This window comes from Mustela putorius, unplaced genomic scaffold, assembly GCF_011764305.1.
Source record: "Mustela putorius furo isolate JIRA1106 unplaced genomic scaffold, ASM1176430v1.1 tig00003850_pilon_pilon_pilon, whole genome shotgun sequence".
In the NCBI taxonomy this organism is placed as follows: Eukaryota; Metazoa; Chordata; class Mammalia; order Carnivora; family Mustelidae; genus Mustela; species Mustela putorius.
Window position 1 is genome coordinate 5,081,220 of NW_025422002.1, and position 144,179 is coordinate 5,225,398.

The window sequence follows — 144,179 nt, forward strand, 5'->3', positions numbered from 1 at the left end:
GAGGGTTTGCCCGAGAGGATCCAGGGATATGGATTAAGGGATTGTTTACAGTGGTCCGAGGGAGATCCGCAGCTTGACTCTGGAAGGCGGAGAAAAACAGATCGAAAAATGTATTTAGGAAGCAGCAGCGCCCAGCCCTGCTGAGGGACGGGATGTGGGAGATGACAGAGAGGGAGAGGTCAAGAATGACGCTGCAGGTTCTGGCGCGAGCACCTGGGGGTACTGAGCAGCATTTCCTGAACACTGGCAGAGAATCAGTTTGTAGGGCACAGGGTCTCAGGTACAGGGCTTTGACAAAGTTGGGAGGTTTGTTAAATACCCAAAGCATAAAATTACGCATACTTTCAAAAAAATTAACTCATTAACTTGCTTCATTTTTCTTCTCCATAAACCGGATTTTTCCACATAATATTCCCAGTGTAAGGAGATGTATGTGATTTGGCTTTTGTCTTCAGGAATGCTTCTTTGCATATTTGACCACCAACAACCAGTTTAAACCCTCATAAGAGAACATCTTGTTCTGAACGGGCTGTACCCAAAAGAAGGACAAAGAACATCACATGGTCTGGCATTATTGCCAGAAAGCATCAGCATCTTACCAAATTTGTTCTCCCATCTCAGATACAAGCTCTGGCTAGTCCGGTGACAAGAGAAAAAGGAGAACAATGGGAAGGATGCCCTAAAGCAGAATATTACCAGGGTAGATACCAGGGATTCAGTTCAAGCAGACCTCCACCATGAAGCAGAGGCGTTTAGAGTAATGATACATTTGGGATACTAAAGGCATTTTGTTTTTTCAGAAGGAATTTTTTTTCCCATTTAAATCACTTTGTATTATTTTTTCCATTTATATCAATCTGTATTATTATTATTCTTTATACCGTATATCTTTAATGGTTTTAATATTCAATACTTTAGTATTGAATATTTTGTGGAATACATATACTTTAAAGATTTTATTTATTTATTTGACAGAGAGAGACACAAGCAGGCGTAGTGGCAGGCAGAGTGAGAGGGCGAAGCAGTATCCCTGCTAAGCAAGGAGCCCAATGCAGGGACCCTGGGTCCAATCCCAGGACCCTGGGATCATGACCTGAGCCAAAGGCAAGACACTTAACTGATTGAGCCACCCAGGTGTCCCTTGTGGAATATATTTTAACATGACAAGGTGGGAGAAAATAAATATGCCTTCACTAGTCATTTCAAAAACATGGGTAGCATTCTGCAGTATTTTTAAAATCTATGCTTTTATCCCTCTTCCTGGGTTTTTTTTTTTTCCTTCACTGAGATGCAATTCATGTATAACATTGTGTAAATTCGATGTGTACAACTGTGGTAATTTGAAATATGTGGATAACATGTTATAGATTGCAATATGATCACCACGCTCCTGCTGCCTAACACCTCCATCAAGTCACATGATTACCACTTCTTTTTTTGTGGTGAAAACACTTAAGCTCAAGTCTCTTAGCAACTTTAAAGTATACAATACAATATTGCTGATAATAACCACAATGCTGAGCATTAGATCCCAGAAGGAACTCATCTTTTAACCTAAGCTTTAACCTTTAAGATTTAGGAGTCTCTTTCTCATCCTGCTATAAATAAATATTAAACGAATACATAGCTTTTCTCTTTTTTTTATTATGATACCAGATAAAATTAGGTTTTAAATTTTCAAAAGATCAGGAGACTTACAAGGCTACAAGCCAGGGAGATTTTTTTAGAAGCTATTATTTGAAATAGTTTAAGGTACAACAAGCATTCCTTAAGCAGAGATTCCTGGGCAGAGATCAAATGGGTTCACTAACATTTTTTTTTCCCCTTGAAAAAGACTCTATTTTTTTACCAACACACCTTTTTTGTGTGTGTCTGATTAGGCACAATGTCCACCTCCCCCACCACTGCCACAAAATATCAAAGGTGATGACAAATGCTATTCTCACTTTTTTTTTTTTTTTAACAAGAAGAAATTCAATTGGAATTCTCCAGTTGCAGTTCCGGTTTATTCTTTTATAAATAGTGCCACTTGGAGGATCCACAAGGCAATAAATAATAGTTGATCCTCTATCACGAAGCCAACTTGGTTATTAGGAGTATTGCAGACATTCTAGGACATGAAAGGTCTAAGCTCCAAGTTTAAATGGCCAAATCCACAGGTCCCAACAAAGCACATGCGCCGGGGAATCAAAAGGCCACGCACCACTGAGAAGCTGCTAGAGGGCTGACTTTAGGTCCTCACTTCTCACGCACATCCAAAGCTCAGGTCATTTAGCGAAACTTTTTGAAGCACCCATACATACCAGCTGTTGTTTGTGTGCTTCAAGACTACAGTAAGCTTTTTGTTGTTTTTGCTTTGTTCTGTTTGAAGATTTTACTAAGTCATCTCTATACTCAATACGGGACCCACACTAACAACCCAGAGATCAAGAGTTGCATGCTTTCCTGAGCCAGCCAGGCACCCCACTTTTGTTTTTTTTAAGCTACCATAAAGCAAAAGCTACTCCTTAGTTTTATGCAGCTGATTTTACCTTGGTTTTCACTTCACCCAGGAATTCCCATCACAAAATTCCAGAATGGAATTTCATAATTCCTAGAAGATTGTGAAATGAGGGATGCCTGGTTGAACCACCAGCTCTTGGTTTCGGCTTAGGTCATGATCTCAGCATCCTGGAGTCTACAGCAGGTCTATGTGAAGGGAGGCGCATACATTTTTTCTGTCTTACCTTCCTCCCAAATGGTTTACTATTATTCCAGAAGAGTCAAGAAATAGAGCCTAAAGCATCAGTGTCTCGGGAACAGGGCCACCAGATGGACACACCAGTCACTTCCAGGAGCAATTGTCCTAATCTAACGCTTCCAGGCAGAATTTTCCTGACAACCCTTTTCTCCTTTCTCCTACAGAAGAGCTCAAATAATTAAGGCCCTTGTTTTATAGATAATGCAACTAAAGTTCCTAAGGGGACTAAGGTTTAGGGGGTGAGAATGGGGACTTGGAAAAGTATCTAATCCCAGGACTCAATTAATCCCTATTCACTTCTTGGGGAGGGCTTGGGAAAGCGCGTTTTTGTTTTTGTTTTAAACAATCTCCCCCAAGTAAGTCTCTTTTATTTTTTTCTTCCTTTCTTCCTTCCTTTCTTTCTTTTTCTTTCTTTCTTTTTTAAGATTTTATTTATTTGACAGAGAGAGAGCACAAGCAAGGGGAGGGGCAGAAGGAGAGAGAGAAGCAGGCTCCCACCAAGTAGGGAATTAGATGGGGGACTCAATCCTAGGACCCCAGGATCATGACCTGAGCTGCAGGCAGCTGCTTAACCGATTAAACCACCCGGGTGCCTCCTCCCCCCAAGTACTTCTAATGTAACAAGCCAGGTAAGGCCCAGAGACCCACTCAGAGGCCATCAGATGGAGAAAGAAAATGGGTGAGAAGAGGCTGGAGAGATTAGCTAACATGTAAGGTTCCTGACCTTCAGACTCTGATTTTTTTATCTTTCTGGGGCACATGAGGTCAGAAGCATCCCCAACCACATTATGCTTAGGAAAAGTCAGAATTACTAACTCAGAGGGGCTCCAGATCACCAAATGACTAGGAGAAAAATGACATGGTAATTAGAAGCAGTGAAGAGGTCACTGTGGATTATGGGCAGGGGTGAGGAGTGGAAGCAAGTTACTCCTGAAAACTGATTTCATTAACAGTCACTTTTTGCAGACCGGAGTCATTTGCCACCAAGATTGAACCAATCAGCACACGCCAGGGTGTATTTCAGCAATGGACAGCCAGGAATGCTATAATGCTGAAGCCCATAAAGACCTCCTTGATTTTATTCATCTCCGCTGACAACTATTCCTGAATCCTACAGATGAATTTCCCCTATGCTGAACTACCTTGGTTGTTCTCAGATTCATTTTAGAATAAAAAACCACTAAAAAGCTGCAGATTCACTGTGCGTGGGACTATAAACTGGTACAACCATTTTTTTTAAGCTGTCAATCAGTATCCATCACAATTTAAAATAACCATGTGCCTTGATACAGGATTTAGACTCCTAAGAATTTATCCTACAGAACTATCTGTACAAATTGGCAAAAATGCACATAAGTACAAATAGGTTTACTGAAACATTTTTAAACAATGAAAACTGAAAATAACCCAAATATTCATCAATAGTGGAATGCTAAAATTAATTTAGTTAATTCAGCTATTTTAAGATTTTATTTATTTGAGAGAGCAAGCACACACAAGCAAGGGGGAGGGGCAGAGGGAGAGGGAGAAGCAGGCTCCCCTTTGAGCAGGGAGCCTGTTGCAGGACTAAATGCCAGGACCCAGAGATCATGACCTGAGCTGAAGACAGAAGATTAACTGACTGAGCCACCCATGTGCCCCTAATTCAGCTATTTTAAAAAGATCTAGACCTATATAGTACTTTCTTAAAATGTACAAAATAGATTAAATGAATAGTGTTTATAGTATGATTCCATTTTTTTTTTAAGATTTTATTTATTTATTTGACAGAGAGAAATCACAAGTAGATGGAGAGGCAGGCAGAGAGAGAGAGGGAAGCAGGCTCCCTGCCGAGCAGAGAGCCCGATGCGGGACTCGATCCCAGGATGCTGAGATCATGACCTGCGCCGAAGGCAGCGGTTTAACCCACTGAGCCACCCAGGCACCCCATGATTCCATTTTTTTTAATAAAAACCAAATATAAGTTGTATATACTGTGCCTGATTTCTGTATATATATATGTATATATTTATAAATTGTATGTTATATATATATCAATATCAATGCATACATGTATAATATATGTTTGCAAATGCAAACAAACAAACAAAAAATCCGGGAAGATACAGTGACTGTTGATAGTAGTTACCTCCTGGCCCAGGTTCAGGAAAACAGAACTCACATGAAGGGCTTCTAAGGGCACTTTGTGTATTTTTGAGATTTTCTAGGTTTACCCTATGTATTTTACTGATCTTAAAACTAAAAATATACTAATGAGTTTTCTAATGAAACTTGATGGATCATTATTAATAATATAATTGTGAATAAAGGCAGTAGAAATTCAGACCCTCCTGCAGGTCACGTTCATCATCTCCATCTCCTCTAACAAGCTAGCGATTGGGGAACCTGGCTGGCTCAGTCAGTGTAGCGTTTGACTTTTAATCTTGGAGTTGTAAATTTGAGTCCCATGTTAGATGCAGAGATTACTTTAAAAAAAATTTTTTTTAAGATTTTATTTATTTATTTGACAAACAGAGATCACAAGTAGGCAGAGAGGCAGGCAGAGAGAGAGAGAGGAGGAAGCAGGCTCCCCACTGAGCAGGGCTGCATCCCAAAGCCTTGAGATCATTGACCTGAGCTGAAGGCAAAGGCTTAACCCACTGAGCCACTCGGGCACCCTAAAAAAAAATTATTTTTTTTACTTAAAAAAATATAAAGCTAGAGACTGAGATGGACAAACATTTTAGAACATTTTTTTCTTATGGAAAAGAGGTTTGCAGGGTGCCTGGTGGCTGAGTCCTTCAGCTCAGGTCATGATCCTGGGGTCATGGGATTGAGCCCCGCATGAGGCTCCCTGCTCGGCAGGAACTTCCTGCTTCTCCCTCTCCCTCTGCTGCCTCCCCCTTCTTGTGCTCTTCACCTCCCTTTTCTGTCCCCTTTCTCTAGCCTTCCTAAATCCAGAGTACCCCTAAGTAAAAAGGTGTCCAACTAGAGAGAGCGTTTGTATGAAAACAGCAAAATCAAAACACAGTCTGGCCACTAGAGGGGGAACACTACACATAAAACTAGTTTAAGTTGCCACCTCACATAAAAACATTCCCACAGAGGGAGGTACAGGGCTGGCTCCAAAAGGGATTGTCCAAACTAATAGGCCACAAGCAATAATCAATGTGACTCAGCCTTTGGCTTGCCTAGTATGTCTTGGGGGGGTGGAGGGGGAGGTTTTGCTAATAAATAAAAAAAATGTGAATGTGAATGTGGTTCCCATATTAGTGAGGTTTTCTTCCTGCCCCCGCAGAACTGAATATTTACAAATGCTCTGGAATGGAGGTAAATGTTGAGTTGGAAGCTACCCCAAAACTACGTGCAGTTTTGAGCCCAGCAGCAAGTTAGGAGAGAGTGAGGAACTTGAGCTTAGTTTCACAAGGACAAGGGGATTTCATCTTCTCAAGGAAGCCCTCTCCTGCTTTTTCACGGGGCCATTTAACCAGCCTGGAGCCAGACACTTTTCCTTTCATTCTTCACACATGATCTCAGTGGTCTTTATCAGCTGTATTCTTTTCATGGATTTGAGCCTAGTACAAATGAGCTGATAATGCACCTTTGATCATTATTTCCAGACGATCAGTGTTTCCCCAAACCCCTGGTCTCCTCCCGCCCCCCTCCACCCCACCAAATCCACCTCTTTATGGAGACATAATCATTTTACAAAAAGAAGTGGCATATTCTCTGGCGGGGAGGATATGATGAAAACGTGCCTTTTGAAAACGTGTAGCTTTAACTTCGGATAACTCATTACCATATGGAGAATGGTGACTGCATCAACCTTCCAAGTCTGGAACGGATGTAAGACAGGTCAAAGGTTTACAGACAGATAACCCTCTTCTCACTCTGAAGCCTTACTGCCTCCACTTCTACCTCTTCTAGAAGTACTTCCACTTAATTTTGAAATCTGAAAGGCAACTAGGTTTAGAAACCTGCCCAAAGTCACAATACCAGCAAGTGGTAGGACCAGAATTTAAACTAGACAGTCTGCCTCCAGAGTCCATGTTCTTTTTTTTTTTTTTTTTTTTTAAAGATTTTATTTATTTATTTGACAGAGAGAAACTACAAGTAGATGGAGAGGCAGGCAGAGAGAGAGGGGGGAAGCAAGCTCCCTGCTGAGCAGAGAACCCGACGCGGGCCTCGATCCCAGGACCCTGAGATCATGACCTGAGCCGAAGGCAGCAGCTTAACCCGCTGAGCCACCCAGGCGCCCCAGAGTCCATGTTCTTAACCACGAATCCATTTCACCTCCTTGCTCAGGGCTTTTTTTCTCCCTGAGGCCACTGCCTGCCCCAGTATTCTCCCCTCTTCACACCCACCCGGCACTCACAATAAAACCCATGATTTAATGGTGCGGTGCCGAGAACCCAAGTCTCAAAGCTGGTATGAGGGCTGGGTCGGCCTCATGCAGCTGTTGTTTCCTGGGCACCTTGCAAATACTGCAAGTCCTACTTTCCCAAGTGCACACTGGAAATACCCAAAAATAACTGGTTCCTCCCAAGACTGCCTGCAGATTAAATTAGCCCGTGTACAGAATGCACTGAGCACAGTGCCCAGCGAAGGGGTGCCTGAAATTGTTGGCCAGGAAGACAAACCGGCCAAGAAAAGAGGCAGAACAATCACAGTTTATGCCAAAATGAAGACAAAATCCACCAGGAGAAAGTGCGCTGTTCCATGAAAGTGAAACTTCGATCTTTCTCACTGGCTTTATGTTATGGTACAACTGCCCTCTGAGGGGGTGGACATGGGTGACATGGAGGGTCCCACCACCCTGTCACCTTGGGCAGAGACTGCACTAGTGGGGGCGGCGGGGGAATCTTACACTACAAGTACCTAAACTTGTGAGGCCCTTTTGGGGAGTCCTAGATCAAAATGATTCCAAGGACAGGACTGTTCGGGGTAGTCCACACAGAATTGTTTTTCGAAAGACCTGAGTCCATCTCACCTGTGCATTTCATAGATCTTCCAAAATGAATACACATGCTCCTGAACAGTTAATCTTACTTTCTTTTGTGGTCCTTTAAACTCAGTTCTTCTTGACTGTCAGAGAAGGGCTGGTCATTATTCCCATAACAAATTCAGACACTATCAGACCTTGCCTTTCTCCTAGAGCGGCAGCTCCCAAACTTTCTGCTCTCAGGACACTTTGACGTGCCTACAAATTATTGAAGACCCCAAAAAGGATTCTTCATCATGTGGGTTGTTGTATCTAGAGACATTTAGCTTATTAAAAATTAAGACTGGGACTTTTTTAAAACATAAGAAAGTATACAAGCTTATGTTTTATGTAGTCCTTAGAAAATCCTACCATACACTCAGGAAATCATGAAAATTAAAAAGGCAAATAACATCTTAATACTAGTATGAGGGTAGTTTTGACTCAACCCCTTGCAAGGAAGTTGGGGATCTCCAGGGGTCCACGGACCATTATTTGGAGAACTGCCCACTACACTAATGCCTACAAGTGCTGTCTGCCAAATCCTCAACTAGTCTCCTTTGGACATCACATTGACTTTTAAATCCAATAATTTATGAAGTGAACATCTAGATCCTGGACCAATAACCTCAGAGAAGGATTCAATGAGACAGAAGAATTTTAATGACTAAGTAGAATTTCCTAAACTATTATTATCTAAAACTGAAACGTAAGTTGTTTTCTATAGCATTGAAAACAACTTAAAAAATGTTAATAGGCTGATCAACATATTGTGGGCCAACAAACTGCCCTCCCTTTTCTATTTTCCTTTTATTATTATTATTTAGGGAGGCACGAAGCACAGGGGTGGGGCAGGGGTTAGAGAGCATCCCAAGCAAACCCTGCCCTGCATGGAGTAACGCCGGGCTCAATCCCACCACCCTGAGATCCTGATCCGATCTGAAATCAAGAGTCAGACATTTCATCAACTGAGCCACACAGGCGTCCCTCCTTTTTAAGCATTGTCAAGAATAATTATGGAGTTATATGATATCCAAGAATGCTATTTTCATTAATATTAAACCTAGCAGAGGTTCTTTGTGAGGTGGATTCAAGATAAAAAGCTTAAGAATTATATAGTTTATGTCGCAATAACCAGATCTCCTTTAATGAGAACTTTATGGGACAGATGGACCATGTAGTTTTAGTTATTTTCAAATTCAAGTATTAACAGAGATTTGGGGATCAATCACAACAGCTTTTTTTTTTTTTTAAATGTTTAAGATAGAGGTCAATTTCATGCTTTTATATTCAGCTTCTTCATTCTTTGTTACTGCTGGCCCATTATGCTCTCTGTCCTACGGCAGTAACCCCTGGCTGACCAGAACCCTCTGGTAGTACTTTCTTGCTCCTCCACCTTTAATAATCATATTGATAATAGGAACAAGTACCTAGTAAACACTTATCCAAGTACTTTGTGCTAAACTTAATTTTCACAGTATTCCATATCTTTACACAACCCCAAGAGGTAGGTACTCTTACTACCTCCATTTTACCTCAGAGGACATTGCTTATCTTTAGGTCACACAGTTAGGTATGTGGAGGGGTATGGGGATACGATCCCAGACAATCTTATTCCAATGTTCTCCTCACATGATGCTCAACTCCCTTATAGTCAATAAAGAGATTGAAGAGATTCTTCCATGTCACTTAAAAGTATATAACCACAATTTGATTTGGAGTGTCTGAACCAGAGAAAAATTGTGGCCTTCAAAAAAGCAACCACACAGGGTCCTTCCTCATTAGCACCGGACTAAATGCAGGTGAACCTTTTATCAGTGCCACCTGGCAAGGCCCGGCTTATCTCCTTTCCCCATAGTCTGCTAGCTGGTTTCACTTTCCCCTAAGCGTTGACACAGAGCTTTTAACATTACCCCGTTAAGGTGCCAAACTGACATGTTGGAAAAGAGTTGCTCTGATCAGTCTTCCATTTCCTCAGCAAAGAAAACAGGAGTTTGTCAAACACGGCCCAGATCGGGGAGCAGGGGAGCAATCCTATCTGACCTTCAATTACTCTGAAATGGGATCGCCTTCTCGCCTGACCACTGTGACTAATTCCAAAGGCCCAACCAGGCTTCTCATCATGATGACTTGGGCGCCAATTACCATTTGGGGGCAGATTAGAATCTGAGCTGAAAAATTCCACCCCTTAATGCTAATCCCCTGAACTTTCCAATCCTAAATAGGGCAAGCTTCAGAAAAGAGCAATTCTCACTTTGTATCCTACCTGAATATGATCTGTAATGATTTCGGTTAATCAAAAAAATTAAACTCCTGCTCTCACAGTCGAACTAAACACAAGAGTCAGAGGAAGGAAGAAGTTCGGGCCAGCTGCCAAGGCTCCATCTGAGGCTCTGGGAGTTAATAATTTCCATGGTGTTTTAAGCCTTTGAAACAACAAAGGCCAGCTTTCACTAATAGCACAACTGACTCCAGCAAATCTATAAATACGAGGCCTCTTCTAGGGTAGTTTGTATTACAGAGAATTAAGTTTCAATAAATGAAGTGAAAACCAAAGGCGAGAAAGAGACATTTCTGCTATTTTCAGATAGGAATCTGCAAACTCGGTAGTAAGCGAAAGCTAATGGGAACGGACTGTTGGGGGGCACAGAATTTCAGGTAGGATGGGGTGGGGATGGAGGAGAGGAGTCACATGAGGAGCTCCAGGGTAACATGTCCTTAGGTCCAAGCACTGTCCTTTCTAATGCTTGGACATTTCATCCGTATTTTTCAGATAGAAATACATGAGATTTTGTGTTCCAGGAAATGAATCCAATTTTCGTAATTTAGGTTGAAAAGTGGCACCCCACAGTCCAAATCTGGCTACAGAAACAATTTAGTAGGTCTTTGCTGTATACTTTTTTTTTTCATCTGAATTGGTTGGCAATGTAACTCAAAAAAGACTTCACATGATAATGAAGGTATCCAGCTACCCTCAGAAACTGGACAAGTGAGCCACTCTGGACTCCTATTTCCGACATGGCAGCCTCTTTAAAAAGGGCATCACTCACACTCGGCCTGCATCTTGCCTATGGCCCGAGTCCCACGACAGCCCTGGGCTGTACCTCCTGTTTTCCTCCAAAGAGCCAGCCCCCTTGTGAGAAATATTGCTAGTGGTATGGTTAGTATTTGCTGGAAGGAGAGAGGAAGAAATGCGTGCAAAATGTCATGTAAAAAAAACAAAAACAAAAACAAAAAACAACCCTACCAGTTTCTTTAATTCCTAAAGTCTCAGAAAACACCATATTTCCATGTGTTTTTCAAAATACTCCTCTCACTGTTAGCTACTACATGCAACAATTCCATGTGTAGCTTCAAAACGTGATTTTTGCTGAAGAGGTGATTAGCAAGAGGACTAGAACGCTGAGATTCTCACAGATCCCAGGCCCACTCTCTTATTTTATGTCAACAACAGATTGGTCAGTAAAGAAAATCTGGGAAAATAGTATTTACCAATACACTAGCTTCGAGCCACAACTCCACCAGGCCCCAAATCAGTACTTACTAAAATAACAGGCACCTTCCATTTCTTCGGTGTCACAGTGACAACAGAGAGGCTTTGTACCGCCCCCCCACCCCGCCCAAAAAAAAAGCAGGAGGGAGAAGAGAGGAAGAAAAGAAATGTCTAAACTAATGGAGATCTCTATTTCATTTTAAGCTACAGGCTGAACCACACAAAGTCTGAGGCATCCATGTAATTGGATATTTTCCACAAAGGAAATACCACAGTTGATCACCACCACCATCACTGTCCATCCCCTACCCCTTTCTAATCATGTTTACAGACTTTTTAAGACTTTATTTATTTATTTAGAGAGAGTTTGAAGGGTGCGGGGGAGGAGGGAGGTAAAAGGAGGAGAGGGAGACAGAAACTCTCAAGTGGACACCATGCTGAGTGCGGAGTCTGATGCAGGGCTCAATCTCATGACCCTGACATCATGACTTGAGCTGAAATCAAGAGACGGATGCTTAACTGACTGGGCCATCCGGGCACCCCTAATAATGTTTACAAAGCTTTAAATAAAGAAGACATGACTTTCTTCCCACTCAGCTCATCTGGTAACAGTCCTGAAAACCAATAATGATTGTGCAGGCAGGGGGACCAAAGCCAATTTAAGCACAAATCTCAAATTCCCTCCATCCTTCGATGGGGCAAGAAATAGGGAGTTAGAAGCACAGACCTACTGCACCAGCTCTTTCAAAGCAGACAAACAAACCCCAGATTTTCAGTATTGGTACCAGCACATCACCCACGTGGTCTGTACTGCTACAGTCAATATTTCTGTAGTGAGAATAAGTGGCTGGTAAGCAGACGATGGAAGACAGTAGAATGTGGCAGTCACGTTGGGGCAGGTGCCATTCCAAATCTGTTTTGTGATAGCCAGGGGTAAACTTCCTTGTAGTTTACGAGAAAACTTAGCAATATTTGAAAACTTCAGAAAAAAGCAATTAAAAATCTCATGAGGTGCAAGCAGTGGTCTATTTGGTGGCTATAAGAATTGCCACACCTCCTGGGGCACCTGGCTGGCTCAGTGGGTTAAAGCCTCTGCCTTCAGCTCAGGTCATGATCTCAGGGTCCTGGGATTGAGCCCCGCATCGGGCTCTTTGCTCAGCGGGGAGCCTGCTTCCTCCTCTCTCTGCCTGCCTCTCTGCCTACTTTGAACTCTGTCTGTCAAATAAATAAATAAAGTCTTTAAAAAAAAAGAAAAAGAATTGCCACACCTTCCACCACATTAATTAAGCTCTCTGAAAAGCTGAGAGTGCAGACAAAGATGTTACGAAGACACTGCCCACACCTCTTAAAAGAGGAGCGATGAAGAAGTACACACCCCAGTCAGATTTTGACTTTTAAGATTTACTTATTTAAGAGAGAGAGAGAGGGAGTGAGAGAGAGCAGGGGGAGGGGCACAGGGAGAGGGAGACAATCAGATTCCCTGCTGAGCAGGGAGCCCGACCCCAGAACCCTGAGATCATGACCTGAGCCTAAACCAAGAGTCCCATGTTCAACTGACTAAGTTCCAGATTTTGACTTCTGAAGGGGCCTCCATGAAAAGCAAATGTCTTTCAGGACTTGTATCTCGGAGAACGAAGTAGGAACCCCAAAGGTGTAAGTCTGCAGAGCTGACTGGCTGGGAGGCTGGCTGTAAGTGCCATTGGAGATTTAAGGTCATAGGATAGTCATTATTTTTGTTAATGCTCTAGTTACAAAATTCTGTAAGTTTCGAGCGCTCTGCCAATCACTCTCTTGTTCCCTTATGTCCCCTACGTTTTGCATGGAGTCTGGCAGAAGGTGAGGTCTTTCCGGACTGCGTGGACCACCTTAAAGCTCAACTTACTCCACTGCCATCTTGCCAGTCTGCTCACATGTCAAGAGGCAACAGTATTCAAGTGTAGCAGTCACGGCTGTCTGGAGTTCCCTGCACTTGTTGTCTGGTAACCTAGAAATGCGGTTCTTAAATGAAAGCTTGTTAGGATTTCATCTTAAATGCTTTCCAATATTATGCTGCTGCTAAAAAAGCAATTCTGAAGACTAAGCCAAAACACACCCCAAAATATTTATGCTATATCACATTCATTAACAAGAGAAGAATCTAAACATACACACTAAGAATATAACCATGTTAAAAAAAAATACAAGCAGGTGGGAGGTAACAAGTAAAAACAAAAACTGCATTAAGAATAAAATACCTTAGTTTTTACACTTAGCTTTTTCAATTAAGCAAATGAAATTTTTGTTTGTTTTGCCTGGAATTTATTATCAGTTGGTAAAAGTTTGCAGGGAAACATTTTGTATCCACAAAATGACAGATTAACAAATGTAGCTGAACGCCCCAGCAACACCACTGGTTTTTTTTTTTTCCAAGAGAAATATTTTAATGTTAGCAGGCCATGCACAAAAGTAGCAATCAAGTGTTGGCTGAATACTCATGAATATTATCTGACTTAATTTTTGAACAACCAACATAAAATGAGCCATTTGTTTCAAACGATGTGCTAGAAATGTCTCAGGGGTCTTCAAGGACCAGGGAATCATGCTGGGCTCCTAATGACAGGGGCATCTAGTTAAAAGCCATCGCTCTACAACAAGGTGCTCTCCTACACGTGAAGCAGCTGTCAGGCTTTACCGGGCCACCAACCAAGGTCAAGCCCTTGTCTCTGCCTCATCTACTGAGGCACAAAGAAGCAGGGTTATAATAAGGTTCCTGGCCAAATAGGCTGGCTTGCTGGAATAAAAGTTCCCACAAACTGCTCACACATCAAAGTTATCAAGTAGCTAATGGACATGAAAGCTTTATAGCAAATAAAACACATACGCATCACAGACCTTTCCTTAAAACAAAACAACACAGTGGAGAGGAACAAAAGGAGAGTGAAGCCTGCTTGAGCAGATACCAATTTATTCGACATAGTGCATGATTCAGAGCATCTGATATTCCACAATCAACAAGATTTCCTACTTCCCTATTATAAAATACTGGACACCCTGAATAGAGTTCATTCAAGGTTCTTGTTCCTCTTCTCCATCTAGAATTAAACAGGTTTCTGTGTAGTACACATTTCACATTCACCGAAGGCTTTGGGGAGAGGGGGGTGAAGGGCTTCTAACCACCCCCCCAGACCAAAGGCACTTAATGTTAAAAGATAAAGCACGGTAGAGTCACCCCACAGACATTCCTGCGTGTTCAGTGCTGAACTTGAGCACACCACCAGGGGCCCATGTGGGATTCATCCTGACAATGTAAAAGACACCGATTTCCTTGAAAACACAAAGTGCAGTATGAATATAAAGACTCATCACCACCACCTCTTCCACCATCCCATCCTTTTCTCAAAATAATACATAAGGGACCTCTTATTTTACATGATTAGTATCACCCAAGTTCACACATGGAAAAAAATAGCTAAAAAAATCATCTGTCATAAACTCTTACTATGAAACCACAATAGACTCTGATATACGCATAAACTCTGTGAGCTGGAGAAGGCCTCAGAGGTCATGCCGCGCATCCCCTCACTGGACAGAGGAGGTCACCGAGGCTCCGGAAGGTCAAGTGTGGGACCCTGAGGTCTAGCCCCAGTGGCATAGCCAGGGAAGAACACATGCCTTCCAAAGTTTCACTCAGGGTCTCCTCTACCCACATCCCCTTTCAAAGACTCTCCAAAGTAAGCACAGCAATGATCCCCAGAAATGCGCCACACAATAAAGCACGTGGGCTGACGCAGGTCAGTGATTTGGTCTCGCAAAGGGGTTCCTTTGGCCACTGGGCGGGTATGAACCCAGAGTGGGAATTCTTCACTCGAGGCTGTTCAACATTCTGAGGAAAGCCGAGGGCAGGTCAGACACAACATCTTGGATTTGGGAAGGCTCATCTCGGTTCTTAGCCCGTGGTGGGCTGACGGTCAGCAGCACAGCGGAACCCCAGGTTGGAAGCCGAGCTGTCCGGTGTGTTCTGGCTCCGAGCAGCACAGCGGTACCTGTAGCAGTAGGACTGGCCAGAGACAGAGAGAAAGGTGAGTGTTCTCCGATTCATGAAAGGGTCTCAACTGTCAGATTCATGCTATACCCAAGCAGAAGCTCTAGGGAAGGCATGACCACCGGAGACAGCACCCCCCAGCCACACACACAAAACACCCAGTCAGCACATATGTTTTGGAAAGGGCCGCACATTCAGAGTTCACCACATAAAATCCAATGTTCACCTTAGAAACTATGGTGTAAAGATGTTAGTGCCAGCATTATTTAGAACACTAAAGAAAACCCATGTAACAAGCAATGACTACAGAAGTTATGCTCATCCACATGTGAGATTACTAAGCAACCCTTAAAAGCCATGTTTTTATGTAATACTTAATGACACAGGAAATTCTCATGATTCACTGTTAAATGAAAAGTCAGAATACAAAACTGTGTGTGGTGTGATCACAAGCTATATAATTACATCTGTCAAAGAAAAAAAGACTGCAGATTCAAAATGCACAATGCAAACAATAGTTATATCTGAGCAATGGAGTTTCAAATTTCCTATGATAAGTATATATTACTTTCCTAATTTGAAAAGTTATTTTTACATTTAGAGTACATGACATTAAACCAAATAATAAAGCTAAATAGCAATTGAGAAAATATTAATTATGAACAAAATTAAGATATTATTTAATATTCAACAGAGGAGCAAAAATTAAACAGCAAGCCTAGGAAGATAAAGAGTAGAAAAGGCTGTGAAAAACATTTTTTGAAATATGTTAGTTTGAGGGGAGGGCGCCTGGATGGCTCAGTCGGTTAAGCATCTGACTCTCACTCAGGTCATGATCTCAGGGTCCTGGGATCAAGCCCCACATGGGGCTCTTGGCTCAGCGCGGAGTCTACTTCTCCCTTTCCAGCTGCCCCTCCCCTTCTTTATAGACTCTCCCTCAAATAAATAAAATCTTAAAAAAAAAAAAAAAGAAATACATTGCTCTTGGATTAGCTATAAAGCTATACGTTACTGTATGAGAGATGTTTTATTATCTAGGAGCAGAGAACATATACATACCTGAGCACAAATACACACAGACATTGAGCGCCTAGCACATGCCAGGGATGCGAGGCACTGCAGGTGTCATTTCATTGAATCAGAACAACCCAGATAAATTAAATGGGTTATCCAAGATGACATAGTTGTTGAGGTAAGTGGAATTTGAGCCCAGCTCTGTCTGGCAGAGCTCTTGCCTCTGTAGCAAAATTCTATACTCCTAGACGGAAAGACAGCACATCTCATGCTTCTTTCCCAACCCCAATACATCTGTCCTGCAGGGACATGTCTACTTGCCTGGGTAAGAAAGCAAGACTCACCACCGGCCCCCGAAGTAGATAGTCAGTGAATAACCACAGATTACTGAATTTACATCAAAACTTGCCATATTCCCAAAACTCTTCTATCCTAGGATGGTACTTTGACACAAAATAACAGAGAATGAGAATAAAGTAGTTACGCACTGTAGCATGAGCATTAATGTTGAGATGACCCAGTGAAACTAAAGTCCCTGTTAAGGCGGCTAAAGAAACTGCACAAAGAATCACGTAGAGTAACTTTGGGACTCATGAAGGAGAGATCCTTTGTGGAGGGGAAAATAGGTCTGTCTGAAAGAGGCTGTTTTTATTTTTTCCTTAATTCTTATTCTTTTTCTCATAGAAGTTGAGTGTTTCTAATCTTCATAGAAATTATCTCTAAAACTGCCACAGAAATTGTCTGTGACAATTTCTATGTCAAAGACATAGTGGTTTGTCTTCTACAGATAGTGAAACAATAGCAACCAATTTTCTCATTTTCCCTGTGGCCAGTGAGGAATATAACATATTATCACTATTCAGGCAGAGGAAGATGAATAAAAAGTAGGCCTGAAATAATGAAAAAACTGATGGTATCTGCTACACGACCGGTGCCTGCCATGCAATGGAAGCCCTAAAATGACTAGAGGTCATCCCATAGGAGGACGCAGCAGCCTCATCCCAGAGGCGCCTGGGTGGTGCAGTCGGTTAAGCATCCAGCTCTTGGTTTCAGGGCAGATCAAGATCTCATGGGTTGGGGGATCCACCCTTACATCAGCCTCCATGCTCAGCAGGGAGTCTGCTTGAGATTCTCGCCCCCTGCCCCTCCTCCAACTCATGTACTCACACATTCTCTCTCAAATAAATAAATCTTAAAAAAAAAGAAAAGAAAAGCAGCAGCAGCAGCAGCCACCTCATCCCACATAGACCCCACTCACCCAGATGCTGTGAAGCAATAGTGCTTTGGTATTTCCAGCCTAGAATGCCAGTGGATAATTCAGGGCCCCATGGTACCAAGTGTGCATAGTGAATTCTACACTGGAGCAAAAATCGAGTTCACGGGCAGGCAAGCATCCAGACATGGACATTCTTGTTCCATAATTGTACCACACATGACAAAAAACAAACAAGCATCTCCTGATTGCCTGCTGTGCACACCCATAGAGGAAGCCTGACTGTGGGCATGGTCCTGTCCCGCTGGACATCACAGGCTGGCTGATGAAACAATGACAACACATCAGACAGCTACAAAACATGCTAGGGTTAAAAGATTCTGAGGTTTTTATTAACTCAGGTAAAGGAATGGTCCCTTGTAGAAGGCCAAAGTCTTTAGGAAAGACTTTGGAAAGACTTAGAGAAGGCAAACCTTGGCCATAGCTGGATTTACAGGATTATGGCAGTGGTCTTCGGACTTGAATCGCCTGAACAGCTTAAGAACCTACTCCTAGGCCACACACCCAAGGATTCTGACTCAGTCAACCTGGTGTGCAGTCCAAGAATTCACATTTCTGACAAGCTTCTAGGTGCTGCTGATGCTATGGGACCCAAGAGCTGCAGTTTGGGTAGAACTCATTTATAGAATTTAGAAAGGAGGAAAGAAGGTATATTAAGTAGAGAAAACAATGACATCAGAGGCATGAAAATGGAAAAACTCAGGCAAGTTAAGGGGATAGGAAGGCCATAGCCTGATCATGTCAGAGCCCAGTTTATTTATTCATTAAATATTTGAGATGTTACAACATGCTAGATGCTATTCTGGGCATGAGGGATGAAAGGTAGAACAAGACAGAAAATCCACCTGCCATCAGAAAGCTTACATTCAACAGGGATTAGTCAGAGAACAAATAAACTGATAAATTCAAGACTGTTCCTGGGAACGGTCAGCTTGGAAGAAAGTAAAATAGGGAGAAAGGAGTGGGAGTGAGTATGTGGCTACTTTAGACAAGGCAGCCTTGAAAGGCCTCTCTGAGGTGGTGCCAGGTGAGTTGCCCAAAGATTTAGAGAACAGTAATTCCAGGCAAAAGTAATCACTGTACAAAGACAGTAAATGATAAAAAGCAGGAAACATGGGTAGATAAAACAGGATGGTGTTACATTACAGGCAATCTTCTCAACAGAAAGAATTTGGGCTTGATACAAATGGAAATCGTGACAACCATTGTGCTAATTTACTCAGCAGAAAGAGAAAAATCCAAGACTCTTCAGCTATTTAACCTTCGGCAAAGCCTTTCTGAATCTATTCCCCTGTTGATGAAATGGGGCTATTAATGAAATAATGTCAAAATGCTTTATCTCATCTTTACATAAAAAAAGTAAAGCACTGGCTACATGGAAGTTATTGTAACTGTTACTTTATAATGAACACAACAGGGGCAACTGGGTAGCTCAGTCAGTTAAGCTTCTGTCTTCAGTTCAGGTCATGATCTCAAGGTCCTGGGATCAAGCCCCACATGGGGCTCCCTGATCAGTGGGGACTCTGCTTTTCCCCCTCCCTCTGCCCTTCTCCTTGCTTGTGTGCTCTGTCTCTCTGTCAAATAAATAAAAGGAATCTTCAAAAAATATATAATGAACATAACACTCTTAATTATAGAAACTAACGCTGACTGTCTTACTGACATTTTGGGGTTAATCTGCTTCCTCACTAAAACAAAAGCATTAGCCAGCTTCCCCACAGGTCTTAACTAGCTTCTGTTGGAAAGAGAACACTGCCAGTATCTGAATGTGGATTTACAGTTGACCCTTGAACAACATGGGTTCGAACTGCACTAGGTCCATTTACATGCATTTTTTAAAAAAGATACAGTAAAGCACTGTAAAGGTATTTCCTCTTCTCCTTATAATTTTAACATTTTCTTTTCTCTAGCTTACTTTATTATAAGAATACAGTATATAATACATATACAAAATACGTGTTAATCAGCTGTTTACATTATCGATAAGGTTTACAGTATACAGAAGGTTATCAGAAAAGTTTTGGGGGAGTTAAAAGTTTTATGTGGATTTCTAATTGCATGGGGAGGTGGTGCCCCAGCTACTGCAATGTTCAAGGGCTACTTACACACAGAAGTTATTTGCTACATAAATGGGAAAGATGAGGACTATCTCTGGTAACTAAGGCATAGGACTAAGGTCTTTGTTGGATCGCATATTTCTTATGCAACTTATCTCTCAAATTAAATTAAAAAAAGATTTTAAAATAAGATGCTGCTCATATGCCACAACATTCAGGCCATAACAACTCAGAAAAATGGTGCCCGACTGGAGGACCATATTCAGAAGGATTGTGAGGCAGCTGTGACGTAAGACAGTAGGAAAGAGATCCATAACATAAAAAAGATTTTTGCCATAGCCATATTTGAATACCTTGGCACACAGAAAATAATTCCATCTAGGAGGAGAAAAGAAACAAGAATGCACTAATAAATGTGGGCAAAAAACTAAGGACAGTTTACTTAGGAAGCAGGATAAGTGGTTTTTATTGTCATTTTTATGTTTATTATTTACTTTCTGATTTTTACACATTGAATTTTTTTTTGGTAAAATAATAAAAGCTTAAAATCAGTGACAACAAAAACAGCTATTACTTTATGAGATCACAGCAGACCCTAAAACCTTCCATTAGCATAAACGACTGTGTAGAACTAAACCTTAAAAAGCAAGTCCCATCATGAGTTAAAAGGTGGGAGGTCAGGACCACCGTAAGAGAGTCAATTCACATCGTCATTCCATTTCAAATGAACTCTTTCACTCAGCAAACACTTATTAATAAGTAGTTCATTTTCAATTCCAATAATGGGCAACTAATAGAACACATAATTAAAAAGGAAAATGGCCTGATTTTAAATGTCCTCATTGCTTTTTCTTTTTTTCCAGCTCTACTTTTAGTACCCAAAATGGTTGCTAATGATGTTAGGTCTTTGAGTGGCTAAAATATGGGTCATTTTACTAATTAAGAACATGGATAGTGGGAAGGACCCATTTTAGCCCTTTTTCATCAAAATGGATAATTACTATATGAAACTGATCTCAATAACTTCACTAAGAAAGTGATCCTGGACTCAGCAACAATCCATTTAAGATAATGACTTACCAGCCTTGGGGCTCTGAAGTCAAGAGGGACAGCGAGATGGTTTTTATGAGATGAAGACTTCCAGGGATAAAGGAAAGTATAGCTCATTGTGAAAAAAATCATTATGTAAAATCACACAACAGAAGCCGGGGTTCTCAATTTCACATCCATTGCTCTTGCTACTGACACTACATCAACTCCTTTCTTAGTAATCTTGATGTAAAATGGAAGGAAGGTGAGGATTTCCTTCATGTTATAGGTTGGGTTAAAGATCCCACAGGGATTAGTCTAACAGTATTCAAGAACAACAGCTAGTATTTCTTGAGTACTTACTGTATGAAATGTTCTAAGAAATTCACATGTATTGGCTCACTTCATCCTCCCAATAATCATCTGAGGTAAGTATTAGCATTTGCACTGTATACATACAAAAACCTGAGGCACAGAGATGATGCTAACAGTGTGCCTAGGGTCACCTTCTATAGGCAGTGGATCCACGATTACAACTTTTTTGATCCCATTTCAGAGTCTGGGCTCTTAACCCAATGCCATGTTGTCGCCAGTTTTTCTTCCTGTGCTCTCTTCTCATTATTGAAGCTGTACTTGGGATAGACTTTAAACAAGTTACAAGTAACCATCAGAGCTTATGTTAGTCATGCAAGCTAGTCCTGGTCCATGATCAAAAGTTAAGTCACCTTTCAAGCAAGGTGATTCTTTTCAAAATGAATTACATTTTTTCCTTTATATAGATTTCCTTTCTTTTACTGTTTTTACCTATGCTACAAAAATCATTTCAAGGATTCTGCCTCTCTAGTTAGTTCATTAGTTCACTCCTTATTAAAAAAAACAAAACAGGGGCGCCTGGGTGGCTCAGTGGGTTAAAGCCTCTGCCTTCGGCTCAGGTCATGATCCCAGCGTCCTGGGATCGAGCCCAGCATCGGGCTCTCTGCTCTGCGGGGAGCCTGCTTCCTCCTCTCTCTCTGCCTGCCTCTCTACCTAATTGTGATCTCTGTCTGTCAAATAAATAAAATCTTTAAAAAACAAACAAACAAACAAAACAAAACAAAACAAAAACCTGAAATACCAGCCTGATGTTAAATACCTACATCATCTGCAACTAGCTTGATGAAGATCCTAGAGCTAATGTTCTTTTCTGGAAAATCCTATGGATCCCACAGTTTTATTACTCTGCTATTCTTTCTTCTGGAATACTCTCTTCATCACTCTGGGCATGACTAAATGTTTTAATTTAGCAGATTAAGAAAAGCTAAAGATGCATAATATAAGCTCTAAATGAACCCTGAAAATTTTAAAACAAAGAGTTTTAGGTAATAAGCCAAAGGACAGAAAATGGAGTGATAAAAGATGCTTAACTAAAGAAGTGAGAGAAAAGGAAACAAAGAACAGATGAGACAAAAACGACTACAAATATCAAGATGTCAAATTTAAACTCAGCAATATCAACAACCACATTAAGTGTATATGGTACAAACAGCCAATGGAAAGGCAGCGATTATGCCAATAAATTCAACAACTCAGTTGAAATGAACAAATTCCTTAAAAGACACAAACTCCCAGAGCTTAATCAAGAAGAAAGAGATATTTGCATAACCCTGTTAACTAAATTAAACTTATGGTTACCACTCTACTCCTAAATGGTTTCCTTGGGAAAATTCTACCAAGCATTTAAGTAAGAAATACTGCTAATTCTACATGAACTGTTCCAGAAAATTCAAGAGGAGGGAATATTTCCCAATTCAATATCTAAACACAGCAATACAATGATACCAAAACTAGATAAGAAAACAACAGACCAATATCCATCATGAGTGTATATGCAAAAATGCTCAATATTTTAACAAACTGAATCCAAAACATATAAAAAGGTTAATACATAATAACTAAACAAGCACAGTCTTGGAAGGCAAAAATGGTTTAACATTTGAAAACTGAAAATCTATGAGTGTAATTTACCATATTGAAAGACTGAAAAAGAAAAACCATACAAACATCTCAACAGCTGCAGAAAAGGCATCCAGCAAATTTACATCCATTTCTGATAAAAATCACAAAAAGCTAGGAATAGAAGGAAACTTCCTTGGACTTACAAAGAACATCTCCAAGAACACTACAGCTAATATACCTGATTTTTAAAAAATGTTTAACCCCTTATGATCAAAAATGAGGTAAGAATGTCTGTTCTTACCATTCATATTCAATACTATATTAGACATTCTAGCCAATGCAACAGAGCAAGAAAAAGTAGTTAAAAATATTTTAAAGGAAGTAGAATTGTCTATATTCACAGATGCTATAACCACCAATGTAGAAAACCCAAAAGAAGTTACAAAAACATTACTAGTATAGCTGAATTTACAAAGATCACAGAACACAAGATAAGCCAATTAGATCATGTAAATGTATTTATTAATAACATATATTAGGTTAAAAGATATTTTAAAAGAATAAGCTGGGAAGCTTATGAAAATACAGATTCAAAATAAGCAAAAAATATGAAATGTTAAGGTAAACACGTTCATATGCACAACAATGGAATACTTTTAGTGTTCATGCTTAAAATGTTTTTTATAAGCATCATTTTCTCTATTTTCTTGAGGAAAACTCTTCTGGTCCTCAAATCTTACAGAGTAGGGGCACCTGGGTGGCTCAGTGGGTTAAGCTGCTGCCTTCGGCTCAGGTCATGATCTCAGGGTCCCAGGATTGAGTCCCGCATCGGGCTCTCTGCTCAGCGGGGAGCCTGCTTCCTACTCTCTCTCTCTCTGCCTGCCTCTCTGCCTACTTGTGATCTCTCTCTGTCAAATAAATAAATAAAATCTTTAAAAAAAATAAAAAATAATCTTACAGAGTAAATGGATTCTCAATTTTTTTTTAAAGATTTTATTTATTTATTTGACAGAGAGAGAAATTACAAGTAGGCAGAAAGGCAGGCATAGAGAGAGAGAGAGGGAGAAACAGGCTCCCCGCTGAGCAGAGAGGCCAATGCGGGGCTCGATCCCGGGACCCTGAGATCATGACCTGAGCTGAAGGCAGATGCTTAACCCACTGAGCCACCCAGGCGCCCCTGGATTCTCAATTTTTAAAAGTGTCATATGTCAGAAACACAACTGGTGGTAATTAAAGTTGTGATATACTATTCTGCAAAAAGAAATTTACCTGTTTTTCATGGAAGTCTACTTCCCTAGCAAAAGTCTATTTCCCTAGCTAAAGACTGATATGTATGTGAACATTTAAAAGTGCTGGGATGGGACACCTGGATGGCTTAGTCATTAAGCGTCTGCCTGGTCCTGGGATCGAGGCCCACATCAGACTCCCTGCTCGTGGGAGGCCTGCTTCTCCCTCTCTCACTCCCCCTGCTTGTGTTCCTTCTCTCTCTGTCAAATAAATAAAAAAAATCTTAAAAAAAAAAAAAAACTTTAAAAGTACCAGGATGATCTAGGGCAATGCTTTTAATTTCAAATTAAAATTAGAATTGTAAAGATAAATTTGCCTACATCTTATCATAAATGTGGATGTAAAGCATAAAGTAAACTCAAATATAAACTTCCACTTAAATAACGGGATTTAAAAATTTATTTTTTTTATTTCTTTAAAAAATATTTTATTTATTTATTTATTTGACAGACAGAGATCACACGTAGGCAGAGAGGCAGGCAGAGAGGGAGAGGAGGAAGCAGGCTCCCCGCCAGGCAGAGAGCCCGACATGGGGCTCGATCCCAGGACCCTGGGATCATGACCCGAGCCGAAGGCAGAGGCTTTAACCCACTGAGCCACCCAGGCGCCCATGGATTTAAAAATTTTTTAAAAATATTTTATTTATTGGGGTGCCTGGGTGGCTCAGTGGGTTAATGCCTCTGCCTTACCTCAGGTCATGATCCCAGGATCCTAGGATGGAGCCCTACATCGGGCTCTCTGCTCAGCAGGGAGCCTGCTTCCCCCTCCCCTCGCTCTGCCTGCCTCTCTGCCTACTTGTGATCTCTGTCTGTCTTTTTTATTTATTTGACAGACAGAGATCACAAGTAGGCAGAGAGGCAGGCAGAGCGAGGGGAGGGGGAAGCAGGCTCCCTGCTGAGCAGAGAGCCCGATGCGGGGCTCCATCCCAGGACCATAGGATCAAGACCTGAGCTCAAGGCAGAGGCATTAACCCACTGAGCCACCCAGGCACCCCGGGATTGAAATTTTTAAGAAATACAGAAGACACACACATTCTCTACAAAGATTCTCTTTAGACCAGTGGTTTCCAATTTTTGCAGTATATTTTCATCCCCGAGACCCTTAATATCCTGATGCCCAGGCCATACTCCAGAGAAATCAAAATGAGATGAGGGGAGAATAGGCACTGGTCTTTTATACAGATCCCAGATGATTCTAATGTGCAATAAAGTTTGAAAACCACTGTCTTAATGTAAAATTTGATAACACACCCACTGTCAAATTAGTCACTTAATTTGAAGCTCCTATAGGTTGTTTTAAGTCTCTAACTGCCTGGTCTAACTGAATTACCATGGAAAACTTCTCGTAATAACCATCTGCAAAATGCCATCTTTGCATAGGGATAGAAAGAAGCTGAAGTGTTAAAGATACTAAAAATACATGATTTAAAGAAAAAAGGGAGAGGTGGTACTCAATTTCCAAACTCCTCAAAAATTTTACTCATGAAACACCAACTCACACTGATTACCCAAGAACAACCAGTTCTGACACTGAAATCAACCCAAAGAGCAGACACACTTTGAGACTGATGCTTATTTCATAAACCACATACATTATACCTAGAACATTCGTGATGTTTCCATCCTAGTATACCGTAATCCACCCTCCTCTTCCAACTCTCATCTTAACCTCAACAGAGGAGCCGAAATTTACAGAAATCTCAAATAAATGAAGGGTGTACTTCCAGACAGACATGCTGGAAAGAGTACACAGCCACCCTGGTTTATGGGACAACAAAGGTCTCTCAAAGGGTCAAGATTTAACAGATGAAAATTGGTTAACAAGAGATCATTCGCAACCTCTGCTTCTTTTCCCCATGCCCCATATCCAAATCTGAAAAGATGTCTTTTGTTTTGTTTTGTTTTGCTTTGTTTTACTTTGATGAGGGTAGGTATGTATTAGCAGAAGTGAATGAGGGGTATTTTAGGGCTAATGTTTACACTGGAGTTTAATGACTTGACTTACCTTATGGCACATGTAGGATCCACCTTTCTTTACCCGGTCTTTTCCAGAAGGGGGGCCTTTCTGTGGATGAAGAGGATGCATCAGTCCAGAAAGCACAGATGTTCCTCATCAATTGGCAGAGAGTTCATTTTAGTCCAACTAGTTCTTTCATATCTGCCTTTACTCTCTCCATGTTTTTCTGCCCCTGGGCCCTGAATCTGCACCCGTACACCCTTCCAAATGCCCACCTCTCCAAATCTTACCCAGGCTATATACGGTCCGCCTCAGGTTTCCACTTTGGTGAAATCTTTCAGACTACAGCAACAATCCCCCTTCTAAACCTGGTAATAGCATTTCTCACCTAGATGACTAATAAGCGGCTTGGCAGCACTCTGATATCACCTTCTCACACTGATAAGCAAGTTTATGCTGCATAACAACTGGCTTGTTTAAGTGGACTGGCTCACCTTCTGAATTATGTTTTTGTAATCCCACTGTGCAGCACCTATTCAACCCTTTGTTGACTGAAGGATTTTGCTTTCTATCTTTAAAAAAAATGGGGGTCAGGTTGATGGAGGTATAATTTACATACAATGAACTTTAATCTTTTTAATGCTTTGTAAATGCACACATTTGATGAGTTTTGACAAATGTATAGGCCTGTAACCACTACCACAATCAAGATACAGAATACAGTTCATCCTTTTCAAAACAAGTTACATAGTGCTGCTATGAACCAAGCGTGGATGCGAATATTAACCCATGTAATCTCCATAACTTCCTTTTTTTTCTTTAAGAATTTATTTTACTTTTAAGATTTTATTTATTTATTTGACAGACAAGAGAATACAAGTAGGCAGAGAGGCAGGCAGAGAGAGGTGGGGAAGCAGGCTCCCTGCTGAGCAGAAAGCCCGATGCGGGGCTTGATCCCAAGGACCCTGGGATCATGACCTGAGCCGAAAGAAGAGGCTTTCACCCACTGAGCCACCCAGGCGCTCCTAACATTTTATTTTTAAGTAATCTCTACATCCAGTATGTGGCCTGAACTCACAGCCCCGAGGTCAAGAGTCACGTGCTCCACCCACTGAGACAGCCAGGCACCCCTCTCCATTCCAATTTCTAAAGTAAGATAAGCAAGTGGCAGAATAAGGATTCACACCCAGGCATTCTGGCTCCAGTCCATTATGCTACCCATTTAGAGACCAGGAATGTAGAAAATTGGGCAATGCCGACAAGGGGACCAGAAGCAACTGTGGCTACCACCATAACGGAAACTGAAGCCTGAAACAGGCAGCCAAGATGCAAGACTCTTTTTTCTAGGGAGGGCTTTCGATAAAAGTGTACTGGAAATGAACATCCTAAAACTTTAGTTACCAGCATAAGGGCCTCAACATCAGATGAGTCATGCAAAGAACATCTGAGAAGTACCAATAGCCTCCTACAAACCAGAACCACATATGGCAAGTTTCAGGGCTTACAAGGACCTTTTTTTTTTTTTTTTTTGCTTTTCCTTTGTTAGGCAAAAAGTCAATTAATCATGCAGCTGCCTGCTTTTTGTCTCCTGAAAATGAGACAAGTTCGAACAATGACCCCTATCTTAGTTTTCTTTTTCTTGTCAACTACCTAGAGTCAAGGGCTCAGACTAAGTGGCAGAGCCATGTTTTCTCCAAGCCTGGCGAACACACTGACCTGCAAATGTCAACTATGTGGGCAGAAGTTCATGCTTTCTAAGCACTTCCAGGTCTTTAGAAAGGGTCACAGGCCACGCCACTGACTATTCTTTATTCCATGGCAGGGCCCCCATATTTCCATGGCCTTAAATGCTTAATGCTATGCTAATAAACTTTCAGTGGTTAGAAATGGGCAAACTATAAGTGAGAAAAGCTACCTGCGGGAATAATGACGGCCAGCGCAGCCTTCTTCCCAGGTGTGTCTGGAACCTGGCAGACACTGCATTACAATCTTCTCTATTATTGTAGAGAATCTGGAGCTGAAAGGAACACACTGCTGTCTGTGGAGCTACCCTACATAATGGCCACTGTCTCCTACCCGAACTTTCTCGCTGAGGAGGTTTTGCCGCACACTCACTGCTTCCTTCAGGTGGCTCTCGGTGTGCTGGGTTACAATGACCCAAATGACAGCTTAAACTCTGACCAGAGTATCTGATATCATGCAAGATTAAATTCTTTTGTTAGGTTACATCTAAGGACAAGAAGGAGCAGACTTGCCAATAAGAATGAGTGAGAACAAAATCAGTCCCTTTCATCACCATCTCCAAGGAAGTGAGCCTGCAGTCAATAAATACGACAGCCATCAAAGGGACATGACCACTAATAAGAGTCATCCTGTATCAACATAACTACAGCAATGAATGCCGGCCTCAACTGAGGTGACTGCTCAGATGATTCTTGTAAATAAAACTGTTTTTGCCAAAAAACAACACAATGTAGGATCAGCTCTGACTGTTTGAAATGCTTACCACTTTGCAAAACCAACCAACCAAAACCAAAACAAAACCAAAAAAACAAACCCAAAACACAGAAAAATTACTAGGGAGGGTGTAGCAGTTTGAATAGTGTCCCCCCAGAATTGTCACTCACTTAGGGCCTCAGAATGTGAACTTATTTAGAAACAGGGACTTTGGAGATTGGTAATTTTCATAATTTAGGGTAAGGTCGTACAATATCATGATGAGCCCTAAATGCAATGACTGGCGCCCTTGTCACAGGAGGAGAGGACACAAAGAGACACCTAGAGGAGGCCATGTGAGGATGGAGGCAGAGACTGGTGTGACACAGCTACCAGGCGAGGGTTCCCAGGACCTGCCAGAAGTTGGGTTCTCCCCTAGAGATGCAAGTGGGAGGATGGTCCTTTTGGAACCTTGATTTCAGCCTTGACTCCAGAATTGTGAGAATAAATGTCTGTTGTTTCAACCACCAAGTGTGTAGTGATTTATTACAGTAGCCCTAGGACACCAGTACAAAGAGGAAATGTCCTCCTTTCTATTTGATAAAGAAAGGATCGATACATCAATATTTAAATTGTCTCTCATGATCAAGTTTGTGAATGCAGGTTAATAAGACCACTTAGGAAACTACCAACACTAGTGTCTGAGTGCCTCGTATTTCTGCCTCTTACCCTCACAAGAATAGAGGCTGCAGTGTCCCATCACTTCTACTGCCTACATTAAGAATCTAAGTAAAAAACCACACACAGGGATTCCACCCAGAAACTGACAAGGACCCAAGTGACTGTTATCTCCCAAGGGACTATCACCCAGACCTGCTCTCCTCCCAGATACCAAAATTTTAACGCCTCTAATGCTTGCAAAGAACAGAAAAAAACAAACAAACAAAATATGCAAGTTTCTAAATGTCTGCCCCAATAATCTCAAAAGGCCAGGAAGCAGCTAAGGATCTCAGGAAAAGAGATAAAGAAGCAGTGCTCTGAGTGTTAGTGCAGGGAAATACACCCCCATTTAAAACACCTGGAAAGGCATAAAAGTTGTCAACAATGAAAAACCCACACAAGACACCACAGAACCCTCATCAGTAAGACTGACTTGTTGGATGAGAAATAAGTCCGCAGGAAGGACGGTGGCCAGCCTGTTCAAAGCTCCAAGGATATATTTCACAGGAGCATTAACAATAACATTTTGTGTAGTCAAGAGAGATACTACCCTTCCTCTCCTTTGCACACCCAACATGATGACAAGGAAAGCAACAGAAGGGAGAGAAAATCTGACTCTTCCTCAGTCAGCAAAAAAGTAAAAAAGCACTGCTGTTAAACATATTGCTTGATAACATTCCACAGTGTGGAATACTACATGGCTGTTAAAAAGAATGAGGTACATTGAAGAAAATATAAGGCACTTCTGTCAGAATATACTGCACTATCATTTTTGCTTAGACAATAATATGGAATCAAGCATTTATTCTGCTTTTCTTATACACTGTGTCCCAGTGGGGAGTTAGTTACCTGGAACGAGCGGCTGGCCCTGGGGTACAGGAGGGCGCCACAAGGGCTGCTCCTCACGGGTAATGCACTCATCCGATTTTCTTTCTCATTCTATTTGATGCACTGTTTGATTTACCTCGGGGCTTGCCTTGTGACCCAGGGATTATTTAGCAGTGTGCTGTTAGTTTCCAAGTGTTCAGAGACTTTCCTATTTTGTTTCTATTCTTGATTTCTAGTATGATTCCATTGTGGTTGGAGAGCATACTGTGTACAACTATAACTTTTAAAAATGTACTGAGGTTTATTTAATGGCCTCAGATATGTTCTCCTTTGGTACACATTCCATGAGTTCTCGAAGGGATATTCTGCTGCTGTTGGAACAGGACCTGATTAGGTCCTGTTCATTGGTGGTATCATGGAGTTCTCTTAGATCCTTACTGATTGTCTATGTAATTATACTTTCAATTGTTGATAAAGAGGTGTGAAAGTTTCCAACTACAATTGTGGATTGGTCTATTTCTCCTTTGAATTCTTTGTTAAATTAGTTTTTGCTTCACATGTCTCAGCTGTATTCATTGGTGCATGCATATTTAGTATTAATATGTCCTTTTGTTGGATTACCCATTCTATCATTACAGAATGTCCTTTGCTGACTCTGGCAAATTGCTTTGCTTTGAGGTCTACTTTAATATGTGATATTAATACAGCCATGCCTGCTTTCTTTTGATTAATGTTCGTACATCTCTTTTCCCATCATTTTGTTTTCAATCCTCTTATTTCATTATATTTGAAATGAGTATATTTTGTAGACTGTCTATAGTCAGGTTTTATTTTCAATTTACATGGCCAATCTAACTTTTAATTGATATACTTAGAGCATGTGCTTTTAATGAAATCATTGATAAGTTGGGACTTAAGTCTGTCATTTTCTTGTTTTCTGTCTATTCTCTTTGATTTTGTTTCTGTTTGCTTTTTTCTCCCTTCCTGGGGATTACCCAAACATTTTTGTTAAGAAATCCATTTTTATTTACCTATAGAGTCTGAAGTTTACACATATATATATATGTATGTATATTCCCACAGTTTTATACAGAGATCACAGTTTTTTATATATAGATCACAGATTTATATGTAGATCACAGTTTATATATTCTCACCTATATCTATATTATATATAGATATATAATATAGAAACATTAATATATATAACTGTGATGATAAAACATCAGAGTCTACTGGTGTTATTTTACCAGTTCTAGCGTGGTACAGAACACTTATCTCCTTTTATATACCTTAAGGCTCCCAGGTTTATAATGTAATTGGAGGAAAGACATCCTCTAAATATATTTAGAAACACATCAGACAATGTTATAATTTCTGCTTCAACCATCAAACAAATTTTTTTAAAAATTGAGAGATTACATTTAAAGATATCATGCCGTTTCTTCTGGCCCTTATTAGTGTCCACTGTCATTCATACTGGTTTTTTCTCTATAGCCAAGATGTTCTTTTCTCTGCCTTCTTTTAAGATTTGTCTGTCTTTTATTTGCAGAAGTTTAATTATGTGTCTTGGTATGGATTTCAATGGGACAGTGCTGTCTGGGGTTCACTTAACCTCTTGAAGTTATAGGATTAAGTCTTTCTCCAAATCTGGGACTGGTCAGCCATTACTCCTTTGGGTATCCCCTTAGGACATCCCCCTTCTCTCCTCCTCCAGGGCTCCCAGAACACAAATGTTATGGTCAGATGGGTCCCTGAGGCTCTATTCATTCATTCATTTATTTTCTATTTTTTCCTCTGTTGTTCACATGGGATCATTTCTTTTGTTCTAGTTTCCAGTTCACTGATTTGTTGTTGTTGTTCAGTCCTTTCCATTCTACTTTTGAGCCCATTCCCAAAGCATTTATTTTAGTTATTCTATTTTTCATTTGGTTCTCATCTATATCTCATTTCTTTTCTGAAACTTCCTTTTTTTTTTTTTTTAATTTGTTTCAAACATATTCATAACTGCTGGCTGGAGAATCTTTATCATAGCTGCATTAAAATCTTAGGTGGATAATTCTAATACAATACCTCCGTCATCTCAGTGTTAGCATCCATTGTTCCTTTCATTTTGTTTGCTAACTTCCTGGTTCTTGGTATGATAAGTGATCATTCAATTGAAACCTGAATACATTTTTATTATGTTACAAGACTCTGGATCTCATTTAACCCTGTTTTAGCTGGCTTTCTGTGACCTCGAAGGCAGGGGAAGAGAGGGAGCTATCTTCTTACCAGGTGAAAGCAGTAATCCAGGTTCCCCACTTGGCCTCCCCTGACACCTCAGGAGGGACTCTTGTTACTTGCTCCTGCATGGAGGTGAGAGCTCTGGCTCCCCACACAGACTCCACTTACACCCCTGCTGTCATAACTGCTTAGCAGTGATGAAAGGCCTTGCTCCCTACTTTACCTTCTCTGCTACCACCCTGGCAGGGGTATTATGGCACCTCAAACACAGCTTCATGAGGGTACAAATCTAGGCTCCCCACTTGGCCTTTGCAGGCTTGGTTGAGGACATAGTTTTTTCAGCACTTGGGATATATCAGTCTAGCATCTTCTGGCTTCCATTGTTTCTGATGAGAAATCAACCATAATCACATTATTGTTGCCCATGTGTGATAAGATGTTTTTCTCTGTTTCTCAACAGTATGACTACGAATTGTCTTGGTGTGTTCTTCTATTTATCCTATTTGAAGTTATTTGAACTTTTTAGATGTCTGTAGATAACTTTCATTAAATCTGGTATTTAAATAATTTCTTCAAAAATGTTTTCCCCTTGGGGTGCCTGGGTGACTCAATCAGTTAAGTGTTTGACTCCTTCTTGATCTCAGCTCAGGTCGTATTGATTTGACTTCAAGTTCACTGATTCCTTCTTCTATTTCTAATCTATTGAGTTATCTGGGGGAATTTTTTCTTTTTTTTTTTTTTTAGATTTATTTTATTTATTTATTTGACAGAGGAGAGAGACCAAAAGTAGGCAGAGAGGCAGGCAGAGAGAGAAGGGGAAGCAGGCTCCTTGCTGAGCAGAGACCCCCAATGTGGGGCTCAATCCCAGGACCCTGAGATCATGACCTGAGCCGAAGGCAGAGGCTTAAGCCACTGAGCCACCCAGGCACCCCAATCTGGGGGAATCTTATTTCACTTGTTATATCTTTCACTTCTAGAAGTTTCACTTGATTCTTTTTTTATCATTTTAATCTGTTTATTAGGATTCTCTGTTGACAGACATCATATTTCCTACTATTTCTTTGAATATATTTTCCTTTATTTCTTTAAATATAACAGCTGTTTTAAAGTCTTTGTTAAATCCAACACGTGGACGTACTCAGAGTCAGTTTCTGTTTAACTAATCTTTTTCCTTGTGTGGGTCACACTTTATTTCATTTGCATGTTTAATCCTTTTTAGGTGAAAAATAGACATTTAACTTATTTGCTCACATATGCACACAGCTAGTTGCTCTACATTTGATTGAACCATGACTGGCAAGTGTTAACAGATGCTGAAGCTGAGTTATGGGTACATTCTCTCTGCTCTACTTATTACCATTTCCATAATAAAGTCCTTAAAAAAAACCCATATATTCATATATGCTAACATATACATAGACTCCCTTTATAAAGGGAGTCATTAAAGAACTATTAATGTTGCCTGAGAGGAAAGAAGCATTTGGGACACAAGGATAGAAGTTGTATAACTTCTGAAATCCACATTCACAAATTATTCATTTTTTAATGAGAAACAAAGGGGGGAAACATTTAGTACAATAATAAATAAGATGCTCTGGCAGGTATTGGTTCCATTTCACTGACAGAGATAACACTGATTATTAAAGCCTAAAAGTACCTTTTATTTTGTATCCACCATCTCCTCATTATAATCAATTTTTAATACTAAATAGCACAATACATTTTTTAAAGCAGGACTAAGAGTTAGCCTCTGAAAAAGGCTTACACACCTTATCAGAGCCTTTCCTTTTTACAATCATCATCCTTTTAGGAACCAAGTGAGTTAGGTACTGCTCCCATGGTATTCAGATGCTAGCTGACTGTCAGTTAGCTATTGTCAGAGTGTGGGCACATTTGGAAAGACCTTTCAGTTTAAAACTAACAAGCCTCTTCTTTTTAACACTGAAGGTAATCAGAGCTGAGCAGAAAAGTTGGGAGCAGTGGATTTACTCTTGGCTGGCAAAATCTACGTTGTTCAAAATCAGAAAACGCTTTTGAGATCATCTAGTTCCGAAGCTCCCTGTCTGAGCCCTTTGGAACTGAGAAAACAGAAATGGGATCTCTTGATCAAGTCAAGATTTCAAGAAGACTCTTTTAGAGACCTCATAAAATTATCAATGAAAAAACTGGTCTGGATAACCCAAACAGGTATTTTTTAAGGCTCTCTCTCTTTCTGGTCTTACCAGCACTATCAACATTATTTCCCATCACCACCCCCCAGAACAATGAGGTTCTCATGTTCCCTGAAATGACACTAGATTCTTTTTGCAGAATATGCCATTAAACTTCTATTTATCTTGTAAGATCCACCTCAAGTATTATCTCTTAATGAAGAGCATTAGATATGCAGTCAGACAACCTGCCTGGGTCTAAGTCACAGCTCTGACCTTGACTGTGAAACTAGTTTAAGTCTGGTAAGGCAACCCTTCTACATCCCAGGTTCTTCCCCAGCAAAATGGAGATGATAGAGATGATAACAGTATCTATTTCATTGAATTGATGTGGGGATTAAATAAGATAATGCACAAAAAGTACTTAGCAAGTAATAAATGACAAATGTGCAGTTGTTGTTATAACTATTATACAATATTAGTTCATGACTAATTCAGGTTTCTCAAAAGTACCCCTAAACTTAATAATCCAGGGGGGAATGTAATTTCTAAAGAAATTCCAAAATCAAGGAGATCACTTGATCCAATTTTTCAAAGGTCAAACCCCCAAAGGGAGTCCAACTTCTAATAAAATAGCTGACATGTTAATAACCATGTAGAAGGAAAACAGACTATCCTATTTTACAATGAGATTTGCACAGCGAGTCACTGTGTGCAGAAGTCACCGCAGCATTACACTCAGCAGAATGTGAACACTTTCAAATGGTAAAACCAACACAAAAACATTTTGGGAGCCACAGAAAGAGTGGAGTGAACCTCACCTCAAAAAGTATTTAAAATTAGCTTTTGAAAACGTGATTTGCCTCTGCACTACTTTCTCTCCCCCTGCCTGGTCCAAAAGATACTATAAATACCTGAGTAGAAAACTGAAATTCATTATTTTCAATTTGACAACAGCAGCTAGCCTGTACTTAGTATCATTCCTGAGAAGACCCAGTAACACTAAATATCTTAAAGTGCTTTATATACTGTGTTTTTGTCTGCAGATTAAATCCTGCTTCAAACCAACTAATGATACTAATGACAGCTTTGAAAAAGCAATGGACATCCAGTGAAGGAATGAATCAGAAAAGGTCATACATAACTACTCCTCAGTGAGTCTCCTCCATTTTACCATACTCTCCCCCTGTGCTCATGCTAGACTCCTCAGGAGTAATTCTGGATTCCTAGCTCTCCCTAAACCCCACCCCCAGCTGATCTGATTAGCTCTATCTCCAAAGCAGGTCTCTAACTGATATTAGCCATCATCTCCATGGTAACCAGTCTGGTCCCAACCACCATTTCTCACCTGGACCACTACAATGGCCTCATAATGGGTCTTGCAGTTTCCTACATGGTATCTAATTAGAGCAAAATAATATTGGTAGAATAGGGGCGCTTGGGTGGCTCAGCTGGTTAACTGGCTGCCTTCAGCTCAGGTCATGATCCCATCCTGGGACTGAGACCCTTATTGGGCTCCTAGCTCAGCAGAGAGTCTGCTTCTTCCTCTCCCTCTGTTTGCTGCTCTGTCTACTTGTGCTCTCTCTGTATCTCTCTGTCAAATTAATAAATAAAATCTTAAAAAAAAATAATATTGGTAGAATTGATAAAAGACTATGCCATGGTGAAAGAAACTGGACCAAAAAGAGTATGTACTTTATTATCCCATTCACCTAAAACTCTAAAAAATACAAACTAATATGCAGAGACAGAAAGCAGATAATTGCTTGGGCAGGGGAGGCAGAGAGGGGCAGGATGAAGGGATTACCAAGGCACACAAGGAAACTTCTGGGTGATGGATATGTTCATTGTCTAGACTGGTGATATCATGGATATATGTGTGGCACATACTTTCTGATCTGTGTTTGTGTACACACATACACACGGATGTATAAACTTATCAACTGGTACATTTTAGCTTTGTGCAATTTATGCCAATTGGACTACAGTAAAACTGTTCTTTAAAAATAAAAACAAACCAAATTATATTCCTAATATAAAGTGTGGGATTTCTTCAAATGATCCAGAAAAAGAGGGGAGCAAGGATTAGTGCGTGGAAATACAGGTGAAACAATATTAGACATGAACTGAAAATTATTAAAACTAGGAACTAAGGACATGGGGGTATCATATACTAGTCTCTTAACTTTTGCATATTTGAAATTTTCTATGATAAAAACTCTTTTTAAAAAGATTATATTTATTTATTCGAGAAAGAGAGATCACAAGTAGGCAGAGAGGCAGGCAGAGAGAGATGGAGGAAGCAGGCTCCCAGGTGAACAGAGAGCCTGATGCGAGGCCTGAGATCATGACCTAAGCCGAAGGTAGAGGCTTTAACCCACTGAGCCACCCAGGCACCTCAATAAAAACAACTTTTAAGTTAAAGGAGAGAAAATTATAAACCAGGATAAACTAAAAGAAGAAAAATACTACGTCTTACAGAGCCTCAGATTGCTAGGAGTCCAAGACTTCCTTAGAAGTTTAAGCACAGGCAAATGTGGAGTTTAAAAGCACAGATTTTAGGGGCACCTGGATGGCTCAGTGGGTTAAGCCTCTGGCTTTGGCTTAGGTCATGATCTCAGGGTCCTGGGATCAACATTCCCCACCCCCACTCTATCAAATAAATAAATAAAATCTTAAAAAAAAAAAAAAGAGGACAAATTTTAGTCTCCACTCTATAAGCCTGAGAAGTGGGCACATTCCTTTGAGAGCTAAGTCCTCCTTTCCCTGGTTGGCTTAAAGCTAGGCTCTCTTGCACACTTGACTTCTAGTTGAGCCTTCAAGCTGGATATATGTGTGGCACATACATCCCACAGATAGGGTTCCCACAGATAGGCTCCCACAGATAGGGTTCCAGCAGCCTGAAGTTTAGGAAGAAAGACAAATCAGCCAGCCACCCATCTGAAGGACCTCCTACATGCTGAAGCAAAACCCTGATAAAAACTAAGCACCTGCCTCAACAGGCAGCTCAGAAGCACACAAACATGAGCAACATGTTTATCTTCCTTTTTTCCTGACACCTCCACTCACAGATCTTCTAAAAGGAGTCTCAATCACCTCCACCAATGCTTAGAGAAAGGAACTCTCCAGCCAACATTTGCTCAGAGCATGTTAACTCACCATCTCATCTGAGCCCTACAGGAAGCTTGGGAAGCAGCAAGTGTTGTAATCCCCATTTTAAACCCAAGAAATATGAAAACTCAGAGACATGGAGCACCCAAGGTCCTACAACCAGCAAGTGATGGGGCCAGGAGTTGAGATCCATCCCACCTCTGTGCCTGTCCAGCTTGATTGTCCTCCAGGCTCAGCAACTCTGCCCAAAATGCATGTATGAAGGAAAGTCAAATCCCAATAACTCACTCTTTCTATTCAATGTCAAACATGTCAAAGGATTTTAAGAGTAGGCAGATGAAACCATTCCTTCAAGTAAAGCTTTCTCAGGTATAATTTTTTTTATCCCTTAGCACAAGGACCTATGAAGACGGGACTGCAATTAGCTTTAGTTAGACATTGCATGAGGAGAGGAAAGTCATGATGTCCAAAGAAAGGTCAAAGAAAGAAAACTTGGCATCAGACTGGAAAGAACAGCACATTAAACACAAAAACCAAATTAACAACCTCCACAGTATTTTGTCTTTCAAACCAGCATGCCTCGGGTGGTGATTAGCCTGTTAGTGAAATGAATGAAAACAGCCATTTCTTCCATGCTATTTGTTTCACCCACGCTAGGTTAAAATCGAAGAGAATTTTCAAAACTCTATTAAATTTGCACAGATGGTGGTAATGTCTCCATTTTCCAATAAAAAATGTCACTTCAAAGCCCAAGGTCTACAGTAACAATTCTTACTTCTGGGGTAATACATAAAACCGGGTATTTAAAACACTGATTCTAGGTATAACAGCTAATAATGGCAACTAGAACTTAACTGAGCACATATTATAAGCAGATATTTTTTCTAATGTTTGTAATCTTTAAAATGATATTCTGATATAGGTTTGATTATTGGTAGGGTAGCCATATAATTTATAGTCCAAGGAAAGATACTTCAGGGAAAAAAGTAGGAAAGCTATTAACAATTGCTCTGGGCACAGCCACAGACCACAATGTTTAGACACCTAATCATTAGCCTCATTTGATACAAGGAGATGTAAGGAGCAGAAAGGTTAACACCTGGTCCAAGGTCACATATCTAGTAAGCCAGGGTTCGACCCAGGTCATCTGGCTTGTGCCCCTTGTGAGCTGACACAGTTTCAGATTTTTTAAAATAAATCATTTCACTGTTCAGTTTGGAGAACACAAACCTCTCCATATTTCACAAGTTCACTGGATGAAATGACCAAAACCCCAGGAGAACAATGACTCTGGAGTTTATATATGTAAAAAATGAAAACACTCATTCAATCTTGGATATGCAGGTAAAACATGTCCCTTCTCAGATATGCTTCTCTCACCATAGACTATGTGCTTATTTCACTCAGGAATAAATCCACACCTACCACAAATCCACACCTACCACAGCAGCACCTACCACTTGAACACACATACCACAGATGCTTTTAGTGGCTTCACTGACTCAAACCACCCTGGGTTTGGGGGCTTTAACCTTATACATAGAAGCAACTGTTCCATTTCACAGACCCACTGTGTAAAATCTCACCTTCCCTTCTGTATTATTGGAAAGGGTTTCAAAAACTTCCAAGGAAAAAATCATGTCCCAGAAATAAGGTGTGAGAGGAGGAACAACATGGCAGAGGAGTAGAAGACTTAAATATAATGAGGTCCCAGGAGTTCGGCTAGATAGTTATCAAACCATTTTGAACACCTACAAACTCAACAGGAGACCACAGGGAAGAAGAGCAGCAATTCTAGGAACAGACAAGTGACCAAGTTCTGGAAGGAAGGACATGTGGAGAAGGGAATCCAAAGGGATGGGAAAGATAGACCATTGGGGGATGGGCCGGCTCCTGCCAAGTGGTAGAACAGCGGAGCACAAAATCAGAACTTTTAGAAGTCTGCTCCACTGAGGGACATCACTGCAGAGGATAAGAGGCGGGTAGAGCCCTCGTGGGAACAGTGTGGTCTCAGGACCAGCAGAGTGTCTAGGTGTGGCAGAGCTGCCAGGTATCGGAGCAGGGAAGCCAACTACAGAGACAGAGCTGAGGAGTGGGCTTTCAGCTCAGGGTTACCTTAAACTGTGATCTGAGGCACAGTTGGGCCACTGCTCTTCAAATAGGGACCCCACAGGTGGCAGATCTGGGGAGACCCCTCCTTCCTCCTCTGGAAGGAATGGCACAGGAGTGAGCTGCAGGAATCTGTGGGGTTTGGAGAGTCCGCATGGGGCCGTGCGCCAGAAATAGAAACGCTCGGTCACAGGCTGGTTGAGCACAGAGTGCGGCTGGAGACCAGGAAGATGTAAGGATTGACTGCTTTTCTCTCAGGGCGCACTGGGGCATGGGGCCCCGAGCTCTCAGCTCCTCTGGGCCGGAGATGGGATTTCAATCCCATCCTCCAGAGCTCTATGGAAAGTGCTCAGGGAACAAAAGCTACCGAGAGCAAACCCGAGCACATTACTTAGCCTGGCGCCTGGCAAGGGCAGTGCAATTCCACCATGGGAAAAGACATTTTGATACTCACTGAAACAGGCCCCTACCCCAGAAGATCAGCAAGAACAACCAGCCAAGACCAAGTTCACCAATCAAAGAGAACTCCAAAATGTAAGAGCTATGGGAATACAGCACATAGAATTCATGGCTTTTTCCCCATGATTTCTTAGTCTTTCAAAGTTAAATTTTTTAAAATTTATTTTTTTCTAATTCTATTTTTTAACTTTTCTCCTTCCTATTTTAATGTTTTTTAACTATTTTATCTTATCATTACCTTTCTAAAAAATCTTTTTAAATGGTCATTGTTATAGTCATATTCTATTGTATATGTAGAATGAATATGTATAAATACATATTCATTGTATTTGACCATATTTTTTGTATACATATAGGGTTTTCTTTTTTTTTTTAATTTTAGGATACAATTTCTTCTAACAGATCAAAATATACCCTAAATCTAGCGCATGACTTTGTTCTATTCTCCAGCCCAATCACATTCTTTCCTCGTTTTTTTTTTTCATTTTTCAACCAACTTCTTATATTATCAATTCCTTTTTTGCAATCTTTTTAAATGTTCATCTGTATAATCATATTCAATCCCTTCATTGAATTTACCCTTATTTTGTATATATGTAAGTTTTACTTTTCTTAAAATTTTGGGAGACAGTTTCTTCTAACAGACCAAAATGCACCCCAAATCAGGTGTGTGGCTCTGTGTTATTCACCAGGTTATGTATGTACGTGTGTGTGTTTGTGTGTGTGTGTGTGTGTGTGTGTATAAATATATATATTTATATATATATATATTTTTTTTTTCTTTTTCTTTTTCCTCCTTTCTTTTCCCCCCAGTTTTGGGTCTCTTCTGATTTGGTTAGTGTATATTTTTCTGGTATTGTTGCTACCCTTTAAGTATTTTGTTCTCACATTCATCTATTCTTTTCTGGATAAAATGACAAGGCAAAAAAACTCACCTCAAAAAAAAAAAAAAAAAGGGAACAAGAGGCAGTACCGACAGCTAGGGACCTAATCAATTCCAGACACTAGTAATATGTCAGAACTAGAGTTCAGAATGATGATTATCAAGGTGCCAGCTGGGCTCAAAAAAAGCATGGAAGATACTAGAGAATCCCTGCCTGGAGAAACAAAACCCCTTTCTGGAGAAATAAAAGAAAAAAAATTTTTAAATTTGAAATCACAAAAGCTAATGAGGTGCAATAAAAAATGGAGGCTCTTAACTGCTAGAATAAATGAGGCAGAAGAGAGAATTAGTGATATAGAAGACCAAATGACAGAGAATAAAGAAGCTGAGAAAGTGAAAGATAAACAACTACTAGACCATGAGGAGAGAACTCAAGAGATGAATGATACCACAAGATGAGACAATATTAGAATAATTGGGATCCCAGAAGAGGAAGAAAGAGAGAGGGGGTAGAAGGTATATCGGAGAGAATTTTCCTAATTTGGAGAAGGGAACAAGCATCAAAATCCAGGAGGCACAGAGAACCCCCATCAAAATCAATAAAAACAGGTTCAAACCCCATTACCTGATAGTCAAACTTACAAATCTCAGTGTCAAAGAGAAAATCATGAAAGCGGTTTGAGACAAGAGGTCTATAAAATACGATGGGAGAAATATTAGACTGGCAGTAGACCTCTCCACAGAGACCTGGCAAGCCAGAAAGGACTGGCATGATATATTCAGAGCACTAAATGAGAAAAATATTTAGTGAAGGATACCATATCCAGCTAGGCTGTCACTGAAAATAGGAGAGATAAAAAGCCCCCAGGACAAACAAAAACTAAAACTATTTGTGAACACCAAACCAGCCTTACAGAAAATATTGAAAGGGGTCCTCTAAGCAAAGAGAGAGCCTAAAAGTAACAGACCAGAAAGGAAAAGAGACAATATACAGTAACAGACACCTTACAGGCAATATAATGGCACGAAATTCATATCTTTCAACAGTTATCCTGAATGTAAATGGGCTAAATGACCCAATCAAAAGACACAGGGTATCACTATGGATAAAAAAAACAAGACCCATCAATATGCTGTCTAAAAGAACTCATTTTAGACCCAAAGACATGTCCAGATTTAAAGTGAGGGGGTAGAAAACAATTTACCATGCTAATGGACATCAAAAGAAAGCTGGGGGGCACCTGGGTGCCTCAGTGGGTTAAGCCTCTGTCTTCGGCTTGGGTCATGATCTCAGGGTCCTGGGATCAAAGCCTGCGTCGGGCTCTGTGCTTGGCAGGGGGCCTGCTTCCCCAAACCCCCCGCTCTGCTCTGCCTGTTTCAGTCCCTACTTGTGATCTCTCTCTCTGTCAAATAAATAAATAAAATCTTAAAAAAAAAAAAAAAGCAAGCAAGCAAGCTGGGGTGACAATCCTTTTATCAGATAAATTAGATTTTAAGCCAAAGACTACAGTAAGAGATGACGAAGGACACTATATCATACTTAAAGGGTCTGTCCAACAAGAAGACCTAACAATTTTAAATATCCATGCCCCTAACATGGAAGAAGCCAATTATATAAACCAATTAATAACAAAATCAAAGAAACACATCGACAATAATGTGATAATAGTAGGGGACTTTAACAATCCCTCGCCAAAATAGATCATCTAAGCAAAAGATCAACAAGAAAATAAAGGCTTTAAATTACACACTAGATCACATGGGTATCACAGATATATTCAGAACATTCCATCCCAAAGCAACAGAATACACATTCTTCTCTAGTGCACATGGAACATTCTCCAAAATAGATCACATCCTGGGTCACAAATCAAGTCTTAATTGGTACCAAAAGATTGGGATTATTCCCTGCATATTTTCAGACCACACTGCTTTGAAACTAGAACTCAACCACAAGAGGAAAGTTGGAAAGAACTAAAATACATGGAGACTAAAGAGCAGCCTACTAAAGAATGAATGGGTCAACCAGGAAATTAAAGAAGTAATTTAAAAAATTCACAGAAACAAATGAAAATGAAAACACATCTGTTCAAAATCTTTGCAACACAGCAAAGGTGGTCCTGAGAGGGAAGTATACAGCGATACAAGCCTTTCTCAAGAAACAAGAAAGGTCTCAAGTACACAACCTAACTCTACACCTAAAGGACCTGGAGAAAGAAGAGCAAAGATAGCCTAAACCCAGCAGGAGAAGAGAAATAATAAAGATCGGAGCAAAAATCAATGAAATAGAAACCAAAAGAACAGTAAAAAAAATCAATGCAACTAGGAGCTGGTTCTTTGAAAGAATTAATAAGATTGATAAATCCCTGGCCAGACTTAACAAAAAGAAAAGAGAAAGGAGCCAAATTAATAAAATCATGAAGAAAAGAGGAGAGATCACAACCAACACCAAAGAAGTACATACTTGGGCGCCTGGGTGGCTCAGTGGGTTAAAGCCTCTGCCTTTGGCTCAGGTCATGATCCCAGGGTCCTGGGATCGAGCCCCACATCTCTGCTCAGTGGGGAGCCTGCTTCCTCCTCTCTCTCTCTCTGCCTGCCTCTCTGCCTACTTGTGATCTCTATCTGTCAAATAAATAAATAAAATCTTTAAAAAAAAAAAAAGAAGTGCATACTTATAAGAACATATTATGAGCAACTATACGCCAGCAAATTTGACAATCTGGAAGAAATGGATGCGTTCCTAGAGATATATAAACTACCAAAACTGAACCGGGAAGAAATAGAAAACCTGAACAGACCCATAACCAGTAAGAAGACTGAAGCAGGCATCAAAAATCTCCCAACAAACAAGAGCCCAGGGCCACATGGCTTCCCAGGGGAATTCTACCAAACATTTAAAGAAGAATTAATACCTCTTCTCCTGAAACTGTTTCAAAAAAACAGAAATGGAAGGAAACTTCCAAACTCATTTTATGAGGCCAGAATTACCTTGATCCCAAAACCAAAGACCCCATCAAAAAGGAGAATTACAGACCAATATCCTTGATGAACAGGGATGCAAAAATTCTCGCCAAAATACAAGCCAATAGGATCCAACAGTACATTAAAAGGCTTATTCACCATAACCAGGTGGGATTTATTCCTGGGCCACAAGATTGGTTCCACATCCGTAAATCAATCAATGTGATACACTACATTAATAAAAGAAAGAACAAGAGGGGCGCCTGATTGGCTCAGTGGGTTAAGCCGCTGCCTTCGGCTCGGGTCATGATCTCAGGGTCCTGGGATCGAGTCCCATATCGGACTCTCTGCTCAGCAGGGGCCTGCTTCCTTCCCTTCCCCTCTCTCTGCCTGCCTCTCTGCCTGCTGTGATCTCTCTCTGTCAAATAAATAAATAAAATCTTTAAAAAAAAGAAAGAAAGAACAAGAACCATATGATACTCTCAATAGATGCTGAAAAAGAATTTGACAAAGTACAGCATCCTTTCTTGATCAAAACTCTTCACAGGGTAGGGATAGAAGGTACATAGCTCAATATCATCTAAGCCATCTATGAAAAACCCACAGTGGGTATCATTCTCGATAGGGAAAATCTGAGAGCTTTTCCCCTAAGGTCAGGAATGTGGTAGGGATGTCCACTATCACCACTGCTACTCAGTGTAGTACTCAAAGTCCCAGCTTCAGCAATTAGACAACAAAAAGAAATAAAAGGCATCCAAAACAGCAAAGAAGAAGTCAACCTCTCACTCTTTGCAGATGATGCAATACTTTATGTGGAAAACCCAAAAGACTCCACTCCAAAACTGCTAGAACTCATACAAGAATTCAGTAAAGTGTCAGGATATAAAATCAATGCACAGAAATCAGTTGCATTTTTATATACCAAAGCAAGACAGAAGAAAGAGAAATTAAGGAGTCGGTCCCATTTACAACTGCACTCCAAACCATAAGATACCTAGGAGTAAACCTAACCAAAGCAGCAAAGAATCTGTACTCAGAAAACTATAAAGTACTCATGAAAGAAACTGAGGAAGACACAAAGAAATGGAAAAACGTTCCATGCTCCTGGACTGGAAGAATAAATATTGTGAAAATGTCTATGTTACCTAAAGCAATCTACACCTCTAATGCAATTCCTATCAAAGTATCATCCATCTTTTTCAAAGAAATGGAACAAATAATTCTAAAATTTATATGGAACCAGAAAAGACCTCCAATAGCCAAAGGAATATTGAAAAAGAAGGCCAAAGTTCGTGGCATAACAATTCCGGACTTCAAGCTCTATTACAAAGCTGTCATCATCAAGACAGCATGGTACTGGCACAAAAACAGACACATAGATCAATGGAACAGAATAGAGAGCCCAGAAATAGACCCTCAACTCTATGGTCAACTAATCTTCAACAAAGCAGGAAAGAATGTCCAATGGAAAAAAGACAGCCTCTTCAATAAATGGTGTTGGGAAAATTGGACAGCCACATGCAGAAAAATGAAATTGGACCATTTCCTTACACCACACACAAAAATAGACTCAAAATGGATCAAGGACCTCAATTTGAGAAAGGATTCCATCAAAATCCTTGAGGAGAACACAGGCAGCAACCTCTTCGACCTCAGCCGCAGCAATACTTCCTAGGAACATCGCCAAAGGCAAGGGAAGCAAGGGCAAAAATGAACTATTGGGATTTTATCAAGATCAAAAGCTTTTGCACAGCAAAGGAAACAGTTAACAAAACCAAAAGACAACTGACAGAATGGGAGAAGATATTTGCAAACGACATATCAGATAAAGGACTAGTGTCCAGAATCTATAAAGAACTTAGCAAACTCGACACCCAAAGAACAAATAATCCAATCAAGAAATGGGCAGAGGACATGAACAGACATTTCTGCAAAGAAGACATCCAGATGGCCAACAGACACATGAAAAAGTGCTCCATATCACTCAGCATCAGGGAAATACAAATAAAAACCACAATGAGATATCACCTCACACCAGTCAGAATGGCTAAAATCAACAAGTCAGGAAATGACAGATGCTGGCGAGGATGCGGAGAAAGGGGAACCCTCCTACACTGTTGGTGGGAATGCAAGCTGGTGCAACCACTCTGGAAAACAGCATCGAGGTTTCTCAAAATGTTGAAAATAGAACTGCCCTATGACCCAGCAATTGCACTATTGGGTATTTACCCTAAAGATACAAACGTAGTGATCCAAAGGGGCACGTGCACCCGAATAGCGGCAATGTCCACAATAGCCAAACTATGGAAAAAACCTAGATGCCCATCAACGGATGAATGGATCAAGAAGATGTGGTATATATACACAATGGAATACTATGCAGCCATCAAAAGAAATGAAATCTTGCCATTTGCGACAACGTGGATGGAACTAGAGCGTATCATGCTTAGCGAAATAAGTCAAGTGGAGAAAGACAACTATCATATGATCTCCCTGATATGAGGAAGTGGTGATGCAACATGGGGGCTTAAGTGGGTAGGAGAAGAATAAGTGAAACAAGATGGGACTGGGAGGGAGACAAACCATAAGTGACTCTTGATCTCACAAAACAAACTGAGGGTTGCTGGGGGGAGGGGGTTGGGAGAATGGGGGTGGGGTTATGGACATTGGGGAGGGTATGTGCTTTGGTGAGTGCTGTGAAGTGTGTCAACCTGGCGATTCACAGACCTGTACCCCTGGGAATAAAAATATATTATATGTTTATAAAAAATAAAAAATAAATAAATAAACGTAATGGTAAAACATTCCATGCTCATGAACTGGAAGAACAAATATTGTGAAAATGTCTAAGCCACCTAAAGCAATCTACACATTTAATGCAATCCCTATCAAAATCCCATCAATTTTTTTCAAAGAAATGGAATAAATAATCCTAAAATATATATGGAACCAGAAAAGACCCTGAATAGCCAGAGGAACGTTGAGAAAGAAAACCAAAGCCGGTGGCATCACAATTCCAGACTTCAAGCTCTATTACAAAGATATAATCATCAAGACAGTATAGTACTGGCACAAAAGCAGACACATTGATCAATGGAACAGAATACAGAGCCCAGAAATGGATCCTCAACTCTAAGATCAACTAATCTTTGACAAAGCCAGAAAGAATGTCCAATGGAAAAAAGATAGTCTTTTCAAAAGATGGTATTGGGAAAATTGGACAGCCAAATGCAGAAGAATGAAACTGGACCATTCCTTACACCACACACAAAAATAGACTCAAAAATGGATGGAAGACCTCAATGGGAGACAGGAGCCCATCAAATCCTTGAAAAGAACACAGGCAGCACCTCTTTGACCTCAGGTGCAAGGGAAAGATGGGCAAAAATAACTACTGGGACTTCATCAAGATCAAAAGCTTTTGCAGAGAAAAGGAAACAGTCAACAAAACCAAAAGTCAACAAAAAACCAACAGCAGCCAACAAAACCAACAGAATGGGAGAAGATATTTGTAAATGACATATAAGATAAAGGGCTAATATCCATAACCTATAAAGAACTTACCAAACCCAACATCCAAAGAACAAATAATCCAATTAAGAAATGGGCAGAAGGGGCGCCTGGGTGGCTCAGTGGGTTAAGCCGCTGCCTTCGGCTCAGGTCAGGATCTCAGGGTCCTGGGATCGAGTCCCACATCGGGCTCTCTGCTCAGCAGGGAGCCTGCTTCCCTTCCTCTCTCTCTGCCTGCCTCTCTGCCTACTTGTGATCTCTCTCTGTCAAATAAATAAATAAAATCTTAAAAAAAAAAAAAAGAAATGGGCAGAAGACATGAACAGACATTTCTGCAAGGAAGACATACAAATGGCCAACAGACATATGAAGAAGTGCTCAACATCATTTGGCATCAGGGAAATACAAATCAAAACCACAGTGAGATACCACCAAACACTGTTCAGAATGGCTAAAATTAACTAGTCAGGAAATGACAAATTTGGTGAGGATGCAGAGAAAGGGGAACCCTCCTACACTGTTGGTGGGAATGCAAGCTGGTGCAGCCACTCTGGAAACAGTATGGAGTTTCCTCAAAATGTTGAAAATAGAGCTACCCTATGACCCAGGAATCGCACTACTGGGTGTTTACCCTAAGGATACAAATGTAGTGATCCAAAGGGACACATGCACCTGCATGTTTATAGCAGCAATGTCCACAATAGCCAAGCTATGGAAAGTACCTAGATGTCCATCAACAGATGAATGGATAAAGAAGATGTGAGATACACACACACACACACACACACACACCATGGGATATTATGCTGCCATCAAAAAATGAAATCCTGCCATTTGCAATGATGTGGATGGAAGTAGAGGATATTATGCTAAGCGAAATTGGTCAATCAGAGAAAGACAATTATCATATGGTATCTCTGATATGAGGAGTTTGAGAGGCAGGATGGGGGGTTGTGGGGGGTACAGAGGGAAAAAAATGAAACAAGATGGGACCATAATAGAGTCTGAATCTCACAAAACAAACTGAGGGTTGCTAGGGGATGGGAGGGAGGGATGGGGTGGCCGGGTGATGGACAGTGGGGAGGGTATGTGCTATAGTGAGTGCTGTGAAGACTAATGATTCACAGACCTGTACCCCTGAAGCAAATAATACACTATATGTTAATTTAAAAAAAGAAAGAAGATGGTAAGTAGGGAGTTCAATAGTTTCATTACTAAAAAACCACAGGCACCATAAAACTTAAGTGAGCCACAACATAGAAAGTGGATGTGTGAATATACAAGACTGGTTGCAGATGGTTTTTAAAAAAACAAAAGCCCATTCATGGGGAACCTGGTGCTAAACCATTCGTAGACGACCTGCGGCCGCCCCCTCGCTTGTCCTGCAAGATAACATGACACCTGTGTGTTTCACATCATCCTTTTTCTCGAAGCCTTCAGTGACACCACTGTCTTTTTACACTTACTGTTCTTCCTGCATCTTCCCTCAGACAACTGCAAGATTTGCTTCAATGCTGCATTTAGTGTCTCCATCAGATGGCATGTAAGCAGACAGGCTGAAAGATCATGGCCTTCCTCCACCCACCATCACTATCTCTCCTCTCACCCCGCATATCCCTTTCCTCCTAGCTGTGCTATAATAAAAAAATAAACATCAGGTCATTGTCTCTGGTTCCCAGCAAATGGCTCCTAAAATCCTTGGAACGTCCCAAGTGATGACTGTCTTTCTTTTGTAAGATAATGAGATGTTTCATTAGGGACAGGGGTTTGGGTTTGTAGTTAATTTCAAGATGGGGCCTGGTTGCCAGAAAGAACAACCCATTAGAGGGCTTGGAACTTTCAGGCCCACACGTGACCTCCAGGGAGGGATCTGGGGTGAGGGGACTGGACATTGGGTTCAATCACCATTGGCCAATAATTTGATCAATCATGCTTACTTAACTAAATATCTGTAAAAACCTCTAAATGACAGGGTTCAGAAAGCTACCAAGTTGAACAATTGGAGGTGTCAGAAGTTGGCATACATGGAAAGGGCATGAAAGCTTTGTACCACTCCACTTCCATACCTTTTCTCTAAGCATCTCTTCTATTTGGCTATTCCTGATTTGTATCTTTATAATTCACCAGTAACCATAAGTAAAGCACTTTTTTTTTTTTTTAAGATTATTTATTTATTTATTTGTAAGAGACAGAGGGAGAGAGAGCAAGCGAGCACAGGCAGACAAAGAGGCAGGCAGAGGCAGAGGGAGAAGCAGGCTCCCTGCCGAGCAAGGAGCCCGATGTGGGACTCGATCCCAGGACCCTGGGATCATGACCTGAGCCGAAGGCAGCTGCTTAACCAACTGAGCCACCCAGGCGTCCCAGTAAAGCACTTTCTTGAGTTCTTGAGTGGTTCTAGTAAATTCCCACACTGAAGAGGAGATCATGAGAACCCCCAAGTCTGTAGTCTGCTGGGCAGAAGTGTGCCTACTGTAGTGAGCTCATCTGGAACTGGCATCTAAAATGAGAGCAGCCTTGTGGGATGGAGCCCTTGATCTGCAGTGTCTGACACTAACTCTGGAAATAAAAAGTGCTGGGCTTACTACAGATGACACGCAGAAAGTATCAGTGAGAAAACTGCAGAAATTCCCCAGGATGAGCTGTGGCAGGAGGCATCACCAGGGAGCCACCACACAGGCAAGGAAGGCAGGAGAACGAGTGTCTAGTCCAGGTTCTGTCACTTTACTCTTGGCCTATGTGTCCTCCCCTGTGAAATGTAGGTGCTACACTAGAAACCCTACGAAGTCCTTTTTTCAGCACTATTCAGCACGAGATGGTGGATACATCCCCAGATCCTTCCACCTTAAAGTTTCTCCAACCCAAACCACTTTGCCTCCAGGGATCCTTTCTACTAATTCTTGCCAAGACGAGAGGTAAGCAACATAACTGTCTTTCAGATGCCTTATTCAAGGACCTGGACTTTTCTTTTTTTTAATTATTTTATATAATTTTTATGTGAAATACACATAAAACTTACCATTTCATCCATTTTTAAGTACAAGTTGACCCTTCATCAAAATCAAAAGCTTCTGCACAGCAAAGGAAACAGTCAACAAAACAAAGAGGCAACCCACAGAATGGGAGAAGATATTTGCAAATGACAGTCCAGACAAAAGGTTGATATCCAGGATCTATAATGAACTCCTCAAACTCAACACACACAAAACAGATAACCATATCAAAAAATGGGCAGAAGATATAACAGACACTTCTCCAATGAAGACATACAAATGGCTATCAGACACATGAAAAAATGTTCATCATCACTAGCCCTCAGGGAGATTCAAATCAAAATCACATTGAGATACCACCTTACATCAGTGAGAATGGCCAAAATTAACAAGACAGGAAACAACGTGTGTTAGAGGGGATGTGGAGAAAGGGGAACCCTCTTACACTGTTGGTGGGAATGCAAGTTGGTGCAGCCTCTTTGGAGAACAGTGTGGAGATTCCTCAATAAATTAAAAATAGAACTTTCCTATGACCCTGCCATTGCACTCCTGGGTATTTACCCCAAAGATACAGATGTCGTGAAAAGAAAGGCCATCTGTACCCCAATGTTCATAGCAGCAATGGTCACGGTCACCAAACTATGGAAAGAACCAAGATGCCCTTCAACGGACAAATGGATAAGGAAGATGTGGTCCATATACACTATGGAGTATTATGCCTCCATCAGAAAGGATGAATACCCAACTTTTGTAGCAACATGGACGGGACTGGAAGAGATTATGCTGAGTGAAATAAGTCAAGCAGAGTCAATTATCATATGGTTTCACTTATTTGTGGAGCATAACAAATAGCATGGAGGACATGGGGAGTTAGAGAGAAGAAGGGAGTTGGGGGAAATTGGAAGGGGAGGTGATTGATGAGAGGCTATGGACTCTGAAAAACAATCTGAGGGTTTTCTGAGGGTTTTGAAGGGGTGGGGGGTTGGAGGTTGGGGTACCAGGTGGTGGGTATTATAGAGGGCATGGATTGCATGGAGCACTGGGTGTGGTGAAAAAATAATGAATACTGTTATGCTGAAAGTAAAAAAAATAATTAAAAAAAATAATAATAAATACACTGTAGTCCTATAAATGTCTTTTCTCTTTCTTAGTAACATTGTCTTTTCTCTAGCTTACTTTATTGTAAAAATGCAGTATACAATACACATAACATACAAAATGTGTGTTAATAGACTGACTAAGTTATCAGTAAGGCTTTCAGTCAGTAGAAGGCTAGCAACAGTTACTTTATGGAGGCGCCAGAAGTTGTATGTGGATATTTGATTATCCAGGGGGTCAGTGCCCCGAACCCTCTACTGTTCAAGTGTCAACTACATACAGTTCGACGGCATTAAGTACAGTCAAATGCAACCATCACCACCATCAAAACCCGGCACTCTTTTCAGCAAGCGAAACTGAAACTCAACCCATTAAACACTAAGTCTCTGCCCTTCCTTGGCAACCACAAGTGCTAAATGCACAACAGCCATTCTTTCTGTCCCTATGAATCTGACTGTTCTATGAACCTCATTTAAGCAGATTCGTAAAATATTTATCTTTTTGTGACTGGCTTATTTCACTTAGCACAATGTCTTCAAGGATTATCCATGTGATAGCCTGTGTCATCATTTTCTTCCTTTTTATTGCTGAATAATATTTCATTGCATGTTGTACCCCATTTCCTTCAACCATCCATCCATCAGTGGACACTTGAGTGGTTCCACCTTTTGGCTATCGTAAATAATGCTGCTGTGAAAATGGGTGTACAAATATCTCTTCAAGGCCGTGCTTTCAAAGTGGAACTGCTGGATTATATATTTCTATTTTCAATATGTTGAGGTAACCTATGCTGTTTTCCACAGCAAGTCCCAGCAACAGTTGGAGCTGATTTCCAATTTTTCACATCTTTTCCACCCTTATCATTTTCTGTTTTTTAAACAGCAGCCATTCTCGTGGGTATGAGGTGGCCAGGGGCCTTAATTCCTAGAGCCACTCTATCCAACTTCCTGGCAGGAAGTGGGGGGGGGGGCAGCAAGGTACTAGGAAAATGGTTAATATTCTGACCTATTAATGGTAGGTATTTATGAGCTGTTGAGGAGGCATGGACTACAGTAATTATGGAAATAAATGGTAGTTTTTAACACCATTGTTAAAGACCATGAAACATCTAGGATGAAAACCAGTCAATGTAAACATAGAAGAAGCAATTATTAAAAGAAAATAAGTAGCCCACTGAAACAATACAACAAAGAACCAACTTTCTCATCCTCTGCTCTACGGAATATGCAGATGGTTCTTTAATTTCAGGGAGCTTAACATGCTAATAGAACATTCAAGGTCTATCTAATGGATTAGTTCTAAAGTACACTTCACCCTAAATAATGCAGGGTTTACAGTGGTATCATCTTCAAGGAAAGTAGCTTCTGGGCCAACTAACCAAACCACCAATATCATAGGGTACAGACTACATTTGCTGAAAGGTTTGCTCCACACTCAACCACTTTCATCTCTCATACTAATGGTATAAAACTGTTCAGCCCTACTTACAAAGTCAGATATGGCTCTAAGCATTGCTTGAAGTGAGAAAATTAAAGAGTAGCCTTCCTAAGGATTTCATTTATCACCTTCTCTTACTCTCACACCTTCTGTGTTCTTCAGTGACAACTCATTAGCAAGTTACAAAGAGAGTATAAGCAATTAGCTTGTGCCAAATGGTATTTATAGGCAGACATTATTTTCAAAGAATACTTGAAAACTTCCATGATTTTATTTTCAACATCTAGAAAGTGGACCATTGGTAAGGCCCCAATTCTGTAAGTTCTGTTGCCTCATTAAAAGCAGTGTGTACTTCCTTTAGTGGGTATGAGCTAGAAACTGTCCATGGAAAGAAGTGTTATTTATAACTGAACACTACCAGATGGCTTATCTCCTTATCACATTCCTAAAAAGGTCCAGAACAAATGTCTTCCATAGATACAATTTCAGAGTAAGGTACTAGTTCATAGCTTGCTAACTGACTGTATTTAAATTGTCACTATACATGAAAAACACAGAGGTCATAATTAGATTTATCAAGTGCTTATTACATACCAGCCACTACATTAAAAATTTTTTTGCATTATCTTACTGAAACCTCTCAGTAACTCCACAAGGGGTGCTCCTATTTCCTTATCAATGAGGAAGTTGAGTGAGAGTTTAAGTGACTTAATGTCACCGGCTGAGCTAGAAAAACAGGTCCAACCCAAAAAATGCATGCTTTCAACCATCATGTTATACTTCTTCCGTACATAGAATTTAGTACATACACATGTATACGTAATTAGGTAAGTTTGCTTGATTCCTTAACATCTGCAAGCTCCGTGAGGGCAAGGGAATTGTGTCTGTTGAATTCCCAGAATCCAACATGTGAGTCTGGCACTGAGTGGGCTGCCAATAAATTTTCCTGAATGAATAAAAGTATATACTTATATAGAAATCACACATGTGGATATGTATATGCCTATATTATAAATGTGTCTACATATCCACATGAAAAGAAATTCCCAGAATAACCTGGCAAAAAAGATGACTTAACTGTTCTATTTTTCTCTTCTCAATAACATGGTTTTATTTCCAGATCCTTAGGAAAAGAACAAATGAGTCACACGATAGCATAGGGAGTCAGGGAAGGTAAGGCTATAGAAATGGAAAACAACACTATATTACTTTTACAATTAATTAACAAGTCAAATGTTAGGTACAAAAGCTGATTTGCAGAATCAGTAATTTTTAAAAATAATTTAGCGGAAAGAACAGATTAGGAAGGTAAGGACATAAAGTTGATTTAAAATCTCAAGATGAAAGGAACGACAGGCGTAATTCCCTGCCTCTCCTTTGCTTTTGGAAGAAGCCACTGCATGACACAGCAACTCACATCTCCTAAATTATCTTCCATATTTATAACACTTCCTGAAATTCCGCTTTAATGTAGGCAGTCTGTGATAAAATACTATAAGGAAGTAAGTAGCCTTTCATGTTTTGTTTCTCAAATAACATCTGGAGTCCGGTAAACACTATATATGTCTCGAGATCAGAAGACCTGGGATTTAATCCTGACTCTGAAAACCAAATTCAAAATCTGGGGCAAAGTCAACACCTCTCTCTATGAATTATGATAAGAAATGAGTCTTAAGACCACATGCCTCCTTTTGCACAAGCAAGTATATTTTGAGGATATGAGAAATAGAGGCAGAGAGACTGACAGAGAAAAAGCACTTTAAGGTCTTCAGGGGGAAAAAAAAAATCCTAAAGATGTAAAGAAGCAGCACTTCAATTTGACTCCTCCCAAAAGCACTAGGGCGCAGCCTGTGGTAAAGTTAGGGTGATCACACCTGGATGACAGGTCTGAGGCTTATCTCTTCTTTTGGAACCCAAACACACTTTACACTAATAATCTAGAAAGCTAATATGGGAACGGGTTTGGGTCACTGTCTTCAAGTTGACAGAGACCCCACTTTTTCTTTCCAAACAGGATTCCACCTCTGACTGAGAAGTACCATGGGAAAAAGATTTATGAATATGGATGGTTGTGTGTAAAAAACTATAAAGACAAGAACTATTCTGCATTGGGGAAATACACATATGTTAAATTGGCTTTTGCTGACTGCCAAGCATGATGAGATAGAGGCCTTGACTGAAAATGTTGGATAAGTTAGGGGCTAAAACACTGGGGAAAGTATTGGGAGAGTCATTGTAAAACCAAAAAGAAAACTGTCCGGGTAAGCCTAAGTATGCAGAAGATGGGTCAGAAGCTCGTAGAACGGAAGACAGAATGTCATGTGTGGTTGAGAAGGTTAGGTCCTGGAGGGAACATCTAAGCTTCTGGCTACCAATTCATACCCCAGAGCACACAGAGACAGGAGATTAAAATGTCTGCAGAGGACCCATTATGTAGGCCTACATCCACTAGAATTTCACCAAGTACCCCTCCTCTGGCCAGAAAAGCTGCTCAGACCCGGTCTTCCGGCTTTGGACCCAGATAAATAAGGGGGCATCTGCAAGCCCTACCACACTCCTTTCTTCCTGGCCCTTCCCAGGTAAATAGCCTTACACTAATAAGGACACATAAGTACACAGAGGCACATGGAAAGAATAAACAACCTTTGAGAGGAAGCCAGAAACCTGGGCTTTGGTTCTGACTTCCCAAAAGTCAGTGGGGAAAAAACTTGCTATTACCACAGAAGAAAGGGACCATAATTAGGGATTTTGAAATTCAAACTCTCTATAGGCAAGAACTATGTTGTTGAGGCCTGCCCCTAGCACGTAGCACATGCTCATTAAATGTTTATGAAATAAATGAAAGAAAAAGAACTTAATCTGGTCCAATGAAAAATAGGAAGAAGTGCTGAAAAGGAAAGGATTTTCAAAAAAGTAAATGTTCCAACTGAGAGGTACCTGGAAAATAAGAAGTGGCTCTAGACTACGTGGCAGGTGCAATGCTAACTGCTCTAATCTCTTTTTAATCCTCAGAACAACCCAGGGTCCTTAAATGTGATTGTTACTCCCATATTACAGATGAGGAAACAGAACTGAAGGATGCCATCCTCTTCCTGCGAAGCCCCCGTGCCATCAAGTGGCAGAAGTAGGACGTAGACCGGTCTGGATCATTTTTAAACCAGTCCTCTTAACCACATTGCTTCCAGCTGCTTCATCCATCATTGCCTCCTCTCCAGACACCGGGGCAGCGGCCCCAATTTATTGTGCCCTAGGAATCACTTGCTACATCCCTAGCAAAATGTATAGATGAAGCATAAGCCAGATAAGGGCGAGATGACTCACCTAAGGCCCACGACATTTTCAAGTTCAATCTCAGATGGAAACCCAGGTTACTGACCTCTGCTTTCATCACGTAATAATGGATCTGCTATTCTATGTAGCAGGAAGAGCCTGACTGAGGATGGCAAATAATCACAGGAGCAAACTCTTCACTCTTTCATTTAACACTTCTGTTATAACCCTAATCCTTTATGCGGACCTTCTGCCATCCTAATCTCAGAGCACGTGGCTTTTCCTTCCCAGGAGTGTCATACACTGTGAAAAGATAGCTTATCAAAGCCCTTTTACTGAGCATACCAAGCTAAGAAAGACAATTTACAAGTCATTCTCCAAAGACCTTAGCTGGTTAGGTAAGAGAAATTCTTTAAACAGCTCTAATACTCCCGTAAGGATGGGGAAAATACACTTTAGCAAAATTAAAAGATAAGCACACGTGCACACAGGTGCATACCTACCTACACACACACACACACACACACACACACACACACGGTGCTTCAGGACTGAGGGGCAAGTGCAGGGCAGCTGAGACTCAGGGTCCCAAGAAAATGGAAGCAATAGAGAAAGAAGAAACAAAACTTCTTCTCTGCTTACCATGAGTTTCTCAAAGGGCTGTGCCCTGCCTTTCTTACATTTGGATGCTGAGGACCTAGCATGGTGACTTCACCGTCTTACTATCATTCTCCTCCAAGGGCACCTCCTCAGAGAAGCCCTCCCAGCTCCAGTCAGCAGGGAAGAGGCTCCCACTTCTACCACATAAGCAACAATTCTTACCACAGGGCCTCTTGATGGATCTGGTCCCTACCCAACCTCTAGGCTTCTTAACAACCAGGCCTGTCTCACTCATCTTTGCATCCCCGAAACAGCCCTGGAGCATGGGAAGTGCTCAGTAAATATGGACTGGGCCCCTGTTCATAGTGTATCAATGACAAAAACAAGGCCAAATCTGCTGATTATAAGCTAGAAGGGAAAGCTACTATCATAAATAATAGTGCTGACAGACAGTGATTTCTTTAGGCTGTCTCTCAAGGTTGAAACCCATAAAAAATTGAACTTGATGGAAAGAACAGATAGGCTTTGCATGAAGTTTCAAAACATAGCTATAAACATAGAGAAAATTCAAAAAAAGTTTTCCTTCAAACAATTTTAAAGAAAGTTACATAAAAAACAGCTCTATGGCAACAGTACCTTGGGAGATGTGGCCTAAAATCATTATATACCGAGGAAAAGGGGGAGGTTTTATTTGGCTACAAGCTTTCTAGGGGCCAAAAGTGAGACACTACTCTTCCCATTGCTAACGCACTGCTCATAATAAGAGTAGTAGGGCTCTTGAAAATAGTGCTTGAGTACTAATAATTATTAAAACTGAAGCTGCCACATATTATATGCTTGCTTTTTGCAAATATCGTGCTGGGCGATACAAACATTCTTTCTGTCCCTCACAATTCTCTGAGGTAAGATTCATTATTCTCACTTAAGAAGCAAACTGAGTCCCAGAGTAGTGAAGGAACTCGCCCAGTGACATACAATGGTAAGCCAAAATTATAGCAACAAAATTCAAACCCAGTGCTATTGGATTCCGCACAATCTGACACAATCTGAGATCTGACGAGAGAGAATGAGGAAAAAGGAATGCCCCAGTGTGATTCACACAGATCAGGAACATCCAGAACGCTAAGTATGGTTCTAGGTGCCCATTTAGAAAAAGGGACCTGTACTGCACCCCCCCACTCATGTTCTTTAGAGGAATGTAATCCGGCTTGCCTTGGATTGGAAACCAAGTTATTCAAGGTACACCTGAAGGTTGGGGATGGTTATCTAGAAAGAGAAAGATGAAGGGGCACAGGCTGTGACTAGCTTTCAGGGATCGGGAAAGCTTTCATGTACAAAACAGAGAGAAAATGTGTTCTGTGTTCTCACCAAGTGCAGGATGAGATGAAGCTGCAGGAGAGAAAACTTTGGTTGGCCAGAGGAACCTGCCAACAGTGAGAACATCTAAGAACACGACAAGTTGCTACAGGCACTGGATAGGCTGCAGGACCATAGCCCCCAGGGGAAGCAAAGAAGGGATTCCTGCAGAGGTAGAGGCTGGAGGTGTTCACTTCCCACCTTTCAGATCCACTGATCCTCCACACTGAGAGAGGAGGTCATGATACATCTGAGTGTCCTGCTCTATTTTTCAGGAAGAGTCAAGAGTAACATGAGGCTGTAAAGGTAATTTTATTGTAAAGCAGAAACAGTGTTTTTATAATCTTCCAAATAGCAACTAGAATTAGCATTCACTCTTTTCAAGCAAAAAGCAAGTGTTGAGATAATGTGTTTGAAAGTGTAGTTACAGGATCTAAATATCTCAGCCATATACATTCAAGCTTATTTCTCTCCCTCAGCAGTTTTGTGGCTGTTGCTGGATGATCAACCTTGCTCCAGAGCCACAAAGAAAAGTGGCAGTGGATAAACATGAGTTTTTCCTCCAGAATTATTTCCATCTTCTACTTGGGAGAAAAAGATAAAATTCTTCTCCTAAACATAGTCCCAAGATGGTGATATTTTGATCACCTTGCTTTCCTCCTTGGCACATACAGTGTAAACCATATCAATTTATCATCAAATTTAACTCAACTTCATTAACACTTAAATGCTTTTTCCATTTTTAATACTAGTTACTTCTCCTTCAAACGGATTTACTCATGTCCCTGAAACATCCTCACTAGGAGCATGTGAATGAGGTCCTTAGAGCAGGTAAGAGTCCTCAGTTAGGTAACCCGCGCACAGGCTGGTAGTCTGGTGACTGCCTGATGCACTAATTAGCCTGCTGTGGGGGCGGTCGCTCACCTGCTGTGGGGGTGGCAGGCTCAACTAAGAACGATGACGTGCTACTAACTGCATTTTTGCCAGGCTGAAACAAGGACAGTCACATGCCATTGGCAGAGAAAGACTATGAGACAGGCTAAGCAGGGGTCTAACATTTTTGCTACACAAAATTCATTCATTCATGCAGTGGCGGAGGCCAGAGGAGGGGTTACTGGGAAAAGGAGCAATCAAGTGTGGAAATTAGAAAATGGACCAGGAGCGCCTGCGTGGCTCAGTGGGTTAAGCCTCTGCCTTCAGCTCAGGTCATGGTGTCAGGATCCTGGGATCAAGCTCCTCTGCTCAGCAGGGAGCCTATTCCCTCCTCTCTCTCTGCCTGCCTCTCTGCCTACTTGTGATCTTTCTCTCTCTCTGTCAAATTAAAAAAAAAAAAATCTTTAAAAAAAAAAAAAAGGAGATGGACTAAAGCCATGTAAGTCCAAGTCTCCATCCCAGTCTCCAGGGCCATCATCCAATGGAGAAGGAATGTGTGAGCAAGACTGATGAGTTTGGCACCCTCCAGCAGGCTGTCCATACGGATCTCAGGTCAACGCGAAGGCGTGTGCCATGTGTGATGGGCATGGCTCAGAGCGTCATTCAAAACCAGCCGAGCAGGGGCACCGGGGTAGCTCAGTCGTTAAGTGTCTGCCTTCGGCTCAAGTCCTAACCCCAGGGACTTGGGATGGAGCCCCGCTTAGGACTCTCTGCTCTGCGGAATACCTGCTTCTCCCTCTCCCACTCCCCCTGCTTGTGTTCCCTCTCTTGTTGTGTCTCTGTCAAATAAATAAATAAAATCTTTAAAAAAAAAAAAACCCAGCAGAGTATAAACTCTGTAGACAAGGAGGGCTTACAGCCTCCCTGGGCAATTCTATACAGTGACAAAGCAGCCTTGCAAAACAGGACACATTTACAAAACTGTCTAGAGCAATACGATCTAACTGAACAACCAATTCCACACTGACAAAAACAAGACAAAACTCAATCTCCAGCTAATAGAATTTGGCAAGCAGTCAGGATTTATTCAAAGAAGGAACTTTTTGGAAAACTTTATTCCCGTGGGACTTGAATGAACCATGAAGCACTAGCAAGTTTTTCATTGTAAGGATGACTACAGGATATGCCAACAAAAAGTATAAATAGGAGGAATATCAAGCGCTCATTATTTATAAATATCACTTTCTTCTCTTCTACTTCCCAAAGCAACATTCCTCATCAATTCTGCTTCACAGGACCATATAATAGCCCAATTAGGTAGCCAAAACATAACTTAAACAAAAATAATAAGCAACAGTACTTTAAAAGTATAAAATATTTAAGTGCAACATCATCAAATTTAATTTCACAAATAAAATTACTACCAATTTATATTTTAGGAAAGGTAAGATATTCTAGGTTTAGAGAGATTCCTTCAATATTAAGTGGCAAAGCTATAATCCAAGTTACTTCAACTAATTCCAAGACCAGAGCTCTTTCCCTCAGAAAGCAAGCTGCCCAAATGAAACCATCTACCTCAACCCACACTTCATATGGTCAAATACCTGTCAGCCTCTCTCGGGACTGGGTGTACAAAGCACACAAGATGTTTCTACTACCTGCTTTTGCTATAAATAACTGCCCAATAAAATAAGCACCAATGATTAACTTTTGCTCCCTGGAAGTCACTGAAAAAGAAAAAGATATTCCCTGACTAGCCTTTGCATACAGTGCCCTGACTTTTCTTAATCTCCCCAAAGAAGCTTTAAATGACTTGCCATTATGAGTTAATCTTGGAGCTAACATACTATGCATGAGACTGAAGAGGTCAATTCCTGGGTCAAAATGTCTTAATAATCGCCTGGATATTTCGGTTCGAAACTCTCCCTGAAAATCTCTTGTTTCCAACCAGCCTTTGCTTTTGAAATACCTGAAATACGGATAGTGGTCAAACTCCCTCAATTCTAGGTATCTGAACTGGCTTTGCTCCAGGACCAGCTATTATGCACCACATTCTTTGCCCAGCACTGGTGACACACAGGCCATTACGGAAAGAGGGCAAGTAAGCGAAGACCTCAGTGAGAAGCAGGAGTTTTAACCAAACCAGATGAGGACTACTGCAGCTGTGAGGAAGTGCAGGGCTCACATTCCAGAGCAAAGGGAAGCCCAGAGGTGAGCCCTTCCCACCTTAACTTAGTTTCACCTAGGGGTCTGTTGATTCACAACAGCAGCAGCTCTAAGGTTGAGAAGCTGAGCAGAACTTTTTTTTTCCTTAAATCAGGCCCCCAAATTATCCACACCTCTAACCAATTTGGCTACAAAGTCAGAGTTTCTGGCACTCCCTCCTCAGTTTTGGCAAATTGCTAGAATGGACTGCAGATCTTAGGAAAGCACTTTATTTACATTTACTGGTTTATTATAAAGATACAACTTGTGAACGGCCATAGGGAAGAGATTCAGGGGGCCAGGAATGGGGAAGGAGCACGAAGCTCACTCGCCCTCTCTGGAGGCAACGTCCTTCCAGTACCTCGTAGTGGTCACCAACCTGGAAGCTCTCCAACTTTTGTTCAATAGTTTTTACAGAGCTCCCTCTCCAGCCCACTCCACCCTTCCAGAGGTCAGCGCGAGGGGCTGAAAGTTCCCAGTCCCTAATCACTGGCTCTTTTAGATGATGGGTCCATCATGAGGCCATCTAGGGGCCCCCTCTAAGCTCCAGTAGCATAAACTCAGGTGTGATGAACAGGGCCCATTATGACTGGCAACATCAGTCCTATCGGGAAGTTCCAGCATTTTTGTTCTTCCTTGCCAGGAACTGGGACAAAGTCCAAATATATTTTTGTATTATACTGCAGTATTAAAATATTTGAAGTGGGTTTTCAAGGGGACACAAACAAGGTACTGTATACTTTCATTGGGGGCAAGTAGTCAGGGAAAGACTCAAGACAGGAAGCCGTGGCTGCATCCTAAAGCAGGACAGGTGTTCACTGTGTAGAGGAAATGACAGGGAACCAGAGACTGGCAATGGCCCAGCACAGGACCTTGGAGGACCAGCTCATAGGGACTACTACAGGAGCTCTGACTGGTCTCCCTGATTCCTCTGTGGCCCTATGCTCCACCCAAAAGTCAGGAATCGTTTAGAGATGTACACTAAATCTTATCACCAGTTTGCTTTCAATTCTCCAAGGACTTTCTGTCCCACATTAAATAAAACCCAAACCCTTTGCCCCAGTCCAGCTTGATCAGGCCCTGCCTACTTCTCTGTCCCAAAGTAACAACATTCTCCTTCCTTTGGAAGCTCCATTTTAGCCTGATCAGCTCTGGGGCAATTCCCCATATACCCTCACTCCTTTCCACCTGGATGATTAATTTTACGTGGACTTGAGCAACCACAGGCTGGGTACCCAGTTTAAATTTTATTTCTGGATGTGGCTGGGAGGGTGTTTCCAGGTAAGATGAGCCTTTAAAACAGTGAACTCAGTAGACTGTACTTCCTCATGGCGGGGTGGGGTTGGGGGCGCATCATCCACAATTTGCTAAGGGCCTGAATAGAAACAAAGGTGGAGGAAAGAGGTATTCACCACTTTTTTGTTTCCTGTCTGCCTGTTGAGCAGTAACATCTCATCTTATCTTCTCCTGCCCTCAGACTGCGGTTTATACCATTGGTTCTCGGGTCTTCAGACTTGGAATGAATTCTAATGCCTGCTTTCTTGGGTCTCCAGCTTGCTGATGGCAGACTGTGGGACTTCTCAGCTTCCATAATCACATGAGCCAATTCCTCATAATAAATCTTCTCTACATAAATAAATATACACATACAGACACACACCCATCTCTGACTGGTTCTGTTTCTCAGGAGAACACTGATATACTCTCCCAGCAAAGTCATGCCTATGGATCCCCTTGTGGGCAGCAGAGGGTCTCCTCCATGGTGCTAAGAAGTCTGGAGGCAGAGTGATGAAGTGATTGAGAGCACAGGTTCTGACATCAGATTGCCTTGGTTCGTGCTCTCGCTGCTCTTATTAGCTGTGTGAAATTATTTAACTCCTCTGTGCCTAGCTTTCCTCATTTGTGGGATGGAAGGACTAAATAAAAATAAAAATTTGTGGGATGGAAGGACAAAAAAAACCCACAAAAAACAAAAAACAAACTCCATCTATGGAGTTATTGAAAGAACAGGTTAGTTCTTAACAAAGCTTTTAGTATCTGGCACACAGAATAGATGTTGTGACATTTCTCATTTTCCTACAGGTGAAGGTAGAAGGCTTGAGGGTGTTAACCTTAAAAATAAAAAACTTCTAGGTGCTTTACAAGCAGAAATGGGTTTGTTTAGAAATAAAAGGACTGTACTTGGGGAACAAACAAGCCCCGGCAAAACCATAGGCAGGTATAGACTCATGGCCTAAGGAAATAAAAAACAGGATTTCAGAGCCCTTCAAGGAAGAAGAGCCACAGTAAACCCCCTGACTTTTGGGGTCCTAAAGAACTATATACCCAGACTAGCCCTTATAGTGGCTGATGTTCAGTTCAAAACATCTCAATTACTGCCTGGAGTAAGCTCATCAGAAATAGAAGCTTCCAGAGGCAATGGTGGATCCTCTCTAGAGAAGGATCACACTATCCAGACCCTCTATCAGGGTCTACATCTAGTCTTTCACATACACTGTGTGGTACTCGTTCAAACACAGCCAGGCATGTGAGGAAACAAGATGTGAGCCCAAACCAAGAATGACAACAGAAGCAGGTCAGTGGGGTAGCCAGATACCAGTTATCAGATGCGGCTTTAACATACAATGACTAAAACCACAGTGAGATAGAGCTACCCCTTGACCAGAAGAGCTTAAATTAAAGATATTAACAATCCCCAGTGTGAACTGAGAGAATAGTTTCTGTTCTTATTCTCTGGTTAAGAGAAATATAGTAAATACAGTAAACTGTTATCATATGTGAAATCTAAATGGTAGGTATCTATTATACTATTTTCTGTACTTTTCTGAATTTTTGTTAAATTTTATAATTCAATGTTTAAAGAAATAGAAGGTATGGCTAAAAAGAGATCAGCAAGGATTGCATTATGTTTGGCCTTTAGAAGCTGTGTTCAGAGCCTGTACTTTCTTTTTTAGACACCAAGGAGCCACTGAAGGGTTTTAAACAGGGGAGTGGCCGCATAAGACTTGTTCTCTGTAGAGGTCATCGTGGCTGCACAAGGCAGAGAGAGGGAAGAGAGGGCCCAGCTGGGAGGCTGGCACCGTCCTGTGGATGGGAGATGCCAGTGGCACAGGAAATGAAGGTAGTTGTAAAGATTTGAATGATGGAGTCTGAGTTTTCTAGGAAGTTGGGATTTAGTTCTCCAAACAGATGAATTTTATCCCAGTCAAATCAGGAAGCAAACGAGGCTAGTGTGACACAGAGAAATCTAAAATGAGAACAATTTATAGAGTAAGGACAACATCTAAGATAGAGCTGGGACTGGGGGAAAAGGAGAAAAATGTGAATTTTTCTGTAAATCCTTAGAAGAAACACAAGCAGTTCTAAGACGGAAAGCTAATAAACACTTAGCTCGACAACAGATGGTCAGATAGATACATTCACAACTTGCCAGAATTCTGAAGCCTTGTGCACCCCCTTCCAAACATGCAGATGCTTTTATGTGATGGGGGGAAAAGAAAATTCTATTTCTGATTCTGATAGCAAATGCCAAGTCACATCTTGCCAATAGAGAATGGCGTCTCCAACCACAAGCCTACCGAGAACTTCACAACCTTATTATCATTTTGGAGAGAAAAGAGTCTCTGACCGCTACTTCTACCAGCCCTGCCAGAAAGTACAAGGGAAGTTGGGGGGGGGGGGGGCGATGAATGACAGTTTCTGGAGAACTCAGCTTTTTCATCTACACCCAAGAAACTGGGTTTATGTCTCCAGATTATTCATGAGCAGACCACGTGTTATTCTGTGAGGGAAAATCAAGCATATCAAACAAATGTATCCTCATATTCTGAAAAGTGGCCTGAGGCACAGAGTCTGACAAGCTCTTCAATTACTCGAACTGCTTAACCCTCCACTGAGGAGAGATCAAAGAATTAATTTTCTTTATCATGACTCTTTGTGCCTTTTCCAAAGGTTAAAGATTAAAATTGAGCATATTAAATTCCCAATCTAGCTAGTTTGGGTATAAATATATATTCTTGGGTCTGACTTATGAATGTCTAGTTTGTTAGAGATAGGATTTTTAAATGGTTTTTTCCCCCTAATCTGTTCACCCGACAAAAAATATTCAGACACATTTTTTTTAAAGGGAGTACTTCCCACCTACATGCCCATGTAGTGTCTCAATTTTTATATACTTTGCTGGGAGAGCTTGCTTTTAGGGGCAGAGTATAATACTAGTTGTATTCAACATTCTTCCTGTACCAGAGTAAGTAAGACTTAGATAAACATGATTGTCTTAATTCCCAAGGCATATGATGCATTGAACTGACATACTGCAGAGTTCAGGAAATAATCACCAAATGACTCAACTTCCTGACTCAACGTTCACCAGAAAATACCCTTATTTCATTTTCACTAAGTGATACCCCTGAATCAAAATTTCAGCCAATCAAAATTCAGGCAATTAGTTGCATGATAAATACTATCTAGCAGATCTCACTGGTTATTACTAAAACATTAATGAATTTTGCAGAGTTATTTAAATATCTCATTCCAATCAAATTTATAAGACTAAATATAATTTCTGAAATTATAGGCAGATTCCCTCAAATTATCACCATTATAATCCAGCAGCATATAAAATGCTCACAGACATTCCTTCACAGTGCTTTAAGATTGAAATACTTAATATATATTACTTAAAATATCTCTTTGGGGGGAATTCCAAGATGAATTTCAGCAGCACACAAATACTCCCCAGAAAACACATGAAATTCTTGCCACAGAGTGTTTAGGGGATGGATGTAACCTTCTCACAATACATAGTCTGAGAATGATACTCACTGGGTTAATCGTTTTTTCAACAGAATGGTGAACGGTCCACCAGTCTGAAGTCCATTCCCACGCGTTCCCTACTATATTGTATAAGCCATAACCATTGGGAGGAAAGGCGTCAACCTAAAAATTAAAAAAAAGGGAAAATGCTGTCAAACTACTCACCTTGTTTCGAAAAGATCTTTGCTGCAGATATGCATTAAAAGAATTAAAACTTCAAAGTAGGAATATTAATTTTCATCCTGATATAGTCAAAATGCAATTTGGCCAATGTAAAAACCAAGAAAGAGACATTTTATGGCTTTGAGTTCTTAAGGGGAGCTTAGAAACCTAAGGAGAGACTGTATTATTGGTAGAAGAGCCAATAAAACTATTCCTAATACAGAGACTAATAATGACCATAAGTTGAATCTGCAATTAATGGGGGACAGGGTAGATGATATTTAAACTCTCAAAAGCATTATAGAAACATCACATTAGACCCAGTATAAATCTTGTCCTCAGAGCTAAGGTATGTGGGCACAATGTCTTCTAGCACTCAAAGCCGCAAAGCACTTCTGTCCTCTCCACCAGCCCCTTCCAACTATCTTATCTTTAAGTACCAGGTTTTATCATCAAAACACTGAGGGGACTTGTTTTTCTAAGGAAAATGTGAATTCATTATCAAGCATATTTATAAGAGAATGTTTGCAGTCAGTCTCCGGAATCTGGAAGTATGAGGCCAACTGTACGGGTTCCTCAGCAAGCAATTATATCACATTTCAAAGGCAGGTCAGACAGTCTGTCACATAATATTGTCACAGACACATAACCAAAGTATAAAGCTTTTTTCAGAAGGAGGGAGGGAAGAGGGACGAGGAAAAACAAAACAAAACAAAACTATGAGCAACAATAAGTACAATTACGCTATCGTGTATATTCAACTTAAAATTTTTTCCCAACATTTTTCTAATGGCAATTTCAAACATAAAGAAAATTTTCATTAAAAAATATCAAGTTACCTAAAAATCTTTTTTTTTAAGATTTTTATTTATTTACTGGAGAGAGAGGGGGGGGGAACATAAGCAAGGAGAGGTGCAGAGGGAGAGGGAGAAGCAGACATCCTGCTGAGCGAGGGAGGGCTACACAGGCCTGGATCGCAGAACCAGAGGGAGATCAAGACCAGAGCAGAAGGCAGACGCTTAACCCACTGAGCCACCCAGGGGCCCCTTAAAAATCTTTTTTATAAAAAATAAGATATAAAAATAAAAATATTTTTGTAAATTCATGTTTCTCCCCTACTAATAAAGTAGGACTAAAGAAATGAATAAACTAAAATTCACTTTTATTTGGCTTTGGACGGTTTCAGGCCAACATATAAATATGGAAGCATACTTGGGCAATTCAGAGCCCTTCAAAATTATGAGGCTACTCCTTAAGAGAACTTCGTCTGGATGAGCTGGAACACTAGACAATGTTACCACGCTGCTTCATACTCAGGATTCATTATGGAAACAGCAGCTCATTCACTGCTTTACTCAGTAAGTCCATGCATGTCAACTGAAGGCAGGATGGGTTCAATGATGTAAGACATCAAAGAGCTGAGAGAGAAAAAAGAATATGCCCAAAACAAAAAATCCAATTCTGTAAGACTCTGTACTGAGTAGGGAGGTTGGAGGGGGAAGTCTCAGAAACTCCCAAGAGGGACAGGATTTCTGGCTGCAGAGATTTCTGGCTGTACTCCCTCTACAAAGGTAGAGAGGTAGCTTTTTAGAACCAAGGTCAGAGTTCCAAATTCAGAGAGACAGTAAAGGCAGAGAGACACCGGCATGAGCTGTTCTTTCAAGAATCTGGAGACGCTGAGTGAGAGCAAGGTGGGACAAGAGCTGGAAGGAATAGAAAGAAAAGGAAGAAATTCATTTGTTTCGGGGGAGAGAAGCAAAGGAGCCAGGGGCACAAGAGCAACTGAAAAAGGAAACAAACATTCTGGAGGAAGGAATCATTTCTCAGGCTCAGAGAACACATGTGGAGGGGCTCTCCAGTCCATCTGGCTGACATCCTTTCTACGTGCCCACACTTGGCAGCTACTGAACAAGGAACTTGATTGACCCCGCTGGTGCTGTTACACCGTGAAGGTAAGGAAATAATATCTACCCGAAGGTTTGGGGTCTTCTTCCCCCTTTAAATAATCTGAAGTTTAAGTGAGGTAATACCCCAAAATCACCATCTGTGAGTATGCTATTAGGGAGGAAAAAACACTTATAACTGCTCATTGTTAAATTAACTGCACTAATCAAAGCTTCCAGGAACCTAAAAAGAAAACAAAAGTGTGGGTGCCTGGGTGGCTCAGTGGGTTAAGCCTTCAGCTCAGGTCATGATCTCAGGGTCCTGGGATCGAGTCCCACATTGGGCTCTCTGCTCAGCAGGGAGCCTGCTTCCCTTCCTCTCTCTCTGCCTGCTTCTCTGCCTACTTGTGATCTCTGTCTGTCAAATTAAAAAAAAAAAAAAAAATCTTAAAAAAAAAAAAAGAAAACAAATGTGTATGAGAAATATTTCAAACCCACTTATTTTCAAGTAAATGAACTGATATGCATTAAAACCGAAACACACTAATGGTTGTGTAACAGCAGCCTAGTGAAATAAAAATCCAATTCTACAGATTCACGGTGGTCAGAACAGTGCTGTGTTCAGTCCAGACCAGAAGTAATGACACCCATCAAATACAGGTGAGGGGGCCGTTTCACCACAGCCCATCCCAACACTGAAAATAAATTCCTTCCCTCAACAGACCAGAGCTTGTGGACACAAGAGCAGCCAAGGTGGACGTTGAGATAATTCACTGGGAATTTTAGTCCCATTTTGTTGAGTCCCATTTTGAAGATACAGATCTTGATATGTCTCGTCCAAGCACAGGTGGAAGTCGCCTCTCTGGGGGCTACTGTTTCTTTCTCCCCAGGTCATGTTTCTCCAATTACTTCTTTTTTTTTTTTTTTAAGATTTATTTATTTGACAGACAGAGATCACAAGCAGGCAGAGAGGCAGGCAGAGAGAGAGGAGGAAGCAGGCTCTCTGCTGAGCAGAGAGCCCAATGTGGGGCTCGATCCCAGGACCCTGGGACCATGACCTTAGCCGAAGACAGAGGCTTTAGCCCACTGAGCCACCCAGGCGCCCCTCTCCAATTACTTCTTGAAGGGTCCCTGGTAACTATTCTAATTTTATTTTGAGAACTTCCATGGCAGCTTCTTCAGGTGAGTTCTGCTGAATATATCCCAATATATAGACATTTGCTGCACTCCCAGTTAAATGTTTCATCACTAAACATCTGTAAAGTGTCCTTATTTCACAGGAACTTTTGTGCTTTCTGAAAAGGGGCCCTGACTTAAGGATAAATTACTATTTTCCTTGGAGGCTCAAGTGCTTAAATAGGATATGAAATAGAGCAGTAAGCACTGTAAACTATCTATAACTGTCCAATGCACCCTTCTCATGGCCCTTTACTAAAACTGACAGGCGCTTGTATAATTTGGCCCATCAGAAGCCTGTGCCTTAGGATTCAAGGCTTGTGGTAGTGGCCCTCCTTCTGACAGCCTAGCATCCAGGAAGGGAATCCAGGCTGCTGAGGCCCCTGTCGCACCAGCCTCTTTTTTTTTTTTTTTTTAAAGATTTTATTTATTTCTTTGGCAGAGACAGATCATAAGTAGGCAGAGAGGCAGGCAGAGAGAGAGGAGGAAGCAGGCTCCCTGCAGAGCAGAGAGCCCAATCCCAGGTCCCTGGGATCATGATCTGAGCCAAAGGCAGAGGCTTAATCCACTGAGCCACCCAGGCACCCCTGCACCAGCCTCTCTTGTGTGCTCACTGCCAAAGAAGGCCAGCAGTGTGCCATCCACACTCAGGCTTAGCACACTGCAGGTGAGCTGCTGCTGTAGGGTCCACACCAGTGTGGAACACTTCAACAGCCACAGTCCTGCTGCATCTACCGGAAGCTTTCTGGGGGTCTCATGAGCATCCTTACCGATCACCGTCACTGATAACCCTGTCCATCCTGAAGGCTATTTCTGCTGATGAAAAGTGGCCCCTGGGGCACTGACTGGGCTTCTCACTCATGTGAGATCTGAGAAAGGGTGCAGCTCCTTTAGTCCCCAAGACCCCGAATCAGTCATTTTGCCGAATACAACTATGGGCTTGCAAAAGTAGCAGCTATTGGGAAGGAAACTCTGGAGGAACCAACTTTGAGACCAAATGGTTAGACTTTTGACTCCACTGGGTAGTGCTTCATTTCCCATTGGTTTGTGTTGGTTCCTTTATCACATGTTTAACACATATATATGGAGTTTCATATGCACACACACGCACCCCATACCGATTGGAAGACTCCCTATTCTCATGCAATATATTATTTACATTAATTGCCAAAAAATGAAACTAAAATGTTTTAAATACAATAGCTCAAAATATTTTTAGATTTTTGCTACGTCAAGTGTCTCCTCATCTTTTATCTTTTTCAAAAATGTCTTGGTCTTTCTCTCTCACTACTTTATTTTTTCAGTTGAAGTTTTAGAGTCATTTGGCCATCTTCCAAACAATGTATCTGTGTTACATTTTTAAAGTAAATTTTGGAAGAATTATTTTTGTGTGAAACAAAAATACAAATATGAAAAAAAGTGACAGCTGTTGGAAAGAGTATTGAAAGAAAATTATTCTCTGCAACAACAAACCCAGTAAGTTGCTATTTACCTACCACAAGATTTCTTTTCTCACTGTTAAGGGAAAACGAAAAGTTTGTAACATTGCTTCATTAGTGTACCATTTTACCAGCAGAAAAGCAATGAGAAAGGAACTCGCATACACTTCTGGAGAGAAACAAGCCACATGCACTCTGCAAAACAGTATATCTCTAAAACCTTTATAAAGAAAGTTTTCTAGTCCTCAACTCATTAATTTCATTGCTGAGAATCCATCTTAAACAAATCATCAGAGATACAATCTATCTATCTATCTATCTATCTATTTATTTATTTATTTGACAGACAGAGATCACCAGCAGGCAGAGAGTAAGGCAGTGGGGGTGGGGGGGAGAAGGCTCCCCGCCGAGCAGAGAACCTGATGTGGGCCTCGATTCCAGGACCCTGGGATCATGAACTGAGCTGAAGGTAGAGGCTTTAACCTACTGAGACACCCAAGCACCCCTTCAGAGATACGATTTAATATTGATGTATAAGATACTCCTTGTCCATTGGGGAGGGTATGTGCTTTGGTGAGTGCTGTGAAGTGTGTAAACCTGGTGATTCACAGACCTGTACCCCTGGGGATAAAAATATATGTTTATAAAAAATAAAAAATTTAAAAAAAAAAAAAAAAAAGATACTCCTTGTTATATTATTTAGCAAAAAAAAAAAAAAAAAAAAAAAACCCTCCATAAACATCCCAACAGATATAACCTAAATGTGTGACTTATTAAGAAGAGGCAAATAACTTAGGGCTCAATCAAATATAAAGTTATTCATCTGTTAAAAAGATAGTATCTTTGGGATGCCTGGGTGGCTCAGTTGGTTGAGCAGCTGCCTTCAGCTCAGGTCATGATCCCAGGGTCCTGGGATCGAGTCCCACATCAGGCTCCTTGCTCGGCAAGGGAGCCTGCTTCTCCCTCTGCCTCTACCTGACTCTTTGTCTGCCTGTGCTCTCTCGCTCTCTCTCCCTCTGTCTCTGGCAAATAAATAAATAAAAATCTTTAAAAAAAAAAAAGATAGTATCTTTGTGAAAAACCGTTAATGATAGATAAAAAGTTTCTGATATTAAGCAGGGAAAACAGGATTTTAAACACTGTATTCAGCATGCCCCAAAAGCAACATGTAAAAAATATGTAGCTAAAAAAAAAGTACATATATAAATATATATGGTATATATACCATATATTTACACATTTCATATATATGAAGGTATACACATATAAGTGTATATATATGTATATACATATAGATGTATTTATACATTTCATATATATATGTGTGTATATATATATCTACATAAACACCAGAAAAATATACACTGGTATATATGGGAGTTAAGAGCATGGGCTTTGGAAAAAAACCGACCCAGTTCAACCCAACCATGCTGCTTTCCAGCCTGTGTAACTCTGGGAAGTTAGTTAACCTCTCTGTCCCTGGGAATGCTCACCTGGAAAATGAGTATAAACTAAATGGTACCTGCCTTACAAAGTTGAATCAACATTAAAAGAGATAATTCATACACATGGTTTAGCACCAGGCCTGTTACACAGCAAGCACTAAGGACTAGCCATTCCTAGCATGAGGAGGAGGAAAGGTACCAAAATGCTAACAGGGGTCATCTCTGGGTGGCACAATTCCAGGTCCTTATAATTTCTCTTTTGAACTCTTCCTGTTTTCCAAAGTTTCTATTAAGTATGATGGAATCAGAAAGAAAACTGTGTTATAAAAAAACACGTGGTTAGCTATTAGCAGCTGCCATGTGCACGAGTGGATGAAAGCAGCAAAAGGACAGCAGACGGGTCAGGGCATGAGCAATGCCTTCCACTCCTGTCCGCGCTCTCAGGAGCTGCTGCCCACCTTCCCAAGGCTCATTACTCACAGGGGCAGTTCCTCGGAAGCCGTCCTCCCCGGTGTTGGTCACAGGAAACTCGCCCTGCCAAATGTTGGCATAATGCTGGCCTTTTGGCTGTAGTTTGTTGCCCCAGGGGAAAAGTCTGTCAGAAGAGACACAGGCATCAGCCTGTCAAACAGGCACAGCTTCTGGATTAAAGTCAAGAGGAGGAATGCAAAGAACGAAAGAGCACGGCTCACTTGTTCCGAGTGAACTGTGTTTTACATTTCAAATATATAAACAAACAAAGCTTTTAACCAGGACTTTTTTTTTTAAACTTCCGCACAACTAGCTCGTATCAAGTTCACAACAAGCTCTGTGTTTCCCGAGTACTCAAGAGGCCTGAAATAAATCACGTAGCTGAGAGAAGGACTTATCGAAGGCTGGGAAAGTGGGCATCGTTCTGGACTTATATGGTAGCACAATCAGCCGGCATCACACCACACTTTTTTATAAAGCCTCTGCTATTTTAAGGAGCCTTTCCTAGAAGATGTGACCCAAACATGAATTTTCTGCCTCATGGCTCTAGAAGCAGAGAAATAGCACTGCTTCGGGAGCTGTCTAAAGTAAGAAAATCCTAAAGGCAAGGCAGCCTGCTGAAAGGCTCTGAGGAGGACTATGTAAGAGTGGAGGGCTGAATGTGGGGAGCACACTTTGGGGCTGTGGGGAGCACACTTCACCAGACACTGGGTGACCCATGCATCAGTGTCTCCTAAGTAAGCCCATAGAGATGAAGAAAGCCTGGGAAGAAAAAGCTGTTAGTTTTGCTTAAAATCAACTTTCTAGTCAAAATAGGTGCCACAGATTTAGAAAAAGGTCATGACACAGGTCATAAGGATAAGACCCTCCAAGTACCTATTTTGCAGGCCTCCTCGACAGCTGTACTCCCACTCAGCTTCCGTGGGCAGACGCTTTCCGGCCCACGTGCAGTAGGCAACAGCATCATTCCAGGAGACGTGGAGGACCGGGTGGTCAAGCCTGGGACACAGCAAAGGCAGAGTGAGGAGGGGCACAAACAGTAACAGGAAACGGGAACCGGCTGCAGCGAAGTGCCCATAATCCCCCTCAGCTCAAGCCAGGACACAGAGGTAGTCCTGGACCCCAACTCAAGCCCCAGCTATGCCACATCTGTCACCTTCCACCACAGGTCTAGTTCCAAGAGGGATTAGAACCCATTTGAGGCTGCAATGTCAAATGGGTTCTAATCCCTCTTGGAACTAGACTCAACACATTTCTTCTTCTCTTGTGGGCAGGCCTGGACCCCCACAGGATCTCACTTGGTGAGGTGGATGTGGAGATGTACCACCCGCATCGCCCTCTAAGGGAGGAGTGCTGCTCCAGCTGCTGGGAGTGCTCCCTCAGGGCTCTCCACAGCTGCAGAGAACCACCAATGATTAACCAGTCCTTTCGGCCTACCACAGCTCCATCCGAAGGGCCCTATTTACCCCAAAGCCACTAAGGGATCAGTGGGGACTTCTTGGGCCTGCACTGTTGTCTTGGCTTCTCCCTCTGCCCAGTCCTGCTTCCTCCCCTTCCTTTGGGAGAGGAAGGTTGCTTGGCTTTAAACTTTGTGTCTTTCTACAGCAGATTAGCTGGCTATATGTGCCTCATGCTAGCAGATTCCAAATTAAGATTTTATAAGGGCATAGAAAGACAAGGAGGGTTAGGGGAGAAGTTTGGAGAATAAGAAGAAACACACATTCACATAGCACTATATAGCCTTAACTCGCTGTTCATGCTTTTTCCAGTGGACTACACACTCCTAGTCCATTCCTGAAACATCTTTGAATTCCCTATGGCAATTCCACCAGGACTTTCATTTACTGTTTCAACAAATATTTACTGAGTACCTAATATGTGTTAGTGACTGTTTTCAGCAATGATGAGAGATGTGCTTTTCTAAGAAAATGGACTCAGTCAGTGGGTAAAATACAGTCCCCTCTGGGTTTTCCTACTGCCTTAGCTTTTTCTTCTATTAAATTCATGAAAGAAAATGTCACTTGGGAGCTAAGAGGCCCGGTCGACCTGAGGTACCCAAGAATCCTAGGACTTTCTGTCTCACAGTCTATTTCTACTGTGAAGGCTGCCGGCCTCACACTTGGCAAGATTTCTGCCCTTTGTCAAGGGACTACAGCCCTAAAGCTGAACCTCATGTACACTCAGCTCCCTGGCAACAAGGGCAGTAAGCAGAAACGTTGTCAAAAATAGAGGCTCAAAACTCCCATCAGAAAAAGTGGGTTAGGAGAACAGTTTTCTTGGGCTGTCGAGATGCTGAGTCCTGACCCAACCTTTCTCCATCTCCGGGGCTTAAAGTGCTACTCTATTTTTGCCTGAGATAATTATTTCCTTGCCACCCTGGAGACTTGCTGACCGACTTGCAGCTCTGTGGTTTTTCAGTCAGATGGTGGCTTCAAAGTATGTCAGTCCAAGCCTGGAGATCACAAGAATCCTATTCCCAAGGCTGGAGCTTCCACAGCGACCACCTGGCCAGACACAACTACTTATCTGTAAGACAGACGATCTTCTTCCTCATAGTGACCCGCTCATGAGAGAGAGCAAACAGACAGGTTGTGAAGATTAAATATGTCAAGAGATTTGTAACAGGCCTGTCATAGGGGGAAAAAAATCTTCAAAGGCAGCTCTTCGGCTGGCCAAATGAGGAAGGAAGAAGCCACCTAGTAAGAACCTTCTGTGAGTGAGGCACAGTGTTTGGGTCTTCACATATATTATTCCCTATTTTATTTTCCTACCAACCAATTAGAGTTTGTCATTCTCACCCTTTTACAGTTGAAAAGGGCCACTGGGCTCCTTTTCAATGGTACAGTAATCTACTTGGCAATTAAACATGTCCACTGGGGAAAGAGCCGCCAACCTTACCTGTGTAGAACAGTAGAGTCGGGCCCTTCTGGGTGTCTCCAGTTAGCGCCTTTAACAGGTAACCACCAGGGAGCAGCTGCAACCTCAAAACAACCCAGAAAAGCTGAGGTTAGCTATGATGACTCTAGAAAAACACTGACCCAGTATGTGCAGGGGGAAAAAAACCTCATGATCTTCAACTTCCATTTCAGTTATCAAATACTTTTACCAGAGTATCAAAAATAAAGATTTATATGGAAGTAAATCTTCAATAAACGAGTATTATTCCATATCATAAAGCATCACAATGACTAAATAGATATATATTTAAACGGTGTGTATCTCCAAGAATTTTTAAGTTTTTAAAGGATTTATGTATTTATCTTAGAGTGAAGTAGGGGCAGAGGGAAAGGGACAGAAAGAATCTCCAGCGGATGCCCGCATGAGTACAGAGCCCTACAATGGGCTCGATCTCATGACCCTCGTATCACAACCTGAGCTGAAATCAGGAGTTGAGACGCTCAACCAGCTGAGCCATCAGGCACCCCCTCCAAGAATTTTTAAAACATGCAGTGCTGGCTAATCCTCTATAATCTCTAAGAAGTAAGAGACAGGCTGTACGGCTCCTACTTAAAAGATGGGGAAACAGAGTCAACCGAAGTGCTGGGCTACTAACTAACATCAACTAATGTGGTCATATGCCAAGCACAAGCACAGGGAAAAAGCTGGAGTGTGTTTCAAAGACCCTCCTTCAGTTTCCAGCCCAACATCACCTGTGTGGCCCAGAGCAGGCACACCGCTTGTCTGGTTCCTGACAGTCCTCATCTGTGAAATGGGAGCAGGACCACTGCCTTGCCTACCTCAGACTACAGAGGAGGCTGAATTCCATAGGATTGGGAAGTGCTCTACCAAATGTTCCCAAGACCTTAACTCCTACTTTACCGTTCTAGTAATAACCCAAGTAACAAGAGCAAGTGGCCCTCATTTAGTGACTGGTTAAGAACTTGGCTTTGGAGCCAGTGAAAACAAGATTCAAATCACTCATGGTGTGACCCCTGGCAACCTACTGAACCTCCCCAGGCCTGTTTACTCACATTTAGATGGAGATTGTAACAACAGCCACCTCAGGGGTTATGACAAGGAAGAAATATAACATACACAAAGGGCTGACAAGTCGAGTGAAATAAATCAAGCAGAGAGAGTCAATTATCATTTGGTTTCACTTATTTGTGGAGCATAACAAATAGCATGGAGGACAAGGGGTGTTAGAGAGGAGAAGGGAGTTGGGGGAAATTGGAAGGAGAGGTGAACCATGAGAGACTATGGACTCTGAAAAACAGTCTGAGGGGTTTGAAGCAGCGAGTGGAAGGGGTGGGAAGTTGGGGGAACCAGGTGGTGGGTATTATAGAGGGCACAGATTGCATGGAGCACTGGGTGTGATGCAAAAACAATGAATACTGTTATGCTGAAAATAAATAAATAAATAAATATTTTTTTTTTTTTTAAAAAGGGCTGACAAGTACTACCTAGCACTAGCAAGCACTTGCTAAAGAGAACTAGCCTCAACTGTGGCTTCATGACTGGAGGAGAGCCATAAAAAAGTCTTCATCCTCACTCTTGCTAATACTATCTAAAGAACAGAAATTTGCAAACAACTCTTGTAATATATACTACATTAGACTCAAGGTTATCCCCATGATAATGCTACTGTCAATCCTTTGCATCCTGATGAGCTGGGTTGAGAAGAAGAGAAGGGGGGGATGGTGTTCCTGTTAATTACAGCAATCACTGAAAACACCCAACTTTGTTCTTGTTCTTTTCTTCACATCAGTACAACCAAAACATTCATGGTATTCCAATGACATTTTGATGGGAAAAAACAAATTCTCTTATATTTCAACAAAAAGATGTATAGTGTCCTTAAGGACACCATTGCAAGGTGTTTTATTTTTCAGAGACCAGGAGAGGCAAAAGGTACAGCTTATTTCTATTTCATCCAGGGATTTTCTCACTGACTAGATTGCTGAATGTTTAGGGTCCGGTGACAGGTAATTCAATCCATGCCAAGGGAAAATGTGTATAGAAAGCCCGGGTTATCCCACTCTTGTGTTTCAGTATCTTCAGATCACTCACCCAACCCCAACCCACCCCAACACTGATGAGATGGGCCATCAGAAGGTTGTGTCTTAAAATAATAAAAGAACTAAAGACAAATATGACAAAATGTTAACCTTTGTTAAATCCAAGTGGTAGAAAGTGGAATGTCTGTTTTTCATGTATCCTTTTGTGTTTTGAAACATTTTATCAGTAGCAATTAAAACTGATTTATTAATCCCGTCTACCACTGATGGGCATTTGGGTAGGTTCCAGTTTGAGGCTATGATGGATAATATTCACTTCTATGAACATTCTAAGGAGCTCATGACTTTTAGCAAGTATACATATGCATTTCTGTTGGCTGTACACTATAGAGTGGAAATGCGGAATCACAGGATCCGCATAGGAACAGCTGTAGTGAAGACAGCCAAACACAAGCTTTAATGGCCCATGTGTTCCAAGGTTTCCCACCCCTTGTTCGGGGGAAACTTGCATGGAGCTGGCTGATGTAAACCAGACCCTGGTGGGGCTGCTCCAGGGGCCTCCCTTTTCTTCTCCTCTTCCCCTCAATTCACTCTGGCTACAAATATTTGCTGAGCACTCACTATCTGCCAGCCACTGACTCTGATTCCTAAAAGAGATCTTTAACTTCCAGGAATCCACAGAGCATGACTTAAGACAGTTTATTGATAGTGTTTAAATTATTTATTTTACATATTTATCAAACATGGTTAATTGCACAAAGTTGGGAACAAAATATGGAGCTAGTCACTTCATTTTCCTTCAAAAATGTCTACAAAACTCCAACTGCTGGGTCTAGGGATCACCTTACACACACTAGTGCTAGAGTTCTGGCTCAGTTCCTCCCCCTACCCATACACACTTCCTTCATTTTAGATATTCGCTTTCATTTCTCCCAGGATTCCTCTTTTCTAAAATCTTTCTCATGATCTTAGCAACCCATCCTAAACAGACCACCAGCTTACACAGCTAGAGTTACGGAGCTATGCAATGATCAATGATCTCAGTGATGTGTGCCGTGAGACAGGACAAACAGACTGACTCCAGATCGGCCGGGGGACGGGGGGCGGGTTATAGGAGGGAGCACCACGGTTAACACTGTCCTTGTCCAAAGGCCACTACCTAGTTTTTCTCCAAGATATTAAGATCTAAAGTACATAAAGATATATCTACAGTATTATATTACTTCCAATTAAAACTTACAAAATAACCCATACTTGGCACCCAATCATCCAAAGGAACACCATACAGTTATCAAAAAACACTCCGAAGTGGAAATAATGTATATAATATCTTATGAAGCTAGCCTATAGAATAGAATACATATTTGATTCTGTTTTTGTAAAATACATGCACATGAATGTACGGTAGTATACTCAGAAGAAAAAAACTTAGAAGAATATACTTGCACTCACAGAGGTCAAGACTACGGGAGTAATATACTTTTTAAGACTGAGCATGTATTACTATAGTAAGAGTTCACAACTTCAGAACTACTGACATATTAGGCCAGATAATTCCCTGTTGCAAGGGGCTGTCTTGTGTACTGTAGGATGTTTACTAGCATCGCTGACCTCTTCCCACTAGACGTCAGTAGCACAATCCCCCTCCTAATTGCAGCAGCCAAAAGTGTCTCCAGACATTGCCAAATGCAGAATAACCACTGCACTATGATAATCGGGGGGTGGGGGGAGACTGTCTTCCTTAAATGCTAATATATAGTTCATAGAGGCATAGCAGTAAGCACATCCAAGCCTAGAACCAGGCTACCTGAGCCTGAAAAACAGCACCACGTTTTACAAGCTGCATGATCTTGGACTTCTTAGTTATCCTGTCAAGGTCTGTTTCCTCACTTGTAAAATGGGACAGTAACACTTCTATCCACTTCTCTGGGCTGTTGTGAGGATTAAATAAAGAAATGAACATAAAGAGCTTAGAACACTACCTGGCACAAAGTAAGAATGACACAGTGTTAGCTAACATTATTACTGTTACTCACTTGTTATTGCATGTTGCAATATTCTCTTAGAGCTTTCAAAGAACATACATTCTAATCAGTGAAAATCTTCCCTCTAATACTTCTTCAGCATTGGCCCCAGCCAACCCTCAGTTCACCCTTTTCAGAAGAAAGATCGGCTGAAGAAAGTATTAGAACATGTGTCATTTCCAAAGAACTGTCAAGAAAAGTGTATAGTCGTCATTTTCCATCAGTCATGATGTGAGAACCATCTACACATAAACTAACCCATTCCCTAAAGCAAATAGCACCACAGAGGGGGGCAGGGCAAGGATGTGATGGGCATAGCAGACGCAGGAAGAATCCATATTCACCAAACGCTAAACCAGACAAAGCCTAAGGACCTGTAATAGTACCTACACCATGTGCCTGTCTGCCAAGAAGACTGCAAGTCCCCACTGTAATGATCAGACACACAGTCAGGAACCATTTCCGCATCTGACACACAATGAAGAAAAAGAAAAGGTAATCAAGGTCACCCTACAGGAGGACTGATGCGATGAGAGGTAGGACATCACTCACCCTGGGAATCAGGCCTTAAGAAAGCCACGATGTTTCCCAGCCCAGTTTACGTCACATCCCAATGTCACCAGGTGCCTTCCTTTTCCAAATGTCACTGTTAACATTGTGTTTTTAAAAACTTGTTCTTGAACTCCTGGTTAGTGTCTTAAAAATAAATGCTATCCTACTATGTTTGGGAACTTGTGAAATAAAATAACTTCTGAGAGTCATACATGAGCCAGGAATCAAGGACATACTACAAATCATGAAATCTCTAGTACTCTGGCTTTCACAGGAAGTCTTCCGCAGTATTGCCTGCAGAGTAGCAGAAGCAACATGAGCGGACTGGCATCCATGATGAGCCTCATCCTACAAAGAGAACGTTATTTTTTTTAGTGTGGTTGCCCACCTACAGATTTTCTGTTCAACTGAGACAATTCCAGAGTTGTTACAGCACTTCTATCCAGGGGGGAAAGGACTTTAACTTGACCTATTTCTAGTCAACCATCTCCATAGCAACTGCCTTGGGTTTTAAGTTGAAACAGCTGTACCAGACAGCCAGTGACCAATTACAATGTAAATAGGATCCATGTGAGTATTGATGTCCCCTTGAGAAATGGACTTCCCAGCGCAAAGACAGCTTTTCTCACCTCTCCCTGGGGATATAACCAGACTTGTAGTAACAGTTGAAAGACAAGAAATGGAGACAATATCAAAGGTATCTTTATTCTTGCCAGAGGTGGTAAATCATGCTTTTTATACACACATAGCCTAGAATAAAGTCGGCACAGGGGATAGAGCACTGTGTAATTATGCATATTAAAGCGTAAAGATGTCAAGTTCACAACTTTACAACTGTTCTCTTAAAAATTAAATGCATTTAGACAAGCAAATTAAAAAGATGGACGTTTCTTGAAACGTAGTATAAACATGACAGTTACCCTATAAAAAGAGCCTGGGAGAATTTTCAACTGGCACCAGTGAACAATGAGAGATTACAGATCTGTTCAAATTCATGAAGTATAAATAAAACTGGAGGAGAATTCCGAAGGAATCAAATGGAGTAGAAAAGCACATAGTGAGTAAAGAATCTCTTCCTTTGGCACTCAATACAAATGTGGAAAGTAAAGAACCAGGTTTGAATAAAGAGTAAAAAGAAATTCATCATTAAAATAGACAGGTAGTCAGGTCTGACAGCTTATGTCAAATTAAATCCTAAATTAGGTACCTTCACTACTTAGTAGAATTTGTGCAGGAGAAAAATGCATCCTTTTTCAAATAGAGTACAAATATTTATGAAACCTAAAATGTAACTGAAAATTTTTAACAACTTTTGCTTCAATTCTTAGTGAAATCCCTCAGGCTAGGAAACACTGAATTCCCATATGGCAACAATCAGTACACTCTATAAACATTCATTACACATCCTTAAGACAGGAGTGGATGCACAGTCACTCATTATATCCAATGTGCAAAAAATGGCCCAAGGAATGTTTGGGCTCAAAGAACCATTAAGAGTGATGGAGTTTACTTGTTGTCAGTTGTATGGGGAAACCTGATTTGGGAGTTGCCTCAGTGAAAGAAAAAAAGAGAAAAGTAGTTTTTAAAAAAATAATTTTTTACTTCTTTAGGCAAAGAGGTGATCATGTAAATTAATATAACCTACCTTCAGAGCAATCTGACAATACTCAGCAAGAGGCTACATCACATGCATATGCAGTGAGGAGACTGCCTGAGTCCCTTGTTTGTACATCCATATGAAGGAATAGAACTGTCATTAAAAACTATATGTGGAGGTGCTTGGGTGGCTCATTCAGTTAAGCCTCTGCCTTCGGCTCAGGTCGTGGTCTCAGAGTCCTGGGATGGAGCCCCCTATCAGGCTCTCTGGTCATCAGGGAGCCTGCTTCCGGTGGGGTGGGGGGCATGGATGCCCCCCACCCCACCTGCCTCTCTGCCTACTTGTGATCTCTGTCTGTCAAATAAATAAATTAAATCCTTAAAAAAAATTATATGTGGGGAAAATGTAATTGTTGAATAAATGTTTGCCCTTTACAGAAAGTGAAAAAAGTCACTTACAAGTATGTGTGTACAAGACTACTTAAAAATATTTTCCTATAGACACACAAACACTGACACCCCAAGAAAAGATTAGTTAGTACACATACTGAAATGTCTGCAATGGTTATTTCTGAGTGTTAAGATTATGCGTGATATTTAATGTTCTTCTGTAGGTGTCATTTTTAATTTCTAAATTTAATTTCTAAACAAACTTTTTCAGATTTTCTAAGTTTTATATTATTAACAGAGCTAAGAGACTTAATTTTACATTGAAAAAACAAAAATAAATATTAAAAATATTTATTAATTTAATCAAAAATACTTATATTCATTATCCTACTGTAAACTTTTAAAAATCATCTTCTAGTTTCATCAATAAGCATACACATTTTAACATATTTTTTACAAATTATATATTGATCATTTTCATTAATTTTACTAAATACTTTCCTGCTTAATGTGAATTTCACAATAAACATTTTTAGTGGCCACACATAATATTTTGACATGTGGCTATATCATAATTTACCAAATAACCTTCTAACATTGAAACACTCAGGTTGGTTTTGTTTTGTGCTTTTTTGGCTATTATAGATAATAATACAGTGAACATCTTCAAACATCTTCGCTTACATTTTTTATTTTTTTGTTTCTGCTAAATTTCCAGAAGTGGTACTTTAGAGTTTGTCTCTAATAAACTCTTGCTAAAACTCATGTTCATAAATCCACGATGTATTTTTTTTTAATCTATAACATTAATAGATTTTGTGGCTAGTTACCCTTGGGAAAGAGGGCTGAGCATACATAAAAGTTCACGGCACTCTAGAGCAAGGTATTTATTATAATTCTTTACAAGGAGACTCCATTTAGGCCTCTTAAATTGCTAGTGGCTTGCTTAGATCTTTTTCAGTGTATAAAACAGGGAAATTTCATTAAGTCTGAATGCAATTTGATTGATTCTATACTTTTTCCTTCATGCCTTACAAGCTATGAAAATTCTGAGAAAAAAAGGCAAAGAGAAGACAGAATATAGTAAATGCATCCAAAGAATGGAAAATTCTCTCACACAGGTTTTTTGGAGGGAAATCAGAATCTGAATAATCCCACCTAGTTTTGGTAAGAGAGAAGAAAAAGGGGAGAGTCATCACCCCAAAAAGCATCATGACAAAGAGGACAGGGACTCTTGCTGCCAAGGCAGCCCAGGTGCACAGCCAGAAATGATCTACTTCCCACCTGATGTTGTCCTGACACGCCTCTGCAGAGGGCCACATGGCATGATGGTTCAAGTGCGGCCCCTTGAAACTAGAGGCTGGCACTGAACATGCCCATCTCAGCCTAGGGCTGCAGGAGCACAGAAATTCTGAAAGCTTCCCAAGGCTGACTTTTTCAGGTTGCCAGCCTGACATGAACATTTCACCCGGCAGCTAGACATTGGGCCAGCGACAGGAAGGTTGACTGCTGATTCTCTGTGTGGTGACAGCACACAGAGTAGGAAACATATGCAAATTTTTAAAAAAAAAAACAATACTGTGTGTCTTGCAAAGCTCTGCAAGAGCTGGTGAAGCAAACACAGGCTTGGCAGGGAGTGGAAACCTGGCTCTAACACTCAGGTATGCCAGGCTTCCCCAGTATGGCTGCACGCTGAAGGCAGGCCTGCTTACGATGTTGCAGAGTTTTAAAGGTGGGATGGTTCTGGAAGGCTATCTATTTAAACTTCCTCATTTTACAGATGAAAAAGTGAGCCCCTAGGGTGCCTGGGTGGCTCAGTCAATTAAGCTTCTGCTTTCAGCTCAGGTCAGGATCCCAGGGTCCTGGAATGAGCCAACCCCCTCCCCCAGACTCCCTGCTCAGCCAGGAGTCTGCTTTTTCCTCTCCCTCTGCTGCTCTCCCTGCTCATTAGTGTTCTCTCTCTCTCTCTAATAAATAAAATAAAATATTTTAAAAAAAGAAAAAAAATGAGCCCTGGAAAGGTGGTAGGCAGAGCCAGGAAAAGAACCTTACAACTGGAGATTTTCAGTTCATAACTCTTTTCCACCATACAAGCATTTCCCAACAGTTTACGACAAAATGTTGGTAGGTAAAGGGGAGGTGGTGGTGGAGCGGTTCCACCGTCATAGCAGTCTACGTAGTCAGGAAGACACTGGGCTAATCAAGTTAAACTAGTTTTTGTTTGTTTGTTTTATTGCAGAACTTTTCAAAATCTTCAAACATGTGGTTAAGTTTTGAGGAAGGAGACACAGTATGCACTGAACCAAGCAGTTCACCAAGTGGTTAGTGGGTTCCAGTCCTGCCTCTCCTCCTAATTACTAGCCATGTGACATGGGAAAAGTTACTGAACCTCTCTGAGCCTTGGTTTCCTCAATCAGTAAAATGAGTACCAAAAAAAAAAAAAAAACCCTTATAGGGATCAGTGGGTTAAAGCCTCTGCCTTCGGCTCAGGTCATGATCCCAGGGTCCTGGGATTGAGTCCCGCATCTCACTCTCTGCTTGGCAGGGAGCTTGCTTCCTCCTCTCTCTGCCTATTTGTGATCTCTGTCAAATAAATAAATAAAATCTTAAAAAAAAAAAACTTATATAATAGGCTTGCTGAGTAGATTTAGCGTAATAAACAGTGAAGAGATACATACTCTTATGCAGACGTGGGTGTCAGTACATTACTGAAAATCTATAAAAACCAATTTACGGTGACAATCTTCCATTCATTCATTCATTCATTCATTCATTCAACAAACATTCCACGAACATCTGTCCTATGCCAGGCCCGTGCTGGAGCCTGGGGTACAGAAGCGGATCATACAACCTGGGCTGAAGACAAACAAATGAGTAGATGATTTTTAAGCCTGCATTAAGTACTGTGACCAGGAGGAGCTCAGTGAGCTATGGAAGCCCAAGGAGGGGCATCCATCAACAGTCAAGGGGTGCTACTCTGCAAATGCTTCCCATAGAAGGTAAGAAGGAGGAACAAGTGAAGGGCAGGGACGGGGAGGGCATCCCACACTGGAGGCTGCCGGTATTGTAAGTACACTCCACTTAATCAGAAAAGTTAGGCATCAATACTTACTGTTAAATGAAACACACCAAAGATCTTCATAACCTTAGTTCTGAAGGGATGTTAAGAGGTCCCTTCATTTCAACTTATACCGAAAGGTATCCTTTCTACAGTGTCGCTAGGATGAACGGGTGAGGCAGGAGAGACACTGGTCCTCACGTGACCAGGGCAATCCAGATTTACACTTGTTATCTAGCATAATTAACAGCACCCCATCTCATTCTCAAAAATGCCCTGATCTGGACAATAAATTACATGATCACCCTACCAATAGGTGGTCTCCCTGTCTCAGCCTTAACAATTCGGGTGACCCTCATCACTTCCTTGCAGGCAGTTTCACCTGTGCAGATCAAAGGCTAAAATGAAATGTTTCCCAGATGTTCCAACTGCTGTCCCTCATTAGGTTCCTAAGGATCACATGGAATAAATCAAATTCCTTTCAGATCACCTTTCAGATGTCTGTAGAAAAATTGTAATTCACTCAGTGCCTAGACTTCTCTAGATTCAGTAATTTATTCAACCTTCTCCAAGCTCTACCATCTCAAAGGAATCACCACCTCCCCAGTTGTTCAGGCCAAAACCCAGTAGTCATACTTGAGTCCCCCCTCTCCTTTTCCCCTTATGGGCTCAGATGCACTTCCAAATATCAGACCACTTTTAGCATCTCTACTCCTACCACCCTGCTCCATGGCCCAAACAAGTCTCACCCACTATAACAAAATGTATGAAGAAGCCAGAGCATGCCCTTTAAAATGTTTAAACTAAGTCCAACAACTTCTCATGCACTTAAGAAGAAACCCAAATTTCTCTGAGCTACAAAGCCCTATGTAATCCACATGCTGCCTACTTTTCCAACCTAACCACCACCCTCCCATACCCACTCCAATCCCCCTTGTTCATCCCTCTTCATTACCGGTCACGCTGGCTCCTACTCCTCATCTAGGTTTCAGCTCAAGTGTCAGAGAAGCCATCCCAGACCCCACAAATAGAAAAGCCAAAAGAACCCAACCACACTACACTTGCGGTCACTTTCCATCCTGTTAATTAAGTCTGTTTCATTTTATTCACAATTTGTCTGTTAGACTGTTCACTGTTAGAAGTTCACTTGTTTAGAGTCCTATAGAGTTATAACCTCCAAAAGAGTAAAGACTTATACCTGGGTCCCTTTTGTATCCACAGCACTCAGAACACTGTCTAGCCCACAGCACACACAAGATAAAAATTTTATAATGAATAAATTCACGTGTTCCTGAGGTTTCCATGTTTTTGAAACCCCTCCCCACTTTGGGTGACATTTTCTGGATAAATACCAATTGTAGATATAGTCTTTCAGTGGGATATCTTTTTGTAAAGACGGAGAGAGACTCAGCCCCTGGCTTATGAGTTTTACACCACAGGAATAGTGCTAGGATGGTTCTCCAGTGCTAAAAGGTCAGCGCCACCCTCAACATTATCTAGAACTGAGGGAGGACATTTCCCCTCCTGGGCCATGGTTGCCTCATCTATAAGAGGAAGGTTTTTTTGCGAGATGTTTTTGAAATTCCATTGATTCTAAATTCTCACTTTTACGTAAATTTTTTTTTTTAAAGATTTTATTTATTTATTTGAGAGAGAGACAGTGAGAGAGAGAACATGAGCAAGGAGAAGGTCAGAGGGAGAAGCAGACTCCCCATGGAGCTGGAGCCCGATGTGGGACTCGATCCCGGGACTCCAGGATCATGACCTGAGCCGAAGGCAGTCGTCTAACCAACTGAGCCACCCAGGCGCCCCTACGTAAATTTTTCTTAAAGCTAGGTATCTCCTGGGCATGACTCCCCTACTTAATAGTCAATCTTTGTCTCACTTTACAGGTTTACAATGCAAGCAGCAACATCTGGGAGGTACAGATGTCAGAATCATTATTATCATTATTACTTCATCCAAGTCAGCTCTCAAAAGACCTATGACTTGACAAGAAACTCAAGGACTTCTTAAAGAGAAATTTCAAATCTGAGCGTCTGGAACACCAGCATGCCTCAAATTCATGCTCATTCTAATCAGATGCCTTACTTTGGAGCAAGCTGGAAAAAAAAAACCAAAAACGGGCCCTGTTATCCTATTATATTGGGTTCTCACCTTCCAGGGTTATCAAGCTTTGCTTCCTGAGCCTACACCACATGGGGGCTCCTAAATCAGATAGCCAACTACTCTTTTCAAAAACAGACACAAAATACACTTGTGTGACTATGTTTTCTTCTTATCTTATCCAATCAGCCAGCCCTGGACTGCCCTTCCCAAATAACTCAGTTACAGTGAACCTACTTCAACCCTGATTGACTTAAGTCAGTGTTCTCTTGCCAAGGAAAAGCAACTTTCCAACATGAGATGGTTCACACCAGGTCTGAGCCCTGCAGCTTTCAAGAACTAAATGCTCCAACAGATGATACCCCAATGGCATTCTTTCTTTTTTGGGGGCAGGGGGCAGATATTTACTGCTTATTAAGTGACAGTTACCATGCTGGGAATAGAGTGGTAGATTGCATTCTCTCCCACCATCACAGAACATACTTGGGAAAGGGAAAGACATTCAACAAATACCTACATAAGTAATCATGAGTGAAATAAATGACATAAAGAGAAAGCACAAGAAACCACAAGAACAAATAAATGGAACAACCTAAATCTGGAATGTGGGACAAAAGAGGAGCATTTCGAATGGACTTCCCAGAGTAAACATAGCTAACACCAGACCACACAAAGCAAAAAACTGAGTGGCTAGAGTGTAAGGATATAGTGGGCCCTTTCCCAGATGCTTTTCTCTACTTGATCCCAAAACGAGTTCTTCCATATCTGCAAGGTTCCTCTTAAATGTCTATTCCACACACAGGCCTTCTCCCCTTATCAACCTAACAAAGGTAGCTCTCCAGGCACCTCCCCTAACTCTTCCCCAGCACTCCTTACCACAGCACCTGCCAACGCCCTTTCTAATTCTTTTCTCCATGTTATTTCATGCTACCTCCAGGACACTCCAGGATGGTACAGATCTCATATACTCTTATAATTTTATTTTATTTTAAGATTTTATTTATTTATTTGACAGAGAGAGACACAGCAAGAAAGGGAACACAAGCAGGGGGCGTGGGAGTGGGAGAAGCAGGCTTCCCACTGAGCAGGGAGCCCCAATGTGGGGCTTGATCCCAGGACCCTGGAATCATGACCTGAGCTGAAGGCAGATACTTAATGACTGAGCCACCCAGGCGCCCCTACTTTTATAATTTTAATACAAGTGATGTATGTGTTTTCCTTTTTATCTCTCTAAAACATTTGATATAAAAAATTCATAAATCAGGGGTGCCTGGGTGGCTCAGTGGGTTAAAGCCTCTGCTTTCAGCTCAGGTCATGATCTCGGGGTCCTGGGATTGAGCCCCACATTGGGCTCTCTGCTCAGCAGGGAGCCTGCTTCCCCCTCTCTGTCTGCCTGCCTCTCTGCCTACTTGTGATCTCTCTCTCTGTCAAATAAATAAATAAAATCTTTTTTGAAAAAATTCATAAATAAGAGAAAACATTGAATTTTGGTTTACCACATTCCTTAAACTCTGAGCACCTAAAGAGCAGGGGGGAAGGCTATCTTTCATCTCTGTATTCTCAGGAATAACACAGTATCTAAAAGACAGTAAGTAGAACATTTTTGATTGTTTGCTAAACAGACCACATTTTACACCAGAAAGCAAACTTTCAAACATTGGGAGGTAGACTCATTTCCATCACTGGAAGAAGTCAAAGAACATACCACAGGGCTAATGGCTGATAATCAAGGAGGCATGAATCCAAACAACTCAAACAATATGTCACTATAGATACTCAAAAGAACTGAACGCTGGGACTCAGACACTTGAATGCCAATGTTCATGGAAGCATTATTCACAAAAGCCAAAACAGCAATTAGATGTTAAATAGCTGGAAACAATACAAATGTCCATTAACAGATAAATGGATAAAGAAAATGTGGTCTATAGAAACAAAGGAATATTATTCAGCCTTAAAAAGAAATGAAATCTGATACACGCCATAACATAAATGAACCTTGAAGACATCTGCAAAGTAATGTATGCCAGACACAAAAGGACACTTCCATGAGGCACCTAGAATAAGGAAATTTATAGAGACATGAAGTACAATCAAGGTTCCCAGGGGATGGAGGGAAGTGAGAATGGGAAGTTATTGCTTCCTGGGTAGAGAGTTTCTGTTTGGGATGGTGAACAAACTCTTGGAATGTATAGTGATGATGACTGCACAACATTCGGAATGGACTCAATACCAATGAACTATACATTTAAAAATGGTTGAAATGTTAAATTTTATGTTTTTGTATATTTTACCAACCCCACCAAAAAAAAAAAAAAAAAGGATATGTCAGTTATGTCACTGATACTCCTCCAGCCAAGGGCTCTGAGATAATCCAAGAAGATTTCTTCCACAATAGCAAATCCTTTCAAAATATTGCAACTTGGCATAGTGCTATATGTGACATTATCAAATCTTACAAATGGGGAACAGTAAAGCAAAGCAAAGCAAATTTAACTCAACTTTCAATTAGAGACAGTACACCGGATGAAGCCAGAATAATGACATTTACTAAAAGACTTTTTATGTGCTAAGTACTGTATTAGATGGTTCTTCACACATTACTTAATTTGGTCTTTACAACACTCTCGATTAGGTAGGCATTATTACCCTTACAAGAAATTGATTAAAACAAGCAAAATGCTAGTTACAGTGAAGAAAAAAAAAATAACCACGGGGTTGTGCTGGAGTAAAAGGAATGAACAAATAGAACTACAAAATCATTACTAGCAGTAGTCAAGGCAAAGCTTGTGGTCTATACCTACCATGTTATCAGACTGATAGCCTAAAAAAAAAAAAAAAGTCAATGTTCTCCTGAGAATCATAACAGGACCTGAAACTCAATAGTGAAGGGAAAAGAAAATGAACCAGTACCTACCCTATGATGACACAGATGTCAGAATTATCAAAGATTTTAAAGCAGCTGTTATAACCATCAGCTATGAAGTAAAGGTGAATATTCTTAAAATGAACAGAAAGAAAGACAGGCATTCTCAGCAGAGAAACGAGAACTATATTTTAAAAAGAAACTTTAGAATTGCAAAATACAATATCTGAAATTAAAAGCTGACTGGATGGGGGCACCTGGGTGGCTCAGTGGGTTAAGCCTCTGCCTTCGGCTCAGGTCATGATCTCAGGGTCCTGGGATGGAGTCCTGCATCGGGCTCTCTGCTTGGCAGGGAGCCTGCTTCCTCCTCTATCTCTCTGCCTGCCTCTCTGCCTACTTGTGATCTCACTCTGTCAAATAAATAAATAAAATCTTTAAAAAAAAAAAAAGCTGACTGATGAATGAAAATGACAGAAAAAGGAGGAAACTTCAAGACATATCCATAGAAAGTACACAATCTGAAGAACAGAGAGAAAAAACCATTTTAAAACAATGAACAAGGCCTCAGGAACCTGTAGGATAATATCTAACACTCATGTAATGGAGTTCTAAAAAGACAAGAGACATGAATGCTGAAAAAAATACTTGACATAATGGCTAAATACTTCCCAAATGTGATTAAAGACATAAATCCACAGACACAAGCACCTCAACAAATAGGATACTCTTTAATATCCAAGAAAACAATGTCCAAATGTTTAAATCATGATCAAACTACAAAGACAAGATTTTTTTAAATCTTGTAAGAAGCCAAAAATTAATAATACCAATATGTATAAGAAAAGTTATTCAAATGGCTGAAAACATGTGACCATAAAAAAATGAAAGTACATTTTCTAAGTGATGAAAGAAAAGAGTGCCAACCCAGAGCCCTGTATTCAGTGAAAATAGCGTTTAGGAAAGAAGGGGAAGTAAAAACATTCTCGGATGAGGGAAAACTAAGAGAATTCATGGATATAATACTTGTTCTCAAATAAATGCTACAGGAAATTATTTAGGCTGAAAGGAAACGATACCCAACGAAAACAGAGAGCTTCTGGAATAAAGTAACAGAAATGGTCTGGGTAAATATAATATATCTCTTCTTTTCTTTTTTTTTTTTTTAAGATTTTATTTATTTATTTGACAGACAGAGATCACAAGTAGGCAGAGAAGCAGGCAGAGAGAGAGAGGGGAAGCAGGCTCCCCACTGAGCAGAGAGCCCAATGCAGGACTCCATCCCAGGACCCTGAGATCATGACCTGAGCCGAAGGCAGAGGCTTAACCCACTGAGCCACCCAGGCACCCTAATATATCTCTTCCTTAAATTAAAAATATGTGTGTGTGTGTGTGTGTGTGTGTACGCACGTGTGTGTGTGGATGTTGCAAGCAAAATGTAACATCATCCCAAGCCTTTTCAATGCATGTAGACACATCACTTATGACAACTACAGCAGGGGGTAAAGGAATGTATATGGTTACAAGGCACTTACATTTACTTGAAGTGTTAAAATATTAACTCTTGGGGGGTGCCTGGGTGGCTCAGTGGGTTAAAGCCTCTGCCTTCAGCTCAGGCCATGGTCTCAGGGTCTTGGGATCGAGCCCCGCATCAGGCTCTCTGCTCAGCAGGGAGCCTGCTTCCTCCCTCTCTCTCTACCTGCCTCTCTGCCTACTTGTGATCTCTGTCTGTCAAATAAATAAATAAAATCTTTAAAAAAAAAATATTAACTCTTGTGGCAGACTATGAGAAGTTAGGTATACATATAGTAATCCTTACAGCAACTACTAATAATACTAAAGATAAAGCCAAAAAGCTACAAATTAAAATGAAATACATGGGGTGCCTGGGTGGCTCAGCAGGTTAAGTCTCTCCTTCGGCTTGGGTCATGATCCCAAGGTCCTGGGATCGAGCCCCACATAAGGCTCTCTGCTCAGCAGGGAGCTTGCGTCCCCCACCCTCTCTCTGCCCATCTCTCTGTCTACTTGTGATCTCTGTCTGTCAAATAAATAAATAAAATCTTTAAAAAAATAAATGGAATACACATCTATATGTTCAAAAGTGGGTTTAAGAGACATAGAAGAGAGACTGACAAAGGCTGACCAATGTCTAATTGGAGTCCCCAGGAGAGAGATAAGTGAGGACAAGGGAAGGCAGTATTCAAAACAATAATTGTCAAGAATAGTCTGGAGCTGTTTAAAAAAAATGTCAGTTCTCAGATCTATGATGCCCAATGACACTCAAGCCAGGTAAATGAAAGAAATCAACTCCTATAAATATTATAGACCAACTATATAATAGCAAAGACAGGATTTAATCTTAAAAGCAGCCAGAGTCAGGGGCACCTGGGTGGCTCAGTTGGTTAGGCATCCAAATCTTGATTTTGGCACAGGACTTGAACTCAAGGTCATGGGATTAGCCTAGCTGGGGCCAGGAGCTCCAAACTCCGCAGGGAGTCTGCTTGAAGTTCTCTCCCTCTCCCTCTGCCCTTTCCCCCAACCCGTGCAATCGCACATGGACACACACACTCTCTCTCTCTCTCTCTCAAATAAATAAATACATCTTAAAAAAGGAGGGGGCATCCAGAACCAGATTACCTACAAAGGAACAGAAACAGACTGTATATGAATGGCAACAAGAGAAGACAGAAAGCAGTGAAATCATCCTTTCAGTGTGCAGAGAAAACATACTGCCAACCTTAAGTTTTTACTAGGTGAAAATATCTTTTAATAATAACACAATTAAAGATATTTTTAAACAATTAATAACAAGAACATTTACTACCTAAAGATGTCCTGTAGTCAAAAGATACATTCTGTCTGAGATGCAGAAAGGAAGGCAGAGATAGTAGTAATGATAGCAGCAACCAAATAAGGTTTAGACGGAAATGGATTAATAACTAAGCACTGGAGGAAGAGAACAAATTAGAATGAAATAGTGGGTATAAGAAATACAGAAGTTGGATAGGGATGATTCCAGCAAGGTCCTAGTATTAAGGGACTAAAATTTGGACTTGAAATGTGAGCATTAAAATAGATAGTTAAACTAGTAAATGAAGAGACATACAGTATCTAACTTCTAAGGAGATAAGTCAAGTTAGAATAAGAAAGAAATGGAAAAATATGCAAGAAATTGAAGAAAAAAGAAGAGAAAAAACATAAAGACAAAGCAAAGAATAAAATGGAAGAAATAAAGCCAAGTATATCAGTAATCATAATAAACTATACATAAACACAAATAAACTATCTCTTGACTGAAAGACAAAAACTGTCAGAATGGACTTTCTAAAAACAGTCGTATACTCTTTACAAGAGATATACCTAGAAACATAAAGATATAGAAAGACTGAAATGAAGAGATGAAAAAGTATGTATTAGACAAAAGAAAGCTTATACACCCACACAGATAATAAAAAATAGATCTGAAGATAAAACATATTAGACAAAAGGAGAATCCCTATATGTCAAAATTCAACAGGAAAGACATACTTCCACACTTACACAGTTACACTTCCAAGCTTAACAGCAAAGTTTTGAAAGATACAAAGCAAAAACAAACAGAATCACGAAGAGAAACGATAATGGACATTAGAAAATATTAAGATACAAGCAATTACAAATGTATTACAAAACTTGTGGAGCTAAAGAGATCATTTAGAAAGAAATCTGTAGATCAAAATGCTTAAAAAAGATGGCCCCAAACATTCAAAACGAAGCATCGAACTTGAGAAGTCCAAAAGAAAAAAAGCAGCAAAGAAAAACCAGGTCTCCTTCATTCAAAGGCTGTGATCTTTTCCTCATGGCTTTTCTGAATAAACAAGCCCCCAAATCAATTTGAGAAAAAAAGTCTTGGTAAAAATGAAAATTCTTCAAGCTGAACTGAGGTTGTCCAAGGAAATGGTGGTTAAGCTACCAGAAAAGTAAAACTTCTAACATCAAAAATGAGGCTGAGCAATTTATCCACCAGGCACATGTTTTGAGTTATTTTAATTTACTTTTCCTACATACTAGAACTTGCCTTTCTGAAGAGTTTCTGGCTTGGCTTATATTATTTAACTTAGTAAAGCTTTTCTAAAAATTATTTTTGAGGTATGACCTCAGAATCTTGCTGGGCCCCAAGGCATTTGTCATCACAATCCATGTGCATTTAGGTAACTGAATCACATCCTTACTAGCGGCTCTCTTTCTAGCTTGGAGTCTTCACCCAGTGGTGATTATGTAAGAGACCATCAGGCTGCATTATTTCCTGCCTTTTGTCCTGGTCCAGCACCATCCAAATAACGCTGCAGCCAGCATTTACTTGGGCAGGATATGGCTGTCCCAAAACTGTGTTTTACTTAAAAAAAAAAAAAAAGAAGAAGAAGAAGAAGAAGATGAGTTGGTAATTCTGATTCCTCACGGAAATTGGTTTTCAGTTAAAAAGAACTTCTCAAAATAACCTAGCCTCCTCTTTTATCAAGGACACCTATTCAAAAATTTGTTTCATTAAAGTGTTAGCAAATTCAGAAAGTGTCAAACCACAAACCAAGAGATAATCATTGTTTCTCAGGCTCCCACCAAGAGCAACTGTTTTCTCCCCACCTCATGGCCATCCCTCATGGCAAAGATTTATGAGCTATTTTAATAACATACTTATTAAAATGAAGTATACTTTTAAAATATTAAATGTTTTAAACACTACCTTTATTCCAACAATAGGTTATCTTGAGTAAAATACCAATACTCCAAGACAAAAACAACACAGCAACCAAAACTAGCCTTCATCCTTTCTAGGATTTAATAGCTATATACCTTTTAAGATTAATTAAAATTAATTAGGCATTCAGATAATAATCACAACGAAGAAAATTTCAGCATGCACATAAGCTCTGTTTTAAACCATTAAATTCACACAGTTTCAGATATTTTTGTCAGCAAACCCTAAAAGCCAGTTCAATGTCTTGCCTTAGATCTTTAAAATTAAAAAAAAAAAAAAAAAAAAAAACTACCTAAGATGACAGCCACAGTAGCATCGTTTTTGGATCTCGCCAAATGTATGCATAAAACCAGACAGAATAACTGAATAACAACATCAAAAACCCAAGAACAATGTGCACAGCCAATGCCATTGTCTGAGGTCTTGCCATTGGGCTCAAATTGGAGTCTGATCAGGCCTGTGGATCCAGCTACCAGTTTGCAAGAAATGCAGAGAAGAGGGAAAACGGGTAAGCTGCAGCAGGAAAGTCGATAGGTTAATCACCCTGGATTCTTCCAGAGATAAATTGTTAGGGATAGAAAAATCGGGGAGGAGGATGGCGCAAGGGAAAGGTTAAAAGAGTTTTTGTTTTGTTTTTCTTTTCTAAGATTTTCTTATTTATTTCACAGCAAGATAGAGAGAGCCAGAGAGCACAAGCAAGGGGAATGGCAGAGGGAGAGGGAGAGCAGTCTCCCTGCTGAGCAAGGATCCCAACCTGGGGCTTGATCCCAGGACCTGGGATCATGATCTAAGCTTTAAGCAGAGGCTTAACTGACTAAGCCACCCAGATGCCCTAAAAGAGTCTTGAAAAAGACACAAATTTACCCTCAAATGGATAGGATTAAACCACAGCCTTGGGATGTACACCTGGTGATAATACTATAAAGAAATTCAGGGAAGGATTTACTTTAAAGCAGGATAATGGCAACTCTAGGAAAAGAAAAGGGCAATAAGGCTGTGGCTCATGGAGGGGCTTACTGGGGCAGGCAGAGAAATTCTAATTCCTGACTTAGGTGATGGTTACAAGCATGTTCACCTCAGGATAACTCAGTAAGCTAAACATTTGCTTTGTGTGGTTTTCTGTATGTGTGTTGTTTTTTGTTTTGTTTTGTTTTTTTTAATGGAAAATTTGTATCACTGGTATAACCTGTCACCAAAAGATTTATGACATTTAAAATAATTTACATTTACATAAAAGTTATATGAAACTTTTAAAATAATTATATGAAAATAAACAATATTACAAAATAATTGCATGGAAGTAAACAATGTTACTAAATTCTAGTTAGCTACTGTAGCCTGGGGAAGGTTCCAAGGCCGATTTTGTCTGTTTAACAGGAGACTAACAAGTGCTGCTGAGTGTTATTGACATGCTTCGCCTGAAATGAGACTCTGTCCTGACTTACACAGGTCTTGAAAGAGATCTGAAAAGGGAGTAATGTTTTCACTCCGTGATTCAGGATTATTTTAGGTTTTGCCACATACTACCTGAACTCACTTCAAGTTTCACTTCAAGTCTTCTCCTGGACCATCCCTGTCTTGTGCTTCTGGAAACACCGGGTTAATAAAAGGTCTGGTAGGGGTGCCTGGGTGGTTCGGTAGGTTAAGTGGTTAAGCACCTGCCTTGGGCTCAGACTGTGATCCCAGGGTCTGGGGACTCCCTGAGATGGAGCTCCTGTTGGTCTCCCTGCTCAGCGGGAAGCCTGTTTCTCCCTCTCCCTCTGCCCCTGCCCCTGCTCATGCTCTCTCTCTCTCTCTCTCTCAAATAAGTAAATAAAATATTAAAAAAAAAAAAAAAGGGTGTGATGCATGCGGGTATGTCAGACCTAAGAAGGGATTGAAAAACAAAAACTTAGCACTCTCAAATCATCAACAGATGCATTTTATTCATTCCAGCCCTTTCTAAACACACTTAAAAGGTTTGCTTTTCCATTATGAGCATTTAAGCAAGAGATGAGCACTAGGCTCCTGTGAGAACTACTTGTTATCGTCCTGGTTACAAGCACACACACTTCGCTGGGTACTTACAGGGCACCCTCAGAGCCTAGCAATAATCTGCCTTTGCCTTTATGCCTAATGTGCTTGGAGGTTCTTGAGTGACAAGAGGCCCTGTATCCGAAAGAACAAATTACAAAAATGAGTACAAAGGCCCTCCATCATCTGAACTCTGTATCTTAAAACAAGGCACCACATCCTGAGCTGCTGGCTCATCAACACTAGGCCAATGTGACCTCAAAGCCCCTTAAAAAAAAAAAAAAAAGGTGTATCAGACTACATAATAAAATAAAAACTTGTAATGAGCAAAGAAACTCTCAAATAGCTCAGTCGTATTTTAAAAACATTTATGTAAAATACATATTAAAAAATGGCCTGATTCTCCTGTAAATGTATCAAGAGCAAGTCTGGTTGTATCTCCTCTCTCCCTGACCACCTTGGCTACAATCATTTGAAGAGAAAGAAAAACAGGAGCCGGACAGTTTCATTTTTCTGGCACTGCTGCTTACAAGAGAGAAGAACAAGAACAGTGAGGCCAACACATAAAGACCAAGCTCAGGCAACTGAAAGGGAACTTGTGTAACAAAGGAAGATTAGGGCTGAATTCCTGTCTTCAATCTCTGTATCTTAATCAGTCTCCCTTGAAAGGAAGGCTGACCCCATTTCCTCTCTTCTCTTACTACCTCCAGCCTCTTCTGCATTTCCTTCCCTCTTTGTTTTTTTGAACCCTCAAACTCCTAGCTTATCCACAATTTTTTGTTTTTCCACCTCTTTTTTTTTTAAGATTTTATTTATTTCTTTGACAGACAGAGATCACAAGTAGGCAGAGAGGCAGGCAGAGAGAGAGAGGAGGGAGCAGGCTTCCCGCTGAGCAGAGAGCCCGATGTGGGTCTCGATCCCAGGACCCTGGGATCATGACCTGAGCTGAAAGCAGAGGCTTGACCCACTGAGCCACCCATGCACCCTATTTTCCACCTCTTTATGAGACTTGTATGTAAATAAATTCTTGAACATACGGAAATCCAAAGTTCCGCTCACCACAAAGGTGCTTATGGAAGCTCAGTCCACTGTTTCCATGACTCCTGAGAAAAACACACGTAATTGACATTTCCTAGATCCTCTTTGTTAAAGCAGGTATACCCTGGGTAGTCAGGCCAGTTCCCAGGCTCACCTTCCTATGAATATCCAGAGCAAGTTCCCTTTCATGAATGCTTCTCCAACTGTAGGAATTCATGAATAAGTTTAAATAGGAAACTCTCCACACTCACGCCTGATGAGATCAAGACTTACAGAAGTTAAAGAAAATTCACCTTTAACCCTCCATTCTAAAATGACTACAAGTGAAGAAACCCAGAAATGTCCAGAGCTCAGCTAAGCCCTCCGTAGCAACAAAATGTGTGACTCAGGTACAGAAGACAGAAACTCAAGTCAGACCTGACACTTTCAGCTCCATCCTGGACTTGTGTCATTTTCCTCAAGGCATGGGGCCCTGACCCACAGGCCTGCTCTTGTGGGCCCATCTGGAACAGGACTGGTGAGGGGCTAGGGGGCTGAGGAGTTGTGGCCCTTATGGCTTCGAGTTTTAACCCAGCCCCTTTCCAACAAACAGCAGAGAAATATGAGAGCCTGGTTGGACATTACTTACTGCCTGCTGGATATCAGTCTTCACTTGCTCACTCAACATGCCTTCAAAGACAAAGGAGTCACCAAACTTCTCGGCCTGAAAGGAAAGAAGGAAATAAAAATCCAGAATGGTTGTAGCAACGTGTTTCACATGGAGAGTTTTCTCTGTGCGTAAAAGTGATTCTTCTAGTCCAAATGAACTTTAGTTATTCTTATGACTTCCCAGAGGATTCGGAAATGACTTAAAAGCATCTGGCTTCCTATTAAGACAGGTTAATATCAATCACTTACAGAGATCACGGTCTTTTCAGGCTCATTTAGCTGATAAGAATGCAGACTGGAAGAGATTAGCTTTTGAGAATGTGATTGCTCTTGTTGATGGAAACACATCTCCACAAGTATTTCAAATGACTTGGAAAACAACAGGATTCTTTACAGGTCAGTTTACATAACCAACCTTTGTCCTTTGCTCTGCTCCTGCAATCTAGCTAAAAGAACTGAATGACATTGTTGGCTGATATTCTGATAGACTCTGGCTCCCCAAAGGGATCAACTGGGTTTATAAATCTCAAGTGGCCAATTGAAGCAACAGATGGAAATCTGTATTTGTATTATTTTCATTTAACATTACTGCCTTGAGTCCTCATCTATCTCATTTTATCTGTTGCATCGACCTCATACTGCAAAGGCCCACATTAACCCCTTCATCTCCATGATTCTATTCTTCTAGTTTCCCTCCTCTTTCTAACCTCTTACTCATCTCCTAAAATACAGGGCTCTTCTTCTAGCCCCTAGAATGCTGTTGCTCCCTAGTGCTCTGCCCTGCTTCTTCTTTCTCTTCACCAGTGGCTCTCAGGCTTTGTGCAGCGGAGATCACCTGGCCAGCTTACCAAACTATACGTTACTGCTCCACAACCCCAGAATTCTGATTCTGGAGGTCCAGGGTGAGGCCAAAGAACCTGCACATGTCAACAGCTCAGCTGGTGACTGGTGGTCCAAGAGATCACACTTTGAGATACACTGACCTACTGACAGACAACTTCCTCCAATCTCACTGCGATAATGACCAGCAGCATGTACTTCAAATGACCGTCCCATCTCCACCTCCATCCAGGCCAGTCCTGTCCTCACTAGATGATATGAACTGCTTACTGGATTCCTGTAGTTCAGGCCTTACAAAAACACCTCAAACTCCTTTCCCTGATCAGAGCTTCTCATCTTCTCTTCACCCTTGCTCTTCCTCCTCTTTCCTTTGTGGGAAAGTGCCTAAGCACCCAAACCATCCCTTCATCCAATGAACAAGTTCCAAACATGTTGCCCTGTTTGGGCAGCCTGAGTGTGAACTAAATGACAGAGATACAAGGTCAGTATTAGGTAAGCACAGTCCCTGTCTTAATAGCACTTACATGTGGGGGCACAGACAAAACTCAAGTCAAAGAAAGGATGGAAGAAAATACTTATAACTTTACTTGACCTTGTAAGGTAAAGAGTATCAAGAAAAGCCTCTTTTCAATAGCGTGGGGAGAAGAGGTCTCCTTGAGAAGGGGCCATTCAGCTGCAAGGACTCAGAATGAGAAGGGATCAGCCACAGTAAAAGGGAGATGCGCATGGGGAGAAGGAAATTCCAAGGAGGGCAGGGATGTGAGCGGAGACCTCCAGCTGGAAAAGAACGCTGAGTTTTCAAGGAATCGAAACAAGACCAGCTGGGCTTGAACATGGTAAGTGGAGTATAATATAAAATAAAGTTGGAGAGAGAGAAAAAAACCGTGAAGTATACTAAAAATATGAAACATTTATCCAAAGTAGGAGTTCTTAACACTTTTCGTACCCTGAACCCTCCTGGCAGAATAATGAAGCTTCGGGGCCTCCTTCTCAGAATGAAATGTTTAAATGTTTAAATACATAAATAAATGTTTTCTTTTATGAAGAAAACCAGTTATCTCAAAATAGTAATAAATTTATAGTATAGCAATATATACATGCTCTTTATTAATATATTAAATAAGATCTAGTGGAAGGTCTCAAAATTATCATTTCTAAAGGAAGGATGAATGCAAACAATATTTCAAGATATCTACAATAACAATAACGTGACAAAAATGTGATTTCTACTGGTGACAAAGTTATAAATACTGCTACTATTACTGTCATCTGTCTCATAACTGAAGGAAACGACATACTTGAGTGAAAGGATAGTAAAAAGCCAGATGTCGTTCTTCCCCATCCACATTCCTGAATGCCCTAAATGCTGTTTATTCTGTCTTCTTTACGAAGAACCCTAGTCTGAGGGAAGCTTGTCTTCTCCCTTAAGTAGACTACCTAGGAGACTGACCTAAAAGGATCCTATGAAACAAAAAGAAGAGGGTCTTCTGCTTACTATAAACAGGTACAAAAGAGAAAACTGCTTTGTATATTTTAGGAAATTCCGAAGAAATGTGATGCTGCAAAACCAAATTTGAACACATTTTTTGCTTTCAGCAATTACTTTTTTATTTAAAAGGAAAAAAATGTCCCTTTGGGAGCTGGGTGGGGGGAAATAAAACAAGGATTCCACAAACTGAAGGCAAAGGTAAAGTCCTTTGGTGAGAGAAAATGACAAGCCTACAAAACAGTGTATTTTATCTTACTCTATTTTATTTCATTTTAAAGATTTTATTTATTTTATTTGACAGACAGAGATCACAAGCAGGCAGAGGCAGGCACAGAGAGAGGAAGGAAAGCAGGCTTCCCACTGAGCAGAGAGCCCGATGCGGGGTTTGATCCCAGGACCCTGGGATCATGACCTGAGCCGAAGGCAGAGGCTTTAACCCACTGAGCCACCCAGGCGCTCCTCTTATTTTATTTTTTAAAGATTTTATTTATTTGACAGAGAGAGACACAGCAAGAGAAGGAACACAAGCAGGGGGAGTGGGAGAGGGAGAAGTAGGCCTCCAGCTGAGCAGGGAGCCCAATGTGGGGCTTGATCCCAGGACCCCAGGATCATGACCCAAGCCAAAGGCAGACGCTCAATGACTGAGCCACCCAGGCACCCCCAAAACAGTGTATTTTAGACACTTAGAGAAAGTTTCATAAACTAAAAAGCCCCCTTCTTCTTACTCCCTTTTAGAAGAAACATCAAAAAAAAAAAAAAAAAAGAAGAAGAAGAAGAAGAAACATCCATTTGCAGAACCTTGCTTTGGGATTCAGTGACAAGAGAATAACTTGGAATTGCTACAGGAGAGTTTATGAGTTGTCAGGCATTAAAATAAAACCACAGGAGTGCCTGGGTAGCTTAGTCAATTGGGTATCTGAATCTTGATTTCAGCTCAGGTCATAATCTCAGAGTCATGAGATCAAGTCCCACATCAGGCTCTGCACTGGGCGTGGAACCTGCTTAAGATTCTCTCGCTCCCTCTCCCTCTCAACCCCCACCAACCACACGTTCATTCTCTCTCTCTCTCTCTCTAAAACAAAAGAATAAATGAAAAAAACCACAAAATTTGAAAAGCTATACTTTTCTATCTATTGCTTAAGGAAATATATAATGCTTCTTGAACAACCAAAGTGCAATTTTTAGAGAGGAAAAAGTGGCCTTACTTTAGATCCTATCTGCTATGTCAAAAAGCCTAAGAAGACAGTGGCACTCTCTGGTATATTACAGCATTGATATTACAGCATAATGGTTAGAAAAGAGACCCTGGCATCTCACTAGCCAGGCTTGAATCCCAGCTCCACCACTAGCCAGCTCGGCAACTCAGGGCAAGTATCTTTTCTAATCCTCAGTTTGCTACCTGAAAAATAACCGGCCTCCTGGGGTTGCTATGAGAACTGGATGAAATATATATAAGCTGCAGAGCACAGTACTGGGCACATAATAAAAAAAATGGTTAATCAACATTAGAAAAGAACAAGTTCTTCCTTCCCATCCCAACCCTATTACCTCTGTCAAATAGCCAGTTGAGTTCACAAACTTCTCAAATTCAGCATTACTGACTTCATAGGCATCCATGTAAAAGGCATCGATAGCAACTCTCCTGGCAGGTGCTTCCCCATCTTGCTTTATCTGAGGATCATCTGTGCCCATTGTAAACACTCCGGCGGGGATGAGGACCATCTGCAGCGAAAGGGAAGACGGAGAGTCATGTCGTCACAGCCAAAGTGGGCCTGTTTCAAGGACAGAGTGCCTAGCACACAGTAAGCACCCAAAAGTTATTACATACCCACCACAGAAATCACTGCACAACCAGTAAAATCACTCCACACACCCAAGAAAGGGAAGGATTAGTCTCAAAAAGAAATGAGAATTCTTGCTATGCCTGGTGGGCTCAGTTGGAAGAGCATGTGACTCTTGATCTATGGGTCACAAGTTCAAGACCCACATTGTGTGTAGAGATAAATAAATATTAAAAAGGAAGGAAGGAAGGAAGGAAAGAGGGAAAGAAGGAAGGGCGGGCTCGCTCCTGGGTGGCTCAAACTGTTAAGCATCTGCCTTTGGCTCAGGTCAAGATCTCGGGCTCCTGAGATCAAGCCCCATATTAGGCTCCCTGCACAGTGAGGAGCCTGCTTCTCCCTCTCCCCTTGCTGCTTCCCTTGCTTGTGCTTTCTCTTGCTCTAGCTCCTGCTCTCTATTAAATAAATAAATAAAATCTTAAAAAAAAAGAAAAGAAAGAAATTAAAATCCTCTTGGCAAGTAGTTCTTTAGTCCAAACTCTACTTGATACATGCCATGGAAACAGGTCTGGAACAACAGTCACCAAGCTGCTGATGGCTCGAGTACAAAGGCAAGGAGATATTCTACTTCTTTATACATTTGAGTATGTTTTTCCTTTAATATGATCTCATTTCTTGTAATTTCTCATTGAATTACTTTTAAAATCAAATGCAAAAATGCCATATGTAATATTCCTAAAAACCACTGAGTGAATGTGCATCTCCAGTAAAACAGAAAATACTTAAATCACTGAAATAGAATATCTAAAAAGTTTAATAAGGGAGCATGTCTTATTCTTATTATGTCCTTGTCCTTAACTGATTCCTTATTAAAACTCTAACTGCAATTACTTTGCTCCTATATACTGTCTCACATAAACTCTAAACTCTAAGAGACCATTGGATTGCCTTGTTCATATCTGTATTTCCAGCACTAAATATAGTGCCTAGGATTGCACCAAAAATATTCAGTTAAGAAATGTAGGCCTATGCTCAACATCATGACTTGTTAGGGAAATGTAAGTAAAAACTAAAAAGAGATTCTACTTTATGCCCACTAGCATGGCTATAACCCAAAACATGGACAATAACAAGTGTTGACAAGGGATTGCAACCTTCATACATTGCTGGTAAAAATGTAAAACGATGCAGCTGCTTTAGAAAACAGTCTCTTGGTTCTTCAAAAATCTAAATAAAGCATCACTATATGATACAATTTTACTCCTATATATATATCCAAGATAAATGAAAACAAACATCCATGAACAAAACTTCTTCAAATGTTCATAGCGGTAATATTCAGAATAGTCAAAAAGCGGAAACTCAAAAGTCCATCAAATGACAGATAAACAAAATGTGGTATATCCACTAAATGAAATATTATTCAGCCATAAAAAGGAATGAATTAACAATACATATTACGATATGGATGAACCTTGAAAAGATTATGCTAAGTGAAATAATCTACTCATAAAAGGCCACATATTATATGAGTCCATTCATATGAAATGCCCAGAACAGATAAATCCAAGGAGACATAAAGTAGATTAGTGGTTGCCAGGGGTTGGAGGGGAAAAAAAATGAGGAATGACTGCTAATGGATATAGGGTTTTGGGGGCGGGTGATGGAATGTTCTGGAATTACTGATGATGGTTGTGACACCTTGTGAATGAGCTGGGAAACACTAAGTTGTTCAAGTTATAAGGCTGAATTTTATGTTATGTCATTCTATCTTAATTTTTTAAAAAAAGAACACAATCATACCATCTGTAGACACAGTATCCTACTTTCTAATCAGCTGAGTGAAAAAACAATTCATTGACCTCCCAGCAGCATAAGAATTGTGAAGCCTCTAATCTATAAAATAAGGGTTCAAATTGAGGAGGGAAAAAAAGAAAGCCAAAGAGACAAAACTAGTTGGAATAAAAAGAAAGAATGTGACTTATCAATAACAACAGAAGACCTAGAAAAACAAGATTAAAAGAAACAGAAAGTAGCAATCAACAATCACTGAATCCTACTATTTCCATTGACTTCCATTACTAGTGACTGTCTTTAATTCTGTGCATCTATTTCCCAATGAAAATGGAGCTCTTTTTCTATGACATATGGGTAATGTCTTATTATTTGTTCAATGTATTACTATTACTCTAAGAAATCGTGTTTGTCTACTCCTGTTCCCTAATCCCAGCATTACAGAGGTCACTCCATCTTGCTGGATTCCTCCCCTCCTTCTATTCCCAGAAACCTGCAAGAGCCTCAAACCAGTCACCCTGACTCCAGTCTCATCCTTTCACATCCCTCCTTGCTCCTCTGTTAGCCATTTATCTTCTATTCAGTCATTCATTCAACATATATTTGAGTACCTACAGAACTTTCTGAAATGTCAACCCTTGGAATCCAATGTAACTTATTACAGCTTTGTTTTTAACAGAAAAAGACTGGCAATAAACTAAATGTCCATCAGTAGTGGAAAGGTTAAATAAATTGTGGGCTATCCACACAACAGAAAATTAAACAGCCATAAGAAAAGGAAATTTATGACATTTATAAATATAGAGTAAACATAGTCGATTAAACACTTATAAAAGCTAGTATGAAGGTTCAAAGACAAAAGTAGTGAAAACAACTCATTACAAGAAGTTAAGGGATGAGTTAGATGAAAAGATATATAAAGAAATATCAAAAACATGAAACATGGCAGCAGGGAGTAAAAATATTAAGCCTTAGAATGCAATCAAACCTAAATTATCTACATAAAAGTGGGCTGTATAGATATAAGATGTTATATGTAAACCTCATGGTAACCACAAAGGGAAAACCTATAGTAAATATACAAAGGATAAAGGAAAAGGAATATAAGCATACCACTAAAAAAAAGCCATCAAATCACAAAGAAGGAGAGCAAGAGAATAAAAGATGAACAGAAAGACATAACCAAAAAAGCCAGAAAATAGTGAACAAAATGGCAGTAAGTACATACCTATCAATAATTATTTGAAATGTAAATGGACTAAGTTCTCCAATCAAAAGACATAGAGTGGCTTAAAAACAAGACCCATCTCTATGTAGTCTACTAGACGCTAACCTGAAATATAAGGACACACAGAGACCGAAAGTGAAAGGAAGCAGAAAGATACTCCATGAAAATGAAAACCAATAGGAAGCTGGTGTAGCTATACTATATCAGACAAAACCAACTTTAAAATAGAGACTACAGGGGCGCCTGGGTGGCTCAGAGGGTTAAGCCTCTGCCTTTGGCTCAGGTCATGATCTCAAGGTCCTGGGATGGAGAACCACATCAGGCTCTCTGCTCAGCGGGGAGCCTGCTTCTCTCTCTCTCTCTCTCTCTCTGCCTGCCTCTCTGCCTACTTCTGATCTCTGTCTGTCAAATAAATAAATAAAATCTTTTAAAAAAATGAAAAAATTTAAAAAATTAAATAGAGACAACAATAAAAACAAGGAGAACTACATAATGATAAAGGGACCAACCCAACAAAAGGATTTAACATTTGGAAAAATTTATGTAGCCAATATAGGAGCACCTAAATAAGTAAACCAATATTTCCCTAGAGGGAAAAACAGACAGCAACACAATAATAACGGGGGACTTCATATCCCATTTACATCAATGGATAGATCACCCAGACATAAAATCAACAAAGAAAGAGCAACCTTAAACAACATGTTAGACCAGATGAACTTAACAGACATATACAGAACAACCCAACCAAAAGCAAAAGAAATACATATTCTTCTCAAATGCACACGGAACAGTCTCCAGGACAGATCACATGTTAGACCACAAAACAAGTCTTAATAAATTTAAGAGGACTGAAATCATATCAAACATCTTTTCCAATCACAAAAGATATGAAACTAGAAATCAATTCCACAAAGAAAATAGGAAAATTCACAGATAGAGGAAAATTAAACAATTTGCCACCAATCAATCAAGAAATCAAAGAAGAAATTTAAAAAATTAATACAATGAAGACAAACAAAAATGGAAATAAATCAAAATTTATGGGATGCGGCAAATAAATTCTAAGAGAAATTCAGAGCATCAAACACCTATCTTAAGAAACTGGTTCTCTGGGGCACCTGGGTGGCTCAGTGGGTTAAAGCCTCTGCCTTCGGCTCGGGTCATGATCCCAGGGTCTTGGGATCAAGCCCCGAATCAGGCTCCCTGCTCAGCAGAAGCTTGCTTCTCCCTCTCCCACTCCCCCTGCTTGTGTTCTCTCTCTCACTGTGTCTCTCTGTGTCAAATAAATAAATAAAATCTTTAAAAAAAATTAACTCAAAATGGATTAAAGACAATCTGAGGGTTTTGAAGGGGCGGGGGGTGGGAGGTTGGGGGAGCCAGGTGGTGGGTATTGAGGAGGGCACGAATTGCATGGTGCACTGGGTGTGGTGCAAAAACAATGAATTCTGTTACACTGAAAAGAAATTTTTTAAAAATGGATTAAAGACTTGAACATAAGACCTGAAATCATAAAATTTCATAAGCAGTAAGCTCCTTAACACAGGCGCTGGTGATGATATTTTTGAACCCAACACCAAAAGTAATAAAATAAAAAATGAGCAAATGGGGCTATACCAAACTAAAAATCTTCTATACAGCAAAGGAAACTATCATCAAAATAAAAAGGCAACCTAAGGAATGGTAGACATTTTTTGCAAAACATGTATCTGATGAGGAGTTAATATTCACAGTGTATAAAGAACTCATGGAACTCAACAGCAAAAGAACCAAAAAACAAAAAACAACTCTGATTAACAAATGGGCAGAAGATCTGAACAGACATTTTCCCAAAGAAAACATACAGATAGTCAAAAGGTACATGGAAGGATGCACAACATCATTATTATCACAGAAATGCAAATCAAAACCACAATGAGATAGCACCTCACACCTGTCAGAATGGCTATTATCAATATGCCCCAAATCTGTTACAGTGGCTACTATCAATAAAACAAGAAGTAACAAGTGTTGGCAAGAATGTGGTTAAGAGAAACCCATGTGTACTGTTAGTGGAAATGTAAATTAGGGCAACCACAATGGAATCCAGTATGGCTCCTCAATAAGTTAAAAAATATTATTTAAAAAACTACCACATAATTCAGCAATTTCACTTCTGGGTACTTACCCAAAGATAACTAAAATACTAGTACAAAACACTAGTACACTAGTACAAAAACACTAGTACAAAACACTAGTCTTTTTCTTTTTAAGATTTTTTTTTTTAATTTAACAGAGAGAGAGATTACAAGTAGGCAGAGAGGCGGGCAGAGGGGGTGGGGGGGGAGCAGGCTCCCTGATGAGCAGAGAGCCCGATGCAGGGGCTCGATCCCAGGACCCTAAGATCATGACCTAAGCCAAAGGCAGAGGCTTAACCCACTGAGCCACCCAGGCGCCCCACAAAACACTAGTTTGCACTAGCACCTCAATGTTCAATGTAGCACGATTGACAATAGCCAAACCATGAAAACATCCTAAGTGTCCATGAATGGATGAACAGATGAAGAAATTGTGGTATGGGGACGCCTGGGTGGCTCAGCTGGTTAAGTGTCTGCCTTCAGCTCAGGTCATGATCCTGGGGTCCTGGGATCGAGCCCTGTATTGGGCTCCCTGAACAACAGGGAATCTGCTTCTCCCTTTCCCTCTACCCCTCCCTACCTCATGCTCTCTCCCTCTAATAAATAAAATATTTTTTAAATTGCGGTATGTATGTAAGTATGTATATATGTGTGTATAAATATATGTCCTTTTAAATCATATGCATCATATATATATATCATTCAATCATAAGAAAGAATGAAGTCTTGCCATTTACAACATGGATGGACTTTAAGGGCATTATGCTAATGAATAAGTCAGAGAAGACAAACAACGGTAGATCTCTGTTCTATGTGGAATCTAAACAGACAAAAACCAAGCTCATAGATACAAAGAACAGATTGGTGGTTGCCACAGGCAGGGGTGGGGAAGAGGAAGAGGTTAAAAAAAAAAAAGTGGTAGGGCACCTGGGTGACTCAGTTGGTTAAGCGGCTGCCTTTGGTTCAGGTCATTATCCCAGAGTCCTGGGATTGAGTCCCACATCTGGCTCCTTGCTCAGCAGGGAGCCTGCTTCTCCACTACCTGCCACTTCCCCTCTCTCTGTGTCAAAGAAATAAATAAAGTCTTTAAAAAAATTTTTTTTAAATGATCAATTACATATTAAAAAGAATTTTTTTAATAAAAAATATTTTTTTAAAGACTGGTCAGCTCCAGAAAGGCATGGCTTTTTATTTCTCTAAAAAATACCGTGTACTTTTTGTCAGTTCTATAAGGAATCAGGTGGAGACCCGAGTTAACCAGTACAATATTTCAAATTTATTCTAGTGATGTTTTTAGTGCATCTTATAGATTACTGCTTGGACAATTCAGAGCATAAGGCTGTTTTTGTTATCGGTCTTGTTTTACAAGGAGAATGGAAACAACTTTACCACACCATCTAAAACCTAAAATCTTTTTTAGTTATAACATATTTTAAAAATTGTTAAATAGATTGCTTAATAAACTGTAAGCTAAAGATCCTTGTAACCCCCCTCCATGAAAATATCTTGTTAGTCATTCCAAAAGCCCTTCCTATACCCACCTTGAACACAAATCCTCCCCCTCACCAAAGAGAAAAACCACTGTCCCAACTTCTAACTTATTTTTAAGATGCCATGGATTATAAGACATTATATTAGTTCCAGGTATACAACATAATTCAATATTTATATATTTTATGAAACGATCAACACAAGCCTAGTCAACATTCACTACCACAGTTAAACTGTTTTCTTGTGATAAGAACTTTTTTTATTATTAACATAAATTGTATTATTTGTTTCAGGGGTACAGGTCCATGATTCATCAGTCTTACACAATACAAAGCGCTCACCACCACACATACCCTCCCCAATGCTGTGATAAGAACTTTTAAGATCTCTTTTAGCAACTTTCAAATATATAATATTATTAACTACACTGTACTATCCTGACTTTTATATATTGTTACCTTATTTTATTTGCACTTTTATTTAACTCTGCATCCTTAAACATTATAGTATTTTTTATTTTTTCAGTGTTCCAATATTCATTATTTATGCACCACACCCAGTGCTCCATGCAATACGTGCCCTCCATAATACCTACCACCAGGTTCACCTAATCCCCCGTCCCCTCTCCTCAAAACCCTGTTTGTTTCTCAGAGTCCACAGCCTCTCATGCTTCATCTCCACTTCCGATTTCCCCCAACTCACATTTCCTTTCCTTCTCCCAATGTCATTATAGTTATGGTTTTTCTTTTTTTGTAAAATATGGCATTTAAGAATCTTAATCTATAGGTTCCCCCATTACCTCTTTTTTCCCTTGCAATTTATCTGTTGAAGAAACTGGGTCATTTGTCCAAGAGAGAATCCCACAGTCAAGATTTTTGTTAACTGCAACTTTATAATGTAGTTTATCATTATCCCCTGTCCTCTGTACCTCCTGAAAATTGATAGCTGAATCTGGAGGCTTTATCAGATTCAGGTTTGGTTTGGGGGGAGTAAGGCTCCTCTGTAGATGGGGTGGTCTTCCTCATCAAGAAGCATGGAAAGTATGGGTTACTCTCTTCTGATGCGTTACTCTCTTCTGATTTTGCAGCCATCGAAGTTCAATTCATCATGGGTTGCAAAATGATATTAGAATTCTATCACATCTTCATTCATTGCTGAATGCTTCTATAGAGAAACTTCTCCTACTCAGTTATTTAGCTACTAAGTGGTATATTCATGGGAAAGGCAAGATAAATTCTTGACTCTTTCCCCTTATTTACCAGCTTTCAAAAAAAAAAGAGCCAGTTCCCAAGAATAATCCCAAGATGACGAAAACAAAACAAAACAGAACAAAAAATAAAAATAAAACTGGGAAAGGGGTCAGGCTGTGCACTATCTCCATATCTGGCAAAACACTGGATCTGCAAATAGTGTTACCAAACCAAAGGAAAGGTATTAATACAAGGCAAGGTCTGATGAGACTATTCTTACTAGAACAATGCTGCCCTTCATAATCCCCAGTCACTGTGGTCGCTAACCAGTATCAGGACTCCCAGAATTCCATAAACCCTCAAGAGCTTTCCAACAAGTCATAATATGCTCAAATTATCAAGAAGGAATTCATGGTAGTTGCCTTCAGTCCACTTCATTTGATGCAGCATTCAGAATTCACAGCAGGGGGAACTAGCATCAGAAGCAGATAAGTCAGGGGACAGAGCCTGTGTACATTACCAGAAATGTCAGTGATTGGAAAACTTCTTCTTTTATGATATAACCAATTCCATGTCTGGATTTATCTAAATCTTGAAAATCTCTTTCCAGTATTATGCTAAATCTTCTTTGCCATCACACATTAAATAGTAAGAGATTATAAAACTAAAATAGATCATTTGTGACTTAGGCAAATAGATTTCACTGAACTTCTTGAGATAGAAACCAAACTACAAAGAGCTGGAGTGAGAAGGGGGAAGTGGAAGTAGTTGGTGAAACAGGAGAGAAATTACCTGCTAATTTGAGGGAGTGGCCAATCTCAGAGAATGTTTTATTTTTTTTTTAAAGAGAGCATGGGTGGGGAGGGGTAAAGGAAGAGAGGGAGAAAATTTTAAGCACGCTCCACACCCAGCTCAGAGCCCAAGCGGGGCTTGATCTCACAACCTTGAGATCACGACCTGAACTAAAATCAAGAGTCAGAGGCCCAACCAACTGAGCCACCCAGAAGCCCTTCAGAGAATGTTTTAAAAGGCAGTGGAACCCAGTGTGTTTTTTGATGAATTGTGGGGAGGGGAATTAAACAGCCCTAAGAAAGGAAAGAGATTGAAAACAAGAAAAAAGACACTTGTTGGGGCGCCTGGGTGGCTCAGTGGGTGAGCCTCTGAGCCGAGCCTCTGCCTCTGGCTCAGGGCATGGTCCCAGGGTCTTGGGATTGAGCCCGGCATCGGGCTCTCTGCTCAGCGGGGAGGCTGCTTCCTCCTCTCTCTCTCTGTCTCTGCCTGTCTCTCTGCCTACTTGTGATCTCTGTCAAATAAATAAATAAAATATTTTTTAAAAGAAAAGAAAAAAGACACTTGTAATAAATTAATATGGAGAGAGATTGCCAAGACAAAGAGCTAAAAAGACCAAAGCAAGGTGTACCATAGTAAGCAAGGCATGCTATCATTTATGTGAAAAGGAGGTGGAGGAAGAATACAGATTCACTTATTTTTGTATTTGCTTCTATTTGCAGAACAGAGCTCTGGGAAGACATATAGGAAACTCGTGTAGTAGTTATTTGAGAGGAAGGCTATCAGGTAAATAAAAACTTTTCACTATACACCCTTCTCTAATTTTTTTTCTAAACCATATAAGGACACTGTCTGTCCAAAAAATAAACAGCAAAATAAAGTGTCAATCTGATCATACCACTTACTTACTTAGATTCCTTAGGCATCCTTGTCATCTTTCAGGGTAAAATAAAATATCTAACCACCAAAGCCTAATCTCTCACCGTCTCCCTCACCACATGTTCCACCTACACTTTGTCTGTAAATAATCAATATTCAAGATCCCCTCTTCCAGGTCTTTACTGCCTGCATGTCTGTCCTCTGGCTGGATCATATGCCCCTCACGTGGGTTCCTCTAATAAATACCTCTATCCATCCTAACATGACACACACGTATTTTAATGATGGGTTTTCACTTCCTTAGATCCTAGGCTCTTTGGGAATCACAAATAGAGTTTTCATTTCTATATTCCTAAGACTTGGCATGGTGCATAGTTCAGTGTAGACACTAAAAAAAAAAAAAACAAAAACCATTGACTGATTGAGTGAGATCATTAATACGATGAGAAATTTGCCACGTGAGTTATTCATAATTGCAAAAATTCTTATTCTAACAGTCCCAGACATGGACAGCATGTTTGCATTGTAGTGAAACCTGTTTAAAAGACTCTGTGCGAGGACTGAACTAGGTTCACACATTATTCTGATTATCCTCCAAATGTCTGAGACACAGGGTTCCTCAGTCCTTAGAAGTCAGAATTTTAAGCAGCTCTGCAGAGAAGCAGAAACATAGAAGACTTCAGACAAAAGCTCCAAGTGTAGTTTTAACATGATTATGAAAATGATCTAATCCAAGGTTTCATAAAGGACTTAAAGCTAAAAAAAAAAAGCTTGCCAGCAGCAGACAAGTAGGTCCTACTCTGAGAACAGGTGTTCAGTCCTTGGCATAAAGAGAAGACATACAGAAAACTGTGCCCATTGTGCCTAATGAAGTTTTACAATCACCTCATTTTTTCCATCCTCTTCTCCCTCAAGGTGAGTACCAGCAATGCTAATACAATCACAACTTCCATTGTGAACTCCTGGCCTACTTTTTTTTTTTCCTTCTTCTTCTTTCCTTACCTTCAGAGATAACCAACACTGAATAAGTCAAGTTTCCATTCTGGAGGCTATAGATAAAAATACCTTGCATTGTTCTGAGTGGATCATAATTTCCAATTTACACTAATAAAATGAAGTTTTCTGTCCTGCAAATATAAAATGTTGTCCTAGTGAAACCCAGAGTATCAACTGTTTCACCTACAAGACTCTGAACCAAATAATAAGAACGACTTGAATCAAGTCTTTACTGAAGTTCGAGTTAAACAATCCATTCCTTCTCGAAAGTTAAAATCCCCTTTGCTACACCAGTCTGTGCCATTGCCACTCAAGTCAAAAATAGGTAAGTCAAAGTGACTCTATTGCCATTAGAACCGTATTTGGGGGGCACCTGGGTGGCTCAGTGGGTTAAGCGTCCAACTTGTAAGCTCACCTCAGGTCATGATCTCATGGGTCATGGGATCAGCAGGGAGTCAGCTTGGGATTCTCTTTCCTTCTGCTGCTCCTTCTCCCAACAGAGAGTGCTCTTGCCAACCCCCCCCCCAAAATAAATGAAAAAAATCTTTAAAAAAAATAGATAGGTAGATATTTGGGCTACACATTCTAGGCAGGTACAGTGGGCATCTATTCCTGGTGCCCACCCAGCCCTTCCTCCTTCCTGTTCTTATCAGAACAACTGACACCCCTTTGTAAACCACGTGTTCAACTCTCTACATGGCTCAAGTAGAGCTGGTGACTCTACTCCACCTCCATGACTCAGGCATGGCCAACTGTGGCATTCTTTTGACCAAAGAGATGTTATTAGGGATAGGCCCATGACCCAGTTGAAGTTAATCTTAAATCTCTGGCTGGAGCTGGAGAAAAGGAACACTCTCTCTTCCAGCTACTTCCTTGGTAAAAAGAGACACTGCCTGAAAATGGAGCAAACATGGAGAAAGAAAAACCTAGGAGACAGACAAAGAGGAAGACCTGTCCAAGGCCCTCAAACGTGGTATCTGGGGCTGTATCTACTCTCAAACTTCCCCACTCTGAGAGTCCATAAATGTCCCCTCTCCTAGTTTTTTTCTGCTTAAGCCAGTTTTGTGTTTTCTTTCACTCACTACTGTGATGTTTTTGTCTTATATACAAAAATGAAATAAACTTACACAAATACTTTTGTGTAGCTCTTCTCCTTTTTCCTTCTTTTCTCTCTTAAAACTAAGATAATACATTAAAGGCTCAGAAGAAAGTGGGGTGAACAAGAGAATCATCTTCTTTGGATCTGTCCATAAACTGCTGCCTTGGCTGTCTGCACAAGGCTTACCCATCGAAACCATTCTCCTATTCTAGGGCCTGCAGAGACAGATGCTAATTGTAGATGGAACAGCATTAAAGTTCCTTCAAGCCCTAGGATTTATGATTCTATTAAGCCTCAGCAGCCTTACCTGTAAAGAGGGGAATAATATCTTTTACTGGATTCTTAGGAGGATAAGATACAGCAAAAGAATTTTACAAAGGTTTCTTTAGAAAGTACCGGATATTCTTTGTTCCCACAGCAGTTTCTCATATTGTATCCACCAAAAAAAGGTAACAGATCATTCAAGAAATTGTTACAGAATGTCTAAAATGTGTAGGACACTGGGCAAGTGTGGGGAGGGGATGGATATATAGATTTATAAAAGTCTAAAAATGCTTCCCATGTAGAATATCAAACAGCTACACATATAACAGGAAAGAAAACATGCAAGTTGCCCTCAGACAACAATAAAATGTTGTGGGAATTTAGAAACAAGGAAAACCACTTCTTCGAGGAAAGGTTTCATGGAAGAGATGGCATTCAATTCAGTCATGCCTTGACACTTGGGTAAGCATTACCTAATCTGAAACATTCTCAGATAAGAATTTAGGACTGAAATTACCCATACATACAGAGATGGTACATACAATTGAATCATCCCATGATTCTAAATGTCCTTCAAGCAACTGTTTTCAAAGATTCATGGAAATCAAAACATTTTGCCACCTTGTACAAAATAACCTGTGCAGAAACTGCTAGGATACTTTTCCCATTGAGAATTTTATATATATATATATATAAAATATATATATATATATGCACACACATACATACACACACACACACACACACACATACACTAGAAGGAACTTGAGTAAAATTTTAAAACATCTAAACTGCTTCCCATACATTTTTTACTGCTGTAACTTTCCAGTGAAACTGTAAATTCTTGAGGGTAAAGCCCAATGCTATTTATTTCTTTGTGTACCTCATCTTGCCAAGTGCTCATTAAATGAATTAAAATACAAAAAAAGACTCACAGTTGAAAAGTGTTACATTAAAAAGTGTGAAAAGTGTCACCCCCAGAAACCTTAAATTACTAACATTTCCCAGAACACATCATGCACTTGTACAATACTTTGTTTGTGCCCATGCTATTCCCATTCTTGGAATGTCCTTCAATCTGTCCTTCTATCCTTAGCTTCTGAAAATGTCTCCTTCAAGCCCTAGCTCTAATGTGACCTTTTCTTTGAACCACTTCCTAATTTATACAGGACAAATGAATCATTTTTTCCTCTCCAAGTGCTTTGTTCAACTCCTCCTGTAGTACCATCATTATGGAAAAATGATCCTCATAGGTGATTGTGCATGGAGGGGAAGGGAGACGGGGAGAGAGAGGAAGACATAGGAAGGAGAGAGAGGAAGGGAGTAAGGATGGGGGAGAGACACATACCATGAGAGAACATACGCCTACCAGAAGGTAGATGGCAAATGTCTTGAGGGAAGAGCATATGTCTTTTTTTCTCTTCCTTATATCCAAGACATAGGACAGTGCTATAATATTTGTATACCAAATAAACATGTGTTATACTAAACTAAATAAACAGAAAACAAAAAAAATAGATTTCATACAACCCTAATCCAAATCTCAGAAAGTTATTTTATGGATATCAACAAACTGATTCAATGCATATATAAATGGGCAAAAGACCCAGAATGGCCAAGACAATACTCGAGGGGAAAAAAACGATGTTAGAGGACTGATGCTACAACTTGAAGAGTTACATAATCAAGACAGTGTGCTGGTGAAAAAACTAAAAGATCAGTGAAACAGCGCAGAGAGCCCAGAAAAAGACCTCCATAAATATGATCAACTGATCTTCAACACAAGGGTGTAATAGAGTGGAACAAAGACCGCTTCTTCAACAAATGATGCCAAAACAAAATGGATATCCACATATAAAAATAGTAATAATAATAATAGACACTGAACTTCCACCCTTCACAAAAATTAACTCAAAATGGATCAGACCTAAATATAAAATGCAAAATGGTATAACTCTTAGAAGATAACATAGGAGGAGACCCAGATGACAAGGGGTACGGTGATGACTTTTTACAAACAACATCAAAAGCAACAACCACAAAAGAAATTGCTAAGCAAGGTTTAATTAAAATAAAAAATTTCTGCTCATGAAAAGAGAATGTCAAGAGAATGAGGAGACAAGTCAGACTGAGAGAACTTTGCAGATGAGACATCTGATAAAGGACTGTTACCCAAAACAAAGAACTCTCGAAATTCAATAGTAAGAAATGGGCCAAAGAGGGACGCCTGGGTGTCTCAGTTGGTTAAGCGGCTGCCTTCGGCTCAGGTCATGGGATAGAGTCCCACATCGGGCTCCTTGCTCGGCCTCTGCCTGCCCCTCTGTCTGCCTGTGCTCACTCGCTCTCTCTTCCTCTATCCCTGACAAATTAATAAATAAAATCTTTAAAAAATAAAAAATAAAATAAAATGGGCCAAAGACCTAAACAGATACCTCACCAAAGATACACAGATGGCAAAGATGCTCATTGTATATCAAGCAAAAAATGCAAACTAAAACAACAGTGAGATACCACTACACACCTTAGAATGGCCAAAATCTGGAACAGTGACAACAGCAAATGCTGGTGATGGTGTGGAGCAACAGGAACTCTCATACATTTCTAGTAGGAATGCAAAATGGTAAAACTGCTTTGGAAGACAGTTTTGCAGTTTGCAGACAGTTTTGCAGTTTCTTAAAAAACTGAGCATACTCTTGCCGTATGTTACAGCAATTGTGTCCCTTGGTATTTATGAAAATATCTGGTACTTATCCAAATACCCATATGCAAATCTGCACACAGGTGATTACAGCAGCTTTATTCCTATCTGCCAAAACTTAGAAACAAGCAGGATACCCTTCAGTAGGTGAGCAGATAAATAAACCATGGCACATCAAGACAATGGATATTATTCAGAAATAAAAAGAAATTAGCAGGTAAGCTATTAAAAGCCATGGAAGAATCTTAAGTGCATATTACCAAGGAAAGAAGGGGTGCCTGGTTGGCTCAGTTGGTTAAGCACCTGACTCTTGATTTCCACTCAGGTCATGATCTCAGGGTTGTGAGAGCAGCCATGCTTCAGGCACCATGCTGAACAGGGAGCCTGCCCCTCCTCCAGCAATCACACGTGTCTCTCTCTCTCCAAAATAAATAAATAAATTATTTAAAAAAAAAAAAAAAACACAGGGAAGCCTGGGTGGCTCAGTGGGTTAAGCCACTGCCTTCGGCTTGGGTCATGATCTCAGGGTCCTGGGATCGAATCCTGCATTGGGCTCTCTACTCAGTGGGGAGCCTGCTTCCCCCTCTCTCTCTGCCTGCCTCTCTGCCTACGTGTGATGTCTGTCAAATAAATACATAAATAACGTTAAAAAAAAAAAAAACAGATCAGACATTGTTAGTGGGGACCAAGGGGAGGAATGAAGAGAGGGACACAAAGGACTTTTAGGGGAATGAAAATACTATACTATATGGTATTATAAGGATGGCTATACATCATTGTACACTTGTCCAAACTCACAGAATGTACACCAAGAGTGAAACTTAAGGAAAACTATGGACTTTGGTAATTACGATGCATTAATATAGACTCATCAACAGTAACAAATGTACTATTCTGGTGGAGTATATTGACAACGGTGGAGACTGCATTGTGTGGGGACAGGAGTATTATGGGAGATTTCTGTACCTTCCTCTACATTTCGTTGTGAACCTAAAAATCCTCTAAAAATTAAGTCTTAAAAAAAAAGAAGAAAAAAAATTTTTTTAAGATTTAAGGAAAAAAGCACTATCACTACAACCATGCACCTCTCCTGTAATATTGAACTTCCTGAATTCAGAATAAATGTCTAATGTCAGAATTAGACCAAAGTCATCTACACATGAACCAAAAAACTTAAAACCAAGAAAATCCTTTTATGAAGTCTTTTGTCTTGACAACAAAGCTACTTGGGGTTCAGTCATTAAGTTGAGTCCTTGAAGGCTTGTGATCTGTGCTCTCAGCAACTGCTAGTTTACTAATAGCATGGGATGCCTCCAAACATAGAAAGTGCATTCAAGTGAAAATGAGCACAAAATAAAAACATATAAGGAAGGAAGGAAGGGGGGGTGGGAGAAAGGAAGAAAATGCAAAAACTGGTCAAAATGACCCATACAATACCTAGTCTAGACACAAAACCACTCTGAAGAAATGGACAAAATGTGTATCTTATCAATGTAATTAAAAAGATACTGGCACCATCATCTCATTTTGAAATCAAAAGGTAGAGCATTTAAAATGCAGAATGTTCTGTACTGGCCAGAAGGTTCTAGGGAAAAATTTGATACAGATCAATGTGTAAATGCAATAAGACATCCACCCTGTTAGTTACCAAATACCTAAACAAGACACAGGGCTTTTTTCTTTTGAAGTAAGGACATGATTATCCAATATCACAAAAGGTAGAAAGGAATTAAAATCATGTACGGTCAATATACACTACAAAAATAACCAGGGTTCCCACCAGACAAAAGATAAACACTAATAATGCAGTGCATCCTCTGAGGGTCAAGAAAAATTTAAAAGGCCAAAATTACACAAAATGGAGAAACAGAGAAGCCCAGCCACCAATTCCCTAACACTATATTAGAGACACAAAGTTAGAGTCCTAACCCCTACCACCCTCACTCCCTATTTAGGTAAAGAAACTGGAGATAAGTATCTTTGGTAACTGCAATGTCAGAGCAAAGAGCTTCTGTGGTGGCGGCATATGGAAATAGTTCAGGGAAAGAAAAAGAAAGAAGTCTAGTACGGTCTGCTGGACCTCTCACCTAAGCCCTGAATATTGTTCAGAATTAAACCACAAGAAAGAAAAGTGGGATTAAAGAAACAAGGAACGAATGTACTCAATATACATGGAGCACTACTTTAGGATCAAACATCTTGGTTCTAGTCCCTCTAAATTTTTTCCACAACCATACCAATATGCAAAGTACCTGGAGAGAATGGAGTAATCATTATTACTCATGTTATTATTTATGTATGCTAACAGTTAACACATCCGTGCACTATAAAAGGCACGGATAAATAGCACTAATAAAGCAACTACAGTTGACTTGGTCCTTCCTGTGTGCTCAAGTACTAAGGATAGCAAGATAAATAGGACAAGTTCTTGCCCTCAAGAAAGTCTACTAGGAGAGTCCATCGATTAAAATACCAGAATTTTAAAGACACAGAGACCCACTGTCCTGATTCCTTCAGTAACCACAGGAACCCAAGATTAAGGAATCTGTAGGCCCTAAAATTAAAAGCCCGAGAACCTCAGGAGAAAGAGAGTGGAGTGAGGGTGGAGTGAGGAGGAAATTAGGGTGGAGTGAAGAGGAAATAAGGAGTTGGAGGTAAGAAAAGGAGGGTCAACTGTTCTCAAACCAAATTCCCTAAAGTGCAGGATTAAGTTGACCCCCAACATCCCGCGGACTTTGGAAGCAAAAAGAGGAGAGGAACTCTTCGTCAAGTAGGATCAGCATGTGCCCATGCTGATTTGCGGTGTGGTTATAATCTTTACTTGCGTTCCTGCAAACCGCTTGGCTTGCCCATCCCACCCTGTGCAAGAACCCCGCGGACTCCACCCGCCTTCACGGAATCAAGAGAGCACCTTGGTGGGCGCGAGCGGCCGCTCTCCCGGGACCTGGCCGGGGGCGTTCGCTTCCCGCGAGTATCGGTGCGCCGCCGCCGAGGCGCCATGGTCCCCGCGCCGCTGGGGAGTGCCACAGCCGCAGGAGCCCGCGAGGGAAGCCGCGCCCGGGCCCGTACTGGCCTCTTCGCCCCCAGCCGCCTCGCGGGGCAGCAAGAGCAGCGGCAGCAATAGAAGGAAACCGAGCCGGGGGTAGCACCCACCAGCTGGCCCTACTGAGGGCGCAGCCATGTTGTCCCGGGAGCCATGTGACCCGCCAGGTCACGTGGCTCCGCCCTCCTTAAAGGGCCCAACCCTGGGATGATTTTTGAGTGGCTTTGGAGTTGCTCTCTCCAATTTTTTCTACGTACCTCTCCTTTAGAGCACCTCACCTTGGCTTTGCTGACTTTGAAACACAGAGCCCTACAAAACTCAAGGACCTCCAGATGGTTGTGAGCCCTATTTTTATTTCTTGGTTGAAAAACGATAATCGAGTTTGTTGAGCATTTGGTAAATGTTAGGCAGTATGCTAAGCAAACACTTAAATTTTGGAAATCTCATTAAGCCTCACAAGGACCCTATAATACTGGGTTCACCAAGCAGTTAAATGACTTGCCCAAGGTCACATAGCAAATAAATGTCAAAAACGAGATTTAAACCCAGGGAATCTAACTTAAAACCTGAGTTTGGCCATTATGTTGTACTGTAAGCAATTAAATAGTCTTGCCTTAACAAGAAATAAGGGGAAGATGAACGTGTTGAAAGACTTCTCCAAAGGATACACTTAGGGAAATCCTAGGTACAGCTAAAATAGATACAACAGTGGCCCTCCAACAGTCCCAGACCAGCGAGCATCAGCATCATCCAGAACATGTTAGAAATCCAGTACTTGGAGTGCTTCCGTGGCTCAGCGGGTTAAGCCTCTGTGTTTGGCTCAGGTCGTGATCCCCGGGTCCTGGGATTGAGCCCCACTTTGGTCTCCCTGCTCAATGGGAAGTCCGCTTCTCCCTCTGCCCCTGCCCCTGCTCATTCTCTCTGTCTTTCTCGCAAATAAATAAATCTTAAAAAAAAAAAAAAAAAATGAGGGCACCTAGGTGGCTCAGTGGGTTAAGCCGCTGCCTTCGGCTCAGGTCATGATCTCGGGGTCCTGGGATCGAGTCCCGCATCGGGCTCTCTGCTCAGCAGGGAGCCTGCTTCTCTCTCTCTCTCTCTCTCTCTCTGCCTGCCTCTCTGTCTACTTGTGATCTCTCTCTGTCAAATAAATAAATAAATAAATAAATCTTTTAAAAAAAAATGAAGTACTCAATCAGAATCTGTGAGGGGAGATACAGCAGTCTATGTTGTTTTTTTGTTTTTTTACCAGGCGCCCGGTGGTAATATTTTTTAAAATAATCCCTACCTGCGGTGTCTGGGTGGCTCAGTCGGTTAAATGACTGTCTTCTGCTCAAGTCATGATCTCAGAGTCCTGGAATCAAGCCCCAAATGGGGCTCCCTGCTCAGAGCGAGTCGTCTTCTCCCTCAACCGGTCCCCCTGCTCCTGTTCACATGCTTTCTTGCTCTCTCTCTCTCTCAAATAAATAAATAAAATCTTAAAAAAATAATAATTCCTTTCTTTGAAATATATGTGTTGGAATATATATATGGATAAAAAGATATGCTGTCAAGTCTTTGCTTCCAAAAAGTGGGTGATGGGAGGGTGGGGGTGGCTAGAGATGAAACAGGTGTGGCCTTGATTTGACAATTGTTGAAACTGGTTTATGGGTATCTGGGTGTTTGTTATAATATTCTCTCAACTTTATGTTTGGAATTTTTAAATAATGATACAGGGTGCCTGGGTGGCTCAGCGGGTTAAAGCCTCTGCCTTCCGCTCAGGTCATGATCCCAGGGTCCTGGGATGGAGCCCCATGTCAGGCTCTCTGCTCAGCGGGGAGCCTGCTTCCTCCTCTTTCTCTGCCTGCCTCTCTGCCTACTTATGATCCCTCTCTCTGTCAAATAAATAAATAAAATATTTTTATAAATAAATAAATAATGAATATAACAAAATCCTTTCCTCCTTGTTGACTATTTCAGTTTTCCAAGAGTTTTCACACATTTTCTTGTTTGAGATTTTAACCACTTGGCAAGCAACCTACTATTATCATACCCATTTCACAATTGGTGAAGCTAAAAAGTCATTGTTTTAACTACAGTTACATATTTGCTATGGACAATTTAGACTCCAGGGTCTAGGTCAAAGACAGTTATAGGTTTCTCTGCAAATATTCAGTCTCAGCACATGCTGTGTCGGTTGCCCTTCTGAGAACTGAACACCTTAGACTCATGATCCTACTAAGCCATTAGGGTATGACCTCCATCAAGGCAAGGATTCTGCCAATTTTCACCACTGAATCAGCAAAATTAGGCCAAAGCCTAACACATAATAAACACTCAAGTGAACACTTATTGAATTAATGGACAAATGAACTAATGGCAGTAATCATGACCTCTTTCTCTTAAAGGGAAGCAAATGGTTGAGAAAATAATATAGGTTTACGCTTAGAAAGAGCTGTGTTTAAAGCTGTCCACTTGCAAGAGGTATGATAGAGGTAAATGACTTCATCTTTCTGACCCTCTCTTTCTTTATATGTGAAATAGGGATAATAATATCACCTTCTTAGAGATTTTATAATGATTAAATGAGTTAAAGAATGTAAAAGGCTTAGCCCAGTGCTTGGAATTGCATAATACCTACAAAAAATAAAATAAAATAAAAATAAAAAAACCCTTTGCTATTATTAGCAATCATTATCCAAGACAAGAACTTTGTAGTTTCTCCAGGAAGTATCAACCTTCTCTGTCAAGCTGTTGAATAATTTCTTACAGGTCACCAGTCAAGGAGTAAGTGGAAAATATTGATGAGAAATCCCTAGTTGAGGGCACTTAAGCTAGAAATTAGAGATAAACATACAATTCACCAATCAGCTCTGTGTAAATAAGAGCATTTTATCTAGAATCTCTCCTACCCTCTAGCTCCCATTTGAGGTACTTCTGGGGGTCTTCTTGCCCCTTTTATCTAATGAAGCTGGATGAAAAAAACCCTCTTCTGGAAAGTGTGTCTGTTTACTAAGCAGCAAAGAAGTTACCGTGTCTTCTTCTTCGTGGCACAGAGTGAACAAAGGGAAGATAATAAGGAAAGGAGATCAGAAAGCTAGTAGAGGACCAGATGATGGAGAAAATGGTAAACTATTACCCTAAGTGAAAGGCAGTGCCATTGTGCAGTTTTGAGAAGACACCTCACACTTTTCCTGGTAATCAGGGTCAATTTCCCTGGCAAGTTAGAGATTTCTTGCCTACTGGTCTCTGAATGCAAGGAATCTAAAGTACCCTGATGGCAGCCATGACCGTTGTTTCAGTGGGATCCTTGTCTAAAGAAAAAATTCGCTCGCTTGGGGACCAGGACCTCCAACTTGGCAGAGCCCAGAGTTCTAAGGATGGGAGGAATAAAATTCCTAGTGGGGCATTAGGAGTGATAATAAGTGAGACCACTTCTACTACCACCCCTTGATTGCTAAAACCATGTGTATTCTTACCTCTTGGAGACACAGTGCTATGTAGACAGCTGTGTGTGTGTGTGTGTGTGTGTGTATTGTGTCCTTAGAGATGACCCCATCTTGCAGACTGTAGCCTCCAAGCTTGCTTCTGGTTGATGTGATATGGGATAACACCACTGGATCCCATGACCAGAGGCTGCCCACGCATCTCCTTCCTTGAAAGGGGCACTCTGTTCAAATGCTATGTTGGTGGGAATACATATCTGTGGATAAGGCATCCTAGAAGCTCCAAGACAGTGGTGTTGGTAGAGGCTCTTGGAGCCTGAAAGGCATAACTTGGATTTTGTTTATTGCAAAGATTTTTCCATTGTCACCATTTTTCAAGGCTACCCCTGATGCAGTCATCATCCATTTTCAGGTTGCATCCTTATTCTGAGCCCACTCATCCAAAAACTCGGGTTGGGCTTTTTTTCCACCTAATTCTGTAGGTCGTAAGAGACCTTCACATAACCCTAGATATGAGTGGAAGGAGGGGCACTGGTGCCATTGTGATCATGTTCAGCTTACTTGTGTCATCGAGTCTTGCTTGGACTTGATCTTGGATGTACCATTTCCATTTCATAATGGATTGCTCTTGAGCTTGTCCAACCTTAGGACATGGTAGATCTGGAAGAACCAGTTAAGAATGCAGTTCCAGAGCCATGATCACTTGGTAACCAACAGTTTTATCTCTACCAGGGCTTAGGAGCATGTCAACAGCTGCTTTTTAAAGGATGCATAATTGTATGAGTCAGGGTTCTCCAGAGAAACAGAACCAACAGAATGGATATATATATATTTATACACAGGAAAAGATTTATTACGGGGAATTGACTCACATGACTATGCAGTCAGGCAAGTCCCAAGATCTGCAGGGTGAGTGGGAAGTTGGAGATTCAAGAGAAGTGATGTGTGTCCAAGTCCAAAGGCCTGAAAACCAGGAGAGATAACGTGTGTGTCCAAGTCTGTGTCCAAGTCCAAAGGCCTGAAAACCAGGAGAGATAATGTGTAGCTTTAATTCAAAGGCTGGCAGGCTTGAGACCCAATAATAACCAATACTTCACTTTAAGCCTGAAAGCAGGAAAAAAGCTGATGTCTCAGTTCAAAGGCAGTCAGGGAAAATGAACTATCTCTTACTCAGGGGAGGATTGGCTCTTTCATGATAGCCAGGCCATCAACTGATTAGATGGGACCCACCAAACACCAGGGAGAACAATTTGCTTCAGTCCTTCTACAACTTAAATGTTGATCTTATCCCAAAACACCCTCACAGAAGCACCTGGAATAATGTTTGGCTAAATATCCGGGCACCTCATGGCCCAGTCAAGGTGACAGAAAATTAACCATCACAGTCATTCTCTGTTGTGGATGACATGACTTTGTTCCAGAATCCCAGAGGCCTAGTGTTGTGATTCTTTCTCTTGGGCTTGCCATCCTCTCCATCCTGCCTCTTTCCTGCTACTGAGCTCTTTCTTCCACCAGTTAAACCTGGCCTCCCAGGTTACCTGGTATACGGGCTAGATAATAGTCCTAGTTGTGGAATATGCTGTTTCCAGAACCAGATCAGCCCTGGCGTTTCCTTCTTCAGAGTAGGGGATGCATGATGCAGCAATTTGTCTTTCACTTTGGAGAAGTGACCAGCACAGGTGTGACTGGCGAAACTACCTTTACTGAGATGGAAAGTTCCTGACTCTTTGTGAGTTTATCTCCGTTCTCTGGAGTGTGTGTTTCTTTCTTTCTTTTTTTTTTCTTTTAAGATTTTATTTATTTATTTGACAAAGAGAGAGATCACAAGGAGACAGAGAGGCAGGCAGAGAGAGGAGGAAGCAGGCTCCCTGCTGAGCAGAGAGCCCGACCCAGGGCTCGATCCAAGGACCCTGAGATATGACCTGAGCTGAAAGCAGAGGCTTAACCACTGAGTCACCCAGGCGCTCCTGGAGTGTGTGTATCTTACAGATACCTCCGGTGTGCTAGCCCCCTCTTGCTCATCCTGTCTTGTTAACTTAATGTCATCAGTGTTCTGTTGGAACGTTGGAATGTTCTGTAGGATGTCCAGATAATTTAGTCCAATTCTCTTCTAACTATATTATGACATAGGGCATGAACATTAACAGAGGCCAAGAGTAAAGCTGTAAAACAGGGATTGGAAAATTTTCTGTGAAGGGCCAGATGACAAATATTTTAAGTTTTGTGGGCTACCTATAATCTCTGTTGCATATTCTTTTTTTATTTCATTGTTTTTGTTATTTTACGAACCTTAAAAAAATGTAAGAACTATTCTCAATTCAAGGGCAGTGGGGGGGGGGGCCGGGGTGGGGAGAGGCTATCAGCAGCCACAGGTGGAATTTGGTTCCTGCTATCAAGTGATAGTTTTCTCATTCCACTTCATTTTTTTAAGCTAAAAACTATTTTTAAAATTTAATTCAATTAATTAACATACAGTGTATTGCTGGTTTCACAGGTAGAGGTCAATGATTCGTCAGTCTCTGCTAACACCCAGTGCTCCTTACATTATGTTCTCTCCTTAATGCCCATCACCCAGCTACCCCAACCCTCCACCCCTCTCCCCTCCAGCAACCGTCTGTTTATTTTTTATGATTTGTCTCTCTCTCTGGTTTTGTCTTTTTTTTTTTCCTCTCTTTCCCTATGATCCTCTGTTTTATTTCTTAAATCCCACATATCGGTGAGATCATATACTCATTCCACTTTAATGTGAACACTTTCGGATCCTTCTTCCTGATTGAGATAGGAAAACAAAAAACAATCCAAAAAATGCCCCGACGCACCTGCCAAGTCCACAGTGCCACATTACATACCGGCGGCCTTCCTAATGTGCTCTGACAACTGTGCCACATCAAGCACAGAGCCTGAGATTTAGGCCAGGATTGGCTTGCTGATGCTGTCACTCTTTTCAGTGGGCTGACCATGCTGAGCTCCTTCAACTGTAGATGTTAATCGCACCTTTGTGGGTGCCTCACCTCTCTTGCCCTCCACACACACCCTGTGGGGCAAGTCTCCGTGGCTGCCCCTCTGACTTCTGTGGCTACAAGAATGCCATCCCCCGGCTGCTAGGGATAAAGCCCATCAGCTAGCTCATCTTGCTTCAAGCCCCTCTCATCTCCATCACTATCTGTAAGCTCCAGCTTTGTGGCCGCCCCTCCCAGTCAGGTGGTCTGCAGAGGCAAGCCTCCAGCGGACTGAACCCCCAATGGGGTATGGAGCCCCTCTTCCCAAGACATGCCTGATGGCCTCAGGGAACGAGCATCCTCCAGGCCCTCCCATGGGATATAGTCCGAGGTGGGTCTTCCGGCCTCTTGGAATAAATCCAAACAGCATTCCTACTTCCCTGAACTGTCGAGTTTTGTCTATTATGAAGAATGTTGCTACAAAGAACAGATGAACATCAGGTATAAGTTTCATGTGGACATATGTTCTCATTTCTCTTGGGGATAAACTAGGCGTAGGACTGTTTGGTCATATTGTAATTCTGTTTTAACCTATTGAGAGAACTGCCAAACTGTTTTCCAAAGTCGCTGTACCTACATGTAAAAGAATGCAACTGGACCGCTTTCTTACACCATACACAAAAATAAGCTAAAAATGGATTAAAGACCTAAATGTGAGACCTGAAACCATAAAAATCCTAGAAGAGAGCACAGGCAGTAAATTCTCTCTCTCAGCTATGGCAACATTTTTCTAGATGTGTCTCCCGAGGCTAGGGAAACAAAAGCAAAAATAAACTATTGGGATTTCATCAAAATAGAAAAAACAATCAACAAAACTAAAAGACAACCTACAGAATGGAAGAAGATATTTGCAAATGGCATACCTGATAAGGGGTCAACATCCAAAATATATAAGGAACTTATACAACCAAATAAATAAATAAATAAATAAATAAATAAGACAAAACAACAACAACAAAAAAAAAAACCACCAAATAATCTGATTTAACTGGGCAGGAGACACGAACAGACATTTCTCCAGAGAAAGCAACAAGATGGCCAAGAGGCACAGGGAAAGATCCTCAACATCATTCATCAGGGAAATAGAAATTAAAACTACAATTAGATATCACTTCACACCTGTCAGAATGGCTAAAATCAAAGTGGTCCTACCATCTTACATTCCTGTCAGCAATGTTTAAGATGTTCCGATGTCTCCATCATGATAGTTAATTCTTACATCTCTTCTCACATAAAATCTTTTTCCTCCTTTATCAGGCCAGCATTTTCTCTGTTTGGCTATCCTGGGACTTAATCCTGTTTCTAGCCTGGCATCCACAGAGGAAGTGGGGTTGGTATCAGGGGAACCTGTGACCTTATAAGGAAGGAAGTTCTGCAATGTCTTCCTACATGGAGGAACGGCTCAGCTCATTCTCAATGGGAAGAGAGAGGCCACCTACACAGGCTCTGGGCATTCAGAGAAGTCCACAGAGCCACATTTCCCAAGGGCACCCACCTAGATGTCCTTGTCCCATGCTTCAGGTCTAAGGTTTTTCCAACCTGATCCCTGACTTAGCGGAGTGTCCAGACATCTCTGGACCCTGGGTTCCAACAATTAGACCATCAATCTTCCACTCAGCTGGGTCTCATCTTGCACAGTAATGGATAAGGGCCTCTTTATAAGCTATGCAGAAGGTTTTCTGGCTCTCACACTCAGTTTTTGTTTTCCTCACACTCAGTTTTTCAACTGTTTGTTAATTGCCCTGGTTTTTCATTATCCTTTGGGTGGGGGGGGTCAAGGCCACTCAATAATAACCAGACAATCCTATATCCTTGGGTATATTGTACCTGTTGACCTTTCAAATTCCTGACTCAGCACATTGGTATGGACATTTCTTGTCACGTACATTTACCCAGGTCACAAACAGTAAAATTTTTAGCAGTTGGGCTGCCACCTTCTGCCAGAGACATACCCCATCCACTGCTCAAGATGGGAATCCTCACTGTCACCCAGGAAGTGGATGACCTCACCCAAAACCCATCTTATCACCTGTCAGGGGGTTCCTCTCAAAAACAGGTACCAGAATTTCATTAGAAATCCTGGAGAGGAATGCCTGGGTGGCTCAGATGCTTAAGCATCTGCCTTCTGCTTAGGTCATGATCCCAGAGTCCTGGGATAGAACCCCACGTTGGGCTCCCTGCTCAGTGGAGAGCCTGCTTCTCCCTCTCCCTGTGAAGCTCCCCCCTTGCTTGTGCTCTCTCTCTCTCAAATAAGTAAATAAAATAAGTAAATATAATCTTTTAAAAAATGAAGAAAGAAATGAAGATATCTCGGTGGTAACAGCTGTGAAAACTACAAGGGGAGAGAGAATCTGAACGGGCTGGCATCAAAAGCCTCCAGACTGCAAGACAGGCACGACACCTGTGCCTTCTTACATCTTCCCCTTCCTTCCTAGAAGGAGCCAAGAAGAAACACCGTGCAGGAAAAGCTTCTGAACTGAGAGCTCCTGACGGTTAACTTCACATGTCAGCCTCCCCAGGCCATGGAACGTCCAGATATCTGGTTAAACATGATTTCTGAGTGTGTCTGTGAGGGTGTTTCGGAAATATTTAAATATTTAAACTCAATTTTTTCTTGCAATATTTTTTTGATTAATTATTTTATTAACATATAAGGTATTATTTGCCCCAGGGGTACAGGTCTGTGAATCATCAGGCTTACACACTTCACAGCACTCACCATATCACATACCCTCCCCAATGTCCATAACCCAACCACCCTCTCCCTAACCCCCTACCCCCAGCAACCCTCAGTTTGTTTTGTGAAATTAAGAGTATCCTACAATGTGTCTCTCTCCCAATTCCATCTTGTTTCATTTTTTTCTTCCCTACCCTCCAAACCCCCCACATTGCCTCTCAAATTCCTCATATCAGGGAGATCATATGATAATTGTCTTTCTCTGATTGACTTAACTGGTGGACTGATTAAAGCAAAAGGTTCTCTCCAGTGTGGGAGGGCATCATTCCATTCTTTGAGGGCCTGAAAAGAATAAAAATGTGGAGGAAGGTTGAATTAATTGAGCTGGAACAGTGATCTTCTGCTCTTAGCCCATGACGGCTCTCAAACTGTCAGACCTGGACTAGAACCTGCGCCAACATCTCTCTGACTCTCAGGCTTTGAAACGACACCACTAGCTTTCCTGGGTCTTCAGCATGCAGAGGGCAGCTGACAGGACTTTTCGTCCATTGTAATCACACGATCCCCTTCCTTATAACAATCTCACGGGGCTCTGGGGGGACTCAGTCAGTTAAGGATCTACCTTTGGCTCTGGTCATGATCCCAGGGTCCTGGGATCGAGCCCCAAGTCTGGCTCTCTGCTCAATGGGGAGTCTGCTTCTCCCTCTGCCGCTCACCCTGCTTGTGCTCTTTCTCTCTCTCTCTCTTTCTCTCTGTCAAATAAATAAATAAAATCTTTTTTAAAGTCTTGTTATCTCTGTCTGTATCTATTCTGTATCAATGTTTACATCTATCTCCCATTGGTTCTGTTTCTCTGGATAACCAATACAGCGCTACACTAAGAAGGTTTAAGCAAGCACAATGGGAACCCCCAGAGCAAAGACTGCTCATTAGAGAAGTCTTGCACAAAGCCAACATGGCCAGGCCCTGATCTTACCACTGCAGCCAGTCACTGGCTGGAACTGCCCAGGAAGAGGGTGTCCTCAGTTTAATTACTGGCTGATCCCACAGGGGCTGCTTCTAGAGGCTGTCAGTTGACTGTACTCCCTGTGGCAGGTCTATTCTTAAAGAGAGACCAGAGCACACACCTGCTGGCTGCCAGCACCTGTAATTGGGCCACTCCTCTCATTTCATCCTCCGTCAGGTGTCCTTCACTCACTGTGGTCCAGCCACGGTGTTCTTCTTACTGTTCCTGGGGCTCACCAAGCATAATCTACCCAGAGATCTTTGCACCTGCTGTTCCTTCCTCCTCTGATGCTCTACCCTTTTCATGACTGCCTCTTTCTGTCATTGAGGTCTTAACACAAGTGTTACCTCTTCTGTGAAGCCTTTCCTGATCTCCACATACAAAGCAATCCTTCCCTATTATGCCGTATCACATCACCTCTTTTATTGTCTTCATATCCTGGGCACTACCTGAAATTGAGTTTTTTTTACACCTCTCCCCATGGGCGCAGGTAGAGCATTTTAGTGTTCGACGTGACCTCCATACCTGTAACAACACATAGCTTGTATATGGGCTAAGGAAATATTTGATAAATAAATGAATGAAACGTTAACATGGAACATCAACATTCCTCAAGTAACGATGCTTCAAAACATTTGTGAGATGAACCCTGAAGGTCAGGTTCTTTGTCTCAGCAGCTCGCCGCCTGGCAGTGTTAGGCTCACATAGATTTTCAGGATGTGACCTTCCATTTCAACAGCGGGAGGGTATGTGACAGGGAGATAATAGCATCTCCATCTTGAATTTTCTGATGATCCACTTTAATTCATTCAGTAAGTATTTGTTGCATATTGACTGGTAACCAAGCATGATTCCAGGCTGGAGAACAAAACAAAAGTCTTTCCCTTGTGGAACTGGCATTAAATGACTCAAAACATGTGAAATCCTTAGAACATGGCTTGTTACATAGCAATTGCTCAAAAATTATTACTTGTGGGCGCCTGGGTGGCTCAGTGGGTTAAGCCGCTGCCTTCTGTTCAGGTCATGATCTCAGGGTCTTGGGATTGAGTCCCGCATCAGGCTCTCTGCTCAGCAGGGAGCCTGCTTCCTCCTCTCTCTCTGCCTGCCTCTCTGCCTACTTGTAATCTCTCTGTCAAATATATAAATAAAATCTTTTAAAAAAAATTATTACTTGTGATTGTTACAATTGTCAACCTATTTATTATCTAAAATGAGCATTCCAAAGCTTTTTTAAAAATTGTTTTTGATATTTATTTATTTATTTGCAAGAGAACATATGCATGAGCACGCATGAGCGGGGGTGAGGGGCTAAGACCGAGGGAGAGAGAGAATCTCCAGCAGACTATCTTCAAGTGCAGAGCCTGACGTGGGGTTCGATCTCATGACACTGAGATCATGACCAGAGCCAAAATCAAGAGTCAGATGCTTATCTGACTGAGCCACCCAGGCACCCCAAGGTTTTTATTTTTACTACAACACTTCCCTCTGTATATTTAGAGAGTAAAAATGAGAAGTCCAGATAACTAGAGGCAGGACAATATTGCCATGTGGTTCTTCATTAGACGTTCTTCAGAGCCGTTGTGTGGTGAAAGCACCTGATTGGAAAGCCTATTGACTTAGGCTTTTTAGTGTTGCTAATTTATGCTGGAGTCAATGAGGAAAACTTATATACAGAGAACTTTTCATGTCTTGCTTGTTGTGTGTTTTCTTATTTTCTTGTAATAGTTTGGTCTTACTTCTCTACCTCTTTGAAAGCGTGCGCGCGCGCGCGCACACACACACACACACAGAGCTTCCTTTAAGAAAATGCAAACAAGGGGCACCTGCGTGGCTCAGTGGATTAAAGCCTCTGCCTTCAGCTCAGGTCATGATCCCAGGGTCCTGGGATCAAGCCCCAAATCACTCTCTCTGCTCAGTGAGGAGCCTGCTTCCCCTTCTCTCTGCCTGCCTCTCTGCCTACTTGTGATCTCTGTCTGTCAAATAAGTAAATAAACAATCTAAAAAAAAAAAAAAAAGAAAATGCAAACAAGAGGTACCTTTTTAAGGATTCACAAACAGAATAGGAGCTGCAGAAAGTTAATTCTTCCATCTCAGAGGGGACTGGAACACTGTCAAGACCAGAACCAGAACCAGAACCAGAACCTAAAGATTCCGTAGCAGCTATTCTTGATCTTCACTTGCGTGCTGTCCTGGTTCATGGCCCACCCCTCCAAGAGGTCTGCTGTTCCCTGCACACTTAGTTCTTCTGCAACTGGCTTGCCTTGCTCAGTGTCTCTCCTCATCTTTTTTTCCCCATACAGCTTCTGCTTCATCACGGTTCAGTTCTTGTCTCCAGTAAGCCCTCAACGTCACCACACAGCCCCACTCCGCATTGGCAGTGCTGCCAACACTCACCAGTGACTGCTTAGCTGTCACAAGGAGGAGGCCTGTCTGTCCAGCTCCTCAGTCCCACAGCACAGCCTAGCAGAGGCCATGGGAGCCTGTGGCTTAGCTGTCTGGATTCACGTGGTTCCCCTCAATCCAAACAGCTACCATTAGAAGTTTGGGCAAAACTATAGTGTGCAGGGGCTCCTGGGTGGCTCAGTGGGTTAAAACCTCTGCCTTCGGCTCAGGTCATGATCCCAGGGTCCTGGGATTGATCCCCGCATTGGACTCTCTGCTCTGCAGGGAGCCTGTTTCCTCCTCTCTCTGCCTACTTGTGATCTCTCTCTATCAAATAAATAAATAAAATCTTAAAAAAAAAACTATAGTGTGCATCAGAATCACTTAAAATAATGATTGCGTGGTCTATCCCTAAATTCAGTAAGTCTTGGGGTGGGGACAGAGAATTTATATTTCTAACCAGATGCTGCTGATGGTATTGATTTGGTCAGTTTGTAAATCACTACTTTCATAAAACACAGACATACTTTTTTTTTTAAAGATTTGTTTATTTATTTGTTTCACCGAGAGAGATCACAAGTAGGCAGAGAGGCAGGCAGGGGGAAGCAGGCTCCCCACTGAGCAGAGAGTCTGATGCGGGACTCAATCCCAGGGACCTGAGATCATGACCCTAGCCAAAGGCAGAGGCTTATCACACTGAGCCACCCAGGTGCCCCCAGACATACTTTTTAAGTTGCATTTTGCTTTATCGTGCTTCACAGATACTGCAGGTTTTGTTTTTGGTTTACTTTGTTTGTTTTATTTTTTTATGTTTTACAAATTAAAGATCTGTGTAACCCCGCAGGGAACAAGTCTTTCGGTGCCATTTTCCCACAGCTCCAGTTTAGTTCACGTCTCCGTGTCCATTTCGGTAATTCTTGCGATATTTCAATTGTTTTCATTATTATTATGCTTGTTATGGTGATCTATGATCAGTGATCTTATTTTTTTTTTAAGATTTTCTTTATTTGACAGAGATCACAAGTAATCAGAGAGGTGGGTCGGTGGGGGGGGGGACCAGGCTCCCTGCTGAGCAGAGAGCCTGATGTGGGGCTTGATCCCAGGACCCCGGGATCATGACCTGAGCTGAAGGCAGGCTTTAACCCACTGAGCCACCCAGGCGCCCCTGATCAGTCTTCTTTGATGTTACTATTATAATTGTTTGGGGTGCCACGAGCCATGCCCGTATGAATGTGTGTTCTGATTGCTCCACTGTTCCCCCATCTCCCTCTCCTCAGGTCTTCCTATTCTCTGAGATACAAAAATATTGAAATTAGGCCAATGAATAATCCCACAATGGCTGACTAAGTGTTCATGTAGAAGGATGAGTTGCATATCTGTCACTTTAAATCCAGAGCTAGAAATGATTCAGCTCAGGGGACCCTGGGTGGCTCAGTCGGTTAAGTGTTCGCCTTCAGCTCAGGTCATGATCCCTGAGTTCTGGGATCGAGCTCTGTGTGGACTCCCTGCTCATCAGGGAGTCTGCTTCTCCCTCTACCCTTTCCCCTGCTGTGCTCTCTCTCTCTCTCTCTCTCTCACTCACTCACTAAAATCTTAAGAAAAAAAAAAAAGTAAGATTCAGCTCAGTGAATAAGTCATGTTGAAAGTCAATAGGTTGAACACTAGGTCTCTTGTGCCAAAATTTAGCCATGTTGTAAATGCAAAGAAAACGGTTTGTGGGTTTTTTTTTTTCTTTAAGTAATCTCTACACCCAACATGGGGCTTGAACTCACAACCCTGACATCAAGAATCACACGCTTTTCTGACTGAGCCAGTTAAGCACACCAGTTCTTGGAGGAAGTTAAAAGTACTACTCCATTGAACACATGAATGATTAAAAAAAAAAAAAAAGTCCTACTGCTGATGTGGAGAAAGTTTTAGTGGTCTGGATAGAAAATCAAATTAGCCACAACATTTCCTTAAGTCAAAGCCTCATCCAGAGCCAAGGCTCATCCAGAACAACTCAAACAGAGCAAGTCTCTTCAATTCTGTGAAGGCTGAGAGACATGAGAAAGCTATAGAGGAAGTCTGAAGCTAGCAGAGGTTGACTCCCCCTTCATATCATAAAAATGTAAAATGAAGCAGCAAGTGCTGATGTAGAAGGTGCAGCAAGTTATCCAGAAGATCTAGCTGATGAATGAATGAACATTAATGAAAGGGGCTGCACTAAACAACAGATTTTCCATGTAGACAAAACAGTCTTCTATTGGAAGAAGATGCCTTCTGGGACTTTCACACCTAAGGGAAAGTCAATTCCTGGCTTCAAAGCATCAAATGATAGACTGACTTTCTTGTTAGGGGCTAATGCAGCTGGTGACTTGAAATTAAAGCCAGTGCTCATTTACCATTCCCGAAACACTAAGGCCCTGAAGAATTATGCTAAATCTACTCTGCCTGTGCTCTATACATGGAACAGCAAAGCCCAGATGACAGTTTTTTACGACCATATTGACAACATGGTTTACTAAATATTTTAAGCACTCTACTACTCAGAAAAAGAAATGATCTCAAAATACTTATATTTGCTAGTAATGCACCTGGTCACCCAAGAGCTCTGATGGAGAATGTACAATGGAATTAAGGCTGTTTTCATGCCTGCTAACACAACACCCATTCTTGCAGACCATGAATCAAGGGATCTTTCTGACTTTTGAGTCTTACTGTTTGAAAAATACATTCCACAAGTCTGTAGCTCTCATAGATGGTGATTCCTCTGATAGGTCTGGGGAGCGTCAGTTGAAAACCTTCTGGAAAGGATCCACCATGTTAGATATCATTAAGAACATGTGTGACTCATGGGAAGAGGTAAAAATACCAGCATGAACAGGAATTTGGAAGAAGTTGATCACAACCTTCATGGATGACTTTGATGGGTTCAAGACTTGAGTGGAGGAAGTAACTGCAAATGTGGCAGAAATAGCAAGAGAACTAGAATCAGAAGTGGAGCCTGAAGATTTCACTGAACTACTGGGATCTCATGATCAAACTGATGGATGAGGAGTTGTCTCTTATGAATGAGCAAAGAAAGTGGTTTCTTGAGATGGAATCTACTCCTGCTGAAGATGTTGCGAAGATTGTTGAAATGATAACAAAGGATCTAGAATACGACATGAACTTAGTAGATAAAGGGGTTGAGAAGATTGACCCCAATTTTGAAAAACATTCTGCTATGGGTAAGATGCTATCAAACAGTATCACAAACTACTAAAAGGAAGAGTCAATCATTGTGGCCAACTTGCCTTTTGTTTTCTTTTAAGAAATTGCCAGTTACCCAACCTTTGTCTACCATCACCCAAATCAATTAGCACTATCAACACTGACACCAGAATCTCTACCAGCAAAAAGATTATGACTCACTGAAAGCTCACATGATGGTTAGTAATCACACATGTGGTTTTTTTTGCAATAAAGTATTTTTAAATTAAAGTATGTATTTTTTAAGACAAAGTGCTATTGCACACTTAATAGACTACAGTATAATATAAACATAATTTTATATGGAATTGGGAAACCAAAAAATTCATTTGACTTGCTTTATTGTGCATATTTGCTTTATTGGGGTTGTCTGGAACCAAAGCTGCAATGTCTCTGAGGTCTGCCGGTAAGCCAGTGGTGCTACACCTTTAGTGCCTCTGCTGGGTGGGACACTTTCCCCTTAGCCATGCTGAGGGCACAGCAAGGACTGTGATTGACAGCTCTGTACAACCTATGATTTTCCTTCTCTAAGTGTACCATCTATTTAATCTTCCTGATGTTCCTGAACAGGAGTGATTGAAGAGAAAGGTGAGAAGCTAGAATCACACCAAAAGACGTTTAAAGTAAGTGAAAAGTGTTTCAGTGCTTTTGGAAAGAAGGAGGAAGGCATAAGACAAGAAATCACAGTCATGGTTCTCTTGCAGATCTCTTGTAGATCCTCACTTTCTCAATGTTTGAGATCAAATAAAATGAAGCAGAAGAATGACTCCCATATTTTTGAAGAATGATATCTCATTTGTGAAGAGGAAACACATAAATGCATACATTATATATATATATATGTATTTTTATTTCAGATGCTCATTCAATAGCAGTTTTACTTTCCATATCCACTTATTTAGAAAATGAAATGCCAAGATGCCACTGTGAAGGCAGTACATGAGCAAAGGAAACTGCGTACGAAATCACAACACCTGTATGTATTCGTATATTTTGTGTGTATATATATACACACACACAAATATTTTAGCACCTGCATATATTTGAAAGGTACAAATAAACATTACTCTTTTACTCTCTCAGGCTTTAGCCAATGCTTAGCAGATGAATTAAGTCCCCATCCTTGTAATTATTGTTTCCCTGGGGCTTTGTGACCTAAAGCTTGGCTGCCACTCAGAAGTAACTTCTTCCTGGGAAAACTTGCCAAACATAATAGAAGCTATGGATACAAACTATGGACACCTATCATGTTTCCATGCTTCCTTTTACCTCAAAAAAAATTTTTTTTGAAACAGGGGTATATATCTAGTAAATGGTCTTGGAATCAAAGGAAATACGGTTTTACATATTCCTCTAATTTACAAATAATGAGTAGGCAGAATAACGACCCTCCAACAATGCCCAAGTCCTAATCTCAGAACCTGTAAATATGTTACCTACATGGCAAAAAGAATTTTGCAGATGTGATTGCATTAAGGTACATGAGATGGAGAGATTTTTGTGGACTATCATGAGAGAGCAGAAGGCACCCTACCCCCCACCCCCAGCTGTGGTCAAAGGGAGAAGTAGCTATGCAAGAATGCTCAGAGAGATGCAACATTCTTGATCTGGAACATGGAGAAAGGGGTTACAAGCCAAGGAATGCAAGTTGCTTCTGGAAGATGGAAGAGGCAAGGACATGGGTTCTCCCCTTGAGCCCCTGCAAAGGAATGCAGCTTTTTTTTTTTTTTTAAGATTTTATTTATTTATTTGACCGACAGAGATCACAAGTAGGCAGAGAGGCAGACAAAGAGAGAGGAGGAAGCATGCTCCCTGCTGAGCAGAGAGCCTGATGCAGGGCTCTATCCCAGGATCGTGGGATCATGACCCAAGCCGAAGGCAGAGGCTTTAACCCACTGAGCCACCCAGGCGCCCCAGAATGCAGCCTTTGATGCACCTTGATTTTAGTCCAGTGAGGCCCATGTTGGACTTCAGACCTGTGGAACTATAAGATAGTAAATTTTCATTGTTTAAGTAACAAAGTTTGTGAGCATTTTTTATGGCAGCAATAGGAAACTAACCCAAGTGCATATTGGGTTTGAACTTTTTCTTGAGGTACAGGCTGAAACTCCCAGGCAGAAGGTCAGCAGTTGCAAGGGACACCCTTTGGAGGGTCAGACAGTGCTTTGGTTGGGTCATAGCTGGACCAGGATGTGTGTGTGTACACGAAGGGAAGCTATGTTTCACCTTCTCCCTCCCACTGCTCTCCCTTCTCATTGAGTGATTTTGCTGGCGGTAGGGGAATATGGATGACGAAAACTATTAAGGGCTTAGGTGTAGACCATCTGAACTTAGATGCAAGCTGTTTGGGGGACTCGGAGAAATGCCAACTGTAGCCCTTGGTGATCTTGGGGTCCTCTAGAACCCTAAGACATCTTCGCCCTCCATCTGAGAACCAGGAAGCCACAGTCAATTCCTGGCCAGGCAGCCCAAAGTTTCTGGAATCATTTCCCAAACAGACGTCCCAGCTCCCTAATTCCAGGTATGATGCCCATGTGCCTATGAAGAATAGCAGGATGTTGCTCATTCTGTAAGTTCAGCAGTCATCAGAGTCACCCAGAGGGCTTGTCAAAACAAAGACTGATGGCCCTCACTTCATGAATTTCTGATTCAGTAGATCTAGGATGCAGCTTGAGAATTCCCATTTCTAACAATTTCCCAGGTGCTGCTGGTGCTGCTGGTCTGAGGACAGCATTATGAGAACAATGGACGTAACCAGTACGAGCTTAGGACTCAAGCAGTGCTTGCTGCTTACAAGCTGATTGATCTTAGGCAACTTAAATTTTGGAATTTTTAACCTTCTTCCACCTATCAAATAGAGTTAATAAAACCCACCTCTTGTAATTAAATAGAACAATCTACATAAAGCACTTAGCACATAGTAAGTCCACAATAAATGGTTTCCGTTATACTGTGTTGACCGTTATTGATGATTAATGCCAAGTTATTAAATGTACCATACAAGGCACCAGAAACATTCAACAGACAAGGTAATGGCGGACAATGTAAGTCACTTCACAAGCTGCCCTCCAACAACTGTCAGAACTTTCTCAAAGTCTCCCACCCACGGATGACTGTTTAACTTTGTAACCCAAGGGGACTCCAGAAGAAAGGAGTCTAAAAATGCTTCGCCCACAAAGCAGAATGAACAAGAAGCAGAAAGTCTTAAAGCGTTTTGAGAAAATTTGTCTAACAATAGAAAACGGAAAGTCCTCTGGGTGTGATGCAATGGGTATAGAAATGAATAAAAGTAAACCGGGCCAGGAGCAAATTAATTTGATAATAATTTCAGAAAAGGAAAAGGAACTGTGCCATGCTCATGCCTCTGGGAAATCTGACAAAAAAAGTAAGGGTTTTATTTTTTTTCCCCTCCCTGTTCTAGGATAACTGGTATTAGCATCATGTTTTAAAAAAAGCCGCCCCTAGAATGACTTCATTGTCCTTCCACTAAGAGGAATTCTTTCTTCAGGACAGAGCGACAGAATAACAGGTTAGGTCACTGGGAACCAATGACTTTCTTATGATTTCTTCATGGAAAGTGTCTCTTTCCTGGTGGAACTTGGCCATATAGATGGATAAGCCAATAGTACAGTGGAATAAAATCCAACTATAATAAGTAGCGGATGGAGTTTATTATAATTTACATAATAAAATTAATATAATAAAGAAGTAAGTAGCTTTAAGATTTTTTTTTTTTTTTAGAAATGAAGAGATATGCTGGTTGAACCTTTTTTTTTTTTAAAGATTTTATTTATTTATTTATTTGACGGAGAGAGATCACAAGTAGGTAGAGAGGCAGGCAGAGAGAGAGAGGAGGAGGAAACAGGCTCCCTGCCGAGCAGAGAGCCCGATGCGGGACTCGATCCCAGGACCCTGAGATCATGACCTGAGCCGAAGGCAGGGGCTTAACCCACTGAGCCACCCAGGCGCCCAGTAGCTTTAAGATTTTAATTGTATCTTCTATTTAAGAAACTAATAATAAAGAGTTGGTGAAGACAACAATAGGAAAGTTCCTAGTTCAGTCAATGTAATAGTTTCAGTCTCAGGGCTCCTGGGTGTTGTAGTAAGTTGAGGTTCAGTTGACCTGACCTTCGGCTCAGGTCATGATCTCCAGGTGCTGGGATCACATCCTGCAAGGGGTTCCCTGCTCAGCAGGGAGTCTGCTTCTCCCTTTCCCTCTCCCCCTCCACTTGTTCTCTCTCTCTCTCAAATGAAAAAATAAAAATCTTTTAAAAAATGGTTTCAGGGATGCCTGGGTGGCTCAGTTGGTTAGGCCACTGCCTTCGACTCAGGTCGTGATCCCAGAGTCCTGGGATCGAGTTCTGCATCGGGCTCCTTGCTCAGTGGGGAGCCTGCTTCTCTCTCTGCCTCTGCCTGCCACTCAGCTTGCTCGTGTGTACTCTCTATCTCTGACAAATAAATAAAATCTTTAAAAAAAATAGTTTCAATCTCGATGATCTGAACATCAGTGCACAAGGAGCAAGTCTTCCCATCCCTGCTTATCTTCTGTTTAGCTGTGTGAGCTGGAAGGACTATTGGATCTTTAGATGTCCCTTCTTCCTTCATCAGCCAAAGGGCTGGAGTAGATGGCTTTTTCTAAAATTTTCACTGTCAAGTGGTCTTTCATACAATTTACCTTTCAACTAAAGAACTTCACATTGTAAGTGACTTTGTATAACTACCTACTTAATTAAATGCTTTTGCTTATAATGAGTAAAGTTACACTAACTTAAAAAAGACAGAGACTGTGGTATTAACTAATAATCTCACATTTATTGAGTATCTACTACATGCTGAGCATTTAGGTGCATGATTTTGTTTCATTTCTTCAACAGTGCAGTGAGGGAAGATCTAACTGATACCAGTTGGACATCCTCCATCCTCAGAAAGATGGAGCCAAGACTTTGCTCAAAGTCACAGAGCTAGTGAGTGTTAAGCCAGGATGTGAAAGGGGGTCTCAGATCTCTGCAATGTGATCGCAGCACCCCTGCTATTTAACACTTGGTTGCATGGACTCCCACAGAGGTGACTGCATATTGCATGGTTACAAATGGCTCAGGGTTAGACAAGGAAATTATCAGGAATTCAGGGAGCTCTGGGTACTGGTCATTCCCAACCCCACTGAGCTTGTGTTCTCTGCTCCCCTCTGCCCCCTCAGTTGTTCCGATTCCCTCATCCCTTGCTCAGAGCTCACCCAAACTCTGTGACTTGCAAAACTACAAAGGTCCTTTACTCTCAACTCCCTGCTTCTCCATTTAAATCTAAAAAGCAGCAATTTGCCTGGCCCTGCCCGCCTTTTCACATTCTGCCACAGGGCCTGGGATGCACCCTAAATGAAACAGGGCAGCTGGAGCTGGGGATGGGGCCAATGTCCTTTAATAATTAATAATAACTACTGCTTATGTGCTTGTTAGAGTTAAGGCTTTTTACCAGGAATATCTTATTTACTCATTATAGCAACAATTCGGGGAGGTAGATACTATATTGGCCCCTTTTCAGAAAAGGAACTTAACTAATTAGTGAGTGACAGCTCATAGGATCCATGCCCATATATTTTACTTGTTGTGGCAGCAGGGAGGGAAAAGAAGAGGGAGAGAGAGAATCAAGCAGACAGCAGACCCCCTGCTGAGCATGGACGGAGCCTGACATGAGGCTTGACCCCAAGACCCCGAGAACACGACCTGAGCCAAAATCAAGTCAGCTGCTTAACCGACTGAGCCACCCAAGTGCCCCCAAAACCATTTCTGAATTTTCTCTTATGACAGCTTTGTTGAGAAATAGTTCATTTAACATATAGTTCACCCATTTAAAGTGTACAGTTCCTTGGGGTTTTTTGGTTTTTTGCATAATCACAGAGATGTACAATCATCATCACAGTTGATTTTGGAATGTTCCACCATCTCAACAAGAAATCTCTTACCCCTAGCAGTCACTCCCATCTCCTCCTCGCACTCCCACTCCCTGCCAGCCTTAGGCCAATAATGATTTACTTTCTGTCTCTGTAGCTTTGTCTATTCTGGGCATTTCACATGAATGGAATGATATAATATACAGACTTTTGTGACTTAGCATGATTGTTTTCAAGGGTCATCCATGTTATAGCATTTGTCAGTGTTTCATTTGTTTTTCTGGCTGAATAATATTCTATTGTATAGATATTCTACACTGGGTATAGAAATATTTACATTAGATATATTATTAAAATGTATATTTTAAGATATATCTACATATAATCTTTTTTATTTTTTGAAGGAGAGAGAGAGACAGGCAAGAGCACAAGTGGGGAGGGAGTGGCAGAGGGAATGACAGAGAAGGAGAGAAAGAGCAAGAGACCACAAGCCCAGAGTGGGGAGAGGGGCAGAGAGAGAAGCAAACTGCCCACTGAGCAGGGAGACCTACACTGAACTCTATCCCAGGATCCTGGGATCATGACCTGAACAGAGGGCAGATGCTTAACCAATTGAGCCACCAAGGACCCCTAGCTTGATTTAATAAAAATTTACATATGGTTGTACTTTTCTTAGAATATGTAGATGAAAATTAAATAACCAGAGCCACCTAGTTTGTTTATAATACTTTAGGGATCTCCATTATCACTTGGAGACCCAATATCCTATTCACATTTAGAATCTATATCTAAGAAATATATTGACTACACATGTTTATATAATAAATACCTATTGTTATCCAGCATGTACCAGGCATTATGGGAGGAACTGGGGAATTCACAAAATCAAAGAACATAGCATTGGAAATTATTCTGAAATCTTCACATGCATTCTAGATTCTACCCAAATCTGCCGACTCTCTTTGCTATCATGTCATTTACAGATGCTCGAATTTGCCAAACACATGTCTCTAGCAGGGTGTCCTATCCCATGAGCAAAAAGTTTCCTATACTTCCTGAATGGGCTTCTTCTCTATGGGGCAAAGATATGAATCCATTATTTCCTTTCCCCTAAAATAAGCTTTCAAGGCATAGTCTATTGGTTCCTCATTTTCTCTAGACTTTTTGCTTCTACTGAAAAGCATTTTGAATAAGATGGTGACACAAAATAGGACATAATTTAATGGCTGCGGTTAGTCACAATTTAAGTACTTGCTGATTAAAAATCATGCCACAAAATGCATGAAAGTGTTTTTCTTCTTCCTTTGCTTTGAGTATGGGTCGACTTGCCTCAAGTGCCACTCTATTGCTTCAACACATTGTTCCAAAATAGGTTGGCATTATAACAAGTCTTTTTTCCCTCTTTTCTTTTTTATATTGATGCCTCTTCCTTTGTGATAAGGTTCTGAAAATAAGTGCAAGAGAAATAAAGGCTAATTTAATCTCAGAACCTAATTTCTGATACTGATTTGGGGTCAGAATGTACACTTTTTTTTTTTTTAAAGCAAGTGTAACAGACATAATAGAAAGGCTTTTTTAAATAGCAGCATTTCACCCACTTCCTAAACCAAGTGAACTTTTCCAAAACCAGACAAATTTAAACACTTTGTCTTTTCTGACGGTCAAATGATCATTCAATTTGCACAAGTTAAAAATAATTAGTAATAACTAGTAAATTCTTACTCGAATCATTTTTTTTTTTTTAAAGACTGGATCTATTCACTTGTTACTATGTAGAAACATTTTCATTGAGCTTTATTACAGTGTCGTTGTTGTTTTCATTTAGGTACAAAAGAGTATATTCAGAAACTTAGAAATAAAGGGCTTGTTTTCCCAATGAGTGGGATTCTTTTGGAAATAATAGTCTTTCTTTTTTAAACATCCTTATTTATTTTTGATGATAGGAATGCTATATGTTTGTTTTTTGTTCTGATGGATGCTAATCTTTCCAGAATGACTCATTGTCTTCGAAGGATTGCTGATTTCATCTGTTTCTCTAGGTATTTCAGATGCTGAGTGGTGCATTTTTTGCTTTCTCCTCCTTCTCCTCCTAAGAAGTAGCACAGTTAATAAATATAAATAAAATGATTTGTTTGAGGGAGAGCTGAGTAGAGGAACTACTCAAGAGACATTATTTCACTACAGCACTTGCCGTACTCTGTGCGATTTATAAGTGTTTCAGTGACCAAGGACCATCCTGACCATGTATACCTCTAATGCAAAAATATTGCGGCATGAACGGACAGGTACCTGGGGGTGGGGAAGTAATTAAGGAAGGCCAGAGGCACTGGACAGCATCTAGGTGATTTCCTAGTCACAGCTGCTAGGTCTGCAAAATATTCCTGGAAAGAAGAAATGACACGGGAAATAGAATTAACAACTAGAGGACCAAAAACCTATGATTAAAAACCAGACAATTTTCCTGTGTGTGACCCTTTAAACATCGTGTTTGAAATTCCCTTGGAAGGAAGGTCATGAT

At 40.9% G+C, this 144,179-nt stretch overlaps 1 protein-coding gene across 2 annotated transcripts; it reads right to left on the reverse strand.

The window, feature by feature from the left end:
* Positions 1-14,120: 14,120 nt before the first annotated feature.
* On the reverse strand, positions 14,121-120,227 carry SUMF1 (sulfatase modifying factor 1). Of its 2 annotated transcripts, XM_004738408.3 has the most exons (9): positions 119,923-120,227; positions 102,237-102,410; positions 98,340-98,414; positions 75,277-75,359; positions 73,255-73,377; positions 72,388-72,502; positions 65,812-65,925; positions 25,814-25,873; positions 14,121-15,229 (listed from the first exon to the last, which is right to left on the reverse strand). In XM_004738408.3, exons 1-9 carry the CDS (start codon positions 120,190-120,192, stop codon positions 15,119-15,121), a joined length of 1,125 nt encoding a protein of 374 aa, XP_004738465.1. In that variant the 5' UTR covers positions 120,193-120,227; the 3' UTR covers positions 14,121-15,118. The 2 variants fall into 2 exon arrangements, with proteins under 2 accessions (XP_004738465.1, XP_004738466.1); XM_004738409.3 differs by lacking the exon at positions 25,814-25,873.
* Between the last annotated feature and the right edge of the window lie 23,952 nt (positions 120,228-144,179).

Coding starts and splice junctions, on each gene's coding strand:
- SUMF1 (XM_004738408.3), bottom strand. CDS start 120,192: ATGGCTGCGCCCTCAGTAGGGCCAGCTGGTGGGTGCTACCCCCGGCTC. Junction 75,360..98,339: donor AGACTGATATCCAGCAGGCA/GTAAGTAATGTC, acceptor GGTTGTTTTGAG/GTTGCAGCTGCTCCCTGGTG. Junction 65,926..72,387: donor GCTTCCGAGGAACTGCCCCT/GTGAGTAATGAG, acceptor TTTAATTTTTAG/GTTGACGCCTTTCCTCCCAA.